General features: G+C 32.7%; 5 protein-coding genes and 2 long non-coding RNA genes across 10 annotated transcripts; 3 read left to right on the forward strand and 4 right to left on the reverse strand.

The window, feature by feature from the left end:
- Positions 1-19,312: 19,312 nt before the first annotated feature.
- LOC133201216 (uncharacterized) lies at positions 19,313-26,742 on the reverse strand. Its single transcript, XM_061337010.1, has 13 exons — positions 26,707-26,742; positions 26,067-26,117; positions 25,861-25,977; positions 25,364-25,411; positions 24,825-24,875; positions 24,612-24,728; positions 23,427-23,501; positions 22,595-22,633; positions 22,403-22,435; positions 22,244-22,273; positions 21,200-21,316; positions 20,315-20,494; positions 19,313-19,654 (listed from the first exon to the last, which is right to left on the reverse strand). The coding sequence occupies exons 1-13, from the start codon at positions 26,740-26,742 to the stop codon at positions 19,595-19,597; spliced, it is 954 nt and encodes a 317-aa protein (XP_061192994.1). The 3' UTR covers positions 19,313-19,594.
- Positions 25,904-33,978, reverse strand: LOC133201240 (uncharacterized). 2 transcript variants are annotated; one of them, XM_061337034.1, is made up of 9 exons: positions 33,922-33,978; positions 33,612-33,689; positions 33,042-33,083; positions 31,449-31,508; positions 30,706-30,800; positions 30,141-30,441; positions 27,232-27,273; positions 26,067-26,117; positions 25,904-25,977 (listed from the first exon to the last, which is right to left on the reverse strand). In XM_061337034.1, the coding sequence occupies exons 2-7, from the start codon at positions 33,685-33,687 to the stop codon at positions 27,266-27,268; spliced, it is 582 nt and encodes a 193-aa protein (XP_061193018.1). In that variant the 5' UTR covers positions 33,688-33,689; positions 33,922-33,978; the 3' UTR covers positions 25,904-25,977; positions 26,067-26,117; positions 27,232-27,265. The 2 variants fall into 2 exon arrangements, with proteins under 2 accessions (XP_061193018.1, XP_061193017.1); XM_061337033.1 differs by having other exon boundaries at positions 33,908-33,953.
- A 14,998-nt stretch (positions 33,979-48,976) lies between these two features.
- Positions 48,977-63,612, reverse strand: LOC133201307 (uncharacterized). 2 transcript variants are annotated; one of them, XR_009723069.1, is made up of 3 exons: positions 63,538-63,612; positions 57,943-58,338; positions 48,977-49,140 (listed from the first exon to the last, which is right to left on the reverse strand). It is a non-coding gene; the product is annotated as an uncharacterized LOC133201307 (long non-coding RNA). The 2 variants fall into 2 exon arrangements; XR_009723070.1 differs by lacking the exon at positions 63,538-63,612 and adding an exon at positions 59,876-60,160.
- Positions 63,613-66,335: 2,723 nt separating this feature from the next.
- Positions 66,336-78,144, forward strand: LOC133201217 (uncharacterized). Its single transcript, XM_061337011.1, has 6 exons — positions 66,336-66,387; positions 66,540-66,636; positions 69,318-69,430; positions 70,411-70,498; positions 76,668-76,798; positions 77,553-78,144. The coding sequence occupies exons 1-6, from the start codon at positions 66,336-66,338 to the stop codon at positions 77,630-77,632; spliced, it is 561 nt and encodes a 186-aa protein (XP_061192995.1). The 3' UTR covers positions 77,633-78,144.
- Positions 78,145-82,803: 4,659 nt separating this feature from the next.
- LOC133201241 (uncharacterized) lies at positions 82,804-85,550 on the reverse strand. The gene is made up of 2 exons (XR_009723065.1): positions 85,464-85,550; positions 82,804-83,132 (listed from the first exon to the last, which is right to left on the reverse strand). It is a non-coding gene; the product is annotated as an uncharacterized LOC133201241 (long non-coding RNA).
- A 1,170-nt stretch (positions 85,551-86,720) lies between these two features.
- On the forward strand, positions 86,721-108,639 carry LOC133201242 (uncharacterized). Of its 2 annotated transcripts, XM_061337036.1 has the most exons (10): positions 86,721-86,807; positions 88,079-88,122; positions 98,806-98,883; positions 100,907-100,957; positions 104,870-105,127; positions 105,250-105,336; positions 105,475-105,588; positions 107,444-107,641; positions 108,219-108,320; positions 108,483-108,639. In XM_061337036.1, the coding sequence occupies exons 3-10, from the start codon at positions 98,806-98,808 to the stop codon at positions 108,534-108,536; spliced, it is 942 nt and encodes a 313-aa protein (XP_061193020.1). In that variant the 5' UTR covers positions 86,721-86,807; positions 88,079-88,122; the 3' UTR covers positions 108,537-108,639. The 2 variants fall into 2 exon arrangements, with proteins under 2 accessions (XP_061193020.1, XP_061193019.1); XM_061337035.1 differs by lacking the exons at positions 86,721-86,807; positions 88,079-88,122 and adding an exon at positions 90,778-90,890.
- A 16,059-nt stretch (positions 108,640-124,698) lies between these two features.
- LOC133201218 (uncharacterized) lies at positions 124,699-132,386 on the forward strand. Its single transcript, XM_061337012.1, has 9 exons — positions 124,699-124,765; positions 125,451-126,179; positions 126,302-126,352; positions 127,230-127,484; positions 127,621-127,707; positions 127,833-127,946; positions 128,314-128,511; positions 130,333-130,431; positions 130,524-132,386. The coding sequence occupies exons 1-9, from the start codon at positions 124,706-124,708 to the stop codon at positions 130,644-130,646; spliced, it is 1,716 nt and encodes a 571-aa protein (XP_061192996.1). The 5' UTR covers positions 124,699-124,705; the 3' UTR covers positions 130,647-132,386.
- The last annotated feature ends 11,793 nt before the right edge of the window (positions 132,387-144,179 follow it).

Consider the following 144,179-nt stretch of genomic DNA (forward strand, 5'->3'; position numbering starts at 1 on the left):
ACTGCAGATTCAGGACTGCCTGTCTTCATTTTCAGTTCTTATTTAGTATTTACCATGTTTACCGATAAAAAAAATCCGAAACTATAATACATCAGAATGTTAAACTTCTTTTGAACATATTTCTGTTCTTCTCTGCTTCAACTTTTTGTTTTATATTCAGTTCATGACATCTCTCTCTCTCTCTCTCTCTCTCTCTATATATATATATATATATATATATATATTACAATGTAATTATAACTTCACATACCTATTCTTATCCCACAATTCCCACAAAATTTGGGATTGTTGTGGTCAAACTTGTGACCACACTCTACACAAAACATATCTGTAAAAAAAAATACATATTTTATGATGCGATTTCTAATACTCCTGGCGTGTGCATATATATAGAAGACAATTTATGTTTTATTCTATACTCAATCCCTGACGAGAAAATTCGAAAGTTAGGTTTGAAAGTTCTATATCTTAACATTAAGGTTTGAAAGTTCTGTACTTTAACATTTAAGCTTAAAACATTACTGGCGTGGTTTTTACTTCTTACCGTGTCTGTCCTACCTTGTAACTTTTGTTGTCGAAGACGTCTTCAGACTGTCACTTCGACTGAACTGAGTGAACGGTGAACACACATGTAAAGATCTCTCTCACATAGGCGCTTTGTATCCGTCACGCTAGAAATAATATTTCTCCACGCTCAAGATAATATTTCCTTCACGCTTCAAATAATGTGTGCAAATCTCTCTCACATTAACGCTTGTATCCGTCACGCTAGAAATAATACTTCTCCACGCTCAAGATAATATAATTTCACGCTTCAAATAATGTGTACAGTCTGTCACAATAATAATGTTTCAACAAGGGACAGAGTTTTCGTTCCTGTCACTAGAAAAGAAGTTATCTTTCCCGATGAAAAATAAAGTTGTTTTCTACGAACAAGTCCCACATTATTATTGTTGCAAAATTAATGTGGTGGTTTTTTTTTTTTTGTCTTTTTGTTTTTTTTTGTTTTTTTTTATTTATTTATTTTTTTTTTTTTTTTGCATACATATTTATTTCTATGAAAGTGTTTTTTTTTTTAAATTTTCAATCAGTAGTTGTTACTAGTATGCATTCTTATAAATCGTTGAAGTAAACGTAATATGATATAATCTTGGTGTAAATAAAAACAATGTACACACATCGACCGATTATAATTATTGCTGTTGGCAAGATTATAGTTGTAAAACATCAGAGGATAAAATTATTATTTATTGTTGGGCTAAATAAAGATAATTTGTACACATAGTATGGTAGTATAGTATGGAAACGTGATAATTGTAATATTTGCGGGGAAATATAATAATGTTGTTAAAAAAAAAAAAAAAAAAAAAAAAAAAAAAAAGGATAGATTTTTTTTTATTTTATTTTTTTTTTATTTTTTTTTTATTATTATTATTTTTTTTTTTTTATTAATTTGTGGTACAATTATAAAAATATAGGAATAATAATAATGTGCAGGTACCCAAATTATTATTGTTGCAGAAAAATAATAATGTTGTAAAAAAGCAAGATTTTTATTTTTGTATGAGATCATTATTTTTGGTATAGTTATATAGGAAAAAATAATAATAATGTGGGGGTACCCTACGGCTTTCCATAAGCACCAAGATTATAGATTCATATTACAGCTGTATTACGTTTACTTCAACGATTTATAAGAATGCATACTTGTAACAACTACTGTTTGAAAATTATTTAAAAAAAAAAAAAAAAAAAAAAAAAAAGCCATATTCATGGAAATAAAAATGTATGCACGTTAAAAAAAAAAAAAAAAAAAAAAAAAAAAAAAAAAAACCACAACATATTTGCAACAATAATAATGTGCGCCTTAATATGTTCGTAGAAACTTTATTTTTATTTCTCATCAGGAAAGATAACTTCTTTTCTAGTGACAGGAACGAAAACTCCCCCTTGTTGAAACAATAATTATGTTGAAACGCTGGGAGACACGATTATTATTGTGACAGACTACACATTATTTGAAGCGTGAAGGAAATATTATCTTGAGCGTGGAGAAATATTATTTCTAGCGTGACGGATACAAGCGTTAATGTGAGAGAGATTTGCACACATTATTTGAAGCGTGAAGGAAATATTATCTTGAGCGTGAAGAAATATTATTTCTAGCGTGACGGATACAAAGCGTCTATTTGAGAGAGATCCTTACATGTGGGTTCAGTTGATTTTACTGTTGAAGTGACAGTCTCATGATCTCAGACTTCGACAACAAAAGTTACAAGCAAGGACAAACACGGTAAGAAGTAAATACCACACCAGCAATGTTTTAAGCTTAAATGTTAAAGTACAGAACTTTCAAACTTAAATGTTAAGGTATACTGGTATAGAACTTTCAAACCTAACTTTCTTCTGCAACGGCCCCTAGTTCGAATTTTCTCGTCAGGGAATGAAACCCTAGCCTAGTTTAGCATGTTAAGTAGTTAGTTATTTAGTACAAGTTCATTATTTAAAGACTAGGTTTTGTATGTATTCGGAATATAACAAAATGAGCTCTGTGTAACTCTTAAGCTGACTATGCAAGAGGGAATATGATTTGATAAATTTTTTATCACACATTATGCAACCTTTTTGTCAAAATCCTGGTGAGTTCCAAATAAGTTGCATGTGTATATTTATTCTTTTTCGCGAATTTTTCCTTCGCACTTTTGAAATTCAGACATGTGCGCGTGAATTTCTTTCATGCGGGTGATTTAATTCTCTCACGGTTGCTCCTCACAAAGGTGTCATTGCCCACAAGGTATGACTTTTTACACTTGTCTTTTAAGACTGATATTGCTTGTCTGAAAGTATAGAAGTCATGTAGGATCCTAACTTCACAAGTTTTACTAGCCTGTATTGTTGCTTTGGGGCCCACATTAATCAGTCTGGTCGAACCCCCGAACGGGGGTAAACGGAAATGGGAAATCCATACCCCCAAACGGGAGTACGAGCATGCGCAGATGCTTAAAAATGTGCATATTTCACGCAAAAAGTAGGGGTTTACAAAAATCGCCGGTGCAAAGTAACAAATTATTTGGCAAATGTAAAACCGCTCGGAAATGATAGATTAAAGGTGTTTTTAGAGTTTGTATTTTACAAAAATACAACTTTATTGTACAAATCGGGATTTATTCACCGGCAAAGTTGGCGATCTTTTGCTCCTTGACATGCAGGTATTTAAGATAAAGTATTCGATAAACAGATATAAGCAACTAATATTAAATTGAAATTATAAAAAAAAATGTATTATTCTACCTTATATCTTTTATTTTCATAATAAAATGTAAGAAAAAATGGTGCTAATATCGATTTATTTATGATCGTGGGTTTCAGTCCGCGTTTCCTCTGACTAGCAATCGACGGTCTTTTATTATCGGTAATCATGCCTAGGAAGTGTAACAAAAATACATATAAAAATAAAATTCAAATGAAATCTGTCGTATTTATTGTCTTTTATATCTTATAAGGATTAAATAAAATGTTTGGCAATTTGTTGTAGTTTTTTTTAAATAAATGATTGTTTGGGGAAAAACACGATTATATTTTATTTTATTTAAATCTAGATTCTAAATTAATATTTTCCTCATTCTAAGAATATTTTTCCTTGTGTTTTAAATTCCATAATCTTAAATGCGACGTCCTACAAAATAATAAATAATTTCATGAAATGACGGAAAATATTTCGTTATTCCTACAGTATAAATTATGGACTATGGAAAACTTAACCCGTTAATTTTTTTCTGTTGACATTTTACCAAGTTCATAGCAGAAATAACAATATTATCGATCTTTTTCCTAAGATAGATGATATAGGCAAGTTTGTTTATATTGGATACGGCAAGAGTTACTGTTCTTGCGCATTGCATGACGGGACGGAAAACCCTCGTTTGGGGGTATACCCCCGTTCGGGGGTTCGACCAGACTGTTAATGTAACTAAAAGGTTGAAAACAATTATAAAGAAAAGAGAAACAAACTCCTTATGCATAATGCTTTACTTCAAATCAAATTCCATTTTTAATTAATTTCCACAATTTCGATTAGAAAAAGTTTTGGATCCTCTTTTATCATAATCCAAAAAGCTATGCCCTATTGTTTTTCTGTGGTGTTAGATACCTCTTGTTTGAAATTTCCACTTGGTTTTTGTAATCTAAGATATTTGTAATGATGACACGATTCAGTATGTTTTGAAGTTCCAATAAGATTTTTACTTGCTATGTGGGCAATAACATCCTGAAGAGTTTGAAGCCTTCAGCAGGGGTTGAAATTGGTAGCCAAAGTCTGGGGCTAATTGTTTTAAGACTTCAAGGGCTAGCTAATTTAAATGTAAATATAGTCTGCCAGACTAGCAGACCAGAAAATATTCTTGTGACTTTATTTCTGTTTTCTATGTATGTAAACTGGTTTCTTTTGACTGAAAACTAGTTTAATTTGTTTCTGTTACCAAAGCATTTGAAACTTTTACTTTTGTTGTGTTTTAATTTATTTTGCATTAAAAAATTGTTGGGCTAGTTAGTTTGAGGTTTGGGCTAGTTAGTTTGAGGTTTGGGCTAGAAATTTTTAATGATCAGTAACCCTTGTGCTAGTGAATTTTCTATGAAAATATCAACCCTTACCTTCAGACAAAACACTTAAATTTTGAAAGTGGGCTAATAATTATTTGCAACCCTGAATGACCCTGAGAGTAAAGCATATGGTATAAGGAGTTTCTTATCATTAACATTGTAAACGTATATTTAGTTATATATTGTTGAAGTGAACTGGGTGTTATATGTATTGCATTCCTTATTTGTAGTTTTACAAAGATTATAAGCTGAAGTGAAGATGATTGGGCAAGGTAAGTGATATTTAAAATCAAAGTACTCAGAAGTATAGAGAGCAGAGCTCATTTACCAGGTCTAGGCGGCCTCTGTTTTTGGAGGATAGATTTTATCCTCTGAAAACAGAGGATAGCGGTCTTGCCACCTACCGGAATTTTCAAAACTAAGGGCAGTTAACTCTTTAACAAACAAATAACAGCAACTCTTGCATTTATGAACCATACGCTGATTTCGAAATCAAAATAAATAAAAGGTACAATTTCATATGATGATGGATAATTCCAGATATTAAATCAATATAACTATATTTTTGTAATTGCCGTCAATCAGTTTTCGGTATACCTGCTTGTGACTGAGGTTAATTATAACCACGCTGATTTTCCAGTACCGTAATTATGTGATAAGCAGTTTAGAAATTTTGATAAACAATTTTTTTTTTTGAAAAATTAAGTTTAATCATTTATTATTTCTTTCATTTAATAATTCTTTAGCACATCACTTTGTAATATTTTATTTGTTTATGTATACACATGACTATGAATATATGTTAATTTCTTAGTAAACATGTCAAATTATTTATTTTATTTACTTATGCTATTCAAATTATTTATTTATTTTTATAATTATTCATTCAATCCATTTATACTTTTATTTGCTTAAATTATAAGGCAGAGTATATTCTGCATTTTAAATACACTTAAAATGTGTTTCATTTTGTGTTTCCTTTTTTTTTTTTTTTTTTTTTCAATTAAAAGAAAATATAAAAAAAAATTAAAGTCCTTTTTTATTTGTCTAAATAGGGAAAAATCATAAAAAATAAAACAATATAACAAGAAATAGTCAGTAATAATGGAGCACAAAAAGTGCTAACTTTGAAAATATATTGCAAAATATCTAGACATAGCATCTCAAATCGCCACATACAGTCGATAGTTCAATGTTAGAACTTTTATTTGCATGTACTCTGGTGCTTGCACTTTTTGATTAAAGGTAGGCACGAGGTGTTTGAAAATTACCTGTGTTATCCTCTGAAATCAGAGGATAAACTATCCCACAATGCAACGCGGTTTCCATATATGGTAAAAATTTTGGCCGCCATATTGAATTTAGCTATCCTCCAAAAACGGAGGCCGCCCAGACCTGTTTACAGAATAGTGAACATTGAATTTATCACATGGATCGTTCTGGGGTCTTACACCATGTACAAAAATAAACATTGATGCAGCAAGGACAAACGTTTATGCTCAGATGAGTCCTCAGTGGGAAGTTCTGCATCAAAGTGTACCACAGGTCACGTGCTCCCTGCATTAGTGTTATCCTGGTTATGCTACCTTTATTTTTAGTATGTGCTACAGACACTGAGGGGGACCGGATGAAAACCTTTTGCATACATGCAACCATATTAATAAATTGTAGTACATCATGGCACATGGGAGAAACCAAAGTACATTACCATTAATTTTGTTTGTTAAGAAAATTTATCAGTTTACTTTACTTTGTTTAATTTTAGTGTTGTATTGTCTCAAAAGCGTCTGAGCATATACATACTTTTTTTTAACTTGTAAATTTGATTTGGCAGTGAGGAAGCAGCATATCCAGTTGAACACCCTGACAAAAAGGCAATTATTGCTCTAAGAGTAGAGCAATGAGCCTGGCTCAAAATTACTTTTCTGCTATTGCTTTATCAGAATAAGCTGTTCCTTTTCAGCATTGTCTTTAGTCTGATCAGCAGTGTATATCTTATGAATAATGGACATTTGCAATGTTTTGTTTTGATATACAGTTAAACTTCATTATTCTGGGGAAAATCGGGAAAATCCTCTAGATCATGTTCTTGCATAAGCTGAACTGTAGATTATATAATAAAATGATCAGTACTTTATGCTAAAAGGTTTCTTTTTCTCTTTTAGATATACTTGAAAAGATAAAAGAATTGTTTTATAAGGGTTTTAACTACCGTTTAATCCATTATTTGATCCAGAGAAACCATAACTGTGACATAAGGTATTATAATACAAAATTTAAAAAAATACTTTTGGAAGTCTAGTTATGTATCATGACTTTTAATCAAATACATAAATTGTCATTCAATGATGATGCTTCTATGTGATTAAAATATTTTGCAGTTATAATTGCCTAACAAGGAAAGTTCTACCTAGACTTGGTTTGAAAAGGAGGCTTGCAGACATTGCTTTTGATGAAATATTTGATATTGCACAGGTAATAATTTTATTTCTTAGAAAATTCATAAATATAAAGGTGCACGTGCAGGTTAAATATTTCTGTTCTTTTAACTGTTATTAAGTACCCGGTAATTCTTCAATGAAAGTTTTGAACACAATGATTAACTTATTTGTTGGATGTATATGTATGAAAGATGTGTGGAATTTGACATATTTTAGTGGAATTCATATCCCTGATGTCTTTTCAGCTCTAAATCATCACTGTTGCCAAAATTTAAAATTACATACATTACACATGTACATGTATTTAAGGAGAAAAAGTGTACTATTAAATTCGGAAAATTATGCTAAAACTTGCATATATTAATTAGAATACATATAAAGTTGTATAGAGCAAACCTTATACATGCAATTTACAATATTCTGTAGAGAGAAATACTGAATGGATGTTCAGGTGCTGAAAGTCTAAGAAGAATTATAAAAATGAAACACCAGCTGAATATTACCAGGTAAGTATATAATCAAAGTCAGTCCATTCCTCCATCCATGATTAAATACATCCAAACATGCAAATATTTTGATGTTATACTTTCATGTAAATTAGTTGAATCTGATTCATTGAGAAACATTTGATAAAAAACACTATATTCCAATGACTGATTAAACCATGCCCATCCAATGCAACAGAATGTAGCAACAGTTAGCATTAAAAATGATGAGTCATGTTCCCAAAAATTGCTGACTGCATGGAATCTATAAGCATGTATAATTATATTTCATGAACCATTCAGTAAAATACCCGGGTATAACAAATATTTTGGTCTTTCAGTTGAGAGTTGTATTGAAAAATTTCACCCTTCAAAAACCATTGTTAAGACTGGCTGAGCCTTGGTTGGTAGTGGTTCTCTTGGGCTCAAAAGTCATAATGTTTGCCCTCAAAAATAGACAATAATTGTAAAATTTTAATACATTAAACGAAATAAATGTTTAATGATACAGGTCCATAGCAAGAGATATAGTTCGTCTTTTGGATGAAGATGGGATAAAGAGAAGGAAGCAGAGAAGACTGAGAAGAAGGCAATACTTTAGTAAGGTATAGACCGAAGACTGAAAGAAAAATTATGAAACATTGATCATCTCAGTATTTATTAATGTATTAATTTCATAAATGTGACAAAATTCAACACTTCAAAGCTTGAAAAATAATTATGCAAGAAAAAAAGTGAAATATACCTTGTACATGTACTGTACAGCAGGTTAAAATCGCAATTTTTTAAATTTGTAGTAAATCGGGGTTGTTTGAATTTGCAGAAAGGAAATATTATTAATTCAGCACTGCAAGTATTTTCCTTGCGTATTATGTCATGTCGTTTCTGAACCCGATTACATATAACGAAATGTCAGATTAATACCAATTTGAAGTCAAAGCATTGTCACGCATCCTGATGATTTTAATTTTTTCCCTTGTTTTTTTTCCTTTCCCTTCTATTAGTAGTTATGTTGAACTGTTAGTATAACTAAATAAATGTGTAACCTTCGTTTTTACTACATAAGTGCCTCAATTAAAGGTAATAAGAATAAGTAATAAGCACATGTAAAGGTTAACTCTGTGTGTTTCGTGGATAATTACCTTGCACGTCTTTTGGGTGGCACTATTAAATATAAGTTATAGAATTATATTTATTAATTAATCATTAATTAAATTAAGCTTCAAAATCACGAACAACTACATGTAAGTGATTAAACTGATCCATAAACCTTCATTATTAGCAAGACGGTCTACATCAGTTTCTCCGCTATATTAATTACTGCTTTTATGTTTGCAATGAAACACAGAGAATTAAAGAATCTAACCACAGATAATGGTAATATTTCAATTTATCATTTTTTTAAAGAATTATTCACTATATGAAATTGAGGGGTTCTTATTTCAGCAAATATTATTTCCGCGAGCTAATTTCCTGCTGTACAGAATATGAAAGTCAGGGACAATTATTTATACCATATTTGTACAATGTGTATTTATAGGGTCCAAATTTTGTTTGGCATTTGGGTAAGTGTAATATTGCCTTCTTTTGGCTCATGAATGAAGAGTCAAAATCAATCCTGTTATTTATTTATTTATGTAACTTTTACAATTTGATAAAATGAAAAGTAGGTTGTGTAATTTATTTTTAGCTCACCCCGATGATGTCGAGATGAGCTTATGCTATACTGTTGGTGTGGGTGTTAGCGTCACATCCCTGTAAAAGTGTTAGGAGCAAGTCCATTTGGAAACTATAAGCCCTACCTGGACCAAACTTGCAGGAATGATGCATCTAGGGATGGACACTACCACACTTGCTTCAGATGCTGGATTTTACTTACATTTTTCAGATGATTGACCAGGTTAATGTTTTTGAAGCAGCTTCATTCCTATACATGTCCATGTTACTATAAGCCCTACTTGGATCAAACTTGCATGGATGATGCTGGGATGTACACTACCCTTTCTGCTTCAAATGCTGGATTTGCCCTATATTTTCCAGATGAGTGAATTTTAGCCATACTTTAACTAAATTAGCATGGATGATGCTTCTAAGGATGGAGATGGACACTCCAAGGCTTGGTTGAGATTGGGGCATCAGTGTTTCACAAACATATCATTTATTTTATAGTAGATATCTGTCCTAAATGTCAGTCATTTCAAGAAAAGATATTTGAAATAGGTTTGAAATGCTTTAAAATTAAACAAATATATCAAATGTCTAAACTTCTTATGAGACACCTGCAAGCTGAAATTAAACTGTAATTCCAAACATGAAACTGCATTTATAGATGGATATGACAAACTAAAGCCATATGGTATAAGCATTCATGGTTGCATTGATGGGTATGATTTGTTGTTTTGTTTGATTAATTTAAACATTCCACACTAATGATCAATGTATTCAAATACAATATGTTAAGTTATTTTTTTTAAAAAGAAAAAAGTAATTTCATGTGATTTTCGTAGTTTCATGTCTAAAACTTTTAATATTCTTTTGGACTGTATAATTGTGGACATATTGTTTTTGAAGCATTTTCTTTTCAATTAAAAAGATTTTTTGGCGTGGTTTGATTTTATGTTAGTTCTACATGGATTTCTCATAAAAGTATAATAATTTCTGAAATCAAATATTTTACTTAGATACAAAAGGAAACCATCAAAATTTTAAATATTTTTTTAAAAGCTCAAATGTGGTTTTCTAATTGAATTCTGTCCATCTGTCTGCTTGTCTGTCAGTATGCATTTAGCATTTCATATTTCTCAGAACCCTGGACCAATTTTAACCAAACTTGCCACAAAGCATCCTTGGGTGAGGGTTTTTTTTTTCTTCCAAATGAACCATGCTCTTGTACAAGGATCAGTTGAAAATATAGTGAATTAAAAAAAAAACTTCCTCTCAAGAACCACTGGACCAGATGTAAAAGTTTCCTGACATAGTGTATATTCATTTTTTATTTCAATTATTATACCCCCACTCCAAAGGAGAGGGGTGTACTGTTTTACCCTTGTGTGTCTGTCCGTCTGTCTGTCTGTCCGTAACAAATTTTGGTCGCAGTTTTCTCAGCAAGTACTAATTGCGGATGCTTGAAAATTTAGCACACTCTTTGTTTAGGCATGCCATGTGGTGGGATTCATTTTTATACGAATCTGATGTCAACTTCTTGTTTATCCGTGCGTCTGTCCGTACCATACATAAGAAATTTTGGTCGCAGTTTTCTCAGCAACTACTCATCGCAGATGCTTGAAATTTTAACTCACTCATTGTTTAGGCATGCTTTATGTTGCGAATCATTTTTGTACAAATCGATGTCAATTTCCAGATTATTACTGTGTCTGTCCATAACTGAACTTGTGTATTCACAACAGAGCGGGGGTATTATTAGTGAGCACTGGCTCACAGACTTCTTGTTATCTCTAGTTGTCTCTAGGGTTATAGTGGGACAACAATAGGGGATCATTCAAAGTTTTACATAGGAAAATATATTACCGTAGGTAAATATATATAAAAAAATCTTTTGAAGGAAAGCAGCAGAGCCAATCAGTGGCAGATCCAGGTATCTTGGAAAAGGAGGGGGGTGCTGACCAGTTTGGGGTTGGGGTAGAGGCCCACAGCCACACCCAAAAAAATATGATTTCTTAAATCTTATGGATATTTTGACACAAAAGGGGGGCCCAGGCCCCCTCTAAATCTGCCACTGCCGATGATTAGTCATGTTCAAATAGAAGCATTTCATATCTGACATTTTTATGCCCCACCATGAATATGGCCAAAACATATAATTATCATTTGCCATGTCTGTCTTCCGTACTTTGCTCTTTCCAACTTCTGTCTTTCCATCCTTCCATCATGTTCTTCCATCACACTTTTTAATAGGTTAAGGGTTTTAAAAATCTGGTATATTTACTTTCATGAGAAAGACTTGAATTTATTTGTTTAATCTGCTGTATTGCAGATGTTGTTTTAAATTATTGATGGGATCAACAACATTCACATAAATGGAAAACTTTCAACTACAAAATCTAATTAATTATTTTGCATATATATAAGAGAAAAATATAGTGTCTTTCTAAGATTGTACCACTTCTGTATTTTCAATTTATTTTGAAAGATTTTCCAGACAGTTGATATGGCTGGAAGCAGATGTGACTAATAAAAGACCGGAGGTTGTAGCAGAATACTTCCTGAATGCAGTTCATACTATGAAAGGTATAGTGACAGAATCACCGGGTACTATGTTTAATGACAAGTTACAATTGCAAGTGTGCTTCAAGAAATGTCAATTGATTTCTGAAATTAAGCCACCAAAATTTCAAAATACTTGTTATGAATTAGAAGGGAAGGCATATATTGATAACATCATAGTTTGTCTTTTAAGGTTGTCCTCAAAAGATAAGAGCTGATCCTGGCACAGAAAATGGGATCATCGCAACATTCCAAACATTTCTTAAGACAGATCCAAGTGCAGTGTCTTTTGGAACTTCGACTGCAAATCAGGTTAGCATTGTACATGTTTTAAATAGCTCCACACACCCAAAACACACACAGATAACATTTTCTGGAAAGAAAATCATATGTCCAAGTTTTAATAACGTTTTTTACAAACATTAATTGTAGAGAATTGAAAGATTTTGGGGCATTTTAAGGCTAATGAAAGCAGATTTCTGGATGGATCATTTCAAAGTAAGTTATTGCCACATCTGAAATATTACAAAAATGTTTCTCTTAATTTATTTTGGAAAACAAGTATTTTACTGACAAAAGTTACATTTTACAGTGTGTTAAAGCTGAACACAACTCGTAAATAGGCATACGCCATTTTCGATATTACTATCTTAGATATCAGCACCAGGGTATACTCTTCGGATTCGTTACACGTGACTGCTTTATTGTCATGGGTATCGGTGTGGAATGGCGACCCATGTTTGTGCTGGTTATCATGCGTTCCCTTTGTTTACATTTTATTGCAGTTACGTATATTTGTGTTTGTTTGTATACTGCGCTGACCTGTGTAACTGTTGTAAATCTCTTTGGTATCTTACTCTCCTGCATTATTTAGAAGAAGCACACAGTTATTTTGTCGCTACCAAGTGCTGTATAGCATACGTCCGTCTACACCGATGACGATTGATTACATTGAACAGTGACCAAGTGAGCGGCTCTATATATAGGGGCCCTCAGATACAGCCCGAGTCCAATCGAATATGTCGGACGCATTCTTTTTACGAAGCGTGTTCAGCTTTAACTATGCATGTACTTCGTTTATGGTAATATGCATGGCCATAGTAAATATAAAAAAATACGAAAATATATCTTGGGAATTTATTATTAGGGATTGGTGTATGAAGAACTGCTGGAAATAGGAAATCCTCTACATAAGTATGTATAGATGAAAAAGGAGTTCAGATGAACCTCCTTGAAAAGAAATATTAGATGTACATGACTATTTATTTTGTCTTGGATAAGAATGATACCCTGTCATTGATAATAAAGTGTCGTCTATATCTCTGTAAATGGTAACAAAATATAGACTGTAACATGGAGGATGAAAATATTATGTCATTTGTACTTACAAAAGAAATTATGGTAGCATTTTTTATGCTTTGAAAAGAAACTGCTATATTAAAGCATTCATTTATTATTTCTTGAAAGATGTAGTCTCCTAACTGCAATAGTGTGTTTAAACATGGTAAACAAATAGAGTAACTTGTAATTGTGGTAGCACATTATGAAAATTTGTTTGCACACACTGTTGGACTTACGAGACTTCATTTTTTAAAAAATAATGATTCAATTAATGCTTATATTTACATTTTATAACTCCGAGTCTTGCCTGCAAACATGACTCATATTTCAAAACTATTATTCTTTGGGTATTAAGTAACAATTAATGGAAGAGCCATTGCAACAGCTACATTCAATGGGAACATGAAATTTTGATTTTCGCTTATTACAGTGTACATTGTGGGAATGTTAGAAGAACAACACTATAGTTTCTAAAATAACACTCTGACTTAGTGCACCTACATGTACGTTAGCATGTACATGTACCTTGGTATATAGCCTTATAACTGAAATTGATCAAGTGTGGGAGGGAGTCTTTTTGAATATTCATGTGACAGCATGACTCAGATGAGAGGATTTGTCCAGGGCCACTTGCATACCTTATTATTTCAAACAAATGAATTGCAAATAAAGTTGTTACTACTAACAGTCTAAATACCGGTATATTTACATATATCAACTGCATTTTTTAGATCCTGTATACAATTTGTTTATCTTCCACTGATAAAGAGAGATCTAAAAGGTATAATGGACCAATGGAATACTCATTCCATACGAAGACAGAAGCTGGGAGATACCCTGCATGGAATTCCAGAAGTATTGTTTCAAAATCCTGAAGTTGTTGGTATGAGTAAATTATTAGCTAAACCAGTAAAATTATCTGTGGCATCAGTGTTTCACAAACACTTCTAGTTTATTATGTAAGTGTAGAATTAATTTAGCACATTCCAGGAAATGCTTATTTTAAATATATACATGAAAACATTTAGCTATATACATGATTTAGCAGATGCTACTCTCTGCTAAATGTTATAGAAAAGGAAGCACATACATGACAGGTATTCATTGTATATTCATTGGTTTCTCGTCTTTATGTACCAAAAGCACACAAAAATGATTGAAAATGTATCATATGCATGTGTTATAAAATATTTCACAACTGTTTTAGCTCCAACAATCTTAATTATTTTACTCATTTTTCAGGTGCTTCAAACTACTTACATCCTGTTCAGAGAAACGTTGTGACTGAGTTACAGAGACTTGTCAGAAGTAATTTCAAGGAGATTGACGAGGATTTTGCTTCCGTAGCCTCATCTATATTGAGCCATTATAATTTGCCTTTCCCAGTCAACATAACTGACATGACTTGTGCTCGCCATCTGTACATTTTTCTAAGCGAGTTTATGTCTCTTTTATTGACTTGATATATGAAATATCATTATATGTATGAATGTATGTATGAAGGTAGATCATGTAACAATGTAATGTCACAACTGCAGTAAAAATTCCAGTTATGTAATAGTTTCTACTGTCAGATAGTTACATGTACTGGCTTATAGCAGGAAGAAATACTTTGTTCAAAATCCAGAAATACTACAGATATATGCCCCCTTATCTTTTTTTTTTAACTTTAGAATATCAATTTCATTCATTGATATTTTCTCTTTATGTTAGCAATATTTTTTTGATACCTGATGTATTATGTTATACTTATTGTACTTCAAGGATGCTCTGTTTTCATTTCCATCAAGGATAAAAGAAGTGAATGTGCATAATTCACTGAATTTCTCAGCAATATTTTTTAGAGGGGAGAGTTGAAATAAGCTTTTCACACCTTATCTATAGGCCCACTATAAAACACACTGAAATGTATTGATTAAAGCTTTTAGTATAATGAGGAAATTTAGAATGAACCACTCTTACTTCATATATATTTGAACAATATTGTATTTATTTGACTCTTTATGCCCCCAAAATCAAAAATTTCATATTTCACAGGTGTATTCCTTGTGACAAAATCTTTCTTTGGGTACCACCAAATTTGACCTCATGACCTTGACCTTGTAGTGTGACCCACTTTTACAAAAAATTGCCAAACTTTAACCTTGGCCATAACTTTTGAACAGTTGGTGCTAGGGCTTTCATACTTAATATGTGTTTTGTTATTTAAGTTTATAGTCTTCATCGTGATTCTTTAATAGCCCTGTGTATATACTTGTACATTATATATGTTTAATTAAATATATGAAGTAAATATGTAATGATATTTGTTTGTTTGAATCCTCATTGAAAGACTTGTATATTTGTGTTGCTTGAAAAAAGAGGGCATGCCATTTTAAGCAGTCAGTTGGTCTGATCAGTATCAGGCTCGTAGGAAGCAATTTCACTTTGAAGGGGCACAACCATACATTTTCAGTTGGGGGGCACTATCAACTACCAAAATTCCTTGACAAGCAAAAAAAAAAAAAGGTCATCGGACATTATTATTGAGGGGGCACAAGCATATAGTAGCTACATGTATATTTTCTATAGTACAGTGTATTCTATATATTGACAAAATTATTGGGGGGGGGGGGAGGAACCGGCCTGGTTCTTACAGCCAAGAGTATCTTGAGAATCTTTTGATTGATCGTCATCAAACATACACTGGTCCCCCTCTTTGGATAAGTTAAGAGGTTGGAAGATCGAGGGTCAAACTATTAAAGTTATATGTTACTGTTATATGTACTGGCAAAACTTCAAGTAACAGTGAAGGAAAGATTAAAGATAACTAGCTTTGATAAATTTATTGTACAATTACCTTACATTCATATGAATTTAACATCACTTCTATGTGTAATTCATGTACACGTTTTTTTCAGACACATTTGTTAGATCAGGCAATGAATCCTACTTTGTTTGTATGTTCCTATAAACATCTACCGGGTAATCGGTGTATACACATTGTAAGATGAGGCCATGGTGACTTTCCATTAACCATTGTGACCTAAGCATAGTCATTTTGTCCTAATATATGAAGCTATTTCGTATTTCAGACTACACAAATGTCAGTTCTTGGGGGAAAGTTAATACAAGCCTTCAGAGACCAGAGACTTTGTGACGTAAAGTTAAAGCTTCAAGATAATTCCATCATTGAAGCCCATAAAATTGTATTAATTCTTGGATCAAAATGGTTTGAGGCCCGGCTTTGTGGAAAGTGGAATCATCCCAGTGATGAATCAAACATAATTCAGTGTGATGTTCATTCTATTCAACATACAAAGGAAATGTTAGAGTTCTTGTACACTTCTGAAATACACATTACTTTAGATAATGTAGAAGAGATTTACCAGATTGCTGACTATTATAGTGTTACTGAACTTATGGAAAAATGTTGCATATTCTTAGAACAAAACATATCAAAAAATACTGTTCTTAAAATTTTAACTATTTCTCATGAAAACAGCATAACGGATATCAAAAACAAAGGCCTTGAATTTTTAGACAAACACATTGAAGAAGTATTATTAAGTATAACTACTGAAGAATTCCAAGAAATTCCTCTGGAATTACTCTTGAATATTGTTAAAAGAGACAGTCTATGCATACATGAGGAACTTCTATTCAATCACATCAATCTTTGGACTAAAAAAGTTAAAGAAGAAGACATTCCCCACACCTGGCATGACATAAGTCCCTTTCTAAGGTTCGGAATGATGTCAATGGACTTTTTTTTGGAAAATATTGTTAATAAAGGCATAATTGACAATGAATTATCTTTGAAGATCATGGTGTACTTATCAACAGTTGAACAACAACCAGTACCAGAACAGCACTCCAAGATAAGATGTCTAATAACAGACCAGGACATAATTATCAATCGCTTTTTACGTCACAGTCTACATCCTACATGGGTTGTTGATAATTCCCTAAATGGGGACAGGATATCATTCACTATAAACTTAGATACTTTCTATTTAAGAGGAATATTTGTTTACGGTACAGAGACTGTATGTGAAGCAGGTCTTTTGGTTTCCATGTATCTTTATACTGGAAATGGCCAGCTTTTAGGAAAAAGCCAAACTAAGCAGAAAACTCAGAACTACAAAGAAATTCCAGTAATATTTCCAAAACCATTGCTTCTTGTTAAAGACACCGTTTATACAGTAGTTGTGCGGATAAGTGGAGGGCCCACTTATAATGGTGTAGGTGGCTTGTCGGCTATAAATGTTCAAATGGGGGAGACGAGCACTCTAAAAATTACTTTCCAAGATGCTTTTGGAGAAACAAATGTACAAACGGGGCAAATTAAGGGGCTCATTTTGAGAAAACGTTAAAATAATGAGTTTACAAGCTAAATCTTGAGGCCAAAGTTATGAGTGGCAATAGAAACATTATTAATTGTTCAATTCATACCTTTCTCTTTATATATTTCATTATTATTCACCATACAAAAATTATAATAAAAGGTCACTTTTATTTCAAATCTTTTTATTTAGTGCACATGTATAATATCTGTATAATTATATAGCCTTACTTTGTAATAAGTACAAGCGTTTAAAAAATCAACTGCCCGATAAAATGTTCTTCCCTCAACACACCTGTAATATTGCCTTGTATAACATCAATACATCACTAGACATATATCCACCAAAGGAATTTGGAGGTAATCTACTCCTGGACATTTCTCATACAATGACAAATTAAAGAAAGAGGACCAAGGGCCTTGAATCACTCTTCTGATAAATTGCACAACATACCTATCACTTGTATTTGAAGCCTCATAGTATTCTATTATCTAGATAAAACCTTGCAATTCTAAAAGTAGGTCATTGTTACCTTCATTTTGGTTAACACACTCTGAGAACACAAGATGCATCAACTGACAAAGCTTGATGATTCAAAGCATTATATTAATTGAAATATTTAAATATTACCTTGAAATTCCAAAAGTAGATCACTGTGACCTTCTTCTTAATTGAATCATTTTGAGGACCCAAGATGAAGCAACTGACAAAGTTTGCTGATTTTAAGCCAATTGGTATCTGAAAATATTCAAAAACGTAGGTCACTGTGGCCTACTTTTGAGTCAACTTGATATGTAACCTAAGATGCATCAATTGACAAGACTTGATGACCCTTTGCCTTATAGGAAGCAAAATATCAAAGTTTTGACAAAACATAATCTACAACATATCCTCATTCTTGTATGCAAGTTTTGTGATAATCTGTCCCCTGCTTCTTCAGAAGATTTTTTTTTAGCAACCTGTACTTTTTATATCATTTTCCCAATTATCTTCCCTTGCTTAAGGGTCACAACCCTGTTTTTAGTATAAATGAGAGCCAATTGACCAGAGATACTCTGACAATTTGACAAAAATTGGTCAAGGGGTTCTTGAGTTATGGCCCATATTCCTAAAAGTTGATGGACACTGCACAAATTGCCATAGCATTAGCTCTTTGAAGCCTTCTGCTCAGAAGAGCTAATAATATCATGATCCAATAAACTTAAGATACCACATCTAAGGGCAAATGATGAAAAGTCGAAGAGAATGGTCACTTTAAAGTGCTTAATTGTCTTAAACAATTCATTGAAAAGAATTTGCTTCCATGTGAAATTGATTTCCGTTTTGAAGATTTTTCTTATTTATACCCATGTAAAACTTTGATCAAGCATAGTGGCCACACCCTACCCCAGGGTCATGTTTTAAATCAACTTGAATCCACATTACCTGTGGATGCTGCAATATAAATGACTAATCTTTTGTTGTTCTTGAGAAGATTATTGATGATTTTTCCTATATATACCATGCAAGACTTTGACCACCCATGGAGGCCCCATCCTATCCCAGGGGGTCATGATTCAAACAATTTAGAATTTACACTATCCCAGTATGCTTCCATTTAAGTTTCGGCTTTTCTGGCCAAGTGGTTCTTGAGAATTTTTAATGACCCCACCCTATTTTTGTCTTCTCTTGATTATCTCCCCTTGTAAGGGGGCTTGGCTCTTCATTTTAACAATTTAAACTTCACTTTACCCAAGAATGCTTTGTACCAACTCTGCTTAAAATCAGCCTAGTAGTTCTTGGGAAGTTGAAAATGTGAAATGTTTACAGACAGATGGATGGACAGCTAAATGGTCGGACGGACAATTGGTGATCAGAAAAGCTCAAATGAGCTTTCAGCTGAGATGAACTAAAAACAAAACCATCAAGTCTTTATTTCTCAATCAGCAAAATAAAGACACATATTACAAAGCAACTCATTTGTATACCCAACAAAAAAGCTTACTGTGATGGAATGAAAACAAAATGATATACACTATATGCCTGACCATTTCATGGTTGGGGGCATAAAAATACTGAATAGTCTTCTGATAGAAATTGTTTACGATAGACAGGCATTCTGATTTCAGTAAACTTTGGTTAAGAGTTTAATCAAAAGATGAACACAAATAAACCGGACAGTTATGTAGAACCCGCCAGTCTAGTTTTTCTTTAAAAGCACAGTTCCATAAAATGTCATGGTTTCATCCACCAGATAATTCTGAAATGTATACATATAAAAGAATTAAAATTGTTCATTAACATCAGTAGCTGTCGAACTGTAGATTTATGATTTTACACAACGTTTGACCATGGTCTTTGACCATTACGCTGCAGATCTCAGTGCAATTTATGTCACAAGATTTTCTGCGCATGGTATGGGAGAATTCTCCACTTTCCAGCATTGGTCAACCTTCAATTCCGTAATTCCAGGCACATTCTTTAACCAACCTGTATATTTTATTCATTTTGTAACCCTTGTTACAGTCGTCTCTACCAACGAATAAACTCAATTGTTTTGAATTTTCTGCCATCCTACAAGAAATTCAAAACAATTGAGTATATTTGTCATCCCCCCACCATGCGCAGAAAATCTTGCGATGTAAATTTGACCATATTTGCATCACAGGATCTGTAGTGTTATGGTCAAAGACTAAAATATAAAACCTTAATGCAACAGTTCTGAAGCTATGACATCAGTTATCAGCAAAAAAGCTGATGAAAAATATTTTAGAACCTTTTTGTCTGAGAAAGAAATTAAGTAAAATATATGAAGTAAGTTTTGTTTCACTGCAAGCATCAAGACTCAAGTTTTTCTTTTATGGAAGTACAGAGTAAAGAAACAAAACATGTTTAAAAGATATATGTATAATTTTCTTACCCCCTCTTTCAATACCAACAATGATGGCAATTTATCAATTGGCATTTCAAAACACTCTGTGAGCTCAAAACAATGAATGCATTCTCTTTCTGTACAGGTGGTTGGTGAAATGCATTCCAAATGGAATACAGAAGGGAGAATTTCTGGGTCAATAATCTGACAAAGAAATGTGTACACACTCTGAAAAAAAAAGAACCATCAATATACAAAGGTGCAAGACTCCTTTCTGGAAAAAAAATTTCAATTATTATCTTTTATGTGAGATCCATTTTTCTGTTGCTCCACTGTGATGTTAAATAATTGTCCAATTACTGTTGTTTTGTGTGAATAAGACAGCTTAATATGTGCATTAAAAGTACATTAAATTCAGAGGAAAATATATTTCTATTCATTTAATATGCTATGAGATGTATACATTCAAAACACCATTCACTCCAAAATTGCAGATGGTGACCTACATGTACATACCAGAGCTGCTTGAACATTTTTTTAATGCCATATTATATCCAAAATTTGTAGACATTTTTAAAATTAAATTCGAATTCTTTCAATTTGAAATTTAGAATTGCCAAAAATTTATTACTCTACTATCAAATGCTCACTTATAGTGAGAAAATCATTCTCAAATTTGCTGGCTACTAGAGTATCCCATTGATGACTTTTCATCATATAACGTATCATTTCAATTTATTTCTTACATGTAACAACTCATGATGGCCAAGTTAGCATCTATCTTAAAAATTGTTACTTTAAATCCATATCATGTAATAAGAAGAAAATTGATTCAATAGTAATAACTCTTGTTTAATACATATACAAGGATTACTGTCTTCATTATTTATGATAATGATAATGTGCACTTTTCATGCATCATATGTATCATACCTGTACTGTGTCTGTATGATGAAAGGCCCTAGAAAATGACATTCCCCCATGATTTTCATACACCACAGTCACCATCTTTCCATTGTCTGGGAATGTCAAGGCTATTCCATCTGCCATCTTGAAGTTGAAAAGCAATTTAAAATTATGATTAATAGGCCTTTCAGTTCCTAAAATGACCTCCAAATACTTTTGAAAACAAGAGCCCATAAGCCATAAAATTCATCCAAGAGACGGTTGCCTTGTTGATCTTTAGAAGATTTTGCATTTTTCCCCTTTCCACTCCCATAAAAATTTTAATCCTATATTTGGCCCAAATCTAGCCCCAAGAGAATGTGATTTACTAAGTTTGATTCAACATGTTGGATGCTTTAATTCCAAAATGACTAACATGGTCTTAATGTTCAGGAGGAGATTTTTTTTTACAGATTTCTTTTTTTCTTCTATATCTTCACCTGTTAACCTTTGATCTTCTATTCTGGCATCTCCTTACTTACCCTTGAAGGCCTAATATGAATTTGGTTGAAATTAGCCTATTGGTTTTGGAGATCGAATATAGGTTTAGAGACATACCAGGTACAAAACTTACCCTTCTAGACAGAATTAACAATTCCAAGCATTAACATAATACTTTATTTAAGTCCAATTAATATTTTTCCAATGGCCCTTGATCATTCAAGGGCAAATAAAGTAGTTTACATTGTACTATGTGTGCAAGTACATGTACTGGGAAATAGGGTTTACTAAGAATTACTGAGAAGTAAGTTCTGAGCAGTGAACTTCTTCAAGTGAACACTTCAAGACAATATACCGTATAGCGGGGTGCTAATTTTGGCTTATTTTAGTGGTTTGGTAGTAGCCCGCTAAAATTTTAATCACTAAAATATTCAGTATTCTTCTTAGTGTTCTTTTGCAATGTGTTCAAACCCTGTGTCCGCTAAAATTAATTACACCAAAATGATTGGCATACATTTGAACAAGCAAAACGCCAAATTTTACACCCGCCAAGAAATCCCGCTATACGATAACTGTATCATAATGTCAAACCTCCTTTCTCTTTATCTTCTTTTCCAAGACCTACAATAAAGAAACATTTGCTGATGTATCCATACTTGTATAAAAAAGTGTTCTTGGGAAAAACTGCTAAAATCCAATTTGAAAAATAAATAGCACTTTTTAAAGATATTTAATATGGTATACACTTACATCACAAAATGCTGCTACTTCACTGTCCATTAGCTGAAAATAATCAAAGAATCTGATATACATGTATACATGTACATATATGTTGAGAAACTGCCACTTTTATGATTTCTCATTTGATTGATTACTTTTTGATATTAAGAACAAGATAGCAGTAAACATATATAATACATGTATTCAATATTGACAACTTACTGGCAAATCCTCTAATACCGGTACATCCTCCTTCGAAAGCTGAAAGAAAGAACAGTATATACTTTTATGCCCTGTTCACACCGAGAATTTACTAGTAATCTGAATGTAAGTTACAGCAAATTAAATTTGAATCCCATTTACACTGAGATTACAAATTAATTTAATTTGAATTAAATTACTGTGCATCAAATTACTCCGCATTAGCTCTTTAGATAATTAGAATTAAAATTCTGACACGTGCGTAATGGCAATATCAAGTCGCATGCCACATGTCAGTGGTCAGATATGGGTACTTATGCTATTTTTTTTTTAGTGAAAAACAAAGTGAAATTATGCTTATCACTGAAATGATTACAGACACCATGACATTATGTCTAATGGATCTGCTCTGCACAATGTGAAGTGATTTGCAAATGACATCATGATAGCATTATACAACATGTGTTAATCTGGGGGGGGGGGGGGGGGTCGGGTCCCTAAAAGGACCTTGGACGCCTCACTAGCAAAGCGCAGACCCCTGTTAAGTAAAGTGGGTATGAAAAGTCATACATATAAAGATTAAGAAATGAATGAGAACACGCATTATTTCACTTCTCATTAATTTACTGCGAATTAAAACTCTCTGTGTGAACAGGTCATTACATTAACTATCTCATTCCAAATCATTGTTAAAGAAAAACTAGACTAGTGAAGTTTTAAGAAAAAAAGTAGATTGCTTGATGTTAAATTGTTGCTTATTTCAATATCATAATCATTTCTATACACATATGTATAAATGTATTGTTTAAAGATAACAAATATGTGTACTTAGTATACATTATCTTTTACATACAGCATCAGACTTAGGATCTGTATTAATGTCTGAAGAAAGAGAAGGTACCTCAATGTCTGGTAGCTCATCAGAAATCTAAAATATATATAAATATATATGTATATACAATGAAAAAAGTCAAGATTCTCAAGACCTGAAAATTCATTTTATCTGTAAGTGCTTCCTGCCTTTTAACCTTTAATGGCTCTTCAGATCGACAGTTACAAAATGAATCTCAAATTGCTTAGTAACATTCCACAGGCATTGGAAATGGGGGGGGGGGGGCTTAGCCCCCACCACTTTTTTCAAAAGACGGACATAATATGGGCATTGAAAATTGGGGCTTACCTTTTTCTGTTGGTTTAGCTCCCCATTTCAGTTAGCCCCCCCCCCCCCCTTTCAATTTGCTTCTGATGCCTATAGATGTGTTCATAAGCACAACATCAATAATGAAGAAAAAAAATACTTCTACCAACAAGACTGATAACTGTTGTGTCTAACAATGCTGCCCATCATTAATAAGGAATACACATAACACATGAAGTTTATGACAAACAGACCCAAAATTATGCACAGACTGAGTAGCCAATTTTAGTCCTTTATTGAATTACAATTTAAAGGCAATGGATTGGTAAAATGTTTGCACAATTAAACTGTTATTTTTCCTGGACTCATAAATAGCCATAAGCTAGTTTTCGTCTTTCAAATATCAGCAATAGAATATATATTATTAAACCAGAATGCACACCTGGAACTCATGATCGATGTTGACTAATTCTAAAGTTTTCTTTGTTTTTACATTTACGTGCATTTGTGTTTGTTTGTAATAAATCATACATGCAATTGATGTTACTTTCCCCCTGACATGCTATAGCTGCATAAACTTGACAATTTTATGGAGACTGAGCATCAATAGCAATATAATTTAGATACTAGTTTATATATATGTCTATACAAGTAAGATCTGTACAGCAAAATCTTCAGACTGTGAAGAAGTCTGCGGTTTATAATAGTGCTCAAGAAAAAGATTAAAATGAGAGAAAAAGGGAGGAAGTTTTTTTCTTCTTCAATGAGTCATATTTAGCTTTAAGTTTATGACCATGAACAATATCCCCCATTGAAAAGTATTTAAAATACAATTGAAAATATTCACATGGATTCATTAGGAAAGTAGCAATCTACTTGTACTAAAACATACTCACATACCTCATTTTCAACAATGATTGGAGACAACTTTCTTTTTCTTTGTGGTTGTTCCTCTGCATTACTGCCTAGTGGTGACCCTTTCCCATCTAATTCCTTTGATGTTGATGGCTCCAAATCCTGCACATAACCATTATACAGCTTGCTAGAATAATACTAACATAATACAAGTCATATGTGATTACATGTAATTATAAACAAGGGCAGACAACTTACATAACATTCTGTGGATGCTTTCATGTCTCGTTTTCTCTTTTCCTTTTGGGTCTGCAAATGAAATATCTTGTGACTAAGGTGACCAAAAATCATAATGAATCCTGTTACCTTGTGTAATAATAAAATTATGACTAAGTTAATAGTGAAATGTTTGTTATTTGATAGATTATCCAAATTTACTGAAAGTTTATTTAAATTAATAACTATAATTACTGAAAAAAAAAGAAAAAAGAAAATGGAGGAACTGTTGGCAACAGGCTAGCAAAATGACACCTAGTTGTTTAATAGAGTTTTCAATAGCAAAAAATTGATTTTGCCATTATACCCATATGGTAGTGGGGGGGGGGGGGGGGGGGGTTAAAAGGCTATTGCGAGTCTCCTTAAATTTTATTCAGTGGTATTGTTTTGGATAGGGTATATGGGTATGCCCAACTATTACAAATGTACCAATGTACATTCCAATCACTATTAGGAAAGTTTAAGCTGTAGAATGAAAAAAAACCCAAACAACTAGAAAGTCATGAAAAATAAACACTTACTGATCTTGATAATTCCATTTTAGGGAGTTTACAATCATCATCAGAACCCTACATTTAAAAAAAATGCACAATTTTTAAGTAAGTTCATCACAAAAGTTTCTAAAAATGTTGACTGCTTTATATGGAATTTGTACCCAGTATGATCTTTCTGATCAATTTGTCAGTTTACTGCATGTGGCCATCCCTAATAAAAATCTTCAAATATTACATGTAAGTTCAAATTTAAGAGAAACAATCTCTAGCTTTCATATAATCACTTATATCAAACAGAGCACACTATTAATTGGTACAGTGGTAAATTATATTTTGATGCCTAAAAATACATCCAAATGCATGCAGTTTCTTTCAAATTCTGGTCAATTTTAGAAATTTTGTTGACTTTCCCCAGTGAAGTTTCAGACTAATTTCTTCAATTGTGAAGCCACAAGAAACTTTTAAAATTTTTGTTTAAAAAACTTTCATAAACAACAATGGCAATTTACTTGTACTAAACATACCTCATTTTCAATAATGATTGGAGACAATTTTATTTTTCTATTTGGTTGTTCCTCTACATTACTGCCTAGTGGTGACCCTTTCCCATCTAATTCCTTTGATGTTGATGGCTCCAAATCCTGCACATAACCATTATACAGCTTGCTTGAAAAATAATTAATACATTAAGTCATGCAAAATTCATTTTAAACAGGGTCAGATCACTTACATAACATTCTGTGGATGCTTTCATTCCATGTTTTCTCTCTTTCTTTGGGGTCTGCAAAGGAAAAATATACATGTATCTGTGTTCTAAATTCCTTGAACTACATGTATTTTAAAATTACTTACTGCATAATCTTTAATTTTTAATTTCAAAATTGCACTTAGGTTCTTAAGGCATATCAGTGATGAAAGCAAGTGGAGCAGGAGTCACAATGCTCATAAAAGTCACATCCTCTCTGCTTATAAGCTAGATTTAAATTTAAAAAAAAAAGCTTTTTATTCCCTGAACAATTTAACCAACCCAACTTAGCACAAGCGGATCATGATTAAACTGAACTTGAATCCACACGGGGGAGGGGGGGGGGGGGGGGGGTTACATCATGCTGCCATAACAAAATGATTGAAACAGCCTTGTTGTTCATCAGAAATTTTTAGCATTTTACTTCCATATGCATGCATTTTGTGAAAATTGATACCCTATTTAAGCCAAATCCTATCCCTATGATCAATGTTTTTTGTTTTTGTTTTTTAATTGGAAACTTAAATCAATGGAAGAGAAGGTTGCATTGCAATGTGAATTAGTGTGGCACTGCAACTATTGAAAACATATTTTTTTTTCATAATTTCTTTGCTTTCACATGTACCGGTAAATGGGTTTTTAACCCCCAATGTGACCCCATCCTACCTCCAGGTACCATTCAGTTCTTTAAATCTGCACTACAAAAGTCTCCATACATGCATATTAATGTCACATCATATTCCTGCTGCACTTGAGGAGGAGATTTCCAAACTTTTTTTTTCTATTTATTCAAATTCATGTAAAATTTGGATCCCATATTTTAATTCACCACAACCAATCCTGGGGAAAAGGGGGTGGGGATTTGAATAAATATTTTGATGACATCCATCATATTTCTGTTTATTTTATACTCTCCCCTTCCAAGAGGGTGTGGTTCTTTAGATAAATAAATTTTCTCTTCATCAAAGTATGCTTTGTGCCAAGTTTGGTTGATATTGATCCAATGCTTTTGGAGAAGTCAAAATATTAAATGTTTACTATGACAAAAACAATGAAGATTGACAATGGACATATTCCTATCATAAAAAGCTCACTTTAACCTTAAATTTGGCCCACGTGTTAAAAAAATTGATTATTATGATGCAACTACCTCAAGATCCAGCTCTTCAAAGTCTTCAAATTCATCAGATATCTTAATTAAAAAAAAAAAAATTGATTTTTAAAAAGCTCATAATTGTACAAAGATGTAAAAAAATATTTGCTATCAGTTCACCTAATCCATTATCTAGACTACCTCCAGTTATTAAATGAGGTGAACTGATCTAAATGCACATGTAGGTCTAAGTAGGATTGTTGTTTGATTTCATAATTAAGGATAAATAATACTAACAAAATTTAAATATCTTTGTTTAAATATGAGCCTCTCTAACTAAAGAAGTGATATTTGTTTCGTTGAACAACTTTATTTTTGACCAAGCTACAAAATTTGGTGAAAAGTGGGAAAATGTACCTTTATAGCTAAAAAATTATTTTTGAAAATTTAAGAAATATATGAATTTTTGTTACTGAAAAGTTTCTAGGAACATTTTCTGGAGTCTATTTTTACATTTTACATAATTAAAATTTTCTAATTAGACTTTGATTGAAAGAAATAATGAAAAAATAGCAATGTAACTCTTCTGTATGGGAGATAAGAAAATTTGATGTGGTATTGTACCTTTAATTCATTCATATAGACAGACTCCTTACTGTTTACCTTATTCTTTGCATTTAAAGATTCGACAAGTCTATTAATTTAATCATGAACATACATCAAAAAATATCATATATACATGTATAAGCTTTAAGATACAAAGTATGTGACTGTTTAAAAATATCATTTTTTTTCTTTACAGAATATATTTTGTGACAATTTTACATTATTTTTGTGTCAGATCACAGAAATTGCACTTGCATGAATTTATGATCTAACACAACCAACAGTGAGAAATTAAAAAAAAAAAATAATAAAGAGACAGTTACTATATGCTACATGGAAAGTAAGAAATGCTGTAAAAATTATCTGAGTTTATCTATGGTTATTTATTTAAATCTTAACAAGACTATTTCTTTCTTAATCAATTAAAAAAAATGAAAAATTTACTTCATGCAAGCATATTCAATTCCCTTTATGCCCTAAAGAAGGAAAAAGTTATCTTCCCTCACACAATCTAAAACATCATTGAAAACACAGAATTTGTTGTCCCTTACATAAACTCTTTATTTTTAAGCTAAATTAAAATCATGATAAATCATTTTGTGAAAATAAATAACACTACCACAAAGTAATGCTAACTTTATGACATTCCTTGAAGTCATATCTGCATGTCATTCTGCCCACCATATTATAATTCTTTTGAAAATTACTTTAACTTAAAGATGCTTTTTTAATACAATAGGAAAAGATTAAAGTTATTATTCTCATCCTATAAGCACTTTACTCTAACATTACTATTTTCAACATTCTTCATTTCTTTGGAACTGTCAATTTACTTTATAAAAGATAAAAGGAAGTACATGTACATGGCACAATGAACTTTGAAAGCATTATATTCTTATTTATACATGTAGGTACAAATATATTAATTTTACAAGGGGAACATGGACTTAGATATGAGCAGACTGACAGAAAAACAAAATCATGAAAAGAAAAGATCAATTAATCAAATCATTACATGCTAGAATTCAAAGATTAAACAAAAAATAAACATAATTGTAAATCACTAAAACCTCTGATAATTTCTGCCCTTTGTATTTTTCTGTAATTTCTCTCCTATCTAAAACATCAAAAAGTGAAGAAAAATACAAAAGAAAACTTGTCAATCATTTACAATAACTTCCTTATCTGTGCAGCAGACATCATCTACATGTATATCAAATCTGTTGGAACTTCCACTTTCCAATTCACTTCAAGCTAACCATGGTATTTAAGATATCAATGTTTGAAATAGCGAAGTTCAATAGTATTAATTGCATAACAAAATGTTTATCTTAAATAATGTTGTCCTTCATGCAATAATTTGGCTGCCATTATTTGAATTTCAAACAGGCAGACACAAAAGTACTTCATGATAATTCTTTTTTTAAAAAAACATGCAGTACTGAAATTGGGCCATCCTTAAAAAAATGTTTGTTTGGAATTGCTGCCTATGGGTTTCCAACCAAGGAGGGAGGGAGTGAGCGCAATGGAAATATTGAGTACTCAGAATGTACATAAAAATAATAAATAAGATCTTTGCATTTCAATCAATTGTCTATTAACTATGTACATGTATCTGCAAGCAACTTTGTTTATATTATAAACAACTTACACTGTAACAAAATAATGTGATCGGTATATCTCTCTGTGCATATTAGTCTACCATGTTGACGACACAATAACAAGTTACTCTTTCCCATAAAAATTAGGCCCCGCCTCCTTATATATAACTTTCCTTTTGCTGCATTATGAATATTCATGATTTTATTTGGAACATATCGGTACTTTTCACATTGTTTACAGAAATTGATAGGTGTTCCAAATAGGTGTGTATCAGTTCATCAAACTGACGCACCTTAAGTCCTTTTAGCAGGGAATCTGTCTTTTTAGGGTGATTTTCAAGAAATCAGCAAAAAATATCGATTTACTCTTAATTAGTGAAAAATCAGTACGGGTATAATAATGATTTCTATAAATGTGCTATTAGATGTATGTCCTTCTACAATAAAGATAATGAATTGAAATTGATTTTTTTCTACACTGTAGATGTAAATATTAGTGATAATTGCTGCCCATAACCCAGTATATAATTAATTATACAGTTAAAAGAATGTTCAGGCAAACACAAAACAATACCTTTTGACATGATTATAAAAACTTGTTGACAGGATGAGAAAATTCTAGAATGAAAATTTTAAAATTGATCATTTTCTTGAGGTAAAACAAAATTGACATGAGCCATTTTGAGCCAGTCAGTCGGGAGAGGGCAAATTTTTAAAGATGGCTTGAGGTAAATTCTCAAACAGCTCTTAAAGTATTACCTTTCCCTCTGGCCTTTGCATATATCTTTAGTGGTACATATTTCTTATTTGTTTTTAGTTTCTCCAAGTGACCAAGTGTGAATTGTTGGGGGTTCTCTATTGCTTCAATACCACATTTTCCCATTATGTAGGGAAGGAAAATAATCTTCCCTCTGAACATGTCACTAATTTTGGACATCCAATTTTCTGCATTATCGCTGTAGCTGGTTAGGATTTTCAGACAGCCACTAAGTCCATCATCCGTTGGGAAGGCTCTCTTCAAGGCCCTATTTTTACCATCCATTATATGAACAATCAGTTCCTGCAATGTTAAGCAAACACATGTATATACATGTACCATACATGCATGTTAGTGAATTTCTGAATATAAGAAAAAATTAAAATATTTTTAATGTCTTTCAGCTTATACAATTCTTCATTAACAACTCTTGTTGACATGTATATGTATGCAAAAACATGTACATTGTATGTGAGGAATGACCATTTACTTTGTGTCAATTTATGTTTCACACTGTTATTATGACAACAAGTAACTGTAACATAAACTCAATCCATAGTCTCTCACTTTTGAAATGCTCCTATCTGGTTTTGGTTTTGGTTTATGCTTCAGGCTTTGAGGGCCATACTTCTTTTTTAGGAACTCCAGACTTTCTTTGCAACCTTAAAAGATTTACTTTAAAATGACTTCACACTAACAATAGAAACATAACACACATTATCAAAAACTTGTATTGAGACACAAATTCATACTTATCATTTTACTTTATCCTAGCAAAATCATTGTCTCAAAGATGTACTATTTGGGGAAATCCTTGGCCCTATGATCATGTTTGTTTTAAGCTCAAGACAAAAATTTATCTACTAAATTACAGGGTGTTAACAATTTCCATGACCGCTTGCTCAAGAGGACAAGTTTGAATCATAACCACTCATCACCATGATGACTTTCCTTTCCCGACTACCAAAGCTCACTTGTCGACAAGCAAGCACAGATATTTCAGATTTCTTTTAAATTGATGATATTCATTAATCAGATTCTAAGTCTCCTACCAAATCTGGAAGCACTTTGCTTCATTTTCACAAATGTCATATAAAGAGAAGCACATAAAAAATAAATTTCATAATGACTTTTGTAAGTAAGTAAGTAAATCATTTATTATAGTGACATGCGTGTGTACATATGATAGATATAAATATTTTGAGGTCTGCCTTGGAAAATTTGTTACTGTATTAAGGTGTTTCCTACAGGAAATCATCAATGCTTTTTATAAGTTGTAGAATATACTATACAATCATTAGTAAATTTACCTTTGGATAACTTTTGTTCAACACCTTTTATGTCTGCCATATCTGGGAGCACCTCACAACCTGAAAATTTAGAGAAATACATTATTCTATTGTATTTTCATGCCAAATGAATGTAGTATACATGTAATTATAGCAAAATTTCCATGTCATCAGTGTCAGAAAGCACCTCACTGTGACTACCTGTGAAGTTTCATAAATAAAGTTAAACCTTGTTATCTTGAACTTGATGGGACTGAACTTTGAGATATCCAAGGATTTGAGATATCAGGGATAACATACTTAAAGAATAAGGGGTTGCAACTTCCAAATCACTTTGACATATCCATGGCATCTGAAATATCACCACATGATCAGTGTTCAAGATATCAAAGTTCAACTGAATATTCATTAAATACAGGTTAACTTCCGTATCTCGACATCGCGGATACATCGACAACCTGGGATATGTTGACGTCCGTCCATGCTCCCGGCAGTATTTTCTATATACTTCACTTGCAGACACTCTGATATGTCTACCTCGGTAATGTCGACAACCCGGTTTATCTCGACGTATATTCACAGTCCCAAGAGCAACATTTACCTGGTATATGTCGACATCGGCAATTTTCTGCTCTATTAAACTTAACTGTTTGTCAAATGGTCACTCGTCAGGCACGGATGACTCTGTGTATCTCGACATCATAAGAAATTCACACCTTTCACACCCATGTTTTGAGTACACACTGCTGAATTCATTCTATAGTCAGACTGTGTTTGTAGAAGAATCCCAAGCCCTTCGGTCTTCTTCGAGACTTTAATTGCTCAATTAGATGTTCAGCTTGGGCAATATCATCGATAAATCCATACGATTTTCGTTAAATGTACCGACGTTTATTAATATCAACATAAAGCACAACTTTTATAATTTGAAAAAGCTTACTGCATAACAATAAATAATAAACGCATTAAATTTAATTCTAACTAAGGAATTAAATGATGTTTTTAAAAGATATTTTGTTTTAAAAATTCATTCAACAGGAACTTGAATAATCAAATTAATGACATGATTAACTGAATCAGCCTTAATTCATGCACAAGTAACATCACATTTTGTTTTTATGAGCTTTCTTTTTGAAATGAGAAAAAAAAAATAATGCATCTAATTTTTTTTCTGTTTCTCAGATGTCGACTTTATACGGTTCGAAGTTTATAGAGCCCATTTCATATCCTGTTCTGACCAAAAAAACATGTACACGGAATGGTGGAATTTTGGAAAACTTTGTAAATTTAGAAAGATTTCGATATAGAGAAAGAACTTATTTTATAAACATTATTTTTATTATAATTCCTTAGATTTGGTAATAAAAATAGAGGGATTCCTGAAATAAGATGAACTACCGTATATTGAAGTCATGTACGTAATAAACCTGTCTGTTTTGCTATGCAGTGAAATCTTGGGTGTCTTGGGCATGAAGTCTCAACTCTGATACCTCAACATTTTCCGATAGTTCTGCTGATGTCGAGATAGCAAAGTTTACCTGTAATTGATTAATTATAATTTAAGGCAAAAGGAATTTGCTTCAAATCTAGAACTTCCGCAACCAATAAATTTACCAATGGATGGTTCTTTTTCAACATCTCCAGTGTCCTTGCTACCTATAAAATAGATAAATGCATAAATAACTAGTAATATTCTAATAGTAATGAAAATGGTTACAAATGTTCCTAAAAACAGATACACATACGTAGTAATGGGGGGAGGGGGGAGAGTTGCCAACTCCCCCAATTCTGTTGTGTTAAACCAGATTTTTTTTACCCATAACCCAATTATTTTTTATGGCATGGCGAGTCATGCTTTTCACCTGATTTTTGCTGAAGAACCCTAAATTTCCAGATCTGGTTTGTAAAATAGTTCATTCTAGTTTGATTTCAGCAAACAATTCACTGCAGATTCAGGACTGCATGTCTTCATTTTCGGTTCTTATTTAGTATTTACCATGTTTACTGATAAAAAAAAATCCGAAACTATAATACATCAGGATGTTAAACTTCTTTTGAACATATTTCTGTTCTTCTCTGCTTCAACTTTTTGTTTTATATTCAGTTCATGACATCTCTCTCTCTCTCTCTCTCTCTCTCTCTATATATATATATATATTACAATGTAATTATAACTTCACATACCTATTCTTATCCCACAATTCCCACAAAATTTGGGATTGTTGTGGTCAAACTTGTGACCACACTCTACACAAAACATATCTGTAAAAAAAAAAATACATATTTTATGATGCGATTTCTAATACTCCTGGCGTGTGCATATATATAGAAGACAATTTATGTTTTATTCTAGACTCAATCCCTGACGAGAAAATTCGAAAGTTAGGTTTGAAAGTTCTATATCTTAACATTAAGGTTTGAAAGTTCTGTACTTTAACATTTAAACTTAAAACATTACTGGCGTGGTGTTTACTTCTTACCGTGTCTGTCCTACCTTGTAACTTTTGTTGTCGAAGACGTCTTCAGACTGTCACTTCGACCATGCTTCGACTGAACGGTGAACACACATGTAAAGATCTCTCTCACATAGGCGCTTTGTATCCGTCACGCTAGAAATAATATTTCTCCACGCTCAAGATAATATTTCCTTCACGCTTCAAATAATGTGTGCAAATCTCTCTCACATAAACGCTTGTATCCGTCACGCTAGAAATAATATTTCTCCACGCTCAAGATAATATAATTCACGCTTCAAATAATGTGTACAGTCTGCCACAATAATAATGTTTCAACAAGGGACAGAGTTTTCGTTCCTGTCACTAGAAAAGAAGTTATCTTTCCCGATGAAAAATAAAGTTGTTTTCTACGAACAAGGCGCACATTATTATTGTTGAAAAATTAATGTGGTGTTTTTTTTTTTTTTTTTTTTTTGCATACATATTTATTTCTATGAAAGTGGGTTTTTTTTTAAATTTTCAATCAGTAGTTGTTACTAGTATGCATTCTTATAAATCGTTGAAGTAAACGTAATATGATATAATCTTGGTGAAAATAAAAACAATGTTACACATCGACCGATTATAATTATTGCTGTTGGCAAGATTATAGTTGTAAAACATCAGAGGATAAAATTATTATTTATTGTTGGGCTAAATAAAGATAATTTGTACACATAGTATGGTAGTATAGTATGGAAACGTGATAATTGTAATATTTGCGGGGAAATATAATAATGTTGTTTAAAAAAAAAAAAAAAAAAAAAAAAAAAAAAAAAAAAGCAAAGATTTTTTATTATTTTTTTTTTTTATTTATTTTTTTATTATTATTATTATTTTTTTTTATTAATTTGTGGTACAATTATAAAAATATAGGAATAATAATTATGTGGAGGTACCCAAATTATTATTGTTGCAGAAAAATAATAATGTTGTAAAAAAAAGCAAGATTTTTATTTTTGTATGAGATCATTATTTTTGGTATAGTTATATAGGAAAAAATAATAATAATGTGGGGGTACCCTACGGCTTTCCATACTACCTAATGTATATATTTTTTTGTTTACCTGACAAAAGAATACAATGGAATACGTACAAGGTAAGGAAAACGTACGAGAAATTCCGAATAAATCGTTGCGCTTCATTCGCGTTCTGCGTTCAATCACCGTTCACTAAATTGCGTTTAGTGTTCGCTCGCCGTTTACTCAGAGTTCGATCACCATTCAAGTGGGAAAGTAGAACGATTCAGGGATTGTAACGCGTTTTTTGATTATTTTGTTCGCTTCTCTACGAGAATTGCATATTTATTTTGAAAGGAAATTAGCACTGAAACCAAAAAAAAAAAAAAAACAAAACAAAAAAAAAAAAAAAAAAAAAAAAAAAAAAAAAAAAAAAAAAAAAACAAAACTAGAGGTACTGTGAGCACTGAGCTCACTAAATGATACCCCCCGCCTCCCATATGATTATAATGGCAAAGTCCATTATAACAAAATATAAAATCTCAACAATTTTGCAAAAATCTAACAAAGAGTGAAATTATTTGCCTATGAAATAGCATGTACACACACTGAAGAGGACAAAAAGGATCATTTTCTCATAATGATTATAATTATCGATAAATCAGTTATAACCCCTCCAATTTATTTTAAAATTTCGCCAAACGACGTATCGACGGGAAATTATGGAAAGCCGTAGGGTACCCCCACATTATTATTATTTTTTCCTATATAATCATACCAAAAATAATTATCTCATACAAAAACAAAAAAACTTGCTTTTTTACAACATTATTATTTTTCTGCAACAATAATAATTTGGGTACCTCCACATAATTATTATTCCTATATATTTATAATTGTACCACAAATTAATAATTTTTTTTTTTTTTTTTTTTTTTTTTTTTTTTTTTTTTTTTACAACATATTATATTTCCCCGCAAAAATTACAATTATCACGTTTCCATACTATGGAAAGCCGTAGGGTACCCCCACATTATTATTATTTTTTCCTATATAATTATACCAAAAATAATTATCTCATCCCAAAATAAAAAATCTTGCTTTTTTTTTTTTTTTTTTTTTTTTTTTTTTTTTTTAACATTATTATTTTCCTACAACAATTATAATCTTGTCCGTCCATGTGTACTCATTATTTTTATTTTGCCCCTACATTATAATAATTATTCTCACTTTACAATTATAATCTTTTCAGTTAGTACGGAGACATTATTTTTATACACCTCCAAATTATAATCTTGTCAGTCGATTCGTACACATAATTTTTATTTTGCACCAAGATTATAATTATTCTTGCCTCAACAATTTATAAGACTTCACCTCCTGTAACAATAATGTACTGACTGAAAATAAATAAAAATGTACACGCTTAAAAATTATAATGTACCAAGTCGACGTTATAATCTTTGCAACAATAATAATGATGTGCGCCCTTGTTCGCAATTATTTTTATTTTTCAACAGGAAAGATAACTTCTTTTCTAGTGACAGGAACGAAAACTCTGTCCTCCTGTTGAAACAATAATTATGTTGAGACGCGATTATAATTGTGACTGCACACATTATTTGAAGCGTGAAGGAAATATTATCTTGAGCGTGGAGAAATATTATTTGAAGCGTGGAGAAATATTATTTGAAGCGTGACGGAAAACAAGCGTCGATGCGAGGGAGATCGTCACGTGAAAAGGCCATGTGCGCTGTTCGATCATGTAAACAAAGTGGAAGACAGAAAGTCCAACGTTAGCTAGGCTATAAGAGGTAAGTAAAGACTAATCATTAATGTACATGTAAATGACTGGCATCATTCAGATAATGTCTCTTGAATCAGCTGTCAGTTTATTGTAATTAAGCTAGAGCTACCGAACAAACAGGTAGTTCGAATTGCCTCAGACAGCTGTCAGAAATAGATCATGTGCATAAATGTGAGATTAAGCACATACTAGTACTTTATTAAAACCACCTGCCTGATTAAGAGCATATAGGGACGATCATTTGATTGGGGGGGGGGGACTGATAGATTAAGGAAATAAATATTTTAACCTCTACCCCCACCCCTTTATGAAAAGGTGGTGACCTTAACATGGTGAAAAATGTTTTTCCTAACCAAAATTATTTCTCATCTACCATGTCTACTACTTTGTACATGCCATAATCATACTCGTACATGTACCCGTTGATATTTTTTAGATTTTGCATACAGTTTGTCTTTCTGCCACAGATTCAAAGAGAATTCAGATAGAAAATGGAACTATTGAACAATAAATTCTGCCTGGAAGCAAGAACTGGGGAATACAGTGCAAGGGATACCCGCTGCTCTATTTCAAAAGTTATTGGTAAGGTGATTAAGTCCTTGATAAATATCATTAAAAAATATAGCCTTTGTTAACAATAGACAACTTAAACATTTTCCAAAAAGTATTTCTCTTTGTGGGGAGAATCTGGGTTCAGCTGGAATGAGAGACTGTTCTCCCTTTAAGCCAATTAAAAAATTATAATGTGTTTGTTTTTGGTAACATGCCAAAAATATTAGGGAAGGTAGGTAGGCGATATCTTTTTTTTATTACTTTACTTTTTATTAGCTCACCTGAGCCAAAGGCTGAAGTCAGCTTTTCTAATCACATTTTGTCTAGTGTCCATCTGTCTGTAAACTTTTCACATTTTTTACTTCTTCTCAAGAACCACTTGACCTACATGTATTTCAACCAAACTTAACAACAAAGTATCCATGGGTAAAGGGGGTTCAAGTTTGTTCAAATAAAAGCCACACTTCCTTCCAACTGGAGATAATTACAAATTAATTTAGTGAAAAATTAATATCATCTTTAAAAAATCTGCTTCTCAAAAATCTGTGGGCCAGGAAAGATGAAACTTTTGTGGAAAAATCCTCAGGTAGTGTAGATTCAAGTTTATTTAAATCAGGGGTAGGCTGGGGCTATAATGGATTATCAAAGTTTTACATAGGAATATATAGGGAAAATTTAAAAAAATCTTCTCAAGAACAGCAAAGCCATGATTAGTCATATTTATATGGAAGTTTCTTCAGATAGTGTAGATTCAAGTTTGTTTAAATCAAGATCCCTCGGGGAAGGTTGGGGCCACAATGAAAGTTAAAACTTATAGGAAAATAATCTTTAAAAAATCTTTGAAAGCCACAATTAGTCAAATAAATATGGAAGTTTCCTCAGTAAGTGTAAATTCCAGTTTCTTCAAATCATGCCCCACCACTTTAGGGGTAGGTTGGGACCACCAATATGTATTTAAACTTTTCAATACTGAACTGATTTCTGCTTTTTTCTCCTAGCCACAGTGCTCGGGTGAGATATATGGCCCTTAGGGCTCTTATTTTGTAAGCATCAGTCAAATATTCAGTATGCCGCTGTTTTTTTTTTTGTTTTTTTGTTTTTTTTGGGTCATAGTCATATATAAATAGTTAAATACACATATGAATAAAATGTACACAACAAAACAATTGTACTCATTAAAACACTTGGATAGACATGTTTTAAAAGTTTCATGGGGGACATCCTTGCAATGCCAGGGGTCCTGGGTCCTGGCTAATTTCATGTGATATTTTAAGTCTTGCTTCTCTCATTGAGAAGCACCAATCAAATTGAAGCTTTCAGAAATATTTAGATATGATAATGTAAACAGGAAGAATCACCTGTTACAAGTTGTTTATCATAGAATATGGCTTAATGTGATTGGTTGAGAGATGAGAAAAACAATGGATTTGAAAATTCCCCTAAAGATAATGCTACAGTCAGCCCATGATATTAATGAATGAAATTGACCAGGGGTCCATGCAATGTATTGAAATATCATAAATCTTTTTGCGCTACAACAGTGCAATATTTAATTTACAAAAAAAGACTAAATAAATACAGGGTGTTTCAGAAAACATGCAACCATTTGCTTTCCTCACTTTATTGATATGCAAACAGAAATATATAAAAGTTTTATTTAAAATTATAGGAAATAGGCTCAAGATTTTATTGATAACAAAAATTTGGGAAATAATTATCATTTGAATTAATTATGACGTCATATTTGATATCATTGAAAAACAGGTCATTTCATTCTGGATATGTAATTTACTAAAGAGCAATCATCAGAAGTTTTGACATTGCTTTATCAAAGCATGTCGCTAGTTCTTGTGATTAGGACAATATGATAGGTATCCAGAATGCAAGGAACTTAATAAAAAGTGGAAGTTGTACAAAATTTAAAGTGTTAAATTTTTTTTTAATAAAATGGAAGGTAAATTATAAAAGAAAATGAAATAATTGGGAGAACGAAGACAATTAGAACACATGAAAACATTGAGAATGTTAGAGATGTTGATTCAGGGACTTGCATGAAATCCTAAGAAAAGTAACTGACCTTGTAAACGAATGCGACTCAAAAAAGAGAAGTCAAGTGTATATCGGATTTGAATCTTACACATTGGACTTGTCAAAACAAATATTTGGAGGATTATTCTTCTCTTCCAAATCCCAAAAACATCTGGCCTCCACATTCACCTGACTTAATCCCCTTGACTTTTATCTCTAGGGACATTAAATTTCAAAGGTTACAGTTTATAAAATACACCCCATCACAACACATGAACTCAAAATAGTAAAATAAATTGAGTCAAGGTTCATAACCAAAAAAAGAAAAAAAAGAAATTTTGTGCACTAGTTTTGGTTATGAGAAATTTCATGGATAGATTACATTTATTCATGCGGCAAAATGACGTCATCTAGAACATATTTTGTAACTAGGTGACATTTTAAAGATTTTCTTTATTATTTCGTTACTCGATATTTATTTGCCGAATTAATTTCATTTTTACAGGAATAAAATTTGAAATTGTGCTTTTTAATTTAACATTTTAGTGGATGCTATTGGATGAAACACGAGTAAAATGTAATCAATCAAAATGGTTGCAGGTTTTCTGAAACACCCTGTAAATGTAATTTTAGCATTTTCGCTAGCCAAGGGTTTATGATCCGCTCCACTCGAGTAGATTTCGGATCGAAAACCTTTGGCTACCGAAGATGGCGAAAAAGTGACATTCTCCGTGAAGAATGTTTCATCTAAATATTATAGCTGTATGTTTTAAGGATCATCCGGAAACATAAAATATTTGCATATTTATTGAAATATACTTATATAGTTTCTTTTTTTTCGTCAGCGTTTTACTGGTTTACTGGTTTCATGCAAATAACTCACAATAGAACCTGTCCACAAACTTTTCTAATAACTCTAATATATTTCTAATCAAGAGATGTAACGTATAATGAAAACACTAAATGGGAGTGTCCAAAAAATGTAGGTATACATGTTCTGTTAGAGCTCTTTATATAGATAAGGCCTCGACGGAGATTATGCAAGTTGATAGAAATGTATATGAACTGGTTTGAGTTTGGAATAGGTTTTCCTGGGACAGAATTGTCTGAATTAAAAATTATATCATTAACTTCAAATTCTGATTTTATTTCTGATTTTTTTTTTAAATTTGTTTAATTGCGAACAATAATTCCATCATGTACATTGTTGAGAACAACCATTGAACTGTTGTGCGCATCAAATAAGTTAATGAGATCAAAAGTTAATTAAATTTAATTATCGAAAGCAACAATTAAATTATTGTCGCAATAATCAATTTGATATATTGAAATATTTCTTTATATCATTTTTTCATGTAAATTAGGTTAGTTAGTTGAATTTGATTCGTCGAGTAACATTTGTTAAAAAACACTATTACCATCTGAATGATGAAATCACACCCCCAGCATGGTATAGAACTTAGCAACAATCACCATTAGTTACATGCACGTAGCATAATTTTAAAACTAGGGGACAGCCGGGGAAAATGACAACTTTGAACTGTAGAATTGGAAACTGGTTATAACCTATAACATTTAAATGGGCCAAGAGAGACCTATAGCGGCACATATTGTTGCCTCTGCATACATTGTTGCTGGCGACATTATATGAAGAATCGAGCTGTGGCACATATTGTCGCCCATCGGTACAAATTACAGGGATAAAATATACATGTACCTGCACACACTGTCGCCGGCTACAAGTGTACAGACCCTTGTGACACATATTGCCGTCCTGAACTTCAGACTTTGCATGATGATAATCGCTGATTGGAATTAAAATTAATTTTACTATTTAGCAATTAATTTTAAATGCATGACAAACATCATATAGCCTGCAGCGTCATTGTGCAAAATTGTACTACACACATTGTCACTCGATCAGCAGAAGAAAAGTAAGGCATAATCATTATATCGGCACATTATGTCAACGACGACAATATGTACCAATGAACGACACTTTGTCACTTTAAAGGATAGACCTTCATAACATTGCGATTTCGCCCCTATTTTAGCACAGGATTTTACCTTTTCAAATCAGAACATTCTCATACTTTAGTTAAAAACTAAAAAAAATGGTCTGTATAGATATGCTTAAAAGTTTAGCGTGTGTTCGAGATGTACATGTACTAAGTTTTATTAGCGAAATTCAGGCCAGAACCTTAAATTCATTTGCAACTTATTGTGTCAAAACCCGCTCAAACTCCATTCGCATGTGTGTTATGCGGTTACGCTATTACTTACGTCTTTTCACATACAACAGCTAGTATCTTGTTCGGTCCTAGTGAATCAGCAAAATACGGTGGAACTCTTAATCAGACTCATTCAATGTTCACCTGGAAGCTGAACTACATCTATGCGGTCTTCCAAAAGATAAACATACTTCTTGGATGACCAACACTTATCCTGTCTAAAAGGGAGGAGATCGAGTTTGAAAAACTCAGTGCTCAAATGTTGTCAAATCCAGTGCACTCTGCAACAGGCTGCAGGCATATGCATGAATTTGTCAACGAACAGTCCAACTCTCTTGTCTGGCTAACCTTTACTATAAAATAGTGTACCATATAAGTGTTATTTTCTGCGTGTTGCATTTTTGTGTATTTTATTTTCTTTCGTATTTTAATTATTTACGACACATTTTTTCTCTCTTTATATCATGATCAATTTATAATTTATTTATGATGTCATTGTCTTGCTAAAAAATCTCTGTTACAGAGAAAATCAAAGATGGATGAAACGAGCAATATTCGAGATGATAAATTTACTGGAAATTTTAGATCAAAATGTACACATTATGAATACAGAATAGAATCTGTCAACAGATCGTCTAACACAGGATACACTATTTTTCACATTTTACAGTAAACTTGTTCTTAAAGAGATAATTCATTTAAGCCTATTACATCAAGTGCATAATTAGAATATTTATTTCATTGCATATACATTTTATTAATTAGTTTGGCAAAATCCAAGTGCTCCGACAAATATGCGGTTGAAATATAATAGAGAACTACGCTCTTTGTGTAAGAAATAAATCTTGGAAAAAATCAATCTTCAGTATCATCGCTGCTAGATGATGAAACATCAGTGTGAGTGTCCTTTGCAGAGTCCGGAACGCATTAATTGTTTCATAATGCCATCTTTAAAAATTGTTTGTTTGCTATGGTGTCCGGATAGGGCCATTTGCAAAAGCTCAACAGCGCGTTCAGAAAAACACGCCATAGCGCTAACACGCAACACGCCATCACGCTTACACAATTATATAAAACACGTCATCGCGCTTATACAGAACACGCCTTCGCGCTAATTCGCTTTCAAACAACACGCTATTGCGCTTACACAACTTTACACAACACGCCGTCGCGCTAACGCAACTTTACCCAACACGCTGTCGCGCTGTCACACAACTCGCTAACACAACTTTGTGATAGCTCGACGGCGAGTTGTGTGTTAGCGCGACGGCGTGTTGTGCGAACTTGTGTTAGCGTGACGGCGTGTTGTTCAATGATGTGTTAACATAATGGCGTGTTGTGTGTTAGCGTGACGGCGTGTTATGTGTTATCGCGACGGCGTGTTTTTCTGAACGCGCTGTTGAGCTTTTGCAAATGGCCCTATCCGGACACCATAGTTTGCCCTGTTCCGACCGACTCAAAACTTTTTTCAGCCTCTAGGAAACGATGTTTTTTTTTTCTTTTTTCTGAATTTTCTCATCCCTTTAACGTGTATGTTGAAATTTTCTTGAGGAAACATTTTTTCCCACCTTCCTACCGACCCATTCTTTTACCCTGAATCGGGAAGGGGCAAACAAACATTATTTTAAAGGTGACCTAATTCTATTTTATTCCAGTCAAGTCACTATAATCTTCATCATTTAAGGATTCGTTGTTGAAATCCACTGGTGTGCTTTCTGATTTTAGAAAATATCCCTCCAGTGAGAGAAATAATTCTTATTCCAAGACATTTTAACACCCTATTTCATCAATCCGATGGAAGTTTCAATAACATCTAAATCTCTAGTCATACGTTCATCGGACATGTGAGAGGAGCATGCACGTGCATTGTCGTGCAATATTACATTATACTTCAAAAATACCTGTGTGCAGGCTTCCTTAGAAACAGTTTTTATGAACTTTTTTTTATTGAAATGGTCTACAAAAAGCACAATGTGAGATGTTGTGTCGACATAAAAAGTTTTAGCACTTGAATGGCCATCATCAGAAGAAGTCCGAAGATTCGTCTTATAATTCCAATTAAGGGTGCATTTTGTGCAAATTTACTTATCCACAGTGACTTTTCCTCCGATGATTCGGATCATTTTAGCCCTAGCTCCGTACTTCGTTATCTTTCCATTAAGGCCTTTTCCAATATGGTTTATAAAATAATGACAGTTTTAGCCGACAAAATTAACTTTTATTTTTATCTTCCAACATTTAATGAACGGAGCGCTGATTTATTTTTTACGAACAGTATATACCCACAGCACTTTAAAATTTAAGAAAAGGAAAGGTGATGGCAACAATATACATTCGAAGTGGTTTCTTTTGAAATTCTGTTTTTATGAAATACAAGCAGAAAGTACAAATCTATATGCTATAGGCCCCCATTATACATCGATAGATACTTACCGAAAGAAAAATCAAACAGAAATCGGTAAAATAACGCTAAATAACAAGTTAATCAAAAAACTTAACGCAACATTTACATGTAGATATATCAAGTATATACGTTATCAATATATATTGATTATTAAAAAAGTTTTCTATCAGAATTTTATCCGATACAAAAATATATATTCTACCTCTACTGATTTTCACCAAATAATAGTAAATTGACCCATTTTCCTGATTCTCTGAAAGTATATTTTTTTTGTATCGGTATAATAAACAGTTAAAGTATATATATCATTAAAGGAGTCAGCAAGATTCCAGTTCTCATCGAGCAAGGCTATATTTCCCTCGGCTTCGCCTCGGGAAATAGGCTTGCTCTTGGGGAACTGAAATCTTGCTGACTTCGCCTCGGAAAATAGCTTGCTCTTTGGAGTTCGTGTATATCCTAATACTATTGTCGTCTTAAATGATTGATTAGTCGGGAAAAAATACGAAACTGTTTAATTCGAATAGCCTTTTACATGTATCTACTTATTATTGTAATACATGTAATAGTTTTCATTATCATTAACATCAACTACTACCGACGCACGTTCCTGGGATAATTTTTTTCAAAGACAAATTTGTTGGAATATTAAATTCAAATCCGTAAATAATAACTCCAATCTTTAAATAATATAATAAAATAAAAACGTTTTAAACTTTAAAGTTGTTACAAATAAAAAAAAAAATATCTAAAGGGGTTTGTACTGAAATAATTCGGCCAAACGGCCGGGGAGGGGGGGGGGATCAAGTCATATGTTTTGGAGGGCGCGTATCATAACCGCTACATTTTCAAAATTTTCATTACCGCTACATGTACATACTCATTGCCTCTACAAAAAAGATTGTATTACCGCTACATTGCCTCGTTCGTTAAAGCCAGCAGCTTTTTCATGTACATATTGGTTAAAAGTACAACAAACACATGTACAAGACTTTTTTCTGCTCACCACGAGGGAAGTGTATGTAGGACTTTGAGCAGATTTTTTTCCACTTTTTTTTATGAAATCTATTTTATGTAATAAAACCTTTTAGAAAATATTAAAACAGAGAAATTGTTCATGGATAAAACACACAGTCTTCACAGAATTGATAGATCTTTGAAGGTCTTTTGCTTGACGTAGGCCTATTGCTGTCTGGAAATCTCATCATTTTCATATTTTGCGTACAGTTCTTTTTCAGACTCGTGGTGTTACTCTCCTTCCGGTCTGAATAGAACTCATGCATATTCCATGCCATTGCTGACAGATTCGAATATGTAGTTGAGTTGTAATCGCCAATACTTTTATAGATAAAATGTAGCGGTAACGATCACCCGAAATTTCGAAGAAATGCATGTAACGGTAATGAATTGAAATTTTTCGCAATGTATCAGTAATGACCTCCCGTTTTGGAATACACAATGTAATTGCATTGCTCCTCATCCGTTTAAATTTTCACCATAAACTAATAAGACATATTAATTTTTTTTTATATATCAGTAGGTTTAATTTTACCTCGTTTTAACATTTAAATATTCTCGAATAATTCCTTTACGTCCTTATAAAAAAATTATCTGATTTTTTAAATCAGATCTCCATTCGAAAAAAAAATTGTAGAAAACACTATTTTTCTAAATACGCATTTCAACAGTAAACCAATAAAAAAAATTCACAACTTACACCGCGTTTATTATAGTAATATTTCAATTTACCTCGATAGGCAAACTAAATAATTAATACAGATAATTCCGGTATGTCTCAAAATGTAATGATATTAGATAAACATGTATGGAAAATTATTAAAATTAAACAGCAACTTGTTGTGTTGACACACGCGCTTTTGAAGAACTTCTTGTGACTATTGTTAATCGATACAGTGTACTCCGCATACAAAGTAAAACACGCATGTAACCAGGTGCCAGGGACAAACAATTTTAATCCGTTTAAAGGTAATTCATTATATCGCATAAACGAAAAAAAGTGACTTCTTTGATTATAGTATCCATGGACATCAAATTATATAAATACTGCATGTATATAGTTGAGGGTAACATTATACATTTATTGACTGGGTTCGAGGGCAACATGCATTTTGTCGGACCCAAGAACCAAACTGTTTGCCGGAGGCCGTTAGTTTGGTTCGAGGGGGTCGACAAAACGCATTTTGCCCGAGAACACAGGAAATAAATGTTTTGTTATTTCATTTATTTATTTTATTATTATTATTATTATTATTTGACATACAATGTACATGTATGTCGACCACCAACGAATGCTAATGAGATTTAGCTGACCCCGCCCATTAGGTGACGTAAGCGGTTCAACATCTCATCGACAGATCCAATATCTCACTCCGCGGTCGAACATCGATTTTTTATGCCCGCTCAGTAAAACATTGGAAATGTTAGATTTTTACTAGTATTGATTTATATAGGAACTAATTTTTAAAGGTATAACAATGTAAATTTTCAAATGATACCCTCTACTACATGTAGTATTCATTATAATATTCTGAATGTTTTATACAAATACTGTAAATAAAGATGAAGCGCTCGCGAATAGATTCCGGGCGGTATTTATTTGGGGGGTTGGGGGGGGGGGGGTGATATCACTCGTCGTCAAGCAATGTTGACTGTTACTAAATTCTATCTGGAAGGCGTGGTTCTATCATTCAGAGGGTAATAGTGTTTTTTAAATAAATGTTTCTCAAAGAATCAAATTCCAGTTATTTACATGAAAGTATAATATACCAAAATAACGATGTTGTATTTCCGGGCCCTTAGATACTCTTGCAAAAATCTATAATATACAGGCCAACGGACTAACAAGCTCATTTCATTAGCCAACAGAAGGAAGAAACTGGTTTTAGGTTCCTTATATATTTCCAGAATTTCTTTAACGGAGTGTGCTCCAAAGCCCTGATTCAATACCACCTGTATCCAACCTTATCAAATAATATATTATTTTTCTTAACCCTTCCATCAGTATAATCAAAGTGGAAATTTAATTAAAAAAAAAGGGGGGGGGATTCTCATACAAGTACCCAAAATGTGGAGGGGGGAGGGGGGGTTGAGGTTGCTTAACATTGTCACTGATTCCTTTATTGAATGTAGATTTGATATCCTCAATATCATCCATGAAATTTAGTACCCTGTCTTGTAGAAAAACCCAAGCGTGTGTCTTTCAGTAACGTTTTATCCTTGAATAAAGTAACTCTCATGGCCCCAGTCATCACAATCTCAAACTTCACCACACTCCCAGCCATACGTAATTTCATACACAATTCACTAGTTCATCATAAACTCCAAATTGTAAAGGACGGTGGCAGGGAGAGTGTGACAAATTTTGGTCTCTAGATTTGGTAGAGCCAGCCTGAGGCATGTTAGCGGATATTGCAAATGCAAACAAAGAATCTTTTAAGCTTGGTTCTAAGTTCTAAAAAACTTTTGACCAACACAATCAGATATACATAGATATTTTATAAAATGAATACAAATTTACTTTATTTCTTTATTAATTCATTAATGTAATGAGAATATTTTAGCACATTGAACAATACGGGCTAGGCTAGGAGATCAAAAAGTAAAACAGACTGATTCAGATATATTTCAATTTTGGACATCAAACTTCCACTGAGACCTGAAATATAAATAGTGAATAATGCCTATCTCTTTACATATTTTCAAATTTGATTTAAAAAAAAATGATAAAAAAGAACTTATAAAAAAAAAACCCCATCTGACCAGAAGGCTCACTTAAATCTTTACAAATAATTTCATTAATAAGTCAACTAATTCTGAACAATATTTGCATATAATACACTGGTTTACACAGATGTAGATATGAGCCACAACCAAGTACAAATTCAAATTACTTCTCAAATAGGTAAAAACCCTTACAAAGATTTCAAAATGAGAACTGGACCTTTATGACTAGGCTTAATTCATCTTTTTCCATTATTTCAAAAAATTAAACTCACTATGTTTCTTCAGAAAAGGGTGTACTTTTATGATCTTAAAATTATATGAATGAGAATCTAATACACTGAAGATGCCAAAAGCCAAAATGCTTGCCTGAGACATTTTGAGTCTACTGTTCTTGAAAAGATTGTTTTTAAAGATTTTCCCCCTCCATATTCCCATCAAAAATGTTGACAACTCTATACATGTAAAATTTAAACCCTAATTTCAGTCCGTTTCTACATGTAACCCCAATGCCCAAATATTAAACAAATTTAAATGTTGACACATAGATACATGCAAAATGAAAACCCTACTTTTAGCCCCAATGTCTATAATTTGAACAAAATTAAACCCATATGATGTTGTAATGTTTGCATATGACTTTGATTTATGTCACCCTGCTAGTTTTTCATTTTACATATTTTCATGCAAAACTTTTAACCCCCTCTGCAGCTCTACCCTTGCCTTAGGGGCAATGAAAAAAAACTTGAATCTATGTTCATTAAGAAACTCTTGGATAACATTTGTCTTATATGACCAAGTAGATCTTAAAATGAAAGTTTTTAAATGACATTATCCCATTTTTCATATTTCTTCATTATCTCCCCTTGGAAAAGGATGCAGCCCTTTATTTGAATAAGCTTTATTCCTTTTAAGCTGAGATACATTGTACCAAATGTGGTTTACATTGACCAAATGTTAAAAAAAATTAGAAAATGTTAAAAGTTAATGGAGGAAAACGGTCAAACATATAAATAATGCATTGTTGGACACCAAAGACTTCTTTTTATCAGAATTGTGCAATTGAGCCTTTGGATCAGGTAAGCTAAATTCCATATCCATGTTTAGCTATGAACCTTACTGTTTAACCATGCAATTGCAAGAGTGTTATATCTCCTTGAAATAATTACACCATATACAAATGTAATTTTAAGGCAAATCACTTCAATATATAATATTGGTACAATTTAGAAGATCTGAAATCCACCGGCAACTGTCAAAAGCAATCAAGTCTCACTTATAGAGGAATCAGTGTGTTTTTAAATCTACTTTTAAAGCTTTAATTCAATTGTCACAGCAGATTTGGTGTAACTTCCAAGAAATATTTTCCGCACTGGCTGGCGGTCTCTCAGTTCAGCATTCAAGCACTCAAAATGGTTGCATGATTCATTTTTTCTGATGAACACTAGGAATTTTCTTTTGTCCTGGTTTTCTTCTTCAGCCCACCATCATGTATGCATCTATATTGAAATTAAATTAAAATGATCATTTAATCATGCAAGTCTTTAAATTAAAAAACACTTCCAATCATAAAATCCTTCCTGCATATAATATACATTTATTTATCATTTTATAAACTGTATGTTGCCCTACTTATGATGTACTATTTTTTTTTAAATGTAATTCTTATACATTCTAGTGTTATATGTTTTGTTAATTGTTATTTGTAAATGAAAATAAATTTCAAAATAACAATCATCCTGTGAGTATTACATAAGCCTACTTGCAAGTGTAATCTGGTTCCCCTAAAAAATTAAAAAGGCTATAATTCTGTCAAAAATCAACAAAGTGTAATGAACTGCAAACTTGATCTGAACTTATCAAGGTACATATACACTCACATATACTTATGAAAGAAAAAGTGAGCAAGCTCACATACCCCACGCTCCCCCAAAACTCGACAATTGCAACATGTAATGAATGGCACAGTGCATTTTAAATACACAGTATAATTCAAAAAGAGGCATTACTTGCAAAAAATCATCACATCAAAACTTCTTGCATATAAGGACATTTAAATCTTTGTATGTTACAAATTTAATTGGGCTGAAGTTTCTAGATAAATAATGGAATCAAAATTTCTTGGTAATATACAAATCTATACATTATGTCTGAAATACCTACAAAGTTTCAGGAAATTCAGTGCAGGAGTTATGCTGACAATTAAACTGTTATTTAAATTCCTCAGTGATTTTGATTTGTTAATGAGTGTAAGTCCATGTCCAACACATGACAATTTACACATTTAAATAATTGATGGAAACAAAATTATGATGTAATCATATGAATTTGTTTATATACTGTACTTATGAAACTATTTAAGGCAAAGTACAAATTTGAGGGGGGGGGGGGGGGGGGGGGAGAACTATCCAAGAGTGTGTGTGTGTTAAATCATTAATATTTTGATCTCAAAATCAATAGGGGTCTTTTAAGGTCATAAAATATTTCACATAATATTTCATTACAAAAGCCGATTCCAGTGGATTTCCTTATTACCTAGCTGGAAAGTTTCTTCAATAATAGGCAAAACTCTTAAGGCAAAAATAATGGAATCGGAATTTCCTGGTAATATGTACATCTACACACTGTGTACTAAATATCTGCAAAGTTTGACCAAATTCTGTGCAGCGGTTAAAGAGGAGTTGCACTAAGAAACTGTTCATCTCTATATTCAAGATATGGCCAAAAATCCAAGTTGAAAAGTGCCAAAATTCCCAGAAAATCAAGGAATCGGAATTTCTTGGTAATATGCACATCTACACACTGTGTACTAAATATCTGCAGAGTTTGACCAAATTCTGTGCAGCGGTTTAAGAGCAGTTGCGCTGACAAACTGTTCATCTCTATATTCAAGATATGGCCAAAAAATCTAAGTTGAAAAGTGCCGAATTCCCAGAAAAATCAAGGAATCGGAATTTCCTGGTAATAGGCACATCTACACATTGTGTACTAAATATCTTCAAAGTTTAAACAAATTCTGTGCAGCTGTTTAAGAGGAGTTGCATTAACAAACTGTTCATCTCTATATTCAAGATATGGCCAAAAATCTAAGTTGAAAAGAGCCGAAATTCCCAGAAAAATAATGGAATTGGAATTTCCTGGTAATATGCACATCTACACATTGTGTCCTAAATATCTGTAGAGTTTGACCAAATTCTGTGCAGCGGTTTAAGAGGAGTTGCGCTGACAAACTGTTCATCTCTATATTGAAGATATGGCCAAAAATCTAAGTTGAAAAGTGCCGAAATTCCCATTAAAAATAAAGGAATCGGAATTTCCTGGTAATATGCATATCTACACATTGTGTCCTAAATATATGCAAAGTTTGACGAAATTCTGTGCAGCGGTTTATGAGGAGTTGCGCTGACAAAAAAACAGGACTGACGGACTGAATGACACACTGACTGACTGACACACTGACTGATGGACGGGTCAAAAACATTATACCCCCCGCAACTTGTTGCGTGGGGTATAAAAATCAGCTGAATACACATGTATCTGCGAGTGCTTAGAAAAAAAAATCCAGAAAACCAAGTGAAGAAGACTGACAGACAGACTGATGGACAGATAAGGGGGAAACCTGTAGTCCCCTCCGGTGTCACTGGTAGGGGATTTAAATAATTACATATGGTGTACAAATATTTTGGAGACTGTCTGGAACAGTAGTATATTCATTAATTTTAAAATGAACATCATAAAAATATTGATCTTAGTACATGTACATGATGTGTCATATACATGTAGAACATGCTAACTAAATAAATTAAAAGGAAGGCCCCACTTTTCAGAGCACAGCTGTAATAAAACAAAGAAGTGTGGAAAACCAAATGGGACAGACTGACAGTTAGACCATGAAGGAGAAAACCTATAGTCCCCTCCAGTTCCACCAACAGGGGACTAATAAAATAAGAAGTTTACACCCCCTCAAAAGTTAAAAGACCCAACTTTTTTTAGATTGAGATTTTTTTTTAAAATGTGATAATCTTACCTTTGGTGATTCAAACAGAATTATAAAACTTAAAACTAGATTCACATAAAATTTTAATGAATAATGAGTAAAGAAAACATTTTTAAACATTAGAAATTTTAATTGATCCTTTTTAGCAAATATTTTTCATCACATGCATCATTCTTGCTATGGCAGGTTAAAATTTGATGAAAGTAATTATCAAGAATATTAGATGTAAAGATTGCAGGGGCTTTTTAATGACAATATTGTGTGTAGGGAGTTTTCACATATATATATATATATACACTGTGCCGTAGAAAGCCTGTCCATTGCTAGAATTTATTCACTATTTTTGTGTCACCTGCAGAGCAGAGCGGCACTGAGGGATCACTTTACCAGGCGTCTGTCTAGCTGTCTGTCTGTCTGTCACACCCTATATCTCAAAATCTGTAAGAGGTATGGATTTGATATTTTGCACATACATTTCCTGGCACTACAGATTTGTAAATTATCATGGGGGTACCGACCTTGTGACCTTTGACCTTGACCTTTAAAATAGTTCATAGTGCTGATATACAACATATTTTTAACATTTAAGAGGTAAGTCTATGCTACTTAGCATGTATACTGTTTGTCATAAGACAATATGAAAAATATCAGCATTACAATCCACTTGACCTTGACCTTTGACCTTAATTGCAAAAAATATCTTGGGCAGATAATTAAACTTATGAATTTTGAATTTTGAGAGGCAGGGTTTAGATAACTGGCATTAACACATGTTCATGAGCTCATGATCGTGTACTTTGAAACCCTATGATATTCAGTTACCAGACAAACTTATTCAAATACTATGAAAATAGTCATCATGATGGGTATTTCACAATGGATCATGTAGACTAAGATTTGCAGTAAATTAATTAAGATAGACTGAAATCTCTTTTGAATGATTATTGGAAACATGTTTAGCTCATGAAGAAGTACTTTAAAAACATTAAAAATACATTGGGATCAGTTCTCAACAATGGATCATGAAGACAGACAAATGCAGTAAAGACAGACTGAAATCTCTTGGAGGATTGTTGGAAACAATTAATAAAATGATAAATAGATACTTCTAATAATTTCAATTTAAATGTTTATTTGACATGTCTTTGAGGGTTAAGGAACCATATTTTCTTAGACTGGCAGAATACTATCCATGTATGCCATTTTTTTCTTTACAGGCAAATGCATGAACTATCAGTTTATCATGCTTTATACACAGTAAATTAGTAATTAAGTAAAAAGCTGACCAGGTACTCATAGATTTGTTTACACTTGAAATGAAGCTACAAAGCAGGTGACACGTGTTCCTTGGAACACTCTAGTTTAAATATGTTGTCTACATACACTTAAAGTCTTCAGCAATCAGCATGTCCCTCTTATAAGTTAAACTTACACAATTAACTGACACGTTTACTTTCAACAGATTTTATCTAAAAATATCTAATGATTTTATTATATATTGCAATTATAAATTCATTAAATCTATATGTCCTTTATTTGTCACACATAGTCTCTTAATTAGGGGTGTACTGTTATACCAGTATATGGAGATACCTTTCAACTGAAGTTGGTTACCAGTTAAAAGCAAAAAATTATCTTAACTGCTTTTTTACTTTGTCAATTTAAAAATTAGAAAAGAATTCAAGTCATCCTAAAGTACACTGTACTTTACAAAATGTAATTCCTTTCTTTCTTTCTTTTTTTTGTTTTTTTTTTTTGTTTTGAGATATCGAATTCTGTATTATTCTATAAATTATATTCATAAACAAACCTTATTTCATAATGATTGAAGAATGCATCTATTCCTAACAATTTTACAATGAAAACTTTTATGATTTTTTTATATTCTACAGAACACATAGAACAGAAGTAAAAATTAAGTAGAGAGTCAATGAATAGTCGACTATTTGACTGTCAGTCGAATGGACCGACGATCGAATAATGAAACGAAATTCGAATATTATTGTAATTAAATAAAATTTAACGCAATAAAAGAGTAATAACAAGATGGAATTCTCATCACAAATTTGAGAATTGAACTGTCTTTCCTCAGAGACATTTGATAAGACAATTTTTCTCAACAAAAAACGGTTGATTTTCTATGAATGTAAAGAAAGTACAGTAACTTTAAGACTTAACTGTGCTTGACTACTGCGAGAATCATTTGTCAGTAACGGCCTGTGTTGTTTTGTAATAAATTACCCACTAATATACTGGGCTTTGTTTGTAAAATATTAATTGGACTTGATATTATACCATGTACCAATTATCTTTTGTTGTTTTAAGATTGCTCAAATGCAAGGAACCAACCATGGCTGTGACAAATATGTTTTGACACGTCGATAATTATTAAAACCATTCGCTTACATTTTAAACTGTTTAAGAACATTTTGATAGCCAGATTTTATCAATTATTGATTGCTCTGGCTGTCAAAATGTATCTAACTGTTTAACAATTTCATAGGCACATGACGCGTAAAAAGTGTGAGATTACCCCTCCCCCCCCCCCTTTTTCCCAATTTCATAATACATGTATTAACAGTGATTTTTCTACACCCAATTTATGTCCGAATATCAGCCCTTTCCTCTTTTAAAATTGCCAAATTTTTCCCCCATTTCAGTTGCTTTTTTCCCAAAATAATACCTTTATTGCTTTTGTTAAATAGATTTTTTTATGTGAAACTTATCTAAAATGGTTCTCAGTCATTCAGACTCTTAAAATAATAGTGAAGAACAGCAGATTATTTTGTGCATTTACAAGACTTTAAAAAAACAAGAGGCCCACGGGCCTTATAGGTCACCTGAGTATTGTGTAACAACTTTCCAACAATTGAATTTGGTTCGTATTTTAAACCAGAGGCCATGTAATTCACAATTTTGAAAGAGGCACTATTGCTCATCATAACTATATGGTTAGCATGCTTACTTTGATTACTTAATACCTAGAGGCAGAGCAGAGGAACAAAAACAAGAGAAGTAGGAAGATCAGGATCAACAAAATAATTAGTCTAGTATTCACTATCAACTCAGAAATTGAGTTCTAATCTGTCCCCCACTTAACACTAATCACCATGCAGCCTATTAACAAACTATCAGTGCTTCTGTACTATTTATAAACCCATATTAAGACCTCTAGCATTGACCTCTCTTATGGTCTTTGAAGAACTTTTAATAAGATAAGTTATTTTTGTCTCATTTTTATTTTTCTATTACTTACAGGTCTACCTGATTATTAAAACTAAGAAAGTACTTTTTTTAATTATACGATAAACATTCTTGCATAATTATCTTATTCTATTAACCTTTCAAATACATTATTTACAGTGATTAATTATCAAAGTGAATGGAAAAGGGGAATAACTTCTCTCAGTAGAATACAAATTAATAGAGCCCTGCCCAGGACCAGAATGCTTAGACAAATGGTTCAGATGTTTAGAAATCTGGTAGAAATACGCTTACTCATATCATTTAAACTTTTACTCAGTTTGCTTCCGATATGCCAAGAAGCAGAGAAGAATTTCACAGGTACAATGCATTTTCACTACAGATTCAACAAAGCCTTACCCTAACACCAGAACCCAAGACCAAGGGTCAAGAAATTTACAAATTTGGAAGAGTTACCCTCATCATCATTACTATGGACTTCAAAGAATTAACACTTTTCCACTATATTATCAAAAGCCCCCCCCCCCCCCTCGTTATGCCAGAACCCCTGACCCAAGGACCACAAGATTTAAAAATTCTGTTCGAAGCTCCCATTTTTATCATAGCTAAGCAATTTATTTATCAGCTCAACACTAAGGAGCCGACAGGATTAATTAATGATTAATTAATAGAATTAATGCTTTTTCACTATATAATCAATAGAGCCCCCCCCCCCCCTTCAAGAACCCCCAAAACTGAGGCGATATATTTAAAAATTTTGGAAGAGGCATCCTTGTCTATCAAAATCATGCACTTAGTTTGTTAAAATAATCTCCAGTAGCAGAGAAGAAGATTTTCAAAGAATCAATGCATTTTCACTATATAATCAATAGAGCCCCGCCCTAACACCAGAACCCCTGACCCTGGGGCCATGAAATTCACAATTTTGGAAAAGGCATCCTTATGCATCATAACCATGTACTTAGTTTGTTTAAATAGTCTCCAGGAGCAGAGAAGAAGATTTTCAAAGAATCAATGCATTTTCACTATATAATCAATAGAGCCCCGCCCTAACACCAGAACCCCTGACCCAGGGGCCATGGCTTTCACAATTCTGGAAGAGGCCCACCTCCTCCTCATAACTATGTACTTAGTTTATCACCTTAATGCCCAGGAGCAGAGGAGAAGATTTTCAAAGAAATTAATGCATTTTCACTATATAGTCGGTAGAGCCCCGCCCTAACACCAGAACCCCTGACCCTGGGACCATGAAATTCACAATTTTGGAAGAGGCACTCTTGCCCATCATAACTATGTACTTAGTTACTTTATTAAATATCCAGAAGCAGAGAAGAAGATTTTCAAAGAATTAATGCATTTTCACTATATAATCAATAGAGCCCCGCCCTAACACCAGAACCCCTGACCCTGGGGCCATGAAATTCACAATTTTTAAAAAGGCACTTTAGCTCATCATAACTATGTACTTAGTTCCTTTATTTAATACGCAGGAGCAAAGAAGAAGGTTTTCAAAGAATTAATGCTTTTTCACTATATAATATATAGAGCCCCGCCCTAACACCAGAACCCCTGACCCTGGGGCCATGAATTTCACAATTTTGAAAGAGGCACTCTTGCTTATCATAACTATGTACTTAGTTCCTTTATTTGATACCCAGGAGCAGAGAAGAAGATTTTCAAAGAATTAATGCATTTTCACTATATAATCAATAGAGCCCCGCCCTAACACCAGAACCCCTGACCCTGGGGCCATGAATTTCACAATTTTGGAAGAGGCACTCTTGTTCATCATGACTATGTACTTAGTAACTTTATTTCATACCCAGGAGCAGAGAAGAAGATTTTCAAAGAAATAACACACTTTCACTATATGATCTATATAGCCCCACCCTTGGGCCAGAACCCCTGACCCTGGGGCCATGAATTTCACAATTTTGGTAGAGGGCTCAATGCTTATTACAATGATGCCAACAGTTTGACTGCTTGATGTCCAGAAGTAAAGAAGAAGATTTTTAAAGATTGCATTATTTTTGGTGGTTTTAGCCCCACCCCTCAGGCCCCAGGGGGGCAGGGACCATGAAATTCACAATTTTTGTTCCCCTTCACCCATAAATGCTGTATACCAAATTTGGATGTAATTGGTTCAGTGGTTCCAGAGAAGAAGCTAAAAATGTTCAAAAGTTTACGACCGACGAACGACGACGGACGAAAACGGATAGCAATAGGTCACCTGAGTTTACTCAGGTGACCTAAAAAAAACCACATGGATCATGTCAAACGTGAAACTAAATACATCGTAATAAAGTGTAAGATGCATGTGAACCAGCGAAACATAGGTTCATTTGTAAATCCAAGTACTAGAAGTTCAACAAGCATCCCTGATTCCATGAAAATCAAACTGTTTCTACACCTGCCAGATGCAACTAATATTGCAGAGTAAATGCAGCAATATGATTTGGGTAATTTAGAAAGCTTAATAATTAGTAAGAAAAAAATGATTTGTTATAAATCATGTCAGGTTATATCATCTTCAATGGCTATTATGATTAGGATTTCTCTTACGTCTACCTTTATGACAAAAAAAAAGGGGGGGGATAGAAATATAGCACGGTCTCAATTAATGACAACTTTCAAAGATTAAAAAAAAGAAAGTTAAAAATGTAAAACTGTTTCTAATTTATTTGCAGTAAACATTTTGAATAAATGATGTGACATTTAAATATATATTTTTACCTGTCAATTAAGGTTAATTTCAATCTTATTGGTATTGGAATGTTTTGTATCAAATTTGCTTAACTTTGGCCAAGTGGTTCTTGAGAAGAAGTTGAAAATGTGAAAAGTTTACAGATGGATGGACAGACACTGGACAACATGTGATCAGAAAAGCTCACTTGAGCTTTCATCTCAGGTGAGCTAAAAACTCAAAAGGGGGGATGTAAAGTCATACATGCACCTTGTCCTTTAGCTTTCATGAAAATTGAAATATATGTATTTAAAAAAAATCAATGAAAAACTACATGTAAAAATTAGTTAAAATTAAATGGTAGTAATCATAATTGTTAGGTTATTAACAATCAAGATAAATGTTTAATTCAATTACCAATAATGAGCTCCAAGTTTAAAGCCATATTTCCAATGGTTGATTCTTTGTCATCAAAACTCCTAAAATCCATCTTAGTCTTAACTCTCACATCTTCCTTGAATTTTTGAGAATCATGATTTTTGTTAATTTTGTCAGCTCAACAGTATTTCCTGACTTTATGGAAGTCTGAAGAAAGTCCTGAGGATTACACTCTACTATTCTTTTTTTTTTCACACTCCCATGAAATTTACTTTGATTTGTCATATTTGGTTTCTCACAATCCTTAAATCTTTCTATTGTGGCTATACATGCTTCCTTTAAACTTGGTTGATATCATGTGTTCTATGATCCACCACAAGCTGTAGAACAGGTGTCCTTCTTCTTACAGGGTTTGTTGATAAGAACTGTTCATAACTGAAAAGATAAAGTGATTCCCATCTATTAGAATGTTGCAGACCTTTAATGAAATATCAAGATTACAAACAGTATTTAAGCTCAAAGGTGCATTGAAACATTACTAATTGTGAGTATAGCAAACATAGATCTCTAAAACATCAGAGGTGGGATGAGTTGTCATGGAGGAATAAGCATCCCCTGTCAACTAGTTACACCTGCTGTGAGCTCCTTGTCATAATAGGGTGAATGGATAAATCTGTAGACAATTCAGTATAAAAATAATGGCCTAACAATTTCTGTATGAAAAACATCAGTAAACATTTGACTTTTCTGTAGACTGTATTTGTTAACAAGGTCATTGTATCAAACACAGAATTTGTAAAATGTTGGCTGTACCTGTATCATCAACTTATTTGCCAATAGCTTGCCTCATTTACTAATTGTTTGTACTTGGTACACATGCTCTTGCCCTTTGAATAAAATGGGAGACATAAACTCCATATGCAGGTGATAATGCTACATAAGTAAGGAAATTAATAATAGAAAAATTAAAGTTACATGTTTATCATAAAGTTTAGTTGTTACTTTGCCAATAATGTCTTTATCTAGTAAAATATTCGAATATAAAACAGATGTATAAGCCTCTGTGGTGTCTTTAACTTTGAGTTCAAAGAGATATACATGTGAATGAAAAAAAAAAATAAATATAATGAATATCAATCTAAAAAAATCTTTAACAATACAAATCTGTGAAGTGCCTGGCAAAAACAAGCCCCCCCCCCCCCCTGGAAATCCCAGAGGTGGGATCAGGTGTCTTAAGGAGGAGTAAGCATCCTCTGTTGACTGGTCACACCTGAATAAGTTAATGTTGGAATAAAAATGAATAATTACTGTCCATTGATAAAGCATCATAAATATATCATTATACATAATACAGTATAATTAGATCTAATCATGTACTGTTAGAGTATGTATAGGACAGGAAATACAAAATATAGTTATTTATAAAACAGTGTATTTTCAACTTCAGGTCATCATATTAAAAAAAAATCCTATATTTCGGATAATTTCCAAACATTGAGGAGGACTGGTGGCTTTCATTTGTCTCATTGTATTTAATCATGTAAATAATGTACCTGACCATCAATATATGGCATGTGGCTTAATTGTGCTATTCCACATGCATCAAAATTCAATTCTAATTATAGCTTTGCTTAGTGTTCACATGGAGTTAATGCAAAGAAATTTGATGCGAAGTAAATTAATTTGAATTAACTTATGTGCATTAAATTCTCCATGTGAATGTGGTTCAAATTTAATCTGTATTAGCTTACATTTAATTCGAGTTAAACCCTCCTTCAGTCTATGCAAAAGACATTGGATGGTCGGACCTGACCGATGTGCAGTGCCTCTGGTCCGATGCGTCTTTTTTTTTTACACTGGACAAGAATGTCCAATGTGTCAGTGTCCAGTTTTGAGCATTATTATTTTGATGCGGTATCATTTAAATGTTTGTTACAAGTAAAAAAAATATCACAGAAATCAAAATACATACATGAATGTGATTAAAACCGCATGGTCTTTCTACAGTTTTATGCAGGAGTGATCCCTTGTTAAAGAAAAGCTGTTAAGCTAGTCTACTACTCTGTATTTTCACGTGTTTCACTTTTTTACATTAGGTTTTTCGGTCTGACAAAATTTGGTTCGGTCCTGTGTGTTCATTGATTACACAGGACCAAATGTCCTGTGTCGTCCAAAAGACTTACGCATAGACTGCTCCTTGTGAAGACGACATTAAATGTACATATCTCATACTGTACACCCTCATCAAAGCTTCACAACCAGTTAATACATATTCTTGTCAGCTGATAAAATCACTTTCGCATGATTAAAATGAAAGTGAACGTTAGGTTGAATACCGATCCCGATTAGAATAAAGACAATTAAAGGACTGTTAAGGACCCTCTATACACTAAATCAAAAATGTTTTTAGTCCAAGATAAATAAAATGAACTTTTGGTCTGAATTTACTGTGCTTTTCCAGTTTTATTGGCATTAAGGTGTTGATTATATACTGTAGAAGCACAAATTTTCGTGGGGATAAAATTTTGTTATTTGTTATCTGAGGTTTTGTGGGCATTAAATTTCTTTGTTACGAATGTAACCCTACTCATTATATTGTAATGTAAAATTTCATGTCAGATTTAATTTCGTTGATAATGTTAACAACGACCAACTGACGAAATAAAGGGATACTTCTGCTTTAAAAGCATATATTGTATATATATACATGTATATATATAATTTGTAGCTTCTCTGGCCTTTCTATTGATAATGTAAATAAGTGAGCAGAGTCATCTAGTGTGATTACATTTTTTATTACTTTGATAGGGAAAAATCATAAAACCTGTTGAAATTTTTTATTTTTTTTAAATTCTAATTGCTAATAGATCCAGTTTTAAATAATGCCAATGTTAGCTTCAGTAATTTATGCATAATTAATCCCATATTCCAAAAAATAAAAATGACTTTTCCCTGCATTTCCAGTGCCTCATGTTAGAGTGGGAGGGAGTTTAAAAATTTGCAAGATTTCAGACAGCTACATATCTCTGTTATTTATGTCTCTATGACACCCTAGATGACAGAAAAATTTTGAAGAATTTATAAATATTGTAAAAACCCATAGCAAAAAGAAATGGCATTTTTCCATTTTATCTCCATTCATTCAGCATTTTCTAGCCATTTTTCATTTCAAAAACATTTTTCCTACATTTCTCTGTCTTTCAATTTTCCAAAAACATTTTTTCAAAACCATTTAAAAACCATTTTTGTTAGAAAATGCTTTGTAAATGGTAAATTTGCACCATTTTCTGTCCATTTACTCGAGCAAATGGAAAAGAAATGCTAGATTGGTGATCTACTTTGCTTGAGCTTGCCATTTTTCTTCCATTTGTTTTCTGAGAAATGGAAAAATGAAGAAATGGTTCGTTTTAGGCATACTCTTAACCCTTAAGATTTGTCAGCAGTTAATTGATGCCAGGTGCCAAGTTTTTATAATGGGGCACTGGCTATCAGATTTCCTCCCCAGCTCTGTGGTGACCGCCTTTTTCAGTTATTTTAAACATTGGACAAGAGCACTTCGACCTAGCTGGTAGTGATGGAGCTTAAATGGCTGAATTATTCTTCAAGGAAGATTGGGGTTTTTAGTGTTTTTGATGCTGAAAAAACTGTACATTGATGACAAAGCAGAATTATAAGATTACTAACTTCTTGGAGGATGATTATCTAACATTTTTAATATGTTTCTAATATTCGGGAAGTGGTGCAGAAGAAATACAAGACATTTACCATCACTGAAAGGGTATTCCTTTTGAGAAGTAAGTATGAATATGTACATATATTTATTAACGTCAACAACAGAAAAATGCTTTTTCTAAAGAGAACACAATTTAGGAGTGTCCACTGATTTTATTGATGCAATAATTAATTTATAAATCACTTCAATTATAGTTCTTTTATAACTATTTTCTTTCTCAATTTTCTCAAGTAAATGGTTAAATTTCCTTGCAATCTGTTCAACCAATTAAGTCATTTGTTTCTGATAAAATAGTGAATACAGGCAGGGCAATTTTCTTGCATGTGTACTTAAATTGTTCATAAGGACACACATTCTCGTAAAAGTTATTCAATTTACGCTAGGTACAGGAATTAATGATCAGCTGCAGTATAGTGAAAAAAAGTGACAAAGCAAGTTTTCTGGTATTTTCTCATTATGCATTTTCTTTTATTTTTAGAATACGTATACTGCTTGCAGATATGGAGCACCAAAATGAACGTGGAAACTGTAAATTTTCAAAGAACTACCATTATTCAGATCGAATTGGGAGAATCCATCAAAATTTCTAGGAATTCAAAACCAAGTTTGTGAAAAAATAAACAAGTGAAGTTTGTTTCATGACTGACTCTACTACCAAGAAGATGGATTTTCAAAGTGCTTATTCTGTGGATATTGAGAACCCAGCTTTTTACATTTTTCAATTATTCTAAAAATGTTTTTAAAATGGATATTAAATGGTTAAAACAAAAACCATTTATTTTTCATTTTCTTCTCATTTGCATAAATGGTTTTGGAATGGTTAATTTGCATGTTATAAGGCCCAAAAAAATGGAGTTTGAATGGAGGTTAAATGAGGTTTGAATGGAAATAAAATGAAAAATGGTTTTTAAATGATCATCCTTTCTGTTGAAAATTCTTGAAAGAGTTGACAATATAAAATGGCTCTTGAATGGTTTTAAAATGGTCAGAAAAGAAATGTCTTTTAAATGGTATTTAAATGGATTTCATTTTGATAAGGGAAAGGTCCACATCGCTGTAACATATAAGGAGTAAATTACTTAAATTGCGTCTGTCTACTCTCTACTGTATAAATACATTCATTGTTCTTTGTTTTTGTTTTTTTTTTTTTTGTTTTTTTTTAATTATGGATTGTATATGTATTGCTTGACCCATATGGGTGTATTATGCAATAAAGAATTAATTATACCCCAATAAATACATGTACAGTGTGTACCCCTCCCCTTTTTTTTTTTTTTTTTTTTTTTTTTTTTTGCTGAAAATAAAAGTGTGCACACCATAAAAGAGAATTTATAGTACCGGTAATTCGTATTTGTTTAATATATTAATACATTACATGGTATGCCCTGATGACAACAATGGCCAATGGTGTAGTATTAATTATGTGTCCTGTTTATTATGGAAAATAGCTAAATAGTGAAAATTATCAGTATGACTGTCAGTTGCAAACATCTTTTTTTTAATCCCATTTTATAAATAATTTTATTTTACTTTTTTATCTGGACTACATGTATTATTGGTGAAGTTCTCTGTCTTTTAAACTGAACCTTTAATTTTTTTTTTATACTGATACAATTACTGATAACATACAGACTTAATTTTAAATTTATTGATCCTCCCAAAATTGCCGGTCTTGGACCAACAGACTGTCATTAAGGTAAATAAATATTACATGTAAAACACTGATTCATGATGATGACTGTAGTATGAAACAATGCAGGAAAACGTATACAGATCATGCTGATACACAAACACATCATCATGAACTCAGATCATTAGAACTTCAGGTAGTGTTTGTTTTTTTTCCTGACATGTAGCTTAATTTTCACTATTAAATGAATATTATATAATTGCATTCATACCATAACTTCTCCCTGCTGTGTTCTGAGAATCCATGAACATTGATAATTTCTGATCCGAAATCAATTAATCTACCTGAAATGTATGAAAACATCAGTTTTAAAACATGAATTCCATGATAAATAAACATGATAAATAGGAAAATATTCTTAATTACTGTAACTTAGTAGAAGTCACATCATTTTCATGAATCATCACAGCTATATACACATATTCTCTCAAAATTGCCCCAATGCAATAATGAGTGCATGTCAATAAAATGACCAGTATCAATCTTTAAATTCTCATACTTTGAATTAGGGCATGTCACTGTCTAAATGCACAGCATGTCTTTGACATTAATATCAACTTATATAGCTGCACTATATCCCTAGTTTGCCAGGGCTAGAAGACCACGTTGAAGCAGGGACCTATACATGCTTAACAATTAAATCATTATGTCCCTGGGAGAAGTAAACAGCTTAGTCACCCCCCCCCCCCCCCCCCTTCATCATTTAAACGTGCAGAAGTTATTTCTAATATTTACATCTCAGATGTACATGTGTTTTTTTAGTTGACAGCTTACATGTAATATGTACACAATATTAATAATGATTTTAGCAGCCCACGTACCTATATATAACCCAGGCAGACTGAACGTTTCCCCGGCCCATAACTGCATAACAGTCATGGCGTGACCGACTCTACTTTCGTTTTTAATATGAAACCTTCGAACTTGACATGACACATAAACAAGATGCGAAACGCAAGAAAACATTTAAAATTTCTGACAGTATATTTTGCTACACATTGCAAAAGATCAACGTTGATTCAATAAAATTGAAATATTAGATGCACGTACATACAGAAATAGTTCCTCTCCGCGAGTACAACACATGCCAATACGGAATGTGTTTACCTTCCCAGAGACATAGATATAGAAAAGATTTCTTTATGTTTTTACTAACATAAATAATAATAACTTTCAGTATATTGGTTTTAACCATTTATACTGCAATCATGCAACGATGCACATTGTAACTACACCACATATACATGTATACATTCCCTAGGTAAATTACTGAGTAGACAATAATGCCGTAATGTCATAATGGACACATATCTTTACTCATTAATTCATAAATATTTTATACATAAAATTTATTTATTTATATTTACGGATTTTTCACTTACCTTTTACAAAGTTTACTTCGTCCTCATGTACATGACTAAGTGTGAAACGGGTACTGTATTATGATGTCATTTACGACGTCATTTGATGTAACGAGCATGCGCACTCGCAATGTGTGTAAGTCTCGCCGAGAAGAAAAAATGATGGATCGGTGATCATCTTATACACACTCATTACACAGATCTCATGCATCCGGTCAAATTAACACTTCATTTTTTTGAAATGGGATGCATCCTAGGACATTTTCTAGTTGATTTATGACAAAATCCAACTGAACACCACCATTTCGTGTTCATTTGGATTTTTCCGTGTTCATTTAAACGTGTGCCGTCTAAAGCACGTGTCCAATTGACAGGGTTTACAAACACACACACACACACACACACACACACACACACATATATATATATATATATATATATATATATATATATATATATATATATATATATATATATATATATATACATATATATATATATATATATATATATATATATATATATATATATATATATATATATACCTGATGTATATCTTTTTTTTTCAAATAGTAAAAGTCCCATAGGGGGATGAGGGACTCATTTGTATGTTTCGCCTGTCTGTATTGACGGTTTATGTTACCACTTGACAATAACGCAATTCACTGAGGGCACCAGAATACTAGAAATTCATCATTCCGGAAGGATAGCAAATCAGTATCTGAATAACAGGAATGTTTTTGATTGATTGATTGTGTGTTGTTTAACGCCCCATTCGAGAATGTTTTCACCATTAAAGAGACGTCCCTGGATGACGTTGAAAGGCTTTAAATTTTTATCTTTACTCGGCACTCACTGCAATTAAGCAGTGATGGTTCTTTATGGCTACCGTGACACGGGACCTCGGTTTTTAAGGTCTCTTCCGAAGAACCCGTGACTTTAGCCGGGCGCTTGGTGAAGGAACAGTCACTACCTATGTTTACATCTTAGGTTTGACGCAGCGCGGCGAACGAGAATCGAACCCGGGCCGCTCGAAGGAATGTTTTTGAAAGATCATGAATAATAAAGTACAAAATTTTCTTGATATAATATTCCTCCATGCTCCCAGGTTATATACTTACGAGAACAGTTTTTTTTTTTCCAAATAAAGTAAAATTATAATGATTTTAATAACTAATAATGATTTTACTTATCAAGAAGGTATTTTGGTATAAAAACAAAACAAGCTGAAAGAACTACGCACGCACGCACATGTCCATTAATTTTGAACGATTAAATTTTGATCAAACTGACAGCAGCTTCAATGTGTGGAAAAAGAATCTTTATTGGAATCGATTGAAAAAATACACACAAACAAAATTGAACTTATTTTAGAATACAACTACTAGTAAGATTATTTATTACGCCATATAATATGAAGATATCTTGCATAAGTTTTGACTACGTGTGCAAATTGTATTTTGTGTGCAAATTGTATTTTATTCATCCGGCAATGAAATTCGAGCTTATTAAACAGGAAGTTATGTCATGAGTATCACGTACATGATTTTACTTTTTTTTAACGTATGAGTCACTTTGCCACAAAGAATCTGGATCAGAACAATAAAAATATTACTAGAAGTGTTGTATTTGGAGCAAGAGAAACATTATGAATACGCTATACATTGCTGGAATTATTTGTCAGCTGGCAAGCTTTACAGGTGAGGCATTAAAATAACCTATCACAGAAAATTTCGTATCAAATTAGAGGAATTAATTGATATAAATAAAAGGTTATGTTTTTGTATTATCTGATTTCTTTGAATTGACGATTCGAATTCTAATCATTTGCATGTATCATCTTTTGGCTTAGGCGTCTCTTATGCTCAGTGTGACCCGACAGGGTATCCTAAATGTCTAGCCGGGGTTCAACTTCCGCAAGGGGAAACAACAAGAGATGTCAATTGCACGTAAGTAAAGTTTGTTTATGCAAGTTCAAATGCAATTTTCATGAAAGCAAAAATTCGTAAAAAACACTTTAATGATAACAAGAGGCCCAAGGGCCTTAACGGTCACCTGAGTACAATACAACAATTTAGAGGATCCATAAACTGATAAATGAAGCTTTGTTGCCCAACAGCAAGAAAATAGTATGATTAGCATCAACAAAATAATTGGTCTAGTATCTATCTGCCCCCCCCCCCCATTTATCACTATTCCCATGCAGACTATTAACAAAATGTCTATTATTCAACCCCATATTATTCCTTCTCACAATGGCCTCTCTTGGCCGTTGAAGAACATTTAAAAAGATAGGTTATTTTTGTCTCATTTTTATTCATCTATTATTTCCAAGTCATTAAAACTATGAAAGTACTTTTTTTATTATACAATAAATTTTCTTGCATAATTCTCTTATTCTATTAAGCTTTCAAATACATTATGTAAATTGATTAATTATCAAAGGTGAATGAAGGGGAATAACTTTGCTCAGTAGAATACAAGTTAATAGAGCCCTGGCCAGGACCAGAAAACTTGACTAAATGGTCCAGGTGTTCAAAATTCTGGTAAAAATACCCTTGCATATTAAAACTTTTACTCTGTTTGTCTTGAACATCCAAAGAAGCATAGACAATTTTCAAAGAAATGCATTTTCACCATATTATTAAATAAATAAAGCCCCATCCTTACACCAGAACATCTGACCCATTGGCCACGAACTCACAATTCTGGAAGAAGCACCCTTTCTCATCATAACTATACACTTGTTTCTTTAGTTTATAACCAGGAGTAGATAAAAAATTTTGAAAGAAATTAAGCATTTTCACTATATAAATGTAATCAATAGAGCTCTCTCCCCCCCCCCCCCCCAAACCCCTGACCCAGGGGCCATGAATTTCACAATTTTGGAAGAGGCATTCTTCCTAATCATAACCATGCACTTCCTTTGTTTGAAAAATACCCAGGAGCAGAGAAGAAGATTTTGAAAGAATTCATGCCCTTTCCCTATATAATCAATAGAGCCCCCTCCCCTCTAACACCAGAACCCCTGACCCTGGGGCCATGAAATTCACAATTTTGGAAGAGGCACTCTTGCTCATCATAACTATGTACTTAGTTACTTTATTTAATACCCAGGAGCACAGAAAAGGATTTTCATAGAATTATTGCATTTTCACTATATAATCAATAGAGCCCCGCCCTAACACGAGAACCCCTGACCCTGAGGCCATGAAACTCACAATTTCGGAAGAGGCACTCTTGCTCATCATAACTATGTACTTAGTTCCTTTATTTAATACCCAGGAGCAGAGAAGAAGATTTTCAAAGAATTCATGCATTTTCACTACATAATCAATAGAGCCCCGCCCTAACACCAGAACCCCTGACCCTGGGGCCATGAAATTCACAATTTTGGAAGAAGTACTCTTGCTCTTCATAACTATGTACTTAGTTACTTTATTTAATAACCAGGAGCACAGAAAAGGATTTTCATAGAATTACTGCAATTCTACTATACAATCAATAGAGCCCCCCCCCCCCCCAACACCAGAACCCCTGACCCTGGGGCCATGAAATTCACAATTTTGGAAGAGGCACTCTTGCTCATCATAACTATGTACTTAGTTACTTTATTTAATACCCAGGAGCACAGAAAAGGATTTTCATAGAATTACTGCATTTTCACTATATAATCAATAGAGCCCCGCCCTAACACCAGAACCCCTGACCCTGAGGCCATGAAATTCACAATTTCGGAAGAGGCACTCTTGCTCATCATAACTATGTACTTAGTTACTTTATTTAATACCCAGGAGCAGAGAAGAAGATTTTCAAAGAATTCATGCATTTTCACTACATAATCAATAGAGCCCCGCCCTAACACCAGAACCCCTGACCCTGGGGCCATGAAATTCACAATTTTGGATGAGGCACTCTTGCTCTTCATAACTATGTACTTATTTAGTTTATTTAATACCCAGGAGCAGAGAAGAAGATTTTCAAAGAAATAATGCACTTTCACTATATGTTCTATATAGCCCCACCCTAGCACCAGAACCCCTGACCCTGGGGCCATGAATTTCACAATTTTGGTAGAGGGCTCAATGCTTATTACTATGATGCCAACAGTTTGACTGCTTGATGTCCTGGAGTAAAGAAGAAGATTTTTAAAGATTGCATTATTTTCAGTGGTTTTAGCCCCACCCCTCAGGTCCCAGGGGGGCAGGGACCATGAAATTCACCATTTTTGTTCCCCTTTACCCATAGATGCTATATGCCAAATTTGGTTGAAATTGGTTAAGCGGTTTCAGAGAAGAAGCTAAAAATGTTCAAATGTTAACACACGACGCACACCGCACGACGCACGCCGACGGACGAGAACAGATAGCAATAGGTCACCTGAGTGACTCAGGTGACCTAAAAATGATAATAATTCTTGCTTTCTTGAAAACGGTTCCTTTTTCAAGAAACATTACCTTCAACATTACCTTTATATTTTATGAAGTAGCTTGTTTGACTTTTATATATTAGGTACAAACAAGAAATTACTTTTTTATTGCATGTATTATTTTATTAATCCAATACATAGCTGGAATTTAGGCTTAAATAAACAAAATACATAGCATAAAATTATTATCGGATTTTATAGAGCTTTGAGACAGGTAGCAACCTGTCTTGAACCATACAAAAGTTCTTGTGCATCAAATACAGACTTCCAGCGCATTTTACAGACAATTTTACAGACAATCAATATAACATGTGGTAAGTAACAGAACCTAACAGTTTATCGTAAGTATAAGTATATATTAAAATATATATATTTAATCTAAATATGAATATAAAACATTTTAATAAGGACTTTGAAACTGTATGATATTCAGATACCACACAAACTTATACATATATTTAAAATACCATAAATTGAATTTATTAGAAATAACTATTTATCATTTTATTAATTGTTTCCAACAATCCTCCAAAATAGTGGCCCATAGACAATTTAATAAGTGACAATTTGTCCTGTTTTTTTTTTTTTTTTTTTTTTTTTTTTTTTTTTTTTTTTTTGAATATTTACAATTTTATAATTTATAAATACAAATTAGGTAATTTTGTTTCCATCTGTGTCCGATGTTTATTCATAGATTTTTGATTTATTTTATTTTGAGGTAGAAATATGGGAAAAAATCTGTTCAATGAAAGCAGATATTATGTAAATTGTAATTCCTTGTTGATTCACATTAATCTTCAACTCTATTAAAAAAAGAAAACCTGATATGTACTATTACCGAAGTTGGTGTTGGCACGAAAAAGATCCCTCGCTGCTCAATAGCCATGAGTGTCGAGCATAGGTATAAATTTGTAGCCCGGCCTCCACCGGCAAGTGGAAGCGTCTCCATATGAGTGAAAACATCTCAAAGGGACGTTAAACAACATACAAACAAACTTTTACACTTTGTTTGAAAAAGTATCAGTAATTTGATTAAAAGAGTACGGATTGATGCATTGTTCTACACTAAAGTCATTAAAAGGAACTGAAATGTATTTGAAATGTAACATGAAATTTATCTTATTGTAGAAAAAATATTAAAATCTTGAGTACCTGTTTAAAACTACCCTTCTGTTCAAGGGCATAATGGAGACTCGCTTCTAAATGAAATAATCTCATGATTATGCATGAAAACACAACGTATTTCGGTTTCCCTTTCCAGCAGAGAATAATGACATAATTGTGACTTTTGTAGGTGATTCTAGCTGCGACTTAATCAAGTGCTTGACAGACATGGGAATAGATTTTGGAAGTTTACAAAGCGATCCAGAGAAAGTTAACTGGTATTGTCTTTTTACATTCAATAATATAAGCATTTCATATGTAGTAGATTTTGAAAGAAGAAATAAAAGCTTGTCAAATATTCTTTGTACAGCAGAACATCTTTGTCTGTTTATTTCATAATATTGCAGAGAGTTATTCACACACTGTAACGTGGACGAGCTAGGCTTCCCTTCCAAATCAGGACTTTCTTCAAATGAAAAGAGTATATTTACAAAAAGACAGAAAGGATAAAAGAACGAAAAAATCAACATTCATACACACTCGCTCCCCCTCTCCATGTCCCTGTCTTTCTCAACTATAGAGACACTAAAATGTAATTCACAAGTATTTACGGTAAATAAAGGAAAAATTCGTCAACAATTCAGTGTGTAAATAATGGTCTTACAATTAGCATGAAAAACGTCAGTAAGCATATGACTTAATGATAGATTTGCTTACAAGGTCATTGTATCGCCATAGAACTTACCAAATGATGACTTTAAACGAGACTGTTGAAATTTTTAATTACAAGAAAACTTTACAGAGCCTGGATATTGAGCATCTGAAATATAATCATCCATCATGTTCACGTTCTCTTTCACCCTATAACTTCGCCCTACAACTATAGTCCTGCTGGACACTTTATTACTGGTGACGTAAATATAGTTAATAATGAGGACCCTAAATCACTAACTTTAAAAGAGCCAAAAGTTAGAGACCCCGATCTTTCAACTGGAATCATAATTTCATAAATATTATGAATTCTGTGGAAGATTACCTAGGCGATGGGCCAGAGATGAAAAAGAGGACATTGCCACTTTGTCAACATGGATTAAATGTATCAGATGTATGTTAAAATCTCGCATTAAGCAATTGAGGTACAATATGAAAACCATCTATCCTTCTGTGTTCAGCATAACTCAGAAGTGAAAAAAGAATTTGATAGACTACATTTTCAGTATGTAGTACTAGTGGTCCCCGCTGACAAAGCAGGTGACAACATTGTCTTTGTTTGTAAGGCTTATTATTAGTCCCCTACCGGTGAAACCAGAAGGGACTATACTCGTAGGTTTTTTTTAATTGTTTTATAGAGGAACTGCGATTTAATTCTACAAGTGGCAATCCAACTTATACCCATAGCTCCTTTTCTATGGAGGAAATTCTTCAAAATCATATGTCAGTTTTGAATATTTTCAATATTCCCAACAACCAAAATGAAGTTGAAATACCATATTCATATTGGATTCCAAAACTTCATAAAAATCCTTAAAAACAGATACATAGGGGGTTCCAGTAAATGTTCAATCCCTCACTAAAATATTAATAGCAGTGAAGGAGAAACTTCAGAAGGACTGTGCAACAATATATTCGAGAAGTTTTGTAAATCAAATGTGGAAAGTTAAAAATTCAAAGGAACATTTGGAAAATTTGAAATCACAAACATTTACCATAACATAAAAAACTTACGACTTTTCAACTCTGTATACAACCATTCCCCACGATAAATTAAAGTCCAGGTTTTGTGACATCATTGAGAGCTGTTTTTTAATAAAATTTAACTTTGTCATTAATAATTTGCAAAATCTTTTTGCTAAAAAACATTCTGATTGTAAATATAAGTACTCTGAAGTTGATATTACAAAGATGCTTGAGTTTCTGATTGACAATATCGATGTGGTGTTTAGAGACCAGGTCTTCCAACAATTTGTTTTGAATTTCCATGGGTAACAATTGCGCCCCGTTGTTAGCAGACTTTTTTGTATTCATATGAAGCAGAATTTATTTAAAGTCTTATACGTGAGAAACAGAAATCTCTTGTTGGACTTCAGCTCGACATTACCGTCAGGGTAACTCATTCGACAGAGTGCTCGCTCCGTGATTGGAAGGTCATGGATTTGAGCCCCGGCCGCGACTGACCTAAGCCGAAAAAAAGAACGTAGTAACTATTCCTCCGCCAAGCGCTCGGCACTTTGATGTGAAAGTTGCGGGTCCTTCAGATGAGTCCTTAAAAACGGAGGCCCCGTGTCACGACAGGCGTTGGCACGATAAAGATCCCCCATTGCTCAATGGCTCTGAGTGCCAAGTAAAGGTCTAAATTTGAAGCCCTTCACCGGTATATGGGGACGTCTCTATATGAGTGAAAAATTCTCGAACGGCACCTAAAACAACAAACAACCAATCATTCATTCAACATGACTTTTAGATATATCGACGACGTCTTAACAATTAACAATAGTTATTTTCATTTATGTGTCGAGTTTGAAATAAAAGATACACGTACCACAGAGTCTGACACATCTGTTTCATATTTAAGGTCTTCCGTCTTCAGCGGAAGACCTTCTTGTTATTCTTCGGTTTCTTTTCCACTGTTTTTCTTATTATTTTTTTTCTTACCGATTTTGTGCACGCGATTTCTCAAAAACGGTTGGCTCGATTTTCATGAAACTTTCAGATCTGTTAGAACATAAAAAAGTCTTGATACATATTTTTTTTTATTTTGATGTCGTCACTTCCGGTCCGAAGATATTTGCTATTTAGTGATTTTTGGAGGGTCAGTTTGTCCGTAGGTTTTCTAAGAAACCACTGATCACGGGAATGTGAAATTTTTAGCGAAGACAAAGCAACATATGTAGATCTGTAATACGTAGTTAACTTTCACAGGAAGTGCCCCACGTCGACGCTCGCTATGGCCTGAAAAAAGTCATATCGAGATTTTCAAAATTTCGAACACTTTCTGTACGATATCTTTTTACTTGGAAATATTTTGTTAAAACATATAGAACAAAATTTGTGCAGAATTACAAGATATTTTAAATGGTGTCTCCAGAAAAGGACTGGCCCCTAAAAAAGGGATCTAGAGGGACCAAAAGTTTTTCCTGATATCTCAAAAAGTGTTGAGAATTTGTTATACTTCAAAGAAGCAAAGTTGATCAACATGACAAGTAGCAGCTTGTGAGATCATCAAAATGCGTCGAATGACGTCATTTCCGGCCAAACAGAAAGTAGTAGTAAATTGCTTATTTTCACAGATATTGGTATTGAATTGAATTATGCATGTCACAGAGGACGTCTGATTGTATTTCCTGTCGAGTATCGTCACTTCTGTCAACTTCCGGTTAAACCGGAAGTAACTATAAATGACGTATTTCTGCAGATATCAACATAGAATCAAATGATTAAATTCACCCAAGACTTCTGAACCCAATTTTCTGTCGGTTGGGGTCACTTCCGCTCAAACCGGAATTGATTTGCTTTATTTAACGAAAATCGGTATATATTTCAATCCTAAGAAATTCAAAAAACAGATCGACATCATTTTTGGTCTGGAGGCCTTCTTTTTATCGAATACTTTACTTTCATTTATCCATCTTACAAGCAGTCTTCTGAAAATCGGATGGAACACCTACTCGTTGCTTTGCAACGAGCTTTGCTCTAGTTGAATATTGTATTTGAAAAATACGTTAATGGAAGCGTAACATCAAAGCTTTGTGATAAACGTGACTTTAACTTGTCAATCGTCAACTTCCCTTACTTATGCAGCAATATATCCTTATCATCTGCATATGGGGTGTAAATCTCTCAATTGATTCCATACGCAAGAGCATACTTTACGTATGAACAATTTCTAAAACGAGGTAAGTTATTGACAAACAAGTTGATGAAACAAGAAAATCAGCAATCTTGTTTAAAGTCATTATTTCGTAAGTTCTTTGGTCGATACAATGCCCATGTCAGCAAATACAATCTATCATAAGTCATATTTTGACTGACGTTTTTCATACTACGCAGTACAGTCAAATGTTGACTGACGTTTTTCATACTACGTAGTACAATTAAGGTGCAAAATGGAAATATCGGCGAATTTTTTAGATAGAAAATACATTCTGTACAAGGATGGGCGATTCTTTTTAGGACTTTATTATTATCGGACAAATTCAATGTGGTTGAAAACTCACGTTGAGGACGATTAGATTTCTTATTTAGACTTTTCACATGAGGTGGCAGTCATTTTAGCTAATGTACTTGAAGTACTGAGGTTATCTATAAATTCCAATATTGCAAGGGCATAACCAAGTTAAAAATAAAAGTTTAATTGATAATTATTTTCAACTCTCTTTGTAGTTTGTGAAAAGTGCTGCGAACCTATATAAATTCTACTATCTCGACTAAAATTACATTTGTTAGGCCGTATGTTGAATATTTTGCTGGTCAAGGACATTAAATAAAGATATAATTAATTCATTTGCGAGATTTCATCAGGTTCGCAGCACTTTTCAAATATCTTCATGCTTCTTGAGTTTATGTGTAAATGCTTGTCATAATTCATTGAGGGTATGCCCTTGAAATATATCGATTTATTATGACCCTTCATTACCCTTCAATGAATCTGCAGACAAATATACGGCAGTATCGCTTGTCTAGGGCATGTGTGGGAAGTATATGAATAAAATCATAAAAAGAGACATTGCATTCAAGTTATGGCCTTTTATATACATTTACCTGCAAATAATATTTTATTTAATTACAAAATACATTTTTCATTGTATAAAATATGACTTGATCCGCCTCTAACAGTATACAAACTGCGTCAAATTTTACGATATGACGTCACATTGACAAGTGCATTGCGATTAGTGAATTGTTTATATATTGCTGTGTGGGATTTAACCAACGACAAAAATATATATGTAGTAGTTAGTATTGATGTAGTGTAAAGCTATCCAACAGTTTAAAATAGCAAAGCATTTCATTTTGTGGTCATTTGAAAAAGTTTTAATTTTGTGTGATGTCATAGTAAGCATTTCCAGTGTAAATTAGGCCCTCCTTCTTATTGTAGCCTTAACTGTGCTGCGTAATCGTTAGGCCATTATTAAAACACTGAGTTGACGACGGATTTTTCCGTTAGTTACCGAACATGACAAGACGCACACGGCGGATCTAAAGCTGAAACTTGTAATTAATAGAGACATATAAAATTTCATGACTTACGTTTGCTCGTTCATTTCAAGGAGCACACGTGGGTGTGACCAGTCGACAGGGGATGCTCACTCCTCCATGGCACCTGATCGATCCAACTCTGATGTTTTGGAGGACCGTGTTTGCTTTGCTCCCGATTTGTATTGTTTTAATGGACTTTGACCTTAAATACTGTTCGTTATCTCCATATATCATTCATGAAACAGATGTGGCAGATTCTGTAGTGTCTTTTATTTCAAGTTCACTGGGATATATCGAATCGTAATATGAATTGAAGAAACTATTGTTAATTGATAATACATTGTCGATTTATGTAAATGTCGATTTGGAGGCCACAGCAAGTATTTTCGCTCATGTAGAAGTTTTTAAATAAAATCTGCTTCATAGAAATATAAAAATAGGTCGGCTAATTAAGGAGCACAATTATTGACTATCGGAATTCTAACAGTTTGTTGAAGGACCTGGTCTACGAATACTACATAAAGGTTGTCATCGAGGATCTCTAGCATCCTTTCAATATCAACTTCAGAGTACTTGTGTGTAGAATCAGAGTGATTTTTAACAAATGTGATTCCCTCATGTTTTCAACATATTCTTAAATCATCATCATCAAAACGTCTTCATTAGCGTCATCACTGTCTTCATCATCATTTTGATGTACACCTCAGCATAGTGCACGGTCTATTTTCCATTCATGCATCCTATCACGATGTCTACATGTATCTGCTATTGTAACGAATCTTACAAAAAATACATATTAGAGAGATATTGAAAATGATTTATGAAACCTTTTTCTTAACTTTTCATACCGAAATATACAATGTCTGGGTTTGGCCAATCGACAGGGAATGCTTACGTCTTTATAGCGCAAGATCCATTCTCTGGAATGATTTTTTTCTGATGTTTTCTGGAGCCCATGTTCGCTTTCCTCTCAATATGTATTGTTTAAATAGATTGTTGAAATAAACTGAGCATTATAACTGGTCGGTATTTTGACATTTCATTATTACATGTAACACGAAAACTTTTCACTATTGATCTCTCTTTTTCACTGTAAATACACACTAAATAGGGAATATCTTCACACAATTTCCTATTCAACACCATGTTACTATGTGTAAACCAGTACGAAAATATGATTACTCATTAATTATTTTCATTTTTTAAAAATTTGTTTCAGGGATATTGCTTTATCATATTTTCTTTTCCCAGCGAGAGTTTTCGTGCAGCGCAGCCTTGCTTTGAAAGCCAAAAGAATGTTTGTGAGGGAAACACAATCTTCGAAACAGCTGCAGGTTATATTCCGCAATTAGAGTCAAGGTGTGGCAGAGGGGGTTCCCAAGGTAACAAAATGCCTGAATATATTCTACACAGTAGGAACTCGGTAGTATATTAAAAACAGGAAATATATTTCCAACTCGGACATAGGTCCCTCTGGAATAATTAAGATTGAACTAATAACCCCACTAGGATTATTCATTGTATTATTTATAGAAAATGCATGGTATTTAAAGTACCCATTGTTTATTTACATGTATTTGAGAAATGCTTTAGAAAACATCATGACTGATTTTAAGTGTCTTTACAGTGCAGGGAACTAATTTTGTTACATAAACCAGCATCAGCATAAGCATTAATAGCATCAGGATCGAGCTAGCATCAGCATCAGCATTTAAAAAACAGCATTACCAGGATCAGCATCAGCAAGCAAAGGATAAAACCAGCATTGACCTACATAAAATCAGCATTATCCTACTAGCATCAGAAAATCAATGAGTTTTAATTTAGTAAAAAATTAAAAAAGAAAGAAAGAATATTGGTTAAAGTATTCACATAATTGATACATAGTGAGATATTATGATCAAATAATTGTAAAAGGCACTTTTATTGCTTTAAACGGCAATGCTGAAATTCATTATCTACTTCCGGTAGCATGATGCTACTTCCGGTAGCATTGACCTAGTTATAAAACAGCATCAGGATAAGGATTACTAGCATTAAATCAGCAAGCAAAGGAAGCATTCAAATCAGCAAGCAAAGGAAGCATTCAAATCAGCATCGATGCTGTAACAAAATTAGTTTCCTGCACTGTAATAGGCAATGGAACCTTCACTATCCAAGCAACCTGGATTCTCCTGTTTGTTGTACTGGTCAATATGGCAGCTCTTTCTCAATGATAGCAGGATACTTACCAAAACACCGTAAAGGAACTATTTTTTCTTGGGGGGAGGGTTAAAATGTCTTCGAGTTCGTGTTATAAAGAGACCCAGGAATTCATGTTCTCCACTAAAATTAAAATATTAATCTACAGTATCATTTTTCTTCTTCAACCAAGTTAAACAATAATTTTTCACTAACAACGAAAATTTAACCCCATGAAAACCCACGAAAATAGTACTAGCAATGGATATGGAACATCCTACGGAGATGTGAATCCTTGTTATCAAAAGTGTGAAAGCAAATTTCAAAATTAATATGTATTGATCATCCGAGTGGCCTGTAATAGACTATAAAGCTTTTTCAAGACAGTTACACATCATTGTTTGACAAAAAATATAGCCGTTCAGAATAATAACGAATCGAAGTAGAAAATGATGGAATTATACACAAATTCTATAATCGCTATGCCTGTGCTTCTGGTTACAACTTTTATCCATCGGTCATTTCATTTAAATCAAAGTATTTACAATGTGAACACAAATAATAATATTAATTGTATGTTTTAAGTCCTCCATTCAGTACTTTTTATAGACGTCTTTTAATTTGTATCTTTTAAAAATCAATTATTCAATCATGTATGTTTGTAGCGTTTCAACCCATCTACAAAACCAATTTGAAGCCTCGAAGAAACAAGAGACCCAAGGGTTTAACATTCACCTATGTTTAGTGAAACACTGTAAATAATCCATAGATTGAATATAAAATAAAACAAAATAAGCTGATATATGGACTATGCTATGTTGCCTAAAAGCAAGAAAAATCGGAATACAAGGGATCACCAAAATAATTTAATGCTCAGTAACAAATCTGAAGGTTGATCTATTTACTTACCTGTACTCGTCCCCGTTTGTCACTATCCCCATGCAAACAAAACAAAACAATAGTTCTTGAGAACTATTTATAAATCCATCTCATATCCTCTCACATTGGCCTCCAGCTCTTGGTCTTTTGTGAACATTTAACATTTTAATTATTGTGTAATTTTGTTCTTCAACTGACCTTTCCTGGCCTCTGACCCAGGGGCCACAAATTTGACAATTTTTGTAGAGGTATCCTTGATCATTTTAACCGTGCTCCTAGTATATCTGCTTTATATACAGGAGGATAGAAGATTTTTTATAGAATTTATGCATTTTCACTTTATGATCATTAGAGCCCCATTCTAACTCCAGAACCCCTGATCCTGAGGTTATGAATTTCACAATTTTATTAGAGGGTTCAATGCTTATTTCAATCGTGCCAACAGTTTGATTGCTTTATGTCCAGGAGTAAAGAAAAAGATTTTTACAGATAGCACAAAGTTGATGGTTTTAGCCTCACCCCTAATGCTCCAGGGGGCAGGGACCATGAAAGTCACAATTTTGAACCCCTTCACTAATAGATGTTTTGTGGCAAAATTGCTTGAAATGGATCAGCGGCTGCAGAAACAAAGCTGACAATGTTCAAATGTTATCGCACGGCACACGACGCACGACGGTGGATGAAAACAGATAGCAAAAGTAAAACTTCTGCAAAGCAATTATACCTTCCCCTCGGAATGTTTACTACATAGTGAAGCTTCACCCTTGGAATAATCGCTAAATAGAATACATTTCTAGCTTTTGGATACTTTACTATATAGTAAATTTCCCCCGAGGAACGTCGAGTATATAGCAAACATTTCCTTGAATAAAGCACCCACCTTGATATTTTGCTATGCATTGACCGTTTTCACTTAACCATGCTTAATCCCAGGATATTATTCACTTTCATTGTGCTATCTGAGTATTGATAATCAAAATTAGCTTTAGTAATGAACAAGATTCTTAATCAAGAAATTTGGTTATTCTATCTCCTCACTATTATGTAAACTGGTTAAGGACATACGCAACGTACCTTACCTACTGATAAATTTTCAAGATATTCTTAATTTAAGATTATAGTGCCTTCAGAAGTTCGTAGACAAAAGATCAGCATGCATTACCAGGGGTTTTGAAAAGATATCAATTGATGAAAATTTTTGTATAATTCAAAGAAAAAATACACAAAAATTACTAAACATATATTCTAGATGTTTTGTTTATCCAAACTTGTTTTAGAAGCGTACAACAGCATATATAGACATAAAAATGTAGCACACATTTCCTTTAAGTATCGGAACTCTTCAAATCCAGGGAAAAAGACAATAAAGTTCAAACTACGTTGCGTATGTCCTTAAAGTGGTATCTGGTTAAAGTGGACTATCGTGATTAAATCGTAAGACAATACACTTATGTTTTGTATCGAAGTAGCGTTTTTTTTTCCTCACGTTTTTTCGAGATATGTTTAAAATAACTGTTGTGGTCTTCAAAAGAATTGGATTCTGGAAATTTTTTCTGAAAAAAAAAAAGCATGTTCACAAAAAATTGATAAAAGCTAAAAATTACTCGAGAGGACTTGCATAAACACGGCATCTTCCGATCATAAATAATTTCAGAGAGATGAAACTCACAATACTTACATGTATTTAACAAGGTGAAACTTTATACTGAAGTAGAATAATTATATTCCTATTAGAATATAAAATCAAAACCGTTTAAGGTTAGATGGGAAGGTTACTATGTGGAAGAAATAACATCTTAGAAACCTTTCCCCTTGAGGGAAGGTTTACTATACAGTATACATTAAGGTAGGAGATTTTACTATGGGGGAAGGTTAACTTAATAACATAGAATCTTATAAAAATAAAAGTTGCAATACTTTTTAACATAAAAAGGAACATTTACAAAAGGAAAATAATAATTACATTTCGCCTTAGAATATAACATACGAATTGCTTACAGTTTGTTAGATGGGTTATTATGCGGAAGAAATAACATATAGTAAAATTTCTCCCGTGGAGGAGGTCTACCTAAATAGTGGACATTTCGGTTGGGAATTTTTACTATGGAGGAAGATTTACTTTATGACACCGGATATGATTCTCTTTTTTTCTTGAATGTTCATTATATCTCACATTTTTTTTTTGCTTGGGGAAAAACAATGTACACGTGACTGCAAGTGTCACTTGTACACATGCCTTTCTTGCAGATTAAAATAATGATATAGTGTAGCGTTTATGAGTTTCTTCCTGTTTTCTGCGTTTGCTGACTCAATGTAGTAGGCCTGTGCATGCTTGAGTGATGTGTGCAAACAAGAAATTATCATCCTTTTGTGTCATGAATGCAAAGCACAATACTACGGAAGCCCTGGAGGGACATTGACTTATTTCTTAGGTGTTTTGACTTAGTTCGTATGACTTAATTGTTAATAATTATTGTTATTTATATAGAGAAAATGCAACAACACTGAAAGTTAACAATTATTTATTTGTATATTGGGCAAGTATTGTCATGGCAATATTCATGGGTCGCCGAACAAATCAACACAACATTGGCAGACCCACTTGAGCATCAACAACAAATCAATCAATCATCAATCAAATTCAGCAATTATATAAAATGGACATTCCCGGGTAATCCGCGGACAGATACTTAATCTTTACTACATACACAACCTACAATAATCATTTCAATACAAAATGCAGTTATTATAAAAGTTATCAAACCCAGTCACAAACAATGCTGTTCCCATCAGCACAAAATTTTGACTCAGTGTTAACCATTATTCAACTTATTTCACATTAATAATACTTAGTTTAAATATCAGTTGACTTTAGTGTGCGCATGCACCAAATGGCTGCAAACGGGTCAAAGTTTGCAGTCACCCCACAAAGGAGCACCAAGTCAACTGACCCAAGACAATATTCTAGTTATTTCCTTCTGGATAGACTGTTCCTAACTTTAGCTGGAAGTATTCTAGACCCCCCACCCCCACCGAATTGTGTTAAGAAATACAGAATTTCCCAGGTCAGAAAGGTGAAAGACATCTTTTAACAAAAAGGGAGATATATCCCGCAGGAGTTCTGGATATTTTATATAACAACCTCCCAAACTAAGGACATGTTTAGCGATAGCTCTATTAAAACGAACACGGGCTCTTTCCATTGCTTGATCATTTTGGGAGTACCTCCATTCTAACCTACGAAGGACCTCAGACCATATAAATTTTGAATTTGGGAAGTGATGTACCAAGGCTTTCAAGTCATTTTTTGATTCATGTATTAGTTTACACAGATTTGTATCCCTCCTACCTAAATCATTTCCTCCACAATGAATCAGAATAAACTGTGGTGGCATTTCTATTCGCTTCAAACAAAACAATTTCATTTTTAAGTCCGTAATCTTTAGTCCAGAGTATCCTTGCCACCATATTCTTTGTCCTATTCTTTCTAGCCCTAGATTCAAGCCTCCTGGTCTGTTACGTGCTGCCACAAATGCCCTCCGTATTATTGAAGAGCCTACACACCAAACTTGATATCTTTCAGCAATACTTAGTGGAGTTAAAATAGAGTCGATTTATATGTTAGAGGATTAATTCCTTGTATGTACTATCTCAATATGCCATTAACAAATAATCCATTACATATCAGACTTATTTTTTAAAGAAATTAAATTTACACCCATGAAATGTTTTTCATGACTTACACACTGATAAAGCTTTAGAAGAGTTTAACAAGTGGACACCGAATGTATGACTTATACACTTGAGACATCCCCCAACCCCCATAACTTTTAAAGCTTTTTCCAGAATTGCAGTAAACTGATATCTAGCGATAGGCTTTCCCCCAAATTGACAAAACAATGGCCCTTTAATTTTAGGTCTAACAGCCAAATATTTAGACATGCATCCCACAGGACATATATTGTTGCCCACCCTTTGAATTCTTAGTGTAACACCTTTTCTATGTTGATCAGACTTTGATCGATGAATATTCAAGAGTAATGTCCTCTGGTCAGGTTCAATTTTGATATCAGAGACCTGAACAATGCTATGTACATCATTTCCTGTTGACAAAGCAAATTTTCCCACCCGTAGAAAACCAAAAAAGGCTAATGTAAATGCAGCATTAAAAAGGTTTGATTCATAAGTATTATAACATACTGTGGGCACAACTTGCACAATTTTTGATAATAACGTGGGTGTAATGGGTAATCTTGTGTCTCGAGGGCTCTTAATCCTTTTCATACCTTCCAAAAGCTTTATTACAATAAAATTTTTTGTTTCATCCTGAAGATTCTTTAACTTACAGTGAAAACTGATGGCAGCAACATATGACCTAGCTGTTGAATATGAATAGCCTGAACATGACAAGAATGCCACAAACTGCACTATATGATTTAATGGTGGTGGCCAGATTTGTTCATAATTAAAAGAGTAACGAAACTTTTGAAATGATTCAAATCCAGTACTGTACGACAATTTTGTATTTTGTATTTGTGGACAAAGATGCCTCCAGTAATTTTTCTACTTCAAGCTGTAGATCATTCTCACAAATTCCTCTGGTATACTTTGTGGTGTCTCTTTTGCACTCGGTGCCAGGTCCCTGAAATGCCTCCACTGTTTACAAGAAATTGTATCTGCTATACTATTGAATATACCTGGTATATGCTTAGCTTTAAAAATAACATTGTAATTCATTAATTTTAAAACAAAATATCTTACGAAATCCATTGTCCTTTTTGATTTGGAGGTTTACTTGTTAACAACACTAATCAGTGCAATGTTATCAATGTGAAACAAAACTTTCTTGTTTTGAAGGCAATTTCCCCATATTTCTATTGATAATACAACAGGCATTAATTCTAAAAACGTTATATTTCTCAATATATCTTGATCTTTCCATTGCTCAGGCCATGCTAGAAAGGTCCAATTACCTTTAAAGTATGCACCACATCCCAAATTATTAGCACCTGCACTATCAGTAAAAAATTCTAAGACATTGGAATTTGTCCACTCAGACTCGGGAAAATATGATTAAATTTTTGCAAGAACTTTAACCACATCTCCAAATCGCTTTTCATACCTGTTGAAATTCTAATAAAGTGATGAGGTTTAGATGCACCACTCATTGCATCATAAAATCTCCTATTAAATGCCCTGCTTGACCTAATTGCACTACCAAAAAAATTAAGCATCCCTACTTAAGACTGTAAATCTTGAAGGGTAACCTTCTTTTTTCTTAACATGTCTTTAGCCATATCTGTCAACATGATAACTTTGGGTTGTGGTATTCTTATGACCATTTCAATAGCGTCAATTTCTAATCCTTAATATGTGATTCTTGTAGTAGGGCCTGTAGTTTTATTCTCAGCTAATGGGACACCAATATCAGTCATAATACTTTTGAAATTTTCCATAAGCCGAATACACTCTGACGTTCCCCCTTTTCCAACAAAAATAAAGTCATCTAAGTAGTGATCTAAAGTCTCTAAACCAGTTTGAAATTTTGTTAACCAATGAAGGAATGTTGCAAATGTCTCCCATACAACTTACAACTTATTGCACAGCCCATTGGTAAACATTTGCCTATGTAATGAAGCCCATCTACCAAGAACCCTAACAAATCAAAATCACCTGGATATATTGGTATTAATCTAAACACTCTTAACATCAACTTTCGCTAAAAGAGTCCCTTTCCCTAACACACAAATCATGTCTACCACCTTGTCAAATGCCGAATAATTTACTGTACATAGCTCTGGATCAATGAAATCATTTATACTATTTGATTCTGGGTATGCCAAATGAGTAATCATTCTCCAACTCCCATCAGATTTTGGAATAATACCAACTGGGGACAAATGAAGATTTGATATAGGAAGTTGACTAAATGGTCCTAAAACCCGACCTAACCCTATTTCTTTTTGTATTTTTTCCATCAACTCGTGATCAACTGGTGATGCTGCGCTGGTGGTAAGTTTTTAGAAGACACATGAACCCTTGGCCCCGAGTACTGGAGTTTAAAACCATTTAAAAATCCATCCTTTAAAAATTGGGCTGTATTTTGATCTGGATAATCGTTTAAATATTTCAATAATTGATCCACTTTAATAGGTGTTTTTCCTAGGTCCCATATTTTTCTGTGGTCTATATTGTTGGGGTCTTGTACTACTACTAGCACCTGGGGCTCGAAAGGGGGGTTGAAATCTGGGTATTCCAGGGGAAGGAAAGTGACCACTATGCTGGTTATAACCCGGATACGATTCCCCTTTTAGCGATTGAAATTGAGCTATATTTACTTGTTTCAAAGGACATGCTGAGATGGGGTGACCATTGTTACATTTAATGCACATATGCGGATACCCACATCCCTGTTTGTTACAGAAGCCACTGTAGTTAACGTTAAAACATTTGTTGTGCAATATTTTCCCAGGTGAGGATGGATTGAGATTGCACTGTGGCGATGGGGCATGCATGAACATAAGCCAAAGTTCAGGATCTATAGCAGCTTAGGAAATCGATGTGTTAACACTTCGTCTTAATCTGAACTGCTCATCACACTTTTTCCATCCCATACCCATCCCTCTTGCAGCCCCTAACCTAATGTCGTGTATGTATTTAAAAAGACCCTGCACTTCATCTTGATGAGCTGAAGCATAAATACTACTATAAATCAAAAAAGCATCAGTCCATTTTTCAATTGTGTTAATATTAATTTTAGGTTTTGAACTTTCTTTGGCAACAAGCTCTCCTTTTTCATTGAAGTAAATTTTCTTCTAGATGCTTCAGTAATAGATGTATTGTCCAATAATAAACTTATATCAACATATTTCGAATTGACAATTTTATCTTTGATGTTCTGAGAAACATTGGACGACAACAAATTGTTGACAGACTCAACCATGTACGGTGCTTCATAATTAAGCACCACATTGTCACTCAGACTACCTGATGTCTCTGTGGTACTAGTTAGGCCATCCTGCTGACTTCTGGTTGACGTACTTTGTGGTTCAGCCTGGGGCAGATCTCTGGGCTTTTCCTACTAGCTGTGCGCTTTCTTTTTGAAGTGCCTCTTGTAGAAGTCTGTGCAGTGGTTAATGCATCTTCACCTGCCGTCCTTCCACTAGACTCAGGAGGGGCGTTTACTGACCTTGGATTCCCTTCAGTAGCACCGATCCTCACTTGTATTGCGTTTTCTTTTTGGCATTTCTCATGCAACATAAAAACTTACCAATTTATCGCAAATTTAAACAGAATAAATCCATATTTCTCCGATATAGATTGCGTCACCCAATTTCCTACAACTCAATAACTAAATATTTCCGGAAATAAAATTAATCATACCTTCCCTGATATTCTTGATAAAAGATTACAAAATCAGTCAATTTCATATTATTTCTAAGGCAGCTATTTTATCACGCTACCCTGTGCTTATGCAGCAGACGACAATCCAAGACCATCGTTCATTTAAATATCAAAAATATTTTCAATAGATGATAAACTTGTATGAAATGTTATATAAAGTTGCAATATCAATTACAATAACAATTTTTTACCAGTCAATTAGTTGTATTTTTACAAATTTATGCTCTTGATAGATCTGCGTCTGTTCCCCGTTCAGCAACCAGATTTGAAAGGGATCCCGAACCCGATGTTAATTATGGAATCTCTGTACATCATTCATCAAACCCGACTTCTTTTCTTATAAAATAAATGCATCCATTTTTGATAATTAAATAGATGCTATTATTTTACAATTGTTATCACACGCTTACTTTACCCAAAACGTGGCGTACAAGATGGAGGTGTAGTCTCAGAAAAGGAAAATGAATATTTTGCCTTTGAATTTATTATTAATGACAAGATAAAGTAGCAATGATAAGTTATAACAGCTAAGTTACAAGATATATAACAGATAAGAATTAAGCAATCATAACTGTCTGGACGTTCAACTACAATTATAATCAATCAAAAACCAAAGTTACATGTAAACTAGGACTAAATATATCATTTTAACAATAAACTTAAGACAATTACATGCTCTCCAAAGCTACTTTACACTTGGTAATAACCATCAACAAAAAAGTCCTAATAAATAAGCTATAACAAATAAGTCATAACAAGTCAGTGTCCCTCCAAGGCTTCCGTACAATACAGATTGTATTTTAACCAATTAAATTCCTCGATACAAGGAGAAAATAAATTTTTGGGGAAAAATCGTCAAAAATAGTTGATACTGTAAAAAAATATTTAGCATGATTTAGTAGGGATATCCATTGAAAACGAAGACAAGTAAGTATTATGGTGTAAATGAAAAGTGTATTTTGATTCATTACGTACAGCATTTAGATTAAAAATATTTTTATCATTTTAAAAGACTAGCTATACATACAAATAATTCAGGTGTTATTTTTTAATTAGGGGATCAACAATGAACATATTTGATCTTTAAAAAAATTAATACAATATATGATCGATAGCAAGTTTCTCTAATAAGTGTATTATAAGTACTTGCGTATTATACGTGTATTTTTATGCCCCCGGATCGGAAGATCCCGGGGGTATATTGTTTTTGTCCTGTCTGTCTGTTTGTCTGTTTATCTGTTTGTCTGTCTGTCTGATGTCAACTTTAACCTTGCCCATAACTTTTGATTGGTTGGAGCTATGACTTTCATATTTCACATGTTTAATCCTTGTGACAAAACATTTCTTTTGGTACCATCATATTTGATATTAGACTTTAACCTTGGACATATCTTCTGAACAGTATGTACTTGGGGTTTCAAACTTCACATATGTATTCTTTGTGACAAGGCCTTCCTTTGGATACCAAAAACTTTGACCCTTTGACCTTGACATAGGAGTTTGACCTACTTTTGAAAAACTTTAACCTTGGCCATAACTTTTGAATGGTTGATGCTAGGGCTTTCATTCTTCACATATGTAATCCTTGTGACAAGGTCTTCCTTTGGATACCAACCACTTTGACCTTGACCTTGACGTTTGACTTTTATTTTAAAAACTTTAACCTTGGCCATAACTTTTGAACAGTTGCAGCTAGGTCGTTCAAATATCACAGGTATATTCCTTGAGACAAGACCTTTCTTTGGGTATCAACATTTTTATCTTTTGGCCTGGATTTTGACTTGCATTTGAGAAACGTTAACCTTCGGCATAAGCTGCCATACTGGGGCATCAGTGTTTCACAAACACATCTTGTACTTACATTCGTACATGTATACGAATGTTACTTTCTTTTCCATGCAACTACCAATTAAAGTAAAATATTAAACGAGACATAGAATACCATTGGGTAAATACGGAAGAAAAGATGATTTTGGAAACATATTTGAAGCTTTTTTGTCACAAGGTCAAACATAGTGAAATGTATGAAGGCTTTCAACTAACTTCCTTCATAAAAGGAAGACTGCATTGAAAATTTTGACTGTAATGAAGTATGTTTTAGCTTTATTCATTGGTCCAAAGGGGTGGTAAGCATATTTTCTGACATTGTCAAATAATGACAAATGTGAAATAAAATTAATATCATTTTATTTGTACAGACGCTGTCTCTGGATAAAGAAAAACAATTCAAATTTTTATTTGTGTAAGTAATTCTTCCATTTTTGTTTTGTTTAATACTATTGTTTTTCTTTATAATGCTTATTTCAAAAGAAATCGGTTAAAAGATTACAGGTTATATCTTTGAATTTGCTTTCATTTCTAACTAACCTTGACGAAAGGGTCAAGTATGCCTTTCTAATAAAGAGTGTCCTGCATCAATTTGTCTGTTTGTACCTCTGTTAGCCAAAGCATTCTTGGGTAAAGGGGAATCAAGTTAATTCAAATTAAAATCCCCACCTATCTTTAAAAGGATATACATACTATTAACTAAAAATGATGAAAGGTTTAATTATTTTAAACCTTCATGAAAGCTCGCACGAGCGCGGAAAATAAAATTTTAACCACTGTTAATGGAACAATTAAATAATATCTTTTATTCTTTCTACTGACAATTATTCACAGGTTTATAAGAGGAAGAAATACCTTGTTCAAAATTCCGCAGTTAGTTTTAGAGCAGAAGTATATATACCCCCCTTCTCCTTCACACATACACACACCGACCACTTAACCTTTTTTTGTAAGAACTTGAAAAATATCAACTTCATTAATTGACTTTTTATTCTTTTCATGTAAGAAACTTTATTTGAATATTTGTTTAACTATGTAATAGATATTGTACCTCGAGTGTTTTGATTCTATTTCCACCAAGGATAAAAGAAGCGAATATGTCAATTTTAATTACACTCAAATTAACAAAATGGCTATTTAAAACGCTGGCATTAAACCTCAATATACTCCAAATATAATTTGTTGAAATCATGGACTCTTATTTGAGAACTAAAATAAGGGGTTTCTTTTATTTACACATATATATTCATTTGCCAAGGAAAAAATGGTGATTTGGATGAGCAAGATGGTCATGGGTCACTTGTTTTAATAATAGTATGAACACTGCATATTTCTTATAAATGTACCTATACATTTTGCCAAAATTACACAATAAATATTCGTTAATTGCAATAAAGGCATCGGTCATTTACATTTAAGTTGCTAAATTACTGGGTGTACGGCATCATGTAATTTGTGCCAAAAAATCTTGTGAGATCCCTCCTTCTCCGCCACTTTCAATCCCCATCTTCATCTTCAGAATCGTAGGACTTTTTGACTTCATTTTTAATATGAGGTATTTTTCTACGATATTTTTGTAATGTTTTCCGTTCAAATAACTGGAAAATACTGTAAGTGTATAACATTTAGCTGTGTATTATTTTTAAGCCTTTGGCGGAAAACAGCATCCGCTTAATCAAGTACAATGCTGATGTTATTTGTATGAAAATATATATTCAGAATCAAATCAACTTTAACTTGAATGAAAATCAATTTCTGCAAATTATCGTACAAGCTTAAAATAGTACAGTTACAGTATCCTAACAAGACTATTTGAAGTGAAATATGAGGATAACGAGCAGTATTCAATCTCAAAAGTCCAATAAAACAAATTTGAAGCAAAGCAAACACGACCCTCAAAATTTAGAGGTGGGATCTGGTGCCATGGAGGAGTGAGCATCCCTTGCCGACCGGTCACACCCGCCGTGTGCTCCTTGTCATGATCGGGAAATAAACCCGGAAAAATCTCTAGACAGTTCAGTGTATCAGTAACTGCCTAACAATTAGTGTGAAAAAACATCAGTCAGACTAAATGATAGGTTGTATGTGCGGACAAGGTCATTGTATCGACCGTAAAACTTGCAAATCTTCAAACGAGACTGTTGATACTCTTGTTTCATCAACTTGTTTGTCAATAGCTTGCCTCGTTTTAGAAATTGTTCATACGTAGAGCATGCTCTTGCGTATCGAATCAACTGAGAGACATATACCCCATATGTAGGTGATAAGGGTATATTGCTGCATAAGTAAGGGAAGTTGACGATTGAAAAGTTGAAGTCGACGTCATCTTTATCATAAAGCTTTGTTGTTATGTTACCATTAACGTCTTTTTCTAGTAAAATATCTAAATATGAAACAGATGTGTCAGAATCTGTGTTATCTTTTATTTCAAGCTCACTGGGATATATGGAGTCGAAATATGAATGAAAATAATTATTGTTAATTGATAATACGTCGTCGATATAACGAAATGTCGGGTTAAAGGTCACAGCAAGTGTTTTCTTCCTCTCATGTAGAAGTTTTTGACTAAATTCTGCTTCCTGAATGAATACAAAAATAGGTCTGCTAATAAGGGGACGCAATTGGTACGCATATAAATTCCAACAGTTTGTTGGAATACTTGATCTCCAAAAACTACATAGATATTGTCAATCAGAAACTCAAGCATCTTTTTAATATCAACTTCACAGTACTTTTGTGTACAATCAGAATGTTTTTAAGAGACTAATTTTGCAAATGACCATTGACAAGGTAAGTTTATTTACGAGTTCCATTTTTTTGAAAAAGCAGCTGTCTATGATGTCAAAAAGCCTGGATTTCAAATTTTCTAAAAGTTCTTTGGAGTTTTTAAGTATCCACATCTGATTTACACCACTTCTCGAATATACTGTTGAACAGTACTCCTGAAGTTTCTCCTTCATTACAGTAAATACTTCAGTGAGGAGTAAGAAAAAAGCTTACACCACTTCTCAAATATATTGTTGATAAGTACTCCTGAATTACTCAGTATTCCTGAAGTTTCTCCATCACTGCTGTTAATATTTTAATGAAGAGTAAAGAAAGAGGCTTGGTAGAACATTTACTGGAACCCGCTATGTATCTTTGTTTATAAGGATTTTTATGAAGTTTAGGAATCCATCAAAGGTATGGTAATTCAAATTCAGTTTGATTGTTGGGAATATTAAAAATATCTAAAACGGACATATGATTTTGAAGAATTTCCTCCTCAGAAAGGGAGCTATGGGTGTAAGTTGGATTTCCACCTGCAGCATTAAATCCTAGTTCCTCTTAAATACAAATTAAAATAATGAGCCTTACAAACAAAGACTATGTTGTTACCAGCTTTGTCAGCTGGGACCAGTACATACTGATCTTGTATTCTATCTAATTCCTTTTTCACTTCTGAATTATAAAAGACAGAAGGATAAATAGTTTTCTTACAGTCCCACAATCGCTTAATTCGAAATTTCAACTAAATACCCATTCTATAATACAGATTTATTGATGACCAGTCGGTATCTAAAGAATAATCACATTCATTTTTTTTTATAACTTTCATAATATATATTTTGAATTACTCTTTGAAAAAAAATCAATGAAAAATTTCAATAGTTCCAACGTGTGAACACTGAACTCAGAATTTCATATTTACAACAGTGGATTTGGATGGTGGGGTCATTCAAGTCTAAAAGTACTCATTTAAGTAAGAGCCTCAGTTAACGTCCCTACGGCTAGATCGCTAATACATGTAGGAGAGATTAATATTGATTAAGGCGTAAGTTGTATTGAAAATAATGAACATTTAACTGTTGCGTGTCTCTCTTAAATGTCAGAGCCTTCATTTTTAATTAAAAAAATCATTTCTACTTTTTTTCAAGTGATGCTAAGGGTTACAAGACACGAAGGCGAAAGGTTCTTGCCGTAAACCTCTAGCATGCTGAAATTCCCAAGCGTAAATCACAGTTACTTGTGGAGTATTCTTATGTGGGATTTTTTACTGGTCTTTTATAAAGTTCTCTCGAGAAAGTATGTTATTATTTTTTTTGGCGCACTTTGTATATGACCTGATAACCCCCATGGCACGTAAAAGATCGTTTCTCTGGTTTTCAAAAAAGAGTAGGCTCACTGAGGGCCGCCAGCGAAACCAAAAACTTCAAAACGGGTCATATACACTTAATTTGAAAGCCGACATATGGCTGAAATATTGCCGACTCGGCGTTAAACAATAAGAATCAATCATATATGACCTGAGCAATTAAATACTATGTCTGTCTAACTATAATTCTCTTTTTCAAATTTAGCTGCAGAACTGTTGGTAGTTATTAGGAAGAAATTTCGGACAAACTTACAAAAAGCAATACAGATCCACCTTTGCAAAAACCTTCGATCTACGGCTACACTCTTTGACGGAATATTCGCATATTATATCTCGTATAATGAATGAAATGTGAAGATAACGTATAGTTATGATAATGATAAGCGGAGCAAGCAGGGCCCTCTGAAAACAGAGTTGGGATCAGGTGCCATGGAGGAGTGGGCATCCCCTGCTGACCGGTAACGCCCACCCTGTGCTCTTTGTTATGATCAGGTAAACGGAAAATCCGTATACAATTCAGTAAGAAAATAATAACCTAACAATTTGTATGAAAAACGTCTGCCAAAATTTGACTTAAATGTAATGATAGATAGTATTTGCAAATAAAGTCAATTATCGACCATAGAATTTGCTAAATGTTAATTTTAAATGATATTGTAAATATCCTTGTATAATCAATTTATTTGACAGTAGCTTGCCTCGTTTTGAATATTGTTTGCACTAGAACATGCTCTTACATATCGAATCGGTTGGGAGACATAAAACCCATTTGCAGCGGTTAATAGTATATTACGCTTTTTCCTTCATAACACATGGTAATCATTAATTAAACTATATATTTTACACCTACTTTTGTTACTTCATTTTCCTAACATTTGTTCCAAAAGACAATCGGTGCCTTAACATATCAGACTCATAAACTTAGTTTCGAACATACATGCTTGAGTCCTGCTACAATACGCTTTCGTTAAAAAATACTATGCTTTAGACGGAGAAATACTAATAATGCAAGAAATGTTACCCTTAACTTGCGAAAAAAAAAATGTTATATGGATAAATCTTTAGCTCTCTAGTATGTTTCTTTGATTTTTATTTCCAAGAGAGCTATAGTTCTGCAGTTATCATTTCTTATTCCGCTAAGCAATTAATTTACTGGGGAATGCTTCTTAATGAAAAGAGTGAAGATAACGATCACTGATCGATCTCATAAATCTTTAAACAAGGCAAATAGCAAACATGGCAAAAACATGGAAATACCAGAGACTGGATCAGGTGCATAGGAGGAGTGAGCATCCCCTGTCGACCAAGCCATGACCCCTCTGTATTGATCAGGTATTGATCAGTATTCAGTAGTCATTATTAGTGTAAAAACAATGACCTGGCAATTTTTATGAAACATGTTCCTAGTACATGTATGACCTAACAATAGGTTGTATCTTAATTGTATGTTGCCTGCCTTGGTTTAAAAATTGATCATACACAGCGCATGTCCTTGCACACCTGATAAGCCTGGAGACCTAAACACTGTTTCTACGAGGGGTGATCAAAAAGTTCGCGAACTATCTCAATATTTAAAAAATCACAATTCAGATCAGAATGATATTTTGCACACATATAGTCATACACATGTTCTTTAAATAGCAGATATTAAATAATGTTTTCCTCCGTGTTTGTGACGTCACAATGTGAAAATGACGTCAGTATGTAGGTCACTTGTGACAAAAAATTGTTGACTCAGTCGTACTCGAGCAACGAACGGCTGTAAAGTTTAACGTATATCTCGGAAATTCCTTTGCAGTAGAATAAGATAATTTGTATAAGGCTTATGAAGACAAAAGACTTACCAGAAGTTCAATCATTAATTGGATTGAATGTTTTAGTGAAGGCAGGGAGATGGTTAAAAATTATATTTGTTGTGTTGCCCAGCGAAAGCAAGCCGGTAAAAAGATGTGTCCTTAGTTGAACAATTTGTTTTGAAAGATCGCCAAGTTACAGTAAAAAAAAATAGTTGAATATCTAAGCAATAATATAATTATTAAATCCCTAAAATATCCTTAACTTTAGACTTTAAACATATGAGATATGAAAAAAAGAAAAGGCGCTCATACTTTTCCACATTGGATAAACGACGCTCTCGAGACAGAGGACTCGGATTGTGATGGTCACCATGGTAATTCTGGGAAGGGATATCCTTATCCACCCATCCTATTGCCGAGATTTGGCCATTTCTGACAGATGGTCTGTTCTTGTTATAAAAAATTACTTGCATGGTAAGAAATATAAGACTCGGAAAAATCTCTTAGCTTCTGTGAACAGACAGCTACGAAGCATGTCACGTGACCGCCTGGATCACTGATTCGCGCAAGGGCAGAGCAATGGCAGATGTGCATTAAAATCGGAGAGGACTACTTTAAAAAATAATGAACACTGAAACCTCATTTTATTTCTTTTAAGGAAGTTATTCAATTAGTTCGCGAACTTTTTGATCACCCCTCGTATATGACTGATGAATGCATTAAAGAAAGAAAGTTGGATTAAAGTCCCGTTTGTTACAAAGTTGTTGGTTGGCCCTTAATGTCTATACGAGTCAGAAAAAAAAGTGTTGCAAAAAATTTAGAACATCAATAACTCGCAAATTGCATTTCAAGGATGATATTTTGGAAATGATATTTTAACATGCAACTTACAAGGAATGTTACCTTCTAGTATCATAAATCTTTTCTTAGAATTGAGATTTATTAAATAAAAAGGTGAAGATAACGAACGGTGATCAATAAAAAAATGTATAAACAAAGTAAATCTATGATTAGGGCACAAAACACGGACCCCTGGAAATTCCAGAGGTGGGATAAGATGCCTAGGAGGAGTAAGCATTCCCTATTGACGGGTCACACTCGCCGCGTGCCCTATGTGTTAATTAGGTAGACGGAACATTCCGTAGTCAATTTAGTATAAAAACAAAGGTTTAACAATTGGTGTGAAACACGTAAGACTACACATGTCCCAGTGGTAAAGCATTTGCTGGACCCAACAATGCATCTCTGTTTGTAAGGATTTTATGAAGTTAAGGAATCCAGTAAAGGCAGGGTCACTTTAGTTGACTGGAATGGTTAAAATATGAAGCATTGAAACATGAAAATTGAATTTGAATTTCATACATGTAGCAAAATGACTATTTACATATACTTTTGTATTATTTTTTTTTAATTTACTTTAATTTGTAATTAGTTTACTTCAGTAAACTATAGTGAACTCTAGTGTTTTGTTATGGCATGTTTACATGTAAAGGCTTCTGTGAGAGCATTTTAACTCAAGTATTGTCAACTTCCCAAGACAATACACTTACTCTCTTTGCTCTTGATAAAGACTCACTTTTTTAAATGCGTGGAACAAGAAGCCCATATGTCAATTTATAATAAAATAATAGCGAAAAAATTCTAATGGACATTTTCGATATACACAAATGAAATTAAAATAAAAAGAAGACAACGACTAGGTTTATTCCCTGACTCGTCAAAAACAACAGTAATTATGAAGTGAATAAGAGGGCCTCTAATGAGGTAAGGTATAGTTTATCTTACTGTCTGTATATACCTTAATAAGCAGAACTTTGAAATAGTTAAATATTTGTTTTACTACCAATTACATGACTATTTAAGGCTTTTTGTTTAAAAATTCATGAAATAAAATGAGTCTTCTGCCTGATTGATTTAAAAAAAAAAAACTTATTAATTATCAAGAAAAATGCGTAAGTTGGGTTGTGTTCTGATTCTCCTGCATTTAAATATTCTTTTTTTAGATTTAAAAAAAGAATTTAATGATCCAAGCAAGACAATGATTTAAGAATTGATTATCTTTCATAAAAATTAATTATTTTAGGAATGACTCTAATTCTTGGCCAAATTATTCGAGGATAACCTGGTTTGGGTCAGTTTACGCTTTATAATCCGCGAAGCGGATTATAAAACAGCGTAAACTGACCCAAACCAGGTTATCCTCGAATAATTTGGCCAAGAATTAGAGTCATTCCTTATAATTTAATTCTAAAATCATTAAACAACTGTGGGTGTAAAATATCGTTGCTTTTTATTAGTTCAAATTTGCCGCTCAATAATACAACCCTAGTAACGGAAGTGATGGGAAGCAAGGGGAGGTAAAAACTGATACATAGTCCTAGCAGCCATGTTTTTTGTTTGCATGTGGTAAGATCCGAGTTACTGTTTGAAGCTAAAGGTACATTTATTAAATCTGGAATTTTCCATGAATCCCGAGGACTGGAAATGAGAGGATTGCATGGATACAGACGATTCAGCTGGTTGTCAGGGGGGTGTGTCCCCATACCAAACCAGGTTATACAGAAATAATTTGTGTTCCTTTTTGGATATTAACCAATCAGAGGCTAGAATACAAACAAAATTAAATTATTTGTAGATATATATCTATTAATTTTGATCTACTACAGGTCACTATGTATTGCTTCAAGGACATTTGCCCCCTCTCCAACTTTTTGTTGCAATAGGGCGGAAAGTGTGCATTGTTATTGCATTAAAATTGTCAAAAACGTAGAGGAAGTTTCAGCAGTTTCCGGCTTGTCAACTTTATTGAGCCCCTCCCCCACCTCCCCCCCCCCCCCCCCACTGGTGAACCTTGAGTCATGGGTGGGCACTCAAATGAATTGACAAGCCAGAAAAGATAAATATTTGCTGCCAAAACTCGGAAACTCAAAAGAGGGTAGAATTTTGCTCTCTTTTTTTTTTTTTTTGTAATTTTTAATGCAAAAACACGACACGCATTTAAAATTGATTTCAACAAAAAAGGGTATTATGACCTTTGACTGATATAAAATCTATTTAAATCAACGAAAATGCGACTTTTCAATCCGAGGGAAAATAATGTAATCAGCTAACATAGTTAAAAGATAGTTAAAAATTGGGTATGATACAACTTATGCACCTTCTGTGATTCTGCAATGCAGTATAATTCTTTCTTTATTTTGATTGTTATTTCTCAGTTTTCAAAAAATATTCCTATAAAAGATCAAATCTATTTTTGTGACAATTTTATGTTTTATAGAGTCTTCAGCATAACACAGAAAACACAGGAGAGAATCTGATTTTTTTAAATAAAAGAATAATGACCCTCTCTACACTGCACCCTATTTTCAGGGTACTTTTGTGTAATTAGACTGACCTACCATTTGACATACAAGTAGAATAAATTGTTATCTGAACTAAATCACATAATTTGAAATAAATCCAAGTATTCTAAACATTATATTAGACCAAGATAGAGTATTTGTAAACTTTATTTGCATGTATTTTATCCATTTGAGTAAGTGAAGGCAATTTTTCTTTTCTATTACTTCATTGTCTTTGAAGATTTAAAATAAAAAAAGCACGCTCCCTATATTAAAAAGGAGTTAGTTAATTTCAAAATATCCTCCTTTATGCTAAATAATTTTCTCAAAGTCCCCAAAACATTTTTGATCAGTGTATAGAGGGTTCTTAAACATGGAAAAACTATGAAAGCACCGTGATGTTTAATCCCCAAATATTAAATTATCAAATGAATAAAATAAAGAAACGCTTTTGAAAGGGAGAAAATAAATGACATTAGAAGTATTTTTTCAAGTCCCATTTAATTTTCTTTGAATTTCTAAAATAAAAGTAAGCATTATAAGTGAGTAAGTAAGTTGACATCAAAAAGATGCTTGAGTTTCTGATTGACAATATGATTGACAATATCTATGTAGTTTTTGGAGACCAGGTCTTCCAACAATCTATTGGAATTCTCATGGGTACCAATTGTGCCCCGTTAATAGCAGACCTTTTTTGTATTCATATTGAGCAGAATTTGTCCAAAATCTTATACGTGAAAAGAAGAAAACACTTGCTGTGGCCTTCAACTCGACATTTAGATATATCGACGACGTATTGTCAACTAACAATGGCTATTTCCATTCTTATGTCCATACGATATATCCTGGTAAGCTTGAGATAAAAGATACCAAAGTGTCTGACACATCTGTTTCATATTTGGATATTCTACTAGAAAAAGACGTTAATGGTAATCTAACAACCAAGCTTTATGATAAACGTGATGACTTTAACTTTTCAATCGTCAACTTCCCTTACTTATGCAGCAATATACTTTCATCATCTGCATACGGGGTTTATATCTCTCAGTTGATTCGATACGGAAGAGCATGCTCTATGTACAATTTCTAAAACGAGGTAAATTATTGACAAACAAGTTGATGAAACAAGAATATCAACAGTCTCGTTTAAAGTCATCATTTCGTATGTTCTATGGTCAATAAAATGACCTGTCAGCAAATACAATTTATCATTGAGTCAAATGCTGACTGATGTTTTTCATATTAATTGTTAGGCCATTACATGTATTTACACACTGAACTGTCGATGTTTTTTTTCCGTTATTTCCCGATCATGACAAGGAGCACACTGCGGGTGTGACCGGTCGGCAGGGGATGCTCACTCCTCCATGGCACATGATCCCACCTCTGATGTTTTGGAGGTCCGTGTTTGCTCTGCTCCTATATTGTATTGTTTAATGGACTTTTGAGCTTGAATACTGTTCGTTATCTCCATATATTTCACGCTGCATAAACGAGGTCATATGCATCATTTTGCATACATCTTTTTTTTTTTACTTTGGCAAGCATTCTTAGACGTCAAATTTCATCTCTGATTTCTCAACACCCAGGATAATTTTATTCGTCCTGCTTATGTCGAGTTATCTAATTTTACATTTGCCTGTTAGATTAGTTACATGTACTTTAACGAGAGATGAGTGCTTTGCTTATGGTCTGTAGTTTGGTATGTTATTGTCACCATTTATTGATACATTTGCCTCCTTTTGTACTTTCTGTTAAGAGCTAGTACCTACTACCGAATTAGGATTTTTCACGCAAATAGAAATGCTACTTAAACTATCTTTCAGATGGAAGAGATACAATTGCAAAATATGAAAGCCAATGGAACCGATACTGAAAATGTGCAAAAACATCGTTTTAAAAAGGTAATAAAATCATAAATCCTTTGCTTCCATCTTGATGTTCTTTTATCCCAATGCTTAGAGTTTTTAAATTGAAGTTTGTCCGTCTGTCCGTTATTATTATTATTTTTTTTTTAGATTTTGACTTCTTTTCAAGAACCATTAAGCTAATAATAATTCAATGAAATCAAACTTGACACAGAGTATCCATGGTTGAAGGTTTAAATTAATGTTTGTTCAAATAAATGTCAACTTCCTTATCCATTAAAAAAAAAATAAATAAAAAGCAAACAGTAGGGTAAGTCATTCAAAATTACTTCTCTCAAAAACAAAGTGACCCAAGCATATGACAATTACGTGATATATTCCTGACATAGGTTAATTTCATGTTTGTATAAATCTTGCCAGGGGTGGGGCTACAATATGGGATCAAATTTAGAAAGGGAGTATAAAGGAAAACAAGTTTAAACATCTTCTTTTGAAAAACAAACGGCAAATCATTGAGGCCATGATTAGTTATATTAATATGCAAGCATCCTCCCTTACTACAAATTTAAGTTTCTTGAAATCATGGCTCCTTGGGTAGGAGTGCAATTGGGCCACAAAAAAGGATAAAATATTTTTACTTGATAATAAATAAACTATTTATTTTAGAATTATTTTTTTTCTAGAACAGCAGTGTCATGATAAGTGATATTAATATGAAAGCATCCTCGGGTAGTGCAGGTTTCAATTTCTTCGAAACATGGCCCCTCGGAGTTGGATTTTGTCACAATATGGGAATAAAGTTTTGCATGGGAATTATAGTTGAAAATCTTGTCAAGAACAGGGAACCATGTTAGGCATATCTGTATGCAAGAAACCTTCAGTAGTTCAAATATATGTGTTCAAATCAAGGCCTCTGGACATAGTTGGCCCATGATAGTGGATGAAATTTCAATATGAAATATGTATTGAAATAAGGGTAAAAATACATGGAAAATAGGAAAAGTATTAATAATCCTCTTCTAAAGAGCATTGGGATCATGATAAGCTTATTCTGCATTTATATGCAAGGAGTATTGTGTAGATTCAAGTTTCTTTTAATCATGGCCCCTGGGGTGGAGTAAATAAATAGATCTTAGATTTTCATAGGAATATAAGGAATAATCTTAGAGAATATTATATAACATAAAAATTCATAATGTAATATATAATGCTACATAATGTATCATAACATTTGCGAGGAGATTTAGATAGTTCAGATTTAATTTAAAAACTATGGCTCCGGGACTTATCTGGATTAAATGTTTCCATGGAATTAAAAAAAGTATCATACATGTATACACGTATATAATACATGGAATTTATAGCATAATTTACGTAAATTTATTTAAAAGCTTTATAACAGAGTGCAGATTCATATGTTGAAATCATGGTAATAGGGTTATAGTGGGGCTAAAATAGGAACTCAAAATTGTAATTGTGTATATTAAGAATTAAAAAAAAGGAATAAGAGAAGCAGGTTGACATTAAATCATGATGATATTATCAAAACGTATAGACTCAAGTTAATTTAAGTTATGGGCACTGGGGTAGGATGGGATCAGTTTTACTTAATATAATTATATAATCATATAAGAAAAGATCTTTAAACAATTATATTACAATCTTCAGAACAACAACGCCTCATTAGTTATATTAATATTCAAACTTCCCATTATGTGTATTCAGATTTGGTCATAACCCTTTGAAGCCAGGGTAGAACAACAATTTGAAATACTTTAAAAAAAAGAAGAAGAAATAAACAGGGATTTTGTTTTAAAAAAACCCACATGAATGTTCTGAAGACAGCATGGCAAAGATCATTTCGGCGAGTGTTAAAGTACTTCATTGTGCCTCTTGTTACTTAATATAATTATGTGGTTTTACATAGATCACTTTTTTCATTAAGATGAGAAAACATATTGAATTCATGTTTCAAGCCAAGTACAACACATTTATATATTTGTATAAATATTCCATTAAATCAATCTTTATCTAATAATCATTTTGTACATTAATAAAGGTGGAAAAGAAAGCAAACCACATGTTGCTGATTATGATGGGAGGATTAACGGTAAAAACACACTATAATCGATTCTACAAGAAAAAGTATTAAATTAAATTTTTGATCTTAATTCAATTTGTAAGTATTTTGGATTCCTTTACAAGTGGATGTGTTTGCTATTTCCATTGTGTAAACAGTATGTTCTCTATATTCTGTATACGTATTGCACTTCGAGGTTGAGGGGAAATTCCAAGTTTCAGTCATGTTGATTGATTGTTGCCTTCGTGAGCAATTCTCAACTGAATTATTACTTCTTCCGTGTGATATCCTTCCGACGGCAGTTACGTAATACATGTACACCGCATACAACAAGGAAAAATTAAAGGGGTTCATATATATATATATATATATATATATATATATATATATATATATATATATATATATATATATATATATATATATATATATATATATATATATATAAAATCATAAAAGAAAACAAGAGGCCCAAGGGCCTTATCGGTCACCTTAGTATAATACAACAATTTAGAAATTAAATACACTGATGGATGAAGCATTGTTGCCCTAAAGCAAGAGAAGTAGGAAGAACAGGATCAACAAAATAATTAGTCTAGTATTCAGTATCGACTCATAAATTAAGTTCTAATCTGTCCCCCACTTAACACTATCACCATGCAGACTATTAACAAACTATTAGTGCTTCTGTACTATTTTTAAACCCATATTAAGAGCTCTAGCATTGACCTCTCTTATGGTCTTTGAAGAACTTTTAATAAGATAAGTTATTTTTGTCTCATTTTTATTTATCTATTACTTACAGGTCTACCTGATTATTTAAACTAGGAAAGTACTTTTTGAATTATACGATAAACATTCTTGCATAATTATCTTATTCTATTAACCTTTCGAATTATTTACAGTGAATAATTATCAAAGGTGAATGGAAAAGGTGAATAACTTCTTACTATAGAATACAAATTAATAGAGCCCTGCCCAGAACCAGAATGCTTAGACAAATGGTCCAGATGTTCAAAAATCTGGTAGAAATAAGCTTACTTATATCATTTAAACTATTACTCAGTTTGCTTCCGATATGCCCAGAAGTAGAGAAGAATTTCACAGGTACAATGCATTTTCATTACAGATTCAACAAAGCCTTACCCTAACACCAGAACCCAAGACCAAGGGTCAAGAAATTTACAAATTTGGAAGAGTTACCCGCATCATCATAATTATAGACTTCAAAGAATTAACACTTTTCCACTACATTATTAAAAGCCCCCCCCCCCCCCCTTCCCGTTATGCCAGAACCCCTGACCCTAGGACCACAAGATTTAAAAATTCTGTTCGAAGCTCCAATTTTCATCATAGCTAAGCAATTCATTTATCAGCTCAACACTAAGGAGCAGACAGGATTTATTAATTATTAATTAATAGAATTAATGCTTTTTCACCATATAATCAATAGAGCCCCCCCCCCCTCCTCAAGAACCCCAAAAGCTGAGCCCATATATTTAAAAATTTTGGAAGAGGCATCCTTGCCTATCATAATCATGCACTTAGTTTGTTTAAATAATCTCCAGGCGCAGAGAAGAAGATTTTCAAAGAATCAATGCATTTTCACTATATAATCAATACAGTCCCACCCTAACACCAGAACCCCTGACCCTGGGGCCATGAAATTCACAATTTTTGAAAAGGCATCCTTATGCATCATAACCATGCATTTAGTTTGTTTAAATAATACCCAGGAGCAGAGAAAAAGATTTTCAAAGAATTACTGCATTTTCACTATATAATCAATAGAGCCCCACCCTAACACCAGAACCCCTGACCCTGGGGCCATGAATTTCACAATTTTGGAAGAGGCACTCTTGCTCTTCATAACTATGTACTTAGTTACTTTATTTAATACCCAGGAGCAGAGAAGAAGATTTTCAAAGAAATAATGCACTTTCACTATATTATCTATATAGCCCCACCCTGGGGCCAGAACCCCTGACCCTGGGGCCATGAATTTCATAATTTTGGTAGAAGGCTCAATGCTTATTACAATGATGCCAACAGTTTGACTGCTTGATGTCCAGGAGTAAAGAAGAAGATTTTTAAAGATTGCATTATTTTTGGTGGTTTTAGCTTCACCCCTCAGGCCCCAGGGGGGCAGGGACCATGAAATTCACAATTTTTGTTCCCCTTCACCAATAGATGCTATATGCCAAATTTGGTTGAAATTGGTTAAGCGGTTTCAGAGGAGAAGCTAAAAATGTTCCAATGTTAACGCACGACGCACGCCGACGGACGAGAACGGATAGCAATAGGTCACCTGAGTGACTCAGGTGACCTAAAAATGCAGTTTCCAAATTTCATTCAACACAAGCGCTTCGCGCTTCCTGGATTTCATAATCCGTCTTCAGGTGTATATTACATTTGAACTGTTTTGTTTTGCCTTGTGTAACAAAGCAAAACAAAACAGTTCAAAAGTTATGTACACCTGAAGACGGATTATGAAATGCAGAGAGCGCTTATAATAAATGAAATTTGGAAACTGTGCATTTCCTTTTTCTTTTATGATTATTTTTATTGTTTGACATCATCTTTGAAGTACTTTTGAATTTTATATATATATATATATATATATATATATATATATATATATATATATATATATATATATATATATATATATATAGGTTGTATGCGTCCTTTCATTGGATAAACAAACTTAGTTGCTTTCGTATAACCTGTATTGTCTACGTCACAATGACCAACGTTGAAAACGTATCAATCTTGAGATTACATTTAAAATATGTATAATTTGAAGGTATATTGAAAGGATAAATCGTCTCATTTTCTACACTTAATGATTGAAAATTAAATTATGAGGAATGAATTTAATAGCTACTGTAACGTGTTCTCTTCTGATGTATGGATCCCTCAGTTACTAAACTGAGACCGAGACTCAAAAATAATACAAACTTAAAATATTGAATAGATCGCCTGCCAAAATATACAGAAACGGCGAAGGTATGTACAAAAATAATCGCCTGCAAAACATACAAATAAGGCGAAACGAGTTCCTCTCGTGTAAAATAAAAATGATTACCCTTAATTACTTAACTAACTCATCACTAATAAAATCACTATCAAAAATATTAACTAAGATTTACAAACCTATATACAAAATTATATGACTTACAATGTTACTTAACAGATGAGTAAAACCTGTCTTCCAAGACGTTATGAAATGAGTTCTCAACAAATGAGTACTCAGCTACTCAGCACTTTTATTTATAAACATTAATTAAAATACACTATGTCCACTGAGGACTAGTCGAGCTGTCCCTGCGAGAGTAAGGATACTTGATCCACGTTCTCTTATGGGAAACTGTGGGTTTACCTATAAAGCTCTGTATACAACCTTCCTCTTCTGAGGCCAAACTAACACTGAATGTGCTGAGGCTAGCGGTATGACGCTTATATACCCTCAGAGCGGAAGCCAACGTAACTTGCCAACTAAGGACGCCAAATTCAAACTTGGTAACATCATTTACATTACACTACACAAGTTATACTGGGTTGGAGCAATTTACGCTTTTTTATAAACCGCTTCGAGGTTTAAAGCGTGAACCACCCCGAATTAGGTTTTACAGTATAACCTGGGTAGCTATTAGGCTAAATTCATTTCTTTAATAGAAATAAAAAATACTTTTTTTACGCTGTCGCTATAAAAGAGAGTTTTTATATCCATTTTATTACATTGCAGTTGTCCTCCAGGAAATCCCCCTTGCATGGCTATATGAATCTTAAATGTTATATAGTTTTATATCGTTGCAGCTCTAGAAGTGCTTGGACGTCGAAAGGATATGACTACAATTCGGTTCTTTTCTTTCTTATTCTTACCTGTTGTCAGTGACAATAAGCGGGAAAATATTTGAAAAAAAATCTATTTTTTATTAGGTTGCTTCGATAATTTTAGTGTCATGCAGTAGAATACCAAAAAATACCAAACCTTGTGCCATAAAAGAAGCAATAGAATCATTGAAAATCGATTTCACCGTATCCTGTAAATATGAGGACGTTGAGGAAAATATCAAAAGCATGTTAATAATAAGTTGGATATCTTTTGCCTTTATTTGCATCTGGCTCCTTCTAGTTTTGTGCTTGTCCTTCGTCCAAACTGAAAGACGAACTTGGTTTATAGCCGTATATGTTATCGTAAGTTTGAATACGTTAACTTTCCTCTTACTGAATTAATATGCTTTATCATTCAAACCCTGCATATTTATTTCATTTTTATTGTTCAGAGGCTTTTGTTAAAGGATTTTAGTATTTTACAGTTTGCTCTGGTGTCCCTTGGAATATTTATCCCGCTGTTGATATTTTCAAAGAAAATGATGGATTCCAAATCATCACAACAACATTTGGTATGATTTATATTTACTAACGTGTCATATGTTGTGGATGAATATATTTAATAGCTCTTTATACGCGGTGAGTATAATTTATACTCTCATCCATAAATGCTAAGATACTGATCCTTTTTCTTTCCTTTTACTTAACAGGATTATGGCACATTAAAGAAAATGATGCTAGACTCGCTTACACAAAATTTTACCTCTGATGTAATCACAAACAGTGGTACTGTTTCAGACAGATGGAACAAGTTTTTTATTAAGGTATTGCAAAACATGCACTCATGTAGCACAGATGAACATGTATTAGGGTAATTGATCAACATCCTCTTTTAATATGTACATCGCCGACATGCTGGACACCGGTCCTTCAGGTCCTACAGTATATGTATGACTTTCACGTAGACAACTTATGCCTAGAGTTTTGCAAATGAACAATATTTACCTATTCTGACGGTTCAGGTCGAACACAACCAAAGTTAAAATAACATTTTTACACAGGCGAAGTTCTTCAAATGGAAAATATAACCTAAGATAAGATTATGAAAAAAAAAATGAAAATTTTAATGCAGTATATGTTCCCAAACATATGTTTATTTTTATTTACATAGACATGTAGTCCCTTATCTCGATGAATAGGTATGATGAATGTTAATTTTCTAAAGACGAATGGTATAAATCACTCCGCCAATCCTATAAAGAGGAATAAATTAACGAATATTTTTAACATTTGTTTACAGCATTCTTGGCATAATTTTTAATTATATTGAAAAAAGATTCATATAATCAGATGGAAATCAGGAAAATTAAAACACATGATCTCTGTCCAGAACAAAAAGATAGCACGTCAATCTATTTGATTGAATAAGGAGAGGGTATTTTCTTTATATGCAAAATTCCTGTTGGTAAGTCTGAATTTTAAATTAAAGTCGTTGTATATTATTATCCAAGAAATATTTCAATCTTACACCTTCTATTTTCGACAATATAGTCTTTTTCGGAAGAAAGTCAGCCAAACTGTTTGAAAATTAGTATTTAGATAAGAAATCGTTAGTACGAAGGGTGATCAAAAAGTTTCCGAACTAATTGAATTACTTCCCTAAAAGAAATAAAATGAGGTTTCAGTGTTAATTATTTTTTAAAGTAGTCCTCTCCGATTTTAATGCACGTCTGCATGCGCGAATCACGTATACCTAATTCAGGCAATCACGTGACATGTTCCGTAGCAGTCTGTTCACAGAAGCTAAAAGATTTTTCCGAGTCTCATATTTCTTACCGTGCAAGTTATTTGTTATAACAAGAACAGTCCATCTGCCATAAATGGCCAAATCTCGGCAATAGGATGGGTGGATAAGGATATCCCTTCCCACAATTAGTATGGTGACCCATCACAACCCCAGTCCTCTGTCTCGGGAGTGTCGTTTATCCAATGTGGATAAAGTAAGGGCGCCTTCTTCTTTTTTTTTATCATATCTCTTATGTTTAAAGTCTAAAGTAAACGATATTTCAGGGATTTAATAACTATATTATTTTTAAGATATTCAACCATTTTTCGGATTGTAACTTGACGATGTTTCATAACAAATTGCTCAACTAAGAACACATCTTTTCCCCGCGTGTTTTCGCTGGGTGACAGAACAAATATCATTTTTAACCATCTCCCTGCCTTAACTTAAACAATCAATCCAATTAATGATTGAACTTCTGGTAAGTCTTTTGTCTTCAGAAACCTTGTACAAATTATCATATTCTACTGCAAAGGAATTTCCAAGATATACGTTAAACTTTATAGCCGTTCGTTGCTCGAGTATGACTGAGTCAACCATTTTTTGTCACAAGTAACCTACATATTGAAGTAATTTTCACACTGTGACGTCACAAACACGGAGCAAAACATTATTTAACATCTGTTTTTTATAGAGCATGTGTATGACTATATGTGTGGCAAATTTCATTCTGATCTGAATTGTGGTTTTGTAAATTTTATATAGAGATAGTTCGCAAACCTTTTGATCACACCTCGCGTTTTAAAACTATACCGTTTCCAGGAAATAAGTTTCCAGGAAATTAGTTGATTAAATTACATTAACACGAGATATTTTCTTTTTCCCAAATCCAGTACGACTGTTGTGCTGTAAATCAAGTACTAGGCACAACTAATGACTTTGACACGACCCCCTGGTGTACAACATCTGGATCCTGTCAAGAGACGAATTCTCAGATTCCGAAAACCTGTTGTAAAGATGTCACTGAATATGACTACGTTAATGCAACTAAAAGTTGTCATGCGAATGTTAACTTTGGATCGTATAAAGATGTGAATATAGCATATTATTTTTAGCCTAAAATTAGAAGAAAAATTCACAAGATTTTTTATCATAAAATAATACAAAATAATAATATTAATATGAACATGTAGTCTAACGTTTACGTGTAGTGGTTTATCTTGAAATGTTCCTGATAAAAAAGTATTCAGTTCATCTACAAACATTGAGCATGATACTTTCTAGTAAAACAAATATTTATACATTCTTAATTAATATCAAACTATATATATATATATATATATATATATATATATATATATATATATATATATATATATATATATATATATATATATATATATATATATATATATATATATATATAATGCATATTTCAACCTTATAATCAGGATAAGAAAAGTTAAAATACATTTCATGGATATTTGAACCCTATGGATTGCTAAAACATCAAGAGAAATATTGTTACAAAGAAATATCTTCTAAAACATTCATATCATAAAAAAAATGAAAGTTTAATATTTGAATATAAGTACCGTTGCAAGGAAAAGTACACCCTTTGTTTTTATTTTTGATCATTCCTTAAGCTTTTTCTCTCTTTTTTTACAGAGCTGTTTTAGTCGTGTGAAAAAACTAAGTGACAATACTTCTATTCAGGAATATCAGATTGATGCGATAATTAATTTGTCCTTCGTCTTGGCACTAATGGCGGTAAATATATTTTTTAATTACAATCTCATCTATAATTTATATTAATGTTTTTTCTCTAAGACATACATTAAAAGATTTGTTAGCTGTATATAGTACTTTCAGGTTACAATGTTAGAGATATGTAAGTTAAATTATATTTCGATTCATTGTTTTTTTTTTCAGATTGTGGTAATTCTACAAGTTATTGTGATGACTGTACATTGCTTCCTGTCTTAGCAGGAAAAAAATGAGAAAAGTACTGTAGAATGGATTGATGCGAAACAAAATTGAAAGAAAACAGTTTTGTATCATATTATAATTGAAACTTATGTGTAAATCACTTCATTGTTCAAGATTATTTCACGGGTGTGACCGGTCGGCAGAGGATGCTCACTCCTCCATGGCACCTGATCCCACCTCTGATGTTTTGGAGGTCAGTGTTTGCTCTGCGCCTATTTTGTAATGTTTAATGGACTTTTGAGCTTGAATACTGTTCGTTATCTCCATATATTTCATTCACAGTGAATTACATTTCCTTGAACGTTGTTTTTGAAATTTTGGCTAAGTTTGGAAGAGAAGCCTTTGTGGCACGTATCGATATTACGAGGGTTGTTTGGAAAAATCGCGGACTATGTTAATACTCCTTATACTACATTAAAGAAATTTACAATGAACACATAATCATATGTAAAATTATTTTATATTGTTGATATGCGAATTTTCATCCCACATGATTTATTGGAAACTATTTTACTTAATTTTAAGTGAGCATGCTTTAATTTGTAATTACGGAGCACACTTAAACATTGTAACATAAAAAAAATATCTTCATGACCTTTTCAAAAATATTATTCCTATAAATTTCACACAGTATGACTCAATACCAACTCATTATAAACGTTTCTCCATCACTCGAAATTTATTTTGCTAACAATTCTTCCAGTGGCATAAATTTGTATGTCAATGTTTTAATATCTTTTACCGTGTAACTACTTTCACAAGATTAGCAACAGTTACTATGAAGTGTCCATCTCTTTTCAAAGCCTTACTAACTTTTAAAGCTTTTGATCGGAGTTTTACAGATAATCCATTTCCTGGTAGATCGTCCTCGTCTGATACAGAGTGTCTATCATTCATATTCCGCTTCCTATATATAACTTCAGCATTTTCAGAGTTTTTTTTCTTGAGTTTTCTCGAGTACAACACAATATTGCATCGTACACTATATATAGCTAGCTGCTGCTCCTGACCTTCTATAACGTCCTCCTTTTGGACTTCTGAAATTTGTATTTTTTCGAAGAAGCAGAATACTAGTAATAAGTCATAATTTTGAATATGAAACGATATAAAAATTCTTAATTTGAATTCTAAAATTTATTTTCACCAATTTACATAGGGACTGCAAACATTATTTAGTGTCCTGTTTGTGAATAACTTAATTTTTACCCTGCTCCGCAATCCGATTTTCAATTCTGAATAATTTTGAAATAAAAAACAATATTTAATACAAAAAATAATACACGTCTTTCGAATTTATTGTTAAAACATTTCTATCAAATTTTGGTATAATATGACGTTAAAATAAAAATGTTAAGTCCGAGAACTTTCCGAAGAACCCTCATATAAGTGCATTACGTTTTTGGATTTTAAAATTCAAGTAAAGGTTTACACATTTGACAGTGCAGTACGTTGTGAGTGGGCCTTTGGGAAAAGTCAGAATGTAGCAAAGATCTATACATTTAGATGATTTTATGTTGATAGGAAGATCAGACACCCAAGACTGTGTTAAACACATATCATTTTTTATGTACAATTTGCCCACATCTGGCTGTCCCTTGACACAGGAAGAACAATAAATCCTTCATCTTTTTGACATTTCTCATATTAAAAATTAACAACATGCATATAACCATTAAGATTCCACTCGACAAATTATGTCAGTTCAAAATTGAGTTGCTGTCTATATTTGATGAAAAAATGGCAACCCTAGGTGAATTTTGAAAGCTAAAAGGGTTGAAATCCTATCAAAAAGCCAAACTCTCTCCGCTTTTTTCCTTGATGGAGCGGAATTTCAGCCTACCAGTAGTGCTCTCCTGGACTTTAAATTCAATAAATTTATATAACAAAGTCTAAATGAACATTATATTGATTTTTATGGGTAACTGATAGAGTGGTGCTCAATTTGACACAATACAACACAGCAAAATGTTAAGGAATTGGAATGGTTATTTATTTATCTCATTAATGATATAGAATTTTGCAAAAAAAAAAAAAAAAAAAAAAAAAAAAAAAAAAACTAAACTAAACTAAACTAAACTAAACAAAAAAACAAAAACAAAACAAAACAAACAAAGAAACAAACAAACAAAAAAACACATATAAAACATTTAAAAATACAACAAACTAAAAGCACGTATCATAATTTAAAGGAGGGAGTTGTAAACATTCCCAAAAATGCCTCAAACCTAAAAAAGATTATAAAAAGTCATTGCAACTAGAATAAAGTAGAAAAATGTTATAAACAAAATAATTTGACAACTTGTATATACAAGGATATAAAAGGATGGGGTATCTTCCAGCACACTAAGAACACAATACACTGGAGGGAACTGGAACTAGTCAACCTATTAAAAATTCCACAATCCTACAAAATGCTGTACATAAACTCATAACATTGTATTGTAACTAATATAACCCTTAAAAGGAGGTTGGTATGGGTAGTGTTAAAAACTTCCACACATGTTTGCTAACATCGAATGAAAAATGGCGAGTGACTCTATGAAGTTGCAAAAATGTTGTATTTATAGACAATGGCAGTAATTATGAGTTCAGTATTCAAAGATGTCTTATGTTCATAAATATATATTAAGGGATAACTGATCAGTTTGACACAATACAGCACATTAAAATGGAATTGAAATGATCATTTATTTACCATATAAAAGATGACAAAGTAGTATTTAAAAAAAAACAACAACAAATAAAACAGATAAAACAGTTAAAAATACAGCAAACTAAAAGCAGAATACTGTCTTTCGATAGAGGGTGTTGTGACTCGTTAAACATTCCCAAAAAAAATCACCACAACCCTAAAAAAAGTAATATAAAAGTCATAAAACAAAGTATTCCGACTTAAATAAACCTCAAGTTATAAGACAAGATAATTAATTTGGCAACTTGTGTATACAAAAAGTGTCAAAGATAGGGTATCTTCCGCCACCTATCAAAGCTGTGGCTTCCTACAGTTGTGATATGCCCAATCCAATATATAATCTTTCTAAGTTAGCATCTGGTTCCAGGGTTCACCTTTAAAAATTATTTTTATCCTTTCTTGTGTTCTCGTTACTAATGATCATTTGTGGCAATTGCCTCCAATAGATCTAAAGAAAATTAAATTGCGTGCTAGACCTTCGTTCTAATACACAATTTGACAACGGAATATTCCGTCTATCTAATCAATACTTAAAGCTTACGGCAAATGTGACCGTTGACATGGGAAGCTTATTCCTCCTAGGCACCTGATCCAATCTCTGGCCTTATGGAAATTCCAGGTCTGTGTGTTTTATGCCCTTTTCACAGATTTGTTTTGTTTGTGAACTATTTTTTAGATTACTCACTGTTCAATAACTTCGCTTTTTTCATTATTTTCTTCTAAAGTTGTAAGAGACTTGTACCTTTGTTTCCCATATTTTGTCTTTTTTAAAGTTACTGGCAAAAATCGCAAACCATGTCGAACATGTAGAAACACAAACAGTCAAAAAAGATTGAAATATGAAGGTAACGAACAGTCAAATTAGGTCGATAGTCTGTTAACAATTACAGTTGTACCAACGTGCAAATCGATCCGAAAAATCCTTGACCTGGAAATTCGATAGTTATATTGAAACGCAGTTTATAGAGCCATTTAATGGGTATTACATAATTCGTAAACTAACAGAAACGAAAGTAGGGAAAGATCTTGGTTTTTATTAGAGGTAAGAATAAATATTTCTTGTGTATTAAATTGTGTATATTTTTAAAATTAAGTGTGTTTAGGATTTTATTAATTTATTTCCCTAGATTAAAATATTTTCATTTTACTTAAACTTATGGCACATACATCATTTGCACAACCCAATGTCATTTAATTTTGCTTATGATTTTGAAATCTTTGTTTCTTCTATCAATTGTTATATATAAATATATATAAATATAGATATACATAAATAGAGAGAGAGAGAGAGAGCAAAGCACAAAAAATTCACTTTTTACATAACTCTTAAACTAACATAACTGCCCAAAGTAAGAAATATTAATATAGAAAGCACAAAGAAATTTTATAAGGATACCCACTTCCGCGCCATTCAAAGGTTGAGCTCTCGGAATCTGTCTCCTAGCAGTACAGGAATAGCGCTCGACACCGCTCGGTCATCTAGGCAAGTCAAAAAACTTGCTTTCGATGCCGATGGAACTCTGGCGGCGCTGTCCTACACTACACATTCATTGAAAATGGAATGAAGATACATTTATTTGGACATTAGTTTTATTAGAGGATTGTTATCGATACACATTGCAATGGATTAATTTTTATAAAAAACACATTTTACAACAACTTTCAAACTAACATAACTGCCCTAAGTGAAGAAATATTAAGATAGAAAGCATATATATATATATATATATATATATATATATATATATATATATATATATATATATATATATATATATATATATATATGCATGCATATACCCAACAGGATCATTTAGTGAGCGTCTAAATTATCATAAATACACTTCAAATTAATACCTGAAGACATAATAGCATACAATGATTCCTGAGAGTCAGGGATTCTTAACAAAAAGGATTCTACATTTACAAAGCAGTGCATATTAATATTCTGAATAAATTAATACCAAATCAACTAAGGAAAAAAGCGATTTTGCAGGTATTTTTTGACAGAACGTTAAACATAAAATTGCAAAGTGCAGTTTGCTAAAGAAATTTCTTCTTCGATTTTTGAAACCTAAATATATCCCTTAAATTTGCTGTGACGATTATACAAAAACAATCAAAATGCAAATCATTTTTAAAAAAAGTTTTAGTTGATAAAGCGGTCAATATAACGGACATTTTTTATTGCCTGACGGCACAAGCGTCAAGCAGTACAAGAGTCAATTTTTCCATGGTCCGAAACTAAGCGATCATACTAAGTGAGCTAGATTTTGTGCAAGCTGATTTACATAAGAATTTATTACCTGCATTTTAACAAATAGAGTTTGCAGAAGAAAGAATCATATTACTGATGGAAAATAATAATTTGTTTATTTCCTGAAGTTTTTTTTTTTTTTTTTTTTTTTTTTTTGCATGCACCTGTTTACTCTTCGCGAATCTTTATACGGACATGTCAGTGTAATATTTTTTCTGCGTTTCTAAACTACTGGATCAGTCCATTTGTCCTCTACTGCAAACTATATCTCATTTTTAAATAACACATTGTATACACTGTAAAAAATGTGTTTACAATTCAAACACTTTTCTAAACACTTTCTTGTCACCTCCTTTTTTATCTGTTTAATTTCTAAACATGTAAAATTCCTAAACATGTCTTAGAAAGTGTTTAGAATTTAAACACTTGTGTGCTTAGAAATTAAACATATCTAAACACATAAACACAAGTGTTTAAATTCTAAACACATAACAGCAGATGTGTTTAAAATCTAAACATATCATAAGTTTAATTTGTACCTGCAGAAAAACAAAACACTCTCGTAAATTTAGGCACAAAAAGTATATGTTTTTTAAATGCGCATAATTGTCAAAATTTTCAAAATATGTAACCAATATTAATTATTTTCCATAAAGCCACTGAACGTTGGGATATGTATTTAATTATACAATGCAATGGTCACTGTGCGATGTACATGTACTTAAACACAAATAATGTAGGAGATAGAACTGAATAGATTTGATTAGTCTCAACAATTCAATCAGAATGACACCTAATTTATAACGTACACATAGATAACAAACTTTTAATCTTCAAAATTATTTAGAAAATAATATTTAGCTGACAATTTAATATCAAAACTTCATTGAATATTTCTAAAAGGCTTTATTAAAGAATTGTTAAACTAAAAATACAAAATGTATATTTATATATATATTTATTATAATCGTTATATTTTGAATCGGCTGCAGAGTTTTCCTCATGTCAATCGCAAAATATCAAATTTTATGAACTTTCAGCAAGTCCCAAAGCACCACATATTATAATCTATATCCCATCAATACAACTGCCAGAAAGTAACCCATTTCGAATGCACGAGGATAATTGTAAACACTGTCGAATTAACACAGTAGTCTTCAACAAATGAAGTTTCAAAGTGTTGATTATGGAACAACAACATTGCACTTGAAGATGACACCAGGTACTCTGATACGTGTATTTTGAGTTCGATCTGGACTACAGTACCTGTAGGAAAGAAAGCCAGATTTTAGTAAAAGTACACTATCACTGATACTTTACATTACTTAGAAAAAACAAAATTGTTCAAATTTTAGTGAAACTACACAGATATAAATATAGATGATTTTAATGACATTTAATATTATTTCTTCTCCTGCAAGTCAAGATATCCCAAGTCAACTTTATTTACGTTGCTCATCGTGGTTAATTAATGCAAAGAAGAAGAAAACAAACCTTTAATATATTGCAGCAACAAGATGCCCTTTTACGTATTTCACTATTTCGTCATGGTTATCCCTTGAATTGGGTTGTCATAACTCTCACTGATACATATCCTTAGCTTGTTGCGTTTTCTTTGTTTACATAGCCGCTCAAATTAACGTTCAAATATATGTGTGTCATTTCCGGGAAGATAACTCTGCACTTAACAGTAAAACGTGTTTAATTTCTAAACGCGTTTAAATATATAACTTGTTAAGACATAAGTGTTTAGTTGTTAAACACAATACTATACACGTTTAGATCTAAACATGTAATAGAAGTGTTTATTTCCTAAACACAATTTTTACAGTGTATGGGCAGACAACACTAAAGCAAGGGATTAACTAATTATTCTTTCTATTTTGCCCCGGTTATCCCAGAAAGGGACTAGGCTAATCATAAATAAACTCCCTCCACCTGGTAAATGGTAAATGGGACGTCCCTTCTTGATTCAGTCGGTTTTCCCCTTTTCGTTCAATATTACAAAAAAATGTACGTCACAAGGCTAGCTTTTCAAAATCTTAGAAAGTCAGCCAGTGGCATAAATATTCCATACTTTGTGATGAACAATATAGCAACAAGAGTGTAGGCCAAAACCCGTAGAGGAATAGGCTAACTTTCGTAAGGTTCTAAGTAAAGAATCGGCAAAATGAAAAAAAAAACCCATCATGGTCTGTAGTGGTTTTCATTTAATAAAAACCATTTTAGAAGAAATAAGAAAGGTTCTGAAATCAATTAAAAAGTAAAACTTTAAACGCTTTTAAAACTGTACATAAAGATGCATGTACTAATGTTTTAATCTCATTCATAATAGATGGTAACACCATCATCGAAAGAGTTTTGTTCGGAGGGGGGGGGGGGAGATTATCAGTATCTTGTTTTGCTCTAGCCAAACACTTCAAGACAACTTTCCTAGTTAAAACTTTTCACAATTTACTTCGTCGTCGAGGGCGACGGAGAACAGACCAGTTTAAAAATAAGGCCGTCTCATTAGTCTATCACTGACCAGAAAGTGTGCCGTCTGGTAAGAGAGAAATATGATTTTTTTAGAACGATTCGTCAAGTTATTTTCCCAGAGAGCACTTGCAGTTTCATCCCAACGTAACTAGTCAGCCCATGGGCTAACTAACAACTGACTAAACAGTGGCATGTTTTAGATATTCGTTAATCTGTAATATTTGGTTATGATATTTGAGAAAGTCAATTGTACATTTTAATGAAGTATGCAACTATATTGTTCCCTGTCTGTCCGTCTGTCACACCTTATATTTTGAGAACTGTGAAGGTTATGGAGTTGATTTTGCACATATATTGCTTGACTATTCGGCTATTGTAAAATATGGTTATCCACCTCGTGACCTTTGAACTTGACCTTTGACCTACTCTCAGAATAGATCATTGTGCCGATAAACAGCATAATTATGTCATCTAAGAGGTAAATTTATGCTATTTTGCGTGTTAACTGTTTTACATAAAACATCATGAAAATTACCAGCAATACAATTCACTTGACTTTGATCTTTGATCTACTTTGTAAAGGTACTCCGATGGTTGATTTAACCAGTGTGTCTCTTCTGATTTTCTGAGGCAAATCTTTGATATTTGTAATATTAGCATTTATATTTCATAATTATAAGCTCATAACATTGTACTTCGAAACTGTATGCTGAACGCTAACCACACAAGCTGAAATTTGAATACTATGGAAATACATCGGTATCGATATCCACCAACTGTAGTACCTCTTTTGGAGGATTGTTAGATTAAGCAAGTATTTCTTATGTTTTAAAATGAAAAATCAATATTTCTAATATGTTATTTCAATTTCATTGTTCTGTCTATCTCTGAAGGTTGGAAACCATATTTCGATTTGAATGTTAGACTTTATTTATTAAAGCTATTCTTTCGGTCTTCATATTTGTGGATTACTTTTTTGGCTATTATAAATCATTATATTTCATGAAGCAAATAAATAACTCCCCAACCCTCGACTTATTGTCATCTTTAATGATGCTAAAAAGCAGGCCACATATGTGTTCCTTAAAACACTCTAGTCTTGCTAAAGCGATTGGGGGGGGGGGGGAGGGGGGCTCTACATTTTTGTATCTGCTTTATGTAAGAAAATTCCGAAAAAAAACCAGCAAATATATTTTAGAATTACGGTTTTGTAGATTTTATTTATAAATCTCAACTTTAAACTTTTTATAAATATCAATTAAATACAGGGAGAAAAGATACGTCATGTAGGCCTAAAAGGTATGTATCCCAAAAATGCACATTTTCATAATATTTGAATTGAAGAATACCTTGTTTACATTTACATCAAAATCTTTAAAAAATATTTTTAATGATATTTTTCAAAAAAAAACCAAAATGTTTTATATCCAAGATTGTTTTAGACCTTTCTGTTAATTCCCCAAAGTAAGCTTTCTTGCTCTTGGATTTCAAAAATAGACCATTTCTATTGGCAACTATCTGATATCAGTGTTTTTTGTCTTATCTATAAACAGCCAAAACTTAGAGTGCTTTTTTATGTCTGCAGTAAATGAACACTCTTTTCATTCCTGAAATTTATAGAATTCTTTTATTTAAAAAAATCTCAATATTTCATAATTATCTATAAATACAAAATATGATTACTACATGGAACGAGTAGATTATGTTCTAATCGCAAATTAAGCATACAACTGTATTAAACATTTTCTATCTTGACAGTATACTTACCATGAAATATGAAGATACTGAAGAGTAATCGATCTCAAAACTCCAAACTTTAGCCCAACGTTTGGCATAATCTACGACAGAATTCACAATAGAAATAAAATTCTGTCGCCGACTGAAAGCTTGGGGTTCCCTGTAAAGGGGCCTTTTAAAACAATTGCTTAAATATCCTTACTCTGAATTATATTGACATCACCATTAATTACATGTACAGCTGGACGTAGTTGAAAGAAGAAGAATTATAACTGAAAAGTTTGGAAGCAACAGTTTGGGAATATCTGTAGGATTACATCAAAATTATCTTTCGACACACGTGGTAGCTTAAGGAGCCTCTGCTAGGCAACTATAATTGTCATTCTGCGGTTGAAGACTCTAAGTATAGACTTGCTTTGGCTTCTTTAAATAGTCCATTCAAATATTTCAAGGGAAACGAGTAGAGTTTGGGTCGAATGTGATGAGGGCCTAATTGTTTATTGACGTAAGGCAAAATTGAATCAAAAGAGACATGTTTATTTGGTCTATTGTATATATAACCGATGTCTATGACAACGCCTACTTATAGGTTTTTGTTAAATAGTCCCACCACATTCACATTTGCACACTGTGGGTTTGAGAGATTCCCTACATTATTTATGTGGTCGTTGCAACCTTAAGGAAAAGTTTATGTCTAGTTTCCGGATCCAGTATTGTTTTAGTTGCCTACAAACTACATGTATTAGTTGGATATATTTTTTCCGAAATTCTAACCCCCCTTGAGAGAAAACAGTGGTCAGGCGAATTGAAATGTTTATAAAGATGTTGATGGTTCCCATTATTTATTTTAAAGAGCTAGAGCCACGAACCATCAAAATGTGCCTTAAATTTTAGACAAAATTTAAGTTTGAAATCACTAAGCCTGTCATATGTTATATTGTAGTGCACAATGTCATGCTATTCTACATACAATTTTTTGCCACATAGACCACCGTCTTTAGCACATGCGCAGCATCAAATATACAAATGAAGTTAAAAACTGCTAAAAAACGTAGATTTTACGGTAGCTATTTCAAAATTTGAATGTGGCCACACTCAAGTACCGATTCCAAACTTTGCAGAGAGAAAAATCTTACATATATGCATTTTTAAGCAAAATATCTTAGAGGTACTCGAGTGTGGCCAACATGAATTTTACATTTTATGATCGATGAGCTATCAAAAAATGAAGCAAGGCCCTCCATTTTAACAGTAGTTATGAGTTCATTATATACGTAAATAGCTTAAATTAGTTATTAGTATATGATATTTATTCTTGACAACTATATAATCCCTAATTTTTCAATTATTTTGTTTTAGAATATCTTAAACTCACATTGAACATGTGTTGTTTCATATAAAATTTAAAATTACGTTCTTTTCATTCATGCTTACGTAGATCAATGATGACGTCACAATTTGACGTTTTTGACGTCGACTGCGTCTCATAGATAGTCAAAATAATTTCAAAATAGATAATTGAAAAGTGTCGAAATCCAGTTTCCGATTTTTTGCCAGTACTACATGTTGAACGTGATTTTTTTTTTTCAGATTTATTATATTAATAAAAATACAAATGCCAAATTATTATCTAAAATACATACAATACGCAAAAATGATGCGCGTTTTAGACATACATGAAGCGGAAATAGTTTGACTTGTTCACACACTGATATTTTATATGAAGAAATTATACGGTATTTATGCATTCAACATCGGTTAATTGTGCTTTCGATCCAATTATCAATAATTTTATTTAGCTAACAGCTTACATATCATATAAAACGACTTAGAATTTTTTGACGAACACAAAAAGGGAAAAAAGAAAAAAAAATTCCAATGCGCGGAAAGGGGGGATGTTTTGACAATAAAAAAATCCCTGAAAGGGGGTACAGGTGTAAGACACTTCTCTTGAACAAGCAGCTAAATAGACTCTTCTTACCAATTTACAGGGGTCCGTGTTTCTTGTGTGCATGTGTGGAGGAGTGTTTTCAAGGAAATCTATCGGTCATTTTATTATATAGATCTAATAACTCTGAAATTGAATAACTCCGGAACACCCCTCTCCTCTCCCTTATAGATCCGCGCATACGTATATGCATCATTTTACATGTATATCTAAAGAAAAGTGTCCGACCCAATGTCAAATGTGTCCGAAATTCTATTACATCTGAATGCATTTTGAGGTACAATACCGTGGTGATCCAAATAAACACATAGGATATATAAGATAGCAATGCCTTTCCAATACATATTTTGGATCCTCATTTACTATTAGATGGTTTTCCTACATGTACCGGCTTTCTAAATCATATCTAGGGTGATCAGACATAGCATGGATCGGACAGCTTTAACAAATTAAATCATTAGGGTGAAAAAATTAGATTCAAAGGATTATTAGTTTAGAGGGGAATTCCTGCGGAAGTGATGTAAAAATGTTACTTAAAGGGGTGACAATTAAACAGAAAGAATAAAGCTTTTGAAATATGAATAGTCCAGGACATATTTTATTTGTCAATCTATATTATATACTACCTATTTTAATACTACAATAAACGTGAAATTGGGACAATTATTTTGTTAGAAAAGGCCCTTCACTAAAGACTGGTAGATTAGCTGGTTTAGCTTCAATTAATAAAATAAAATGTGGCAAGGTGGTAATTTTGACGGAATCGAGGAGTAGGAGGAGAAGAGCAGTGATGAAAAAGTTTATTTAATCTAATAAAAAAGTAGAGGAAGGTCTCCAAACATAATTTGACCCTGCCCCTTTCCCGGGTACTACTCTTCTGAATGTGCATCTTTTCTTTGTGCGATTTTAAATGATATTTTTATAAACACATGAAACACATATTGGAGACGAGAAACAAAACAATCATTTACTGATATAAATACTTGAACTGTTCAACAATATAACAAAGAATAAACATACGCACTGTTTCTTATGCAGTACATTCTCATGTATGCGTTTCGAAATTAAAATGCATGTGTTACGCTGTTCCGCTACGATAGCCCCCCCCCCCCCCCCCCCCCGACCAATAAAACCACACACAAATGGAAGCGATAGTACATAATAAATAAAATTAAAAAAAAAATAACATGATTCTGCTTTTTGGGCAAGATACATGTCTGATAGGAAAAAAAAAAACTAAATTCAAATACGTGTATTTAGGGGAGGGGGTCAAGATTTTTTTGTTGTCTAACATCGATAATTATTGTACATGAAACTTTATGTAAATATTTATATGAATCAACAATTATAAGACATACCATTTATTTACAGTTTATAAATAATAGTATGTTATAATTAAATTTCACTCAACATTCATCATATTTACTTTTGAAAGGGAGGTCCTGTTGAAAACTATGTGAATTGGGTTTTATGTTAGAAACACAGGCACTTGTTTCGGTAATAAATTTTTGACCTATAGTATAATATAATAGCACTTGTTTCGGTAATAATAACTTGTTTTGGTATGTGCTAATCCCGGTAAGAGATTTTGATTGGCTAAAAATCTGCTTCTAAAATTACATCGGATAAACATCGTAATGTTTTCAGGGAAATCAGACTTAAACAAATTCTTTTTATTCACTGCAATATTTAAACACTGGAATTGAATTATTAAAACCACTCATTTCTTAACTTTTTTCTCTGTCCAGGATTAGCACATACCATTTCATGGGTTAAATCGACTTTTCCACTCGGCGAGCAGAGATTTGACGCTGTTTACAGAGATAAAAGAAACTAAAGACAAACATGTTATATATGGTTGTGTAGATAAATTATCGTAGAAGACATAGGTATAAACAGTTTGCCAGTGCGTTTCCTCTGAAAGTGTAAATGAGTGCGATTCTGGGGGAGGGGGGTACTCCATGTAATTCGGAGTTGGATACCTTGCGTTATTATTATACTATGGGTCAAAAATTTATGCCCCGACGTACTCTTATTGAGTGAAACTTTTGTTTCCCCAAAATAAATCAATCCGTAGAGAGTACATGCAATGCCATAGACGATGGTAGAAGCTTTAGAAGTCGAATTTTCACCAATTTTAGTAAAAAAAAAAATTTGTCCCGTAAGACTGCTATTAAACAAAGTGTCTGTGATAAAAATTTCACAGGTTTCGCATTTTTAATAGAACATTTGAAATGGAACTCATGGGGTCCAAAAAAGAATTGTCAAAAATATCTGTGATTGAAAATTTACAATCTTTAATTTTAATTAAGGTTTGGTTTGTTTTATACCAAAACTATTTATGTTAAATATTATAATTGAATATGTCTGTAAGGGCCTTAACTCTTTCTTGGAAATCTACATAACTGCTCCAACAATCAAGTCTTAACCATATTTTTCACTGAGTGATATACAAACGACAGAAAGTAATTTTAACTGAAATTCTTAGATCATAGCATTTACACTAATTTTCTCTACGAATTACTCTGTTTAATTGATCACTACAGAGGGTTTACTGCTAGTGTGACTGGTTGAAAGGAGATGTTAAATCCTCCTAAGGACCTAATCTTCTCTCTGTTTTTCCAGGTGTTCCTGTATTTGTCCTGTTCACGATTAATATTGTTTAAGGATTTAAGATCACTGTGCGTTATCTTAACCTTTTTTTTTAATTTAAGGATTTTTTTTCTGGTTTTATGTGATTAGTTGGTGTGTAAATCACAGACGTGTCAGGTAGGTATAATTTGCAAAACGCTTTTGCATGTCATAAAAGTATGCCTACATGAAAGTCTGACTGATTTACACACCAATAATTCACACAAAACTATAAACACATTTATTTCTAATTTTTTCATTTAACATGTTTTACAGCATCAAAGATATACTCAAGGTTTGAATTTTTCGCTACTCTATATTGTACTATTTTATTAGAGTCTCATAGCCTAATTAAGCGCATATATACGATGCATATTCATGAAGATGCCATTCAATTCAATTTCATAGTTTAAAAAAATTAGCAAAAGTGAACATATAATATAACTGAAGGAATCTCAGTTAGTGTAAGTTAAAATTTGTTCAAATCATGGCCACCAGTGGACAGGAAGGGTCACAATAGGTAAGTTTGTACATGGTTAGATGTAGGGAATTTAAAATAAACGCTACGGAATACTCATAATTCTTATGAAGCAAAACACCCCCATCCCCCATCCCCCAAGTGGAGATTATGTGGTCCCTTGGATGCGTTTAGACCAAATGATAAGAGTTTTATATTGAAAAAAGAAACCTATTTAAAGTATCGGGGATTTAGTAAACCAAAATAATATTCGAATTCGCAATTTAGCTTTGCCCCAACTATGAACTCTAAGTAGTGTTCAGTAAAATCGATGATCATTTTTTATGAAGGAAGTATATATGGTATAGGAAAACCTTCCCCCTAATCATACTAGTCATGTTGACATTGAAACTTATCAATGTTGTATAGATTCAAGTATGGTTAAGTCACAAGCCGCTCAGGTAATGATGGGGTCACAATATAGGGTCTTTTTTCATTGCATAAAAGAACAAAACATTTTATAATAGTTTTCTGATGAAGAACAGCAGGAACAATATGAATCAGGAATCAAGATTTTGAATCATGAGTCTCTCAATTTTCAACTTAATGGATTTATTTTAAAGGTACATTTTTGTCAAGTGAGATTAAATGTTACATAGTGAATGCTTGTGTTGCTAATTCCTTGATGGTATTTTTAAACATTATTCTCAAATTTGTATTCTTTTTATGAATTATCATATGATTTAAAATACACAATTATTATTACAGATTGCAAGTGATATTAAAGATAAGGCATAGGGCATAAATTTCAAGTGATTCGAATTTGATGTATTTTATTTATGTATAGTTTTATAATGAGAAAGGTGAAGATAACGAACAGTGGTCAATCTCAAAAATCTATAAACAGTACAAATATCTGAAAAGGGCATAAAACACCGACCACTGGGAATTCCAGAGGTGAAATCAGATGCCTAGGAGAAGTAAGCATCCCGGTCTCACCCACACGTGATCCCTATGTATAGATCAGGTAGATCAAACATTCTGTAGTCAATTTCAGTTAAAAAAAGAAAAAAAGTCTAACAAATGGTTTAGAACATGTCAGCCAACATACGACCTAATGACAGGTATTATATGATAACAAGGTCATTATAACGACCATAGAGTTTACGAAATGCTGACTTTAATGGAGATTGTTGAAATCCATGTTACATCAACTTATCTGTTAGAAGCCTGTCCAGGTTTAAAAATTGATCGTACTCAGAGCATGCTCGTAAATATCGAATAAGTTGTGAGATGTAAACATATGCAGGTAAAAGTGGGATATTACAAAATAAGGAAAGTTGGCGATGGTAAAACTGAGGTCATCGAATTTGTTTTTTAATCGCTTTACCTTCTTATATTTTCAGATTACATTTATCTGTAGGTGCCTTTTTCTGGTAACTAATTCCTTTGAATTTCAATGTATAAAGCCTTACATGTGTTTTAAAATTAAATGCAATACATGTACATTTATTTATATAAGGGCGTAAGTTTTTTTTTTTTTCTGAGGAAACATCTTTCTTTTGAACACAATACTCTCAGATGAAGTCTTTCATCTCATTGGGAGGTGAATTTTCCTACAACATGTATTATTATCAAAATTACTTTAAAAAAAATTCAAGCTTTAATTTCATTTTCAGCTAAAATTTTAATTAAGTTCTCCTAACTTACTAATTTGGAACAGAAACCAACGACTTTGCATGGCAAATTCTATTAGGTTCAAATAATTTCATGTGAACTAGTTGTGCAATTTAATTTACACACGTCAACCGAGATTTGAATGTTAACTTTTTGAAGTTCAAAAAGGCATTTAGCCAAGTTGTTAATAAATTTCCCATTTTATTAAAATTGTTATATTGATGTTGGTCTTACTCTCTGTTTTTAAAGCAATTTTACAAACTTTAGATTTCAGAATATCGCAGAAGGAATGGAAGGCATATCGGAACCACCAAAAGATCAAAGGAATAGCTCAGATAAAGGAGACACCGTGTGTATTATTAATTTTATGTCATGTGAAACACTTTAAAAAATATATTTGAAATCTGACTGGCAAATACTCAAACGGCTACATCGGCGTTGTATTCCTATCAAATACTTTGGAAAATAAGTTGTAGATCTATTATATAAAAGTTTTACCTAAATAAATGAAGCTGTTATGGAACGGAAGGGGTGGGACTGTTTAGGGAACATCTGTAATGACTGAAGGATTGTAACACTTAAATACCACACAAATTAATCGCAAAATCAAAACTTGATAAATACGTACAGAACACCTCTCTCCATGAATAATTCCTTTGGTGATAGCATAAACTTGCATAAAGAATCAGATGAAATATTTTTAAGTGCATCACATTTGTTGAAGCATCTAAACGATTGCGGTCCGTACCCGGGAATTAAAGCTAATAAAAATTAGATAAATAAGGATATATTAGCATAGTTGAAATGATTTCAAAATTTCAAAATTACAATGTATTTTGTAACGTTTTGCCTTATCATAAAACATTTTGTTTTCAAGTTTTCATAAATATTGTTAGATTACAAGAAATTATGTGATTGAAAATTATACATGATACACTAAGATGAAAAAATAAAACAATTGAAAATGATTACGGGAAATTCGATGATACCAAGCTTTTTTTAAAATGAGGAATATTAAATTTACTTAATATTAGGATATTTACGAAAACACTGCAGACAGCAAAAATGTTAAGGAAAACATTGCTGAAGAAGGGAAATGTAATATAGAATCGAGAAAAAGCATTGAAGACCAAGAAAAAAGCATTACAGAGCAAAAGAAAAGTATAAAAGACCTAGAGAAAATCATAAAAGACCAAGAAAGAACCATTTCACAACAAGAGGAAATAACTGAACAGCTACAGCAAAGTATTAAACAACATGAGGAAAATATTAAGGAACAGAAGACATTAATGGAACCTCGGTGGAATATCATAGAAAATGAAAAGGAAAGCACAAAAGAAAAAGAAATCGACACTAAAAAGAAAAGCACGAAGTCTGGTGATGGCGAGAATGAGATAGAGATCAGAAACAAGGAAGAGAAACGCATTGAGGAAGAAAAGAAAGTCATCGAGAAGCATGAGAAAATTATAGGAGAGCAGAAAAGATGTGTTAAAGAGCTAGAGGAAAGCATCCAAAAGCAAAAGGAATCCATTGAAGAGATCAAAATATACATTACAGTACAAGGGGAAAATATTAAAGAGCAAGAACAAAATGAAATTATCGAAAAGCAGAAGAGATTGCTTGAAAATCTGGATAAAGTAATTGAAGAACGGAATAAAATCATTGAAGAGCTGAATAGGTTTCGTGAAGATCTAATGAAAGTGATTAAAGAACAGAATACAAAAATTGATGAGCTAAAGAAAATCATACTAGAGCAAGGAGATGTAAGTCTTATCACTTCAATGTTTAATATGATAAAATGACTTTATTTACTTTCCCTTAATACAAACGTAAAATATATTCTGAAAGGGGTAGCATGCTTTAACTAAGTTTACTTTTTATAAAGGTTGACATGATAGCAAATGCCGCTTTAATGATTGTACAAGGAATACAGATGGTAAATATCTAATTTATATTTTTTAAAAGCTGTAATTGCAGTTTTAAAATAAAACATGATTCTGGAAGATTTTTTGCAAAAGTTTTTTTTTATTGCAACTCTTTTATTTATTTTTTTTTTCATTGATAAATAATTTTAATTTTATATACATGGAATACAACTTTCTTCATTTTTGTTTGCTTAAAAATCTCTTTTGTACGAGAATCTTCGTAGATCAATGATTTAGAGGTTCAAAGCAAATCCATCTTATATTTGAGCAAGCCTCCCTTTGTTATATCCGGTAGCTATTTCACCGTATTAGTAGTTCTGAAAAAATATTATTTCACTCCACTCAAGTTTGCTATGAAAATTTACATTTCATACAGAGCCATATGCGAATTATGTAAAATCTACATTCATTTAAATTACAATTAAAAAAAAGAACCCTAATACTAATGAATAACGTCAGTTACAATGAAATAAGTGCCGTCTCGGTAGATCAGTATGTAGAGCGCTCGCTCCATGATCGGAAGGTCGTGTGTTTGAATCACGGCCGCGACTGGCCTAAGTCGATAAAAATAGGTAGCAACGGTTCCTTCGCCAAGCGCTCGGCACTTTGAAGTGAAAGTTGCGGGTCCTTTCGATGAGACCTTGAAAAGCGAGGCCCCGTGTCACGGTAGGCGTTGGCACAATAAAGAACCCTCACTGCTCAATGGCCCTGAGTGCCGAGTAAGGGTCTAAATTTGAAGCTCTTCGCCGGTATATGATGAAATCTCTATATGAGTGAAAAATTCTCTAACGGGACGTAAAACAACATACAATCAATAAATCAATGAAATAAATCGACTTCATTTCCTGTTATAAAAAAATTATTGTGTCTTCTTTTTTTTTTTTTTAGGTTATTGCTGCTTTTTTGGTTTCCTGGAGTGATTTGATTAAGAGAAGCAAACCTTGTGAAAGAGGGGAAGCATTGAAGATGCTTGATGTCAATTATTCGTGCCAATACGAGGAAGATAAAAGGAAATTGGAAAGTATTTTGCGAATTGGAATATCATCTTTAGCTTTGGACTCCTTCTTTTTGAGTGGTTGTTTGATATTTTGCTTGACACTTCCAGTACTCAGAAGAAAGGGATTAATGACATTGCATTCTCTTGTAAGAGTGTTTTTAAGTTATAATAATATTATACGTATGTCTTGTAAAATCAATATCTAAATCTTTATAATATACCGTGGTCTAACATTCTGTATCCTTTTATTTTCTTTTTATATTTTTTTAAATTTATTTATAGTTTGCTGTTGTAGCTTTTGTGTTCTGTGGTCTACTTTTGAACGAGTACCTCGTTATTTCAAGAATCAAAGCAGTTCAAAAAACTACGGTACATCCATGATAACATTTCTATACATGTATCGAAATTCAATTTAAGCCCAGCTTACAATCGATCAAAAATACATACACGTACGGTTTGTCATCATGCTTCTGTCGTTTTCTTTTTATTTTCAGGATTATCATAAATTAAGGAATGATATGTTAGAATCGCTTCGACAAAATTACAGATCTGATATTCTCAACAGCAGTGATATGATATCAAACAGTTGGAACTCCTTCTTTATTAAGGTAAAACACTGCAAAGAAGGAGTATGTCATCTTGTGAAAGACAAAGGTTTGAAGGATCATTAAATATTTTAAAATAGACGTATCTTAGTATCTTAGAAATTAGTATCTCTTTGTTCTCATTATAATAAGTACAATGTTGATTTTGATCGAGAATAATCAAAGGTAAGCTTTGGCGTGGAAAGCAGATACATGTATGCAAGTGATTTTTTTGTACAATCAGGTAATCAACATGGTCAATTTTATCCACTTTTCAAAAGAATTTTCATTCAAATTTATATTTAAAAAATGACTCTTGGTGATCCTTAACATTTGAAATCCATTCATTTTTAATCAACGACTTGCATTGTCTGTATGAAATTAATTCTAGTACGACTGTTGTGCTGTAAAACAAGTAACGAGCACAACAAATGACTTTGATACTACCCCATGGTGTACAACATCCGGATCTTGTCAACAGACGAATTCACAGATTCCGAAGACCTGTTGTAGAGATGTCACTGAAGATGACTACATGAACGCACCTGATAGCTGTCATGCCACCGTCACTGCCGGAACATATAAGGAGGTAAATAGAATATTTTTGTGATCTAAAGGAGATTTTTTTGTCCTCTCTCTATTACCTAGAGTTAATAAACATTGTACTGTTTTAATAAGATATTCTCTATATAATCTTTAAATTGATGTTAATTTTACCTTTAATGTAACCCCTTTATCATGTCTCAATCTTTGAAATTATTTTCGCACATAAATTAGTTAAACAAACATTTCTACAAAATGTCCGATTATTGACCTCGTGATCTTAACTGTGACCTTTGTCCTGTGTTTATAATTGAGTATTACTCAATGTCGATATGCATGTTCTTTTTTTCACTCTTATGCAGTGTTATAAGGGTAAATAAACAGGTTAAAAATGTACTTCCACATTTTTTTTTATAATTTCAAGATAAAATATTCCTTTCTTTGAAATGATAAAAAAAGGCCTTGAATGTTTTCTCTTTGAGAAAAAAAGACTGTAAAGTTGATACATGGTACCCTTTCTTAACCCCAGACGAATCAATAATGAATTGAGGCGGCAATTTTCCTGGTCGCATTGGGTCGCCATTATTGTCATCGTAATCAAATATATGACTGAAAATTTCTTGTATACTGGTAAAATATCGCCTCAATTAAAGAACTATGTTCACTTGAAACATCAAAACCGTTAGCATTCAATAGTTATTTTTAAGCCCCTACCCTCATCTCCTTTACATGTATCTCTGATAACGCAATTCAGGAGATCATCAAATTAAATCATTAGAAATCTTTCTTCCAAACTATCTATAGAAACATTACATTCTGTTTCTTCGTTGAAGTATTTTTTGAAGATTGATCATATTGCTTATATCAAAAGCATATCTCTTATAGATGCATTCAAATTTTCTAATAATTCGAAGAATGAAAGTTTTTTTTTTTTTTAAGATATTATTTCTGAAAATGTTTACACTCTAATCAATTCATTGTTCTTGTATTTTAACTTATGTTCTTTTCGATTCAAATTACTTAATATCGGTCCACATGTTAATACATATTTCTACATTAAACTTTCTTTCTTGCACATCTTCAGTCCCCGATAAGCCATGATTTGTAGAAATTCCTATCCCATCCAAACGTATTTTTTTTCTCCGCAGTGAAAGAAATCACAAATCGCTTGATAAAATGTTTTTTTTATTTTATTACATAAGCATTGTCATCGATAGGATCATCAAGCCTTTAAAAAATTGCATACTTGATATAAAGCACTTACTATAGTGTAAATAGAGATAGAAACAAGGATAACAGCAGAATGACTACCTTTGATATATTAGTGCAGCACAACAATTGCCGTCAAAGTCAAAGGACTTGTAAAATCACTTAATCATCAAATGTGCCAATCAAAGTTCATAGTAGTCACAAATCGAAGCATAAAGTTTCCAATCACAGACATTGGTAAAGCCCCTAACCCTGGAAGGTTCAAAGATAAAATAAAGTTATCCATTAGTATGTTTTACTGGAATTTTTATACATTTTAAACGGTTACTGGTATATCACTCCATAGGTTACTTTAGTTTCTGTAATGCTTGTTCACGGAATAATTGCCCTCTCAAAAGTGAAATAGAAATGTTTAAGGATCTCCGCCACACTTTGGCTCGGGTAGGAGGGGCATACATACTTTATCAGAGCCAAGACTCCTAGGGATGGATAGGAAGTATGACAACAAAATTGAAAGAAACATTTTTCATGAGAAAACAGAGAGTTTCTTGAAAATACTAGAACTTTATGTGGAATGGAAAGCTTACTTTATAGTTGATAACGATACACCTAAAATGTGCAGATAATTATGTAAATAGATAATTATTTTCTTTTTTAGAGCTGTTTCAACCGAATGAAAACATTAAGTGATGTTGCCATGCAAGAATGTGAACTCGATGCACTATGTACCTATGTTTTTACATTGGGAATAAGTAAGGTAATAAATTTCCATCTGAAATTCAAATTACCATGATAAATGTCTTTTTTTTCAAAAGATACTTTTTAAATTATTGTACTTTTTCTTTTTAGCTTGCTGCATTTGTCCTTAGTATTGTGACAGTTCTGATACGCTTTGTTGGCAAGAAAAGGAAAAAAAAAAACACCAACAGACATATACCGAAAATAAGACTTGTCGATTGGAAAAATAGTTAGAAACATGTAAAATATGCCTACATCACTAAAAGTATCATGTTTGAACTGGAATTTCAATGCAATTTTTGGATGGCAATATTTTGCATTAAGCAGAAAACAATTGAAAAGCAATCAAATGCAATAAATTGATGTATTTCATATTTGCAATCGTATGTTATGTATAATAACTACATTGTACAAATGTGTTTCAAAATAGACAGTGATAAGGCCGTATCTTTAGTTTTGAGACGAAAATTGTATTCAAAGCACATTGAGTTCATGGTGGTAAATGTTAAGAAAAGGAATCAGAAAATACAAACATTTTTAAATAAATGCTTTTTTTTTCACCTGTATGTAAATCTATAAGATTTAGAATGAATATTTTTTTGAACATTTTGCACTTGGAATGCATATGCTATATTATATTAATGATGAAGGGAATCATATTGCAATCATATCATAATTATTTCATTTTTAATAGTTAGCTTATTAGTGAAAGTATAAAAAGTTTAATCAGCCAGGATGGATATTAATTTTGTAACAATTACAGCGACTGGATTAAAGAAATGGAGGTCTTAATTCCATGAACTAAAATTATCTTTATTGAGCAAATTGGAATTTGATGTTTGTGCAATGAACTTTAATGTTGCAAATATTAATTGTATTAGATTAGTCAGAAAAGACCGATAAAATCCTTCGATACTAATGTATTACAGGTAGAAAGTGGTTCTTTACCGCACAAATTTTGGTTAATGTATAGTAGTGTATCCTTCATTGGAATAATTAGTATAGCATCTTAAGTAATTAGAAAACCCAAAATAAACGTCTTAAATGAAAATATGAGAGGAAAGTATAACTAATAAAGTGTTTTGAATATGTCAACACGTTGAGCTTGAAATAAGAGAAACCACAGAGTCTGATACATTTGTTGCATATTTGGATATTTTAAGAGAAAAAAAAACGCTAATGGTAATCTAACAACAAAATTTAATGATAAACGTGATGACTTTTAAAATTAAAAAAAAAATTCAATAGTCAACTCCGCTTACTTATGCAGCAATATGCCCTTATCACCTGCATATGGGATTTATGTCTCTCAGTTGATTCGATACACAAGAGCTAGCATACTCTACGTATGAACAATTTCTAAATCGAGGTAAGCTATTGACAAACTAGTTGATGACACAAGAATGTCAATAGTCTCGTTTAAAGTCATCATTTTGTAAGTTCTATGGTCGATACAATGACCTTGTCAGCAAGTACAATCTATCATTAAGTCAAATGCTGACACGTTTTTCATACCAGTTGTTAGATCATTCTTTACAGACTGAATTGTCAACGGATTTTTCCGTTATATCCCAATCGTGCCAAGGAGCACATGGCGGGTGTGACCGGTCGGCAGGGGATGCTCAATCCTCCATAGACCTGATCCCACCTTTGATGATTTAGATGTCCGTGTTTGCTCTGCGCCTGATTTGTATTGTTTGAATGGACTTTTGAGTTTGAATACTGTTCGTTATCTCCATATATTTCATTATAGACTTAACCATTGCTGGCCATTTTTTTTAATGATTGAGTGGTAAACCACCTTAGTTTTCTCTTTAAATTAATAGATTTACATCTGAAATATTAAAACGTTGACAAATATAGTGCTTTACAGCCTTATTTCTACATCTTCTACATGATGTATACCCCAATATCATTCAATAAACTTGCATCTTAAAAAAACAAACATATCATTGAAAAATATTTATTTAAAAAATACCCATGCTAGATCTTCAATATACATAGAAAAATAAAAGAAATATTTGTTTTTAAGAAAAGAAATATAATACGAAATTCGTATATTTTTAAAATACTGTTTGAAAATTACTTGACAGCTGGCTTGATTGTGTGATAGTATGTTAAAGAAACATTTTTTGCTTTAGGTGTATAGATAAATATGTTCGAGAGTTTGATGTATTCCAGATATTAAAGATGTCTCTGTATGCCTGTATGTCGTCGTAAAATCAGAAATATCTATTTTTGTACAAGTTGTCTTTTGATATAAATACAATAAAAACTTTTGAAATTATAGAGATTTTTTTTTTTATATGTTCTTGTTCTACAAACAGGAAATGGAGGTCAAGGTCAAGGCGACATGTAGGTCGGATTATTAATCAAGCCATCGAGAAATAAGTGAAAATGAATATTACTATATTACTAAGTAGGTCATTACATAATGAGTGAATTTCCTATGCTTTGGAGTTTGTGCGACAACCTTTTGAACGTGAGTAAAATGATTTAAAACAGTCTAAACTCTCAAATCATAAAAATTCATCAGGCGAATGACTAGAATGTGACTTACTAGCTATATACATGTATGTGTGCACTGCAGTGATCATGTGTTGTTTGTATTCGTTACATTAGGGCACGTTAGGAAATGACTAAAAAAAAATACAGGATTCTAAAAACCATTCTGATAGTAACAATACCCAATATAAAGGGTTTGAAGTGGGTAACAAGCGGCTTAGATGTGATCTCAGTGAAAGTGATTCTTCCATGGCTACACTAGTTATACTGTAGGTCCCAATTATGACCATGACCTACATAAGCAGTATCTGTCATCCTGAATAATGAAACATTTAAGTCACACATATCTGATGCACTGCTGGAGAAAGTATCCTCTCTCCAGATACAAGCTGAGAGACTAGAATGTCAGTTGGATGACTTAGAGCAATATTCTCGCCGAAATTGTCTTAAGAGTACAGGTGTTACAGACAACAAAGACAAAAATACGGATGATGTTGCCCTAAATATCATGAACAAACTCATCCTAGCTCCAGATAACGAATTCATTTCCACTGATAAAATAGAAAGGACCCATCGTGTAGGAAAGCAGCCGGAGAACCGCCCTCGAGACATTATAGTTAAGAGCCATTCTCTGTAATGACTTGAACTTTTATATAGGAGCTGTGGCACGCATAGTCTCAGAATTTCTCCAAACTCTCTATGATAAAAGTCTTTGATACCGTAAACTCAAATCAGGCAAAAATTGGTTGCTACGTGTCATGGTTACCATAGCAACATGTCCTAAAGTTTAAAAAATGGCATTTTTCAACATGTTCAGAGTCCCTCAGTTAACGTTTGCAGCAAAGCAAACAAGTGGCAATGACTGTTTCTGAAAGCTGAAGGCCTGATGTCTTAAATGCATGATGAACATGTTTGGTAAATCAACTATTACATACGTTACTATGGAAACAAAGTATTCAAAAGTAATAATTTTGTTCATTTAATTTTATAAAGTCATACACTTAAGAATAAAAACAATTATACATTGAAATGCAAGCAAATAATAGACAAGAGATCCTTGTAACATACACCAAGGACGAAATATGATATTTCTTATAGGTTGGCAATGGTTGCCATGGTTTTAATACCACAAAGGGATTTTAAATTTACTCTCTTAGTGTTTTAATCTTATCCTATCTTTTTAAAAAGCACATTTCTATATAACTGATGATCAATTTTTAAAGGCGCTGGTGTGACCCTAATTTTCACATTTCAAAAAATTCAAATTCAATTCTTTAAATGTAGCGTTGCTATGGAAATTAGCCGAAAAATTATGCATAAAAATCTGAAAAATATTTTGTTTCCTTGGATACGTACCCTTGTATGTAGATTCCCAAAACTTTTATGATTGATATATATGAACAACTAACCTGACTTTCAATTTTGACTACCACCCAATCTCTAACTGAATGCAAAAAGCTGGCACATAGGATTTAATATTGATATAAAATTAACAAAATCGAACATTTTCCCTTCTTAGTAACCATAGCAACAGTGTTGTATTTTTCAACAAACTTTATCAATATATGATATTCAACTTTAGTTCTACCAGATAAGTACTATTCAAAGTAGATCAAATAATATTTTTCTTGATTAAATTCTTAAGTTAATTCCTAAAGCAGCAAAAAAATATCACTTTAAACAACTGGTTCGTTGTTTCCATGGTTACACTGCAAAGTAACAATTAATCCAAACATTTCTTATGTGGTTGGTGTTGCAAGGTTGTAAGGATGTATATTTGCCAGTCATGAATATTATTGTTTTTCCTCAAGATAGTAGCATTAACCCAATCTTAGCAACAGATTTTGCATGGTTACACTGTGTTACCATGACAACCAGGAAAGTTATTTTTACAATAATATTGCCAATATCTAATTACTTAAGGTCAAATATTTTTATTGTTTTTCTTCGGTTATTGATTGAGTTTGATCATGTTACAACTATCATTAGTGAATATTGATCGTTTTTCAGCATTTTTCAGCATCTTAAATGTATTCAAAATGTACCCATGGTTACCACTTACCCAGAGATAAATTCTAAGTAGTTTCTTTATAGCATAAGTGGCAACAAGGTGTCATGTTTTTGTGAGAATAGTTTGTTTGTTTTTCTTCGTCTTTATTAAGGCTTAATAAAGATTCAAAGTAGCTGAAAATCTCAATTTTTTCAACTTTTCTGGCTGTTACCATGGCAACCAAGACACATAGCAACGAAATTTTATTTGATATATGTTTCTTGTGTCAAGTTGTAATAATGGGCAAAGTTTCATCAAAATCGGTGACCATGCGTGGCAAAGAAGTTTAAGTGGTTACAGAGAATCGCTATTAAATTTACTTCTCATAGAGACAGAGCACTTGTCTACTCAAAAAAGAGTAATCTGAAGGAATACAATAAAATGAAATGAATGAACACAAAATATTCATTAACTCTGACTAGAAACGAATGGGTCTCCTAATCAACACAAAAAACTTTTGAAAGACAATCTACATGATTCAGTGTGGACCTTTGAAGGGCAAATTATTGCCAAAACCAACACTGGAAAAAATGGACAATTACAAGAGATTCTGATATCGAAAAATTAGTAAATAATGTTATGCGAGGTCCCCTAAACCTCTACTCCGGCGGCCAGGTAAAATGTAATGTTACGTTCAACCGTACACATAAGGTGAAGTTTCAAGGACTTAAGATACATAGACTCCATATTTCTTAATTTTGTATATTAAAATATATGTCTATTGTGGACTGTGCGCCAAGATATATTATTTTTAGTAGTAGGGTTTTTCCCATACTAAGGTTAAAATGTCCTTTAAATAGATATTTAATTATGGAGGCTCATTACACCACTTTTTGATGACGTACTACACAGAAAAATAAACCTCCATTGTTTCGTCCGTTTTCTCTTATGGACGAATTGTACAGGTTCGCTTTGCTGATGATCTAAATCTTTAAAACGTTCTAAAAATAGAACTACATGCGATGCAATGTGAACAAGGTACCGGTTTCATTATAAATCACAAACGAAGAAGGGTTATTTTTAAGTAGAGACCAAAGAGAAAGACGCCCGAATCTTTGCTACCCAAGTAGTGTACAATGTCACAGCGAAAGCAGCAAGTTCTACCACTGACAACATGTACGTAGAGGAAATTCGAGTTGAAATCTACAACCTTGTTGAAATAAATTATAATTGACTTGCGCTTTCAGAGAACTGTTGTTGGTTTGTGTGCTTGTCTTTATTCCTTTAAAAAATGTATATTTATTCTAGAAATTTTAGCTTATTCTGAATCTGATATGTACAACTGTTCCTGAGTGTGTTGAGTCAGGGGGATTTAGAAAAGATAACTCTTGCAAGTGGACTTTTTTTCCCAATTAATTTCTAAATTTTTTTCAGTAGGTCACTTGTTATTCATTAATATTCATTCCTTTTCTATTTATAACTGATTTTCCAAATTATTCATGCAAAGATCAAGAAGAAAATCACATTAATTTTTATTTGGGAGAAAATTATTTTTTCTAATAGAAAAATAATATTGAATAATATGAAGTGTTATTATATTGCTTACATCTGAAGATGATATCCATCACCTGACACTGAGATTTCTGCAATACTATCAATCAGAAACTTGAAATTAAACACTTAACCAAAGTCAGAAAAAAGATTAAAAAAATCTTTAAAAAATATTTATCGTATCATAACCTCCATTTGGATATTTGAAATCTTCATAATAAGTGGTGCTGTAATAAAATCTAAAATAAACTGTGGGTGTAATAAGCCTCCTTAAACACTAGTTTCTTGTATGGCTTACTCCATCAATGCCCAAGGGTTACAGTGTAAATAAGGTACTTCTGTAAATTTGTTCTTACTTTTTTTTATGTGGAACTTATTGGTATAGTTGTGTGTACTTGTCAAATTCGTGTTTTTGTATATATGTTTATTATTCAGTGTGTTTTCATTTTCTTTCCGTTTTGTCTCATTCCAACCACACCGGTTTAATTTTTCTTTTATATACAGCATATTCGATGTACGAATCCATGTCATCCAATTCTAATATTATGATTGTTGGCACAAATGATTTAAGGTACATTGTATGTCACTCGTGAAATTAGTTATATCAAGGATTTTTTTAGAAGTATATTTTAGATAAGTACTCATATAGCATTACTCAAAATCGCAAAGAAAATGGGGGGTCAGTGTACATCTTATTGAGCTACGGTACAATTAAGTTGACCTTTTTGCACTTAAATTGTAACTCTTTGGTTATTCAGTTTAATCTTTATCATTTTTTATCAGATCTAATTATGGCAATAAATATAATCTTATTTTACGTAAAATAGTTTCAATAATATTCATCATTGAACAAATCATGCAAATTAATGCTCATAAATTATTGTGAGACCTTTTTGCACTAAAAAAGTATCATATTTGGGGTATAAAAAATCTAAATAGGCAATAAAATATTTTCTTGTATCCAACATTTTATGACTGAAGTGTTGATCAGTTGGAACTATCGTGTTGTTTAAAATAGTGAAAGAAAAAAGTTTGGGTCAGTGACGTAAATTTTGAGATATTAGTCAAAATGTGCGATTTTTCGGGAAAAAAGTGTAAATTTTATCTTGACTTCTTTAATATATCTTCATTTCTTGGCAAAGTCTGCTGAGTGAATGTGTAAAATTCGTTCTAAAAATATGAATTGAGCCCTATTTTTAATACTCCTAGCATATCCACGTAAAAATAAGTTCCAAGATATTTAATCAAACAAATGTGTAAATTTGAAGAATTTTCTTCTAAATATCCTTCCACCACAAGAAAGAGTCCCTCATAAATCTTGCTTCCTTATGAATTTTTGAGCAGTTTACTTTTTGAATGTTGAATAATCTGCATTGTTTAATTTAAATATGTTATAAAAAATTAATTGTAAAAAATAGTTTTTATGTTAAGATTCTGACTGAACTTTTCTAAAAAGCTGACGAGTGACATACCTTAAGGTGAATTTAAGTATTTTTAGGATGCCATGGAAAATTGTCAGTTTTAATGTTGTGTGTATAAACATACATTTTTATCGTATTATTATATTTATATTAGGTTGTATAGAGACTAATCCTGGCCCTAGTTTCAGTAAAAGTAGCTTTTCTAGTAAACCTTTAAAAGTGTGGTCCATAACGTTTATGTATAATGTTTGTAGCCTTCTGCCAAAATTAGATATTATTACTGCAGAATTAGCAACGTATGATATTATTACTCTGAGTGAAACACGTTTCGATAATACCATAAGTAATGTCAGCATTTCAACAGAAGGATTTCATGGTGATGGTGTTGCTATGTACATTTCGGACCATTTAGCTTTCCACGTTCGAAACGATTTGTTAATTAATGGTTTAGAAATCCTTTGGTCAGAAATACATAATGGCAACAAAAAAATATTATTAGCTGTCCTATATAGACCACCATCTTCACTGGCTAGCTATTGGGACTTACTTTGTTCAAGTTTGGACAAGGCGCTTGAATGTAATCTCCCTGTATTTATACTAAGGGATTTTAATGTTAATGTTCTGTCGATTCAAAGTACTAGTTTCATATTAATGCTACAAAAACTAAGTTTAAAAATATTTAGTTAATTATCCAAGCAATTTTACAACAACGGAGGGTACAGTGCAGGAAATTAATTTTGTTACAGCATCGATGCTGATTTGAATGCTTCCTTTGCTTGCTGATTTGAATGCTTCCTTTGCTTGCTGATTTAATGCTAGTAATCCTTATCCTGATGCTGTTTTATAATTAGGTCAATGCTACCGGAAGCAGCATCATGCTACCGGAAGTAGATAATGAATTTCAGCATTGCCGTTTAAAGCAATAAAAGTGCCTTTTACAATTATTTGATCATAATATCTCACTATGTATTAATAATGTGAATACTTTAACCAATATTCTTTCTTTCTTTTTTAATTTTTTACTGAATTAAAACTCATTGATTTTCTGATGCTAGTAGGATAATGCTGGTTTTATGTAGGTCAATGCTGGTTTTATCCTATGCTTGCTGATGCTGATCCTGGTAATGCTGTTTTTTAAATGCTGATCCTGATGCTAGCTCGATCCTGATGCTACTAATGCTTATGCTGATGCTGGTTTATGTAACAAAATTAGTTCCCTGCACTGTACATGTATTGATTTAATTATTACTTGCAACCCAGCTTTAGTTGATAGTACATTTGTTTCTCCCCCTTTTTGTGGTTTATATTCCCTTGTTGGATTGGACCTTAAGTTTAATATACATAAACAATATGCATACATGTACAAGAGAGAAATTATTGATTATAGTAAGACTGATTACATTAAACTCAGTAATGATTTAGCAAATACAAATGGGAATTCAGAAGTCTTTAATATTAATGACACAGATGAAATGCATCTAAATTTACAGATTTATTAACTGAAGGCATAAATAAACACATTTCTAAAAAAAAAAAGTAGTTACAATTAGACCAAGGGACAGCGTATTTATGAATAGCACAATTAGAATATTGATGAGAAAGCGAAATCGAATCTATCACAAAGCTGTAAAAACAAAATATCCACTTCACTGGGAGTATAGATACCTACACAATAAAGTCATACTAGATGAAATTAGAAATTCTATGCAGAATTATAAAAAAAAACCTAACAGCATAGATTAATAAAACAATACCACCTGGTAAATGGTAGAGAATCGTGAAATCATTATCCAAACTAAAAATAAAAATATAAACACAAGTCAACAAGGTGGATGGTCAAACATTATTTCATCCTATAGACAAGGCTAATGCCTTAAACAAATTCTTTACAGATATTTTCTGCATTCATATTCAACCTGATTTACCACCTCAGGGCCATGTCCACCTTTATGGAAACATTTACAATAACAGATAATGAAGTATTAGATCAGTTACAAATCATTAATATATGTAAGCCATCTGGTACTGAAGGTGTTTCACCTAAGATTTTAAAACATATTGCACAAACAATCCATAAGCGCCCGACAAAATTATTTAATATATCACTTAGCAATGGAACACTTCCAAACATTTGGAAAATTGCCCATGTTACACCTGTTTATTAAAACAAAGGAAATGCAGATGATGTCAATAACTACAGATTAATATCAGTAACATCTGTTGTTTGCAAATTATTAGGAAAAAAATATTGTCAAGCATCTACACAACTATATATTTGAAAATAATCTACGATGTAAATTCCAGTCTGCTTTTCAAACAGGTGACTCAACCACTAACCAGTTGGTGGAAATCTATAATACCATTATATCCAATCTTGATAATGTGCGGGATGTACAATTTGTGTTTTGTGACATATTCAAAGTCTTTGATAGGGTTTGGCATTAAGGAATCTTAGTTATTTTTATTATACCTCGATTAAGAATACTCAAATTTGATTGGCTTGTCAGAAGCCTTTTAAACTCAATAATGACTCCAAAAAGTACCATTTACAGCAATAATGACCTAGGAATCATTGCACGTGGAATATAATGACCCGGTCATTATAAACAATGACCTCTAAAAATGACGTGTTAATCTAAATTCCATGCAAATTTAAAAATTAATGCATACAGTAATCACTGTTCAGTACAAAAAAGGCTGTTATAAAAATATGTATAGTCTTTTTATGATACGGAATACTATTGTCCTTTAGATGCGTCATAAAATTTATCGTTTTCATTGAAACTTTCGTTACAATGTCAAATTCAACGAATGCAGACTTGGCTCGTTTGTACAGTAAAAGTCTGCACCAGATGATTGTCATTGTACTCGGAAATGGTATTTGTGAATTTATAAAAATGCATCTTACTGAAATCACTGAGTGTTTTAATAAATCGGCGGTGCAAAAACTTACAAGACTTGCAGGCGAAAAGTAAACAACTTCACTAGCGAATTCCGATTCCGATGAAACATTGATTATAACAGTTGGTAGGTCTAATACTAAATTGATTATTTTAGTAATTAAGCCCACAAAAATTGCCTTAACTTACATCGGAATAATAAAACAATTGATTACCCCTTATGAGTTCAACATGATGAAATAAGGACCCTCGACCTTGTCCACTCGCTGACCTGGCCTGACCTCGGCCGCTACGCGGCCTCGGTCAGATCAGGTCACCTCGTTGGCCAGGTCTCGGGTCCTTATTTCACCATTTTGACCTCATAAGGGGTAATTTATTGTATAATATAGAGGAAAATAACACAAACTGATTTTAAACACATTTATTTTAATATTGGCGATTGTTGGTCGTGGCATGTTATAAAGCAGCATAGGGTTGCCAAGCATAAAGAGCGACCCCAAATTTCAACAAGCAGCAGCAGCATTCAACATAAAAGCATACACTATTAATAAGCAAAATATAGGCGTTCCGGGTTGACCGCGTAACATTATATACAATTAATGTAGTTGTTGTTTCGGGTTAACCGCGAACGTTACTACTTAAATTATTTTAAGCAAGCAAGCAAGCAAAGCAGTTCATGTATTTGTTGAGAGCAGCACATATTTTCACAGTTCATCAGTTTGTTTAAAGCAGCAGCGGCACAATGTATTATTTCATCAGTTGAATGGCTAGGCGCAAACGCCACATGGCCGAAGCCATTGGAAACCACAGGTTTCGGTCACCCCATAAAATGGGGAAGCCGCATTCAACTGACCCACGACCAACACCCTAACAACTCCCTATCGACTTAAAGTGTCTGGGAAAACAGACCCTAAACCCTGGCCAAAATATTCCAGACCCCCCCTGGATGTCATTAAGTAACACAGAGTTATCCAGGTTGTTAAGATGAACACTATCTGCAGACGGAAACTGCCCTATTTTTTTTTTACTAAGTGTGAGTGTTTTAAATATGCACCCCCCATTTTAAGAACATAAAGAGCATAACGTCTGTTAAACTTATTACGAGCTCGTTCCATAGCATTATTATTTTGGGAAAACCTGTAAGAATGACTGGGTAGGACTTGCGACCAAATAAATTTTGTACTGGGTAATAATTCAGCTAATCGATTCAAATCTTGCTTTATATTTGCCATAATTGACATCCGTCGTCCTACTCGTTGCTTTGCAACGAGCTTTGCTCTAGTTATTATTATTTTTTTTCTTACCGATTTTGTGCACGCGATATCTCAAAAACGGCCCGATGGATTTCCATGAAAATTTCAGGACTTATGTATCATTACTTAAACCTTATGCGTTTTTTTTTTTCTGTTTTGGTGACGTCACTTCCCGTTCGGAGATATTGTCGATTTAATGATTTTTGAAGGTGGGGTTTTCCGCAGATTTTCGCATGAATGGCTCTAGATAGAAATTTGAAACTTTCAGGTATGATAGACCTATATCTCTAGATATACGTAACGCATTTCATTTTTACCGGAAATGCCGCACGTCGCGATCAGCGCTCGTTATGGTTCAAAAAATCACATTGTTTCCTGTGCTTGTAAAATAAAATGCATCCAACTACAAGAGTTATCTTTCCATTATCGTTTTCTAAAATATTTTTAGTAAAAAAAATTAATTGATTATAAGAATTCTGCATTTGAAATTTCTGTAACAATTAAAAGAATTCTATGTTAAGAGAAAGAAATATCTCAATTTTCTTTGTATAAAGGAACCAAGTATTAATGTTTTAGGTAAATATTATAAGTAATTAATACAAATATTGTATAAAGTACCAATTGCGCCCCCTTATTATTAAACCTGTTGTTATATTCATATGAAGCAGAATTTATTCAAAAACTTCTACATGAGAAGAAGAAAACACTTGCTCTGGCCTTGAACTCGACATTTCGATATATCGACGATGTATTATCAATTAACAATAGTTACTTTCATTCATATGTAGACTCGATATAATCCAGTGAGCTTGAAATAAAAGATACCACAGATTCTGACACATCTGTTTCATATTTAGATCTTTAACTAGCAAAAGACGTTAATGGTAACCTAACAACAAAGCTTTATGATAAACGTGATGACTTCAACTTTTCAATCGTCAACTTCCCTTACTTAGCAATACACCCTTATCGCCTACATACGGAGTTTATGTCCCTCCGTTGATTCGATACGCAAGAACATGCTCTACATATGAACAATTTCTAAAACGATTCAAGCTATTGACAAACAAGTTGATGACAAGGATATCAACAGTCTCGTTTGAAGTCATCTTTTCGCAAGTATTACGGTCGATACAATGACCTTGTCAGCACATACAACCTAACAATGAGTCAAATGCTGACTGACGTCGAAGATAAATTGATGTCCATGCTTTCCTATTACTGTAAAATATCAGGCATCCCAGACACAACGAAGTCTTTCGTACATGAAATGCAGAAAACACTGTCAGGCCTTTGCCGCTCTAAGAAATAGTCAGACAATCGCAAGCCCATTACTAAGGATGTACTTCACAAAATGATTGACAGGCTTCCGGTAGTTTGTCCTTTACACCATGAGGCTACTCTTTTCTGTACTATTTTCACCACTGCCTTTTTTGGGTACTTTAGAATGGGGGAGCTTGTCCAAAACAGCTGTAGGGAAGTAGGACATGCTATTCAGATTCAGGATGTTAAGTATTCAAATCAAGCAATAGCATTCAAATTTAGGTAAGCCATTCAAAGACTGACCAAGAAGGCAAGGGTGCAATCATAAATTTAATACCAACATCTAAAATCATATGCCGAGTGCAGTCACTAAAAGCATTTATGAGGGTTAGACCACAGCAACTTGGCTCCTTCTTTTGCCATGCCAATGGGATCCCGGTTACAAGATATCAGGTCATGGCAGTATTCTCTATGCTTATCGCCAATTTAGGGTTAGATACCCAAGCGTACAAGACACATTCCTTTCGTATAGGGGCAGGTACAGAAGCTTGGGTTCAAGGCAAAGGGGAGGATCAAATTGCAAAGGGGGGCAGGGGAATATCTAAATGTGTGTATAAATATATAAGGTGTTAATTAGGGCTGCAAATGAAATTATATAACTTCACAGGGCTCGGTAGAACAAATGGTGTTTTAAATGCCTTGAACTATAACACATGGAATTCGCTTCGGGTCAATAGAAATCTAGTTTTTCATATGCAAACCAGGTTGTTAAGGTCTTCCGTTTCCAAAGGAAGACCTTTACTGATTCTGTTGATTAAGATTATTATTTTAAAGTCTTTAGTCTTCAACGGAAGACCTTCTTGTTAAGGTCTTCCGTCTTCAGC

This window comes from Saccostrea echinata, unplaced genomic scaffold (assembly GCF_033153115.1).
Source record: "Saccostrea echinata isolate AGI-Se365-2 ecotype Australia unplaced genomic scaffold, CSIRO_AGI_Sech_v1 ptg000043l, whole genome shotgun sequence".
NCBI classification, from domain to species: Eukaryota; Metazoa; Mollusca; class Bivalvia; order Ostreida; family Ostreidae; genus Saccostrea; species Saccostrea echinata.

What these genes read in the sequence shown, in the direction of transcription:
- LOC133201216 (XM_061337010.1), bottom strand. Translation starts at nt 26,742, where the DNA reads ATGGGGTCACATTGGGGGTTAAAAACCCATTTACCG. An exon ending in CAGATCCTAAGTCTGATGCT is followed by an intron (nt 22,634 to 23,426) that starts GTATGTAAAAGA and finishes TCTTTCTTTCAG; the next exon opens with CTTTCGAAGGAGGATGTACC. An exon ending in AGAAGATAAAGAGAAAGGAG is followed by an intron (nt 21,317 to 22,243) that starts GTTTGACATTAT and finishes TTCAACTTCAAG; the next exon opens with ATGGCAGATGGAATAGCCTT.
- LOC133201240 (XM_061337034.1), bottom strand. Translation starts at nt 33,687, where the DNA reads ATGTTTTGTGTAGAGTGTGGTCACAAGTTTGACCACAACAATCCCAAA. An exon ending in TGAAAAAGAACCATCCATTG is followed by an intron (nt 31,509 to 33,041) that starts GTAAATTTATTG and finishes CTAAATTTTCAG; the next exon opens with GTTGTGAGGTGCTCCCAGAT. An exon ending in CAGATAGGAGCATTTCAAAA is followed by an intron (nt 30,442 to 30,705) that starts GTGAGAGACTAT and finishes TTAACATTGCAG; the next exon opens with GAACTGATTGTTCATATAAT.
- LOC133201217 (XM_061337011.1), top strand. Translation starts at nt 66,336, where the DNA reads ATGAATACGCTATACATTGCTGGAATTATTTGTCAGCTGGCAAGCTTT. An exon ending in GATCCAGAGAAAGTTAACTG is followed by an intron (nt 70,499 to 76,667) that starts GTATTGTCTTTT and finishes TTCTTTTCCCAG; the next exon opens with CGAGAGTTTTCGTGCAGCGC. An exon ending in TGGCAGAGGGGGTTCCCAAG is followed by an intron (nt 76,799 to 77,552) that starts GTAACAAAATGC and finishes GCACTGTAATAG; the next exon opens with GCAATGGAACCTTCACTATC.
- LOC133201242 (XM_061337035.1), top strand. Translation starts at nt 90,867, where the DNA reads ATGAAGTTTAGGAATCCATCAAAG. An exon ending in TTATGATGGGAGGATTAACG is followed by an intron (nt 100,958 to 104,869) that starts GTAAAAACACAC and finishes ATTTTTTATTAG; the next exon opens with GTTGCTTCGATAATTTTAGT. An exon ending in TTATAGCCGTATATGTTATC is followed by an intron (nt 105,128 to 105,249) that starts GTAAGTTTGAAT and finishes AGTATTTTACAG; the next exon opens with TTTGCTCTGGTGTCCCTTGG.
- LOC133201218 (XM_061337012.1), top strand. Translation starts at nt 124,706, where the DNA reads ATGGAAGGCATATCGGAACCACCAAAAGATCAAAGGAATAGCTCAGAT. An exon ending in AAGCAGTTCAAAAAACTACG is followed by an intron (nt 127,708 to 127,832) that starts GTACATCCATGA and finishes TTTTATTTTCAG; the next exon opens with GATTATCATAAATTAAGGAA. An exon ending in CTGCCGGAACATATAAGGAG is followed by an intron (nt 128,512 to 130,332) that starts GTAAATAGAATA and finishes TTTCTTTTTTAG; the next exon opens with AGCTGTTTCAACCGAATGAA.